We start from the raw sequence: 142,674 nt of genomic DNA, 5'->3' as shown, positions 1-142,674 counted from the left end.
TGTGTGTCTGCCTGTAGGTGTGTGTGTTTTGACAGTGTTGTCTGTCCCCCCACCCAGATTATCATCCTATGGAACAGTGAGAAGCCACCCCCTCCCAGGAGTAAGTGGCCCCCCATGCCAGTGCCTCTGACTATAACGGACGGCAGGAGGAAGGTTGGTGTGGAACTCTCCCCTCCCCTCACCAGTATCAGCTACCAAACATAATGATACAGCTTACAACACTAATTATAACAAACTCTGTCTCTCTCACTCTCTCCTCTCCGCATGTCTCTGCATTCCTGTCTCACACTTTCAGACTAGCAGCCGCTTCCTCCCTCATGTTGCTATAGAAACAGATGCAGTGCTCAGCCTGGACGAGGATACAGTTCTGCTGACCAGTGAGGTATGAACTGACACCCCAACCTCTAAAACTACATGATAATCCCTACCAGCTCCATAAGAGCTACTGAAACCTTATATGGGTCTGAAACAGCAGTTTGGTGTAGTGGTAACGTGTGGGAATAACCACAAGGTTGCTGATTGGATTCCCAGGTGGGTGGCTGCTGTTGTAGCCTCAGGCAAGGTACTTAACCTCTCTGTCTCAGACTAAGCAGACCTAGACATATCTGAGTTTTCCCTTTTCTAGTACAGCATGTCTCAGGTGACCTGTCTATGCTCTCACTCAGGTGAACTTTGCCTTCCTGGTGTGGCGCAGTTTTCCTGAGAGAATTGTGGGGTACCCTCCCCGGAGCCACTTCTGGGACCCTGTCAAGCAGGTCTGGGGGTACACCTCCAAGTGGACCAACGAATACTCTATCGTACTGACCGGAGCTGCCTTCTACCACAGGTAATGCTCTCAGGTGTCAAGTGACACTGTCCATTTTTCCAGAAGAAACTGACACGATGTATCACACACACACCCACACACACACACACACAGGCTCACTCTCAGCAGATCCCATTCCCAATCATCTATTTCATCTCTCTCAGGCATACCCCTCACCTATTCCCTTTCTCTCAGCCATGCCCAATCACCTGTACCCTATCTTTCAGGTACTACCATCACCTGTTCTCCCAGTACCTGCCTCCCTCACTCCGAGCGCTGGTGGATCGCACCTCCAACTGTGAGGACATCTTAATGAACTTCTTGGTGTCGTCTGTCACTCACCTGCCACCCATCAAAGTGGCCCAGAGGAAACAATATAAAGAGATCCCAAATCTACAGGTGAGATTATCCCAGCCTGTCTCACATCCAGCATGAGAATGCACCTGTCTATACCACATAGCACAGGCAAGATAAAACCTGTCTGATCTAGACCACAGATGAGATTAAATCTGTCTATATCATATCACACAGGTAAGATCATACCTATTATATCTGATGGTGAGTGAGAGTACATCTGGCTGTATCATACAAGTAAGATTATACTGGTATACATCAGTTAATGAAGCATTTGAAAATAAACCGCTTTCTAACATTTCATAATTATGAACATGTTCTCCTAATTAAAAAAAGATTTTAGAAACAATCTCTTTAGGAAAGTCTAAACAGTGCAAATGAAGTTTCTTTTTAAAATGTCATCAAAAGCCACCCGGGTTGGCCAGCCTTTTTAAGAAACATTGACATTAACATTAATGTCTGACATCCAATCACTGATCTAATGCAGCTGTGATTGGCCTTTCTTGGCCAAAAAGATAAAATGTGAATCAGTTTTAGACACAAAAATACAATCTTAATGAGGGCAGAATGCGGTGAAATGAAGAGCGGAGGGGAGTTGTTTGGGTTAGCCTAATGTGGAAAACAATTTTTAATCAAGCAGAAAGAAGTGCAGACCTCAGTGCAGCAAGCAAGGAACACTGCAAACAGTTGGAGCTTAGACAGTGGCGATCGCAGCACCATCTTCAAGCCAAGTGCTTAAGTGTTAATCCGTTTTATGTAATTTCAATGTAAATTGCTTAAATAAATGTGTTACTTCAAGTGCATTTGATACTTAACCATATATTAATTGCTGTTAATATCATAAAGTGACCTTATGGAATGTGTGTACTTTAGTGAAATATTTCTGCATCTATATGGAGCAGACCATAGGTGAGATCACACCAGTCTTTCAGAGGGCTGAGGTAAACATATTACCAAGACACATTTTGGTGTTTAACATCCACTTAACTGCATCTCCTCTCCCCCCAGGGAGTGAAGAACGCCCCCTGGTCAAACCCGGAGCACTTTACTCAGAGACAGGAGTGTGTGAACGCCTTCGCCAGCTGGTTTGGCTACATGCCGCTGGTCCACTCCCAGTTCCGCTTTGACCCCCTGCTCTTCAAGGATCAGGTGTCTGTGCTGCGCAAGAAATACAAAGACCTGGAGCGTGCCTGAGACAGACAGACAGACAGACAGCCAAAGGCGTGGCATGGACACATATACCCTGTTAGGGAGTCCTGCATTGGCGTTCGAGACGGACAGCCGGTCCAAACTCTCCAACCCCGCTCCCCTACATACCCCAGAGAGTGCCTGAAGTGGAGAGGGATTGGAGCAGGGCATTGGGGGTGGGGCCACACCCCCTCCCTGATTGCTCCTCTCAGACTCGTTCCTGTCGCTGTCATTTGGGAGGACAGCCTCTGTCAGCTGCACCCAGCCAAATCTCCATGGTGCAGTGCACCTACTCTAAAGGATCTTAAAGAGCCTGTAACTGAATGACAAAGTGTCTTTGACTGTACAGGGGTTGCAGCATACACACAGAAACACACACCCACACACGCAATCAGGGGACAGCAATGATGCCGCTGACCTGTCGAAGAGCGTTGACCTGAGGGTTGGGACTCTGAGCAGCTGGCACACAGTGCCCTCGCCGCTGCTCGTCAGCGTTAAACCCGATGACCACGTGTGGCCAGGAGCACAGCGTTCGACCTGCGTCACTCCCAAGCTCAGCCATGTTTCAGCCATCAGGCCGTGGGGAACGGACTGCCTCCGATTCCCTTCTCTATGATTCATTTCACATCACATTGTAACAGCCAGACCAATAAAAATATTTCTTAAAAGCATTTCATGTTATCACAGTTGTTTCAGTTGTTTTAACATTGTTAACGCCAGCTTATGCAAGTCTTCCTGCAAAAGGACACTGGGTTCCACATACATCCTCTAAATGGTATTTAGCAATGTGATTATGTAGTATTATGTTATATATCCTCTAGATTGCATTGTGACATGCAATTTAGAGGATATAAATGTAACCCATTGTCTTTCGATGTATACAGTACCTTACACTAACCTTTGAGTTCTCAACGTATTCAAGGGATATAATTTGGCCTCAATATGATGTCGCCTGAAATAGTTACTGTTTCTACGGTCAATGCACTTTTCCTATACGTTACAAACATTTTATAAGATGAAAACATTGTGAGCTTGTTTCAGATGTGGCAGTACTATCTCCGGTGTCCTCATGCGAGTATCAATAGTAAGGTAAGAAACCTGTTCCTGAGCAGAAACAGAAAAATATATTTTACATGAGTACCAGGAACTTATACAGATAGGTATTTGCAACTACCAATGTAGAGGAAGGACCAATCAAAAGCCGGTTTTACATTTTATTTCAGTAGAAAAAAAACACACAGAAAAAAGCCACACAGCTGCCTTGGCTCCATGACATGTTCTTCAGATCAGCGATTTTATTGTGCAGGATGTGAGAATGAAGCACCAAGACACAAGTCATCAAATTATGGATGCCAGAGTCATGCCTTACAAGTAAACAGGTGCACTGCCCTGGTTGATTAGGCCACACAGCAATACTCCACCTGAGAATATAGCAATATAGCTGCCAAGGTGTCGAGGGCTGGGATTATTCACGGTCCTGCACAAACACAGTGGCCAAGCTGAGGCACATTAGTGTTTCTACACAAAGAATTCAGCAGCCAATATGGCCGACTTCCAGACTGATGTACGCAGTCTCTTGTGTGGATAAATATTCCCCTCTAAGATAAGTCAGTATCATTTTTTATGCACAAAGTCGATGGAGGCTGGTATTAGCATTAGGCAAACTGATCTTGGATCAGTGCCTGAGAATCTTTCCTGTCCATAGCTCTCAACCTCCTTGACGAAGTGGGATGGGATTTCCTCCACCAAATCGTCCACCTGAGGGTAAGTCTGAGCTTTTAAATAAGGGTACAAAAACGCAGAGTACTGTCACATTGACAAATATAGAAAACAATACACAGCAGAAACAAGGTTCAATGCAAAACTGACCAGTCGCCTCTTTGAGCACCTTGAAATACAGGTAGGGATACCTGAGGATACTGCGTTTAACACGCTCAAGATTGCCTGTTCAGGGCATGGAGTGGAGTCCAGGTGTCCTATCATGCACTGGAGAGGTGTGTTTGGGGGGGGGGGGGATGCTGGAGTCACTTCCTCAGGGTCAGCATGGCGTTGATGTCCCACAGCAGGTTCCTCATCTGGTCCATCAACACCTTCATCTCCTGGTTCTTCTGCCTCACTTTCTGTGGAAGTCACATGACACACACGCTCCAATCAGACCAACGCATTACGTACTGCTTCTCTGCATGAAGGAACACTAGGGGATTGGCTAGCTTTATCATTGGAACAAATTTGGGAACCCAACGAGTGGAGGTTTCCAAAATGGAATTACTTGGCCTTCACAAAATGACAGTGATCCTTTTTCTCTAATAATGATCATCTTCTGACGTGTTCCGTTTTTCCGACTGACACTACCATGCTACAGTTACGCACAGGATTGTGGTGCAGATCCTGGCTCTCCACTCACCTCCAGAACCTCCTGTCTCTCCTGGCTGACAGCCAAGCTGCAGGGCTCCACTCGAACCGGGGCTGCAGTCTCTCCGGTGTAGGGCACCAGCTGGGGGAGGGAGGAATCTGTCACTCACTGACTCTACTGGAGTCCCTCACTGCTGGTATCTGGGTGTCTTACTGTGCATTTGTCATGTCCTGTCTGTCTGTGCTGCAAAAAAAGGCCCTCACAGATAAAATAAGTCTCCCAAGACATCCTTAGACATCCACTAAATTAACTATGGCCGTTACAATGGGGGTGTGTTAGCTGTGAATGTATTACAGTGGGCTGGAGTGCATACTCAGGGTGTTCACGTCTATACCTGCTGCAATGCTGAAGCCACCATGACACACAGAATCAGAGACAGGCAGACAGAGGAAGGGACAGATGGACTGGCACGATGGCAGGCAGAAAGACAGAGAGACAGGTCTGGGAGCGGGCACACCTCCGCAGGTCCCTCCTGCAGGTCGGAGGTCATCTCCACGCAGCGCTCGTACAGGAGGCGGAGCTTGCGGAACAGCAGGGCCAGCTGGCGCAGGTGCTCCTGCAGCTTCCCGAAGCGGTCCTGGTACACCGCCTGGCTCTGCGTCACCCCGTTCGGAAGCTGAACACCGGAGAGCGAGATCGTCACAGAAACAAGAGCCAGAGCAACGCCCCGACTGGGTGGGCTTCTTTTTACGTGAAAAGGTTCAGAGAACAGCGACACAATTACTGCAAACTAACGCAAGGTTAAGAGAGGGAAAAGACGGCAAGGCAGAGAGGAGGTCAAGAAGAGCCAGGAAGCAGTGAGTGTGACAGCAAACGGATGAAGATGAAAGATAGGAATACCTCAAGACAGAAGAATGTGCAGGGACAGACCTGGATAGTGAGGAATATAGAGGAGAGCCAGGTTAGAGTGGTGTCAGGAGGAAGAGGAGGGAGGGGAGAGCATGACTGATAGGCAGAATAAAGGGCCACAGAGGTGAGAGAATTATGAGATAAGGGTAATGAGAAGAGGAGCACTTAGGACAGGTGAGAGGAGCAGTTAGAACAGGTGACAGGAACAGGTGGGACAGGTGAGAAAAGCAGTTAGGAGGGAAACAGGTGAGAGGAGCAGTTAGGGTGTACCTGTGTTGCACGTGTGATCTGGAAGATCTCCATGGTGCGTGTGACTATGTCCTGCACAGTCTCCTGGCCAATGCGACACAGAAAGACGGGCGAAATCTCCCGGAGGGCACCCTGTGGGGCCATGGGGGGCTGGGCGGGGCCTGAGCCGGGGGGGCCATGTGCTTGTGGCTGGGAGGGCATGCTGGCAAGACCAGGCCCCTTTGAAGGCAGGGGAGCGGCCATAGTCACCTGTGAGGAGGATGGGTTACCACGTATTAAAAATAGGTTTATGACCATTAAAACAAGCTGTTCAGGTGCAAAACCCAGGTCACACTGGTGTTTTCAACAATATATCGTTTCATCGAGCTAGCTAGCGAGCTATAACAAGTCACACCCACGAAAACAAACCTTACAATTTCCTAGTTAGCTATGTAACCAACACGCAGAAATTAAACTCCTTCATTTGTAGTTGATAAAATGCTCTGTACAAAAATGACATGACAGAGGTATTCACGCAAGCAAATGTGCATTTATTGTGTCACCACGTAAAGAGCCAATGAAAAGCCAATCGCCATTCAAGAAAGCTAGCTCCTTAGCAGTAATAATAGCTAACTTTTCAAGCTACATAATGAAGTGAGCTGTCACAGGCGTCATGAGATAAGACAGCACGCAACCAACACCGCTCTGCCAAAGATATAACCTACCTAAATAAACTCTTTTGAAATAATCAATTAATCAAAACTTCTACGTAGTCCAGCGTGCACCGGGCCACGAATGAATGAATTTCACTTCACTTGTAGCTGGCCATTCAGCTAACCCGCAACAAAGCGAAAGCAAAGAAAAGGTAGCGAGTTAGCGAGGCGGCTTTCTTACTCCATAGGAACGTCTCAAAATAGAACACCATAGCTTACAACTTACTGCTTGTTACACCAGCGGCACGTTCCTTGTATTTAACTTAGATTATTTAAATTAAAGTAAGTAAATCGGTCAAAGTCGGTACTGTTTAATATTAGCCAAGCGGGTAATTAAAACACATTTGAAACACTGCTGCGCGGAACACCGGCGGTTCTTGACGCAACTTCCTGCCGCCAGCCGCGAAAAGCCTCTTTGAAAAGGGCTGCACGTTTGCGTTTGTCCGCTAGAGGAAACTGTAACTGTAAATTAGATGATTGCACAAGACGCATAACGGCAGAAACTAGATTCTGCAGCTAAACATTAAAGAAGACTAAACTGTATCAGTAACAGGGGTTAGATGACACACCTACGCAATGTGAACGTGTCCTATCTAAAGTCCTTAATGAAGACTTTTAAGTGCAATAAACGAAAAAATGGTCGAACAACGATGTAAGAACACAAAGAGGTGTTTGCACGAAACGTGTAAATTAGCCCTTTGTCATGTATTGCAATATTATGGCATTATGAAAACTATTCAAATATACACGCACATCTAACGTGGACAGAGGTGGTGGACTGTATAAAAAAAGCGTTATCAAAAACAATGCTGGGGTTAACAAGGTGGGGTTAACTTGGTACAAGCCAAGACTGCTGCTCCTTTGTCAAACCTCAAAACATCTCCATTTCTGTGTAAATAACAAACCTGTTTAGTCAGCTGTCTATGTTTCTAATAAAATGAAATGATAATACTGACCTGGAGTGTATGAACAGCTGAGCAATAAAAAAAATAATCAATTTTGGCTAATTGTATTTTTTTTTAAACATAGTTAAACAGTGGCTCAGAGAAAGGAAGACTCATACAGGCCTTTTGAAACAACAACAAAAAAAGCACTTTCCTTGCATTGACATGCATTGCTATACCTTTAAAAGGCAGAGACCAGTTTTTCAATTGGAAATATAGAACATATGTTGTTTTTTATCATAATTCACAAACAAAGATTTGAAATGATTATCCTCAAAATTTTACCAGTGATTCATTAAAGTGCTATACGTCAGCTAAGTTAGGGAGGGAAGAATTTATTTAGGCAATTACACTGGTCCATGACTAGTTTCTGTGGGCAGTGTGGGCTAGGACTTGCCCACAAAACACCTACCAGTGTAAACCAGTGTGGGCCTGACACAAGGCCCCTAAAAAGGCCCATTCGGGCTAGGGATAACACAGGCTTTAAAATGTAATTCAGGATTGAATTGAATCAATTGGCTTAGAAGCCTATTAACCAAATAACATATATTAACTCACACCAGAGTGTTTTCAGTGATAGTTCCTGACCAAGTACAAGTTTGGTGACCACAGTGTGGCCATTTAGAAAGCCTTATACCCAAAAATTATGGCTGTCAAGGTACGAGTGGCTATCAGGTCACTGTGAGGTTACAAGTATGGTTGATACGGAAATGCACTTTCTCCTACACTGTGAAAAAATGCATAGGTAATGATGAACTAATTTGTTAAATTTCAGTTAGTCCTCTCCCTGTACAAACTAATGACTGACAAAAGAAAATTCCCTGTTTTACTGAAGGAGGAAGACACATGACTATTAACTGTTATATGGTATATGGCAGCCTGCCAGAGCCTGAGATGCCATGTTTTTCAAGAAAATGTAAAAATAGTCAAAGCCTCTATGCTGTTGAGGCAAGGTATTTGGCACTACAACTCAAAGCTCTGACACCTAGAGTGCAAATTATGCTTTTTTCCTTGTCTTAGAAGCCCTAAAATTGTAGATCTTAAGATGCAGAAGATGCAGGAGCTTACCTGATAGCAAGGCAGTATGGATTAAAACAGACATCTGTGTGTGAGGACACATGCTGCTGAATTCTGGACATCTTGCAAATGAGAAATCAATCTAGCTACTCCCTCAGGCAGTGCAATGCAATAATCAAAGAAGGATGCGATGAAAGTGTGCACCAGCTTTTTGGAATCAAGGAGGGATAAAATCGGTTGAAGCCTAGCAATGTCATCCTGATAGAAAAGGATATCTTTCTGACATTTTTGATATGAGACTTCAAAGTCTCCATTACTCCAGTAATGTGTTTACTGTGACATTCTCAGGTTCCAGGTTAAAATTGTTTACTTTTTGTACAGGACTTACAGCCAGCAGAAATTAGCTCACTTTTGTCACAGCAAAGTCAATATTTGTATATCCTTGTATATAATCAAGACTGCATAGAAATGACATCTGAGCTAATGCTATTGAATGAACTGGCCTAGCAGAGGCACATATGTAAAAAGAACAGCAAATTTGGAATCAGCAATACTCTGTTATTTAAGCAGGGGCTGAACCTACCTGAACCTCAATCAACAGCTGTCCAAGAAACGCAGGATTTTATAACTTTGCAGGTGTTACACACTAGTTGTGGTTTAGTTGAATCATCCAACCCCCATCCTAAGCATGTATAGTGCTATTACTATTATCCAACATGTCCAATGCTGAGCTAAAATTTGGTTAAACATGTATGTCAAAGAACCCAGCCTCAGCAGCCTTGAAGTGGTTAGCAGCCTTGAAGAGGTCATGATGATTTTAGGAAGATTTCAGTGCTGTGCCAAGCATTATAACCAGTCTGAGATGGTTTGTAAAGGTTGTTTAGCGGCATGTAGCTTTGGAGTTAAACAGTCACCACTGTCACTAGAATGCTGGCCAGGAAGGGCAGGTGAGAAATTAGCCTGAAGTTAGTTAAATTGTCTGGATACAGACCTGCTGTTTTTAGTACAGGTTTTATAGATGCTGTTTTAAGTCCAGCTGGATTAATTTCTATGATGAGAGACATATTAATTGTTGACTGTTTTTGGGTGCACTGAGAAAAGAGCTTAGGAATGGGATCTGATCTGGTTGTGGATCTCATTTTAGACATGATCTCACTAATGGAGGCAGCATCAACATTCAGGGAAGCCATGGGTGACACAGAATGCTTGTGATTGGCAGTAATGGCTGTGAATAGACGATTACTCCAATTTCTAAAATCCTACACCAGGTTGCAGTAGTGATCAATTCTATCTGCAAGTTGAATGTGGGCTGTATGTTGTTTCAAAGATGCTTCATGTGGTGTTTAATACTAAAATGTAAAGTGAGCTTAATTATTGCACAGACGAACAGAATATAGGGCATCCTTTGTCTAGCGTTGTGTGGAAATCTGGGTTGTCCTTGCTTGGAAGTCTGGGCCTGAAAAGAGGTTGAAAACCCCCGAATCAGACAATCTTAAAAAGGAACAAAATTAAGGATAAATTCAACAGAAAATGTCTATTTCCACACACATTCACACTCACACACACACACACAACAGGAAAGGTTGCATGGAAACTAAACAATAAACCTCATCCCCTCAGCCAATTAGGGCTGAGCGGCAGCCGTCACAACTGCAGACATATGCAGAGGTTATGTCTTATCTGGCAAAGCTGCCCCGTACAGGGAAGTCTGTGGGTGTGATAAAAGAGGAGATAAAGCTCCCCCTCCACAGGGTCAGCTTTGTCTCCCTGAGCTCTCACGCTTTGCTCAGGTACAGCCTGTTACAAGAAAGAGATCACACTTCCTCCTCTGTGTCCCTTTGTCCTTGAAGTGGTTCCAGCTCTCCCAAACAAAGAGCAAAAGTCAGCCCGGCGGCTGTTAATCCAGAGCAGCTCCAGAGTGATTAATCTTAAATGTCATCCATGAAGTGCCCTCCTCTCTTCCTGTTCCCAGAACTTCCGTCTCCTCTTTACTCCACTCACCTCCATTCTCCATTCCTTCCCTCCTCATTACTCCCCTCATCTTCCCCCCTGTTCTCCTCCCTCTCCCCTCCCCTCCCCTCTCCTTTCCTCCTCACTCCCCTCAACTCTGGGCAGCTATTTCTGGACTTGCAGTAATTACATACACATTTAAAGATGACGTAAGGGCAAATTTCATGTATAATGTAGACAGAGTGAAATCATTATTATTATTATTATTATTATTATTATTATTATTATTATTATTAGTAGTAGTAGTAGTTAGTAGTAGTAGTACAAATAGTAGTATTGTAATGCAATTTAATAGATGTCTGTACCTATGGTGACTTACACTGCAAGAGATAATGACGTTAGGATGTAACAGGAGACAGTGAGACGTGTTACAGCTCCATCAATCATAGATAACAATGGGAAATAGAATCTCTGAGCATGACATTCAAACTATAAGTGCATGATTAGTGATGTGGCACAGTATCTAACCTGGAAGTCTATAACTAAATGATTGGTGTTACACAATAATGATGGTGCTTGGTGTATAAGTGGTATAGGTGTATAGGTGTATAGGTGGCAGCCTGCTAGGTTTAAGACAATGAATGGCAAGTAAATTTTTATCACAGAATTGATTAAACTTACTATTGGGCATCCTGGAGATCACCAAATAACCATATAATACTGGCACCTAAGAGTGTATACTCAGGGGTTGTGGAGGTGTTGTCTGTGAAAGTTACTCAGCTGGTTCAGATTCTTAAGAAATCATTCTTAACATAATGACACAATTACAATATACCTCGATCTAACAATACCAACACCCCCAGTGTTTAGTTTAATAAATCCAGATCTGTTTGAAAAAAATCACTTTGATATTATCTTAGAATTCTCCGTTCTATACCTAATTATTTATATTCAACTGAGTTGCCAAATGGAATTATAAATTATGGTGAGTGAGTGAAAGACAGTGTCAGTCCAATTTTGAAATGCTTCTGAGTGTATCAAAGCTCTTTGAACATCAAAAAATATATATTTTAAAGAAAGCATGTGGAAACAGGAGCAAAATCAGTGGCAATTTGACCTGAGGGGCTGACTAAACAACATTAATGGCAAAGCCACGTAGTTACATGTTAACTACTCTCAGATGGTATTACAATGCTTTTAAATAATGCTTAAAGCATTTTTAATGTATCTTTCCAGCCATAATGTTTCTTAGTGTACCAATAGCAGCTAGTCCAGTCAGTTTTATCCCATATCCTGGTGTGAAAATGATGATTTGCATATACATACACCAGTTGCCAATGGTTGTTCTGACAGACTCAACTCAGCTGCCCTGGGAACATCCATGTAGTACTGTGTTTCTCTTTTTCCTTTTGATCAGGCTGTCCTTGATCTGACCCAGGAACAGTTGTGTGAGGATGTGCTGCTTTCCTTTTATTTATAGCTTCCATGACTGTGAGTTGACTTGGGAACAGCCGTTTGACACTCAACTCCCTTCATTTTTTAAATCAAACTTTCTGTGAACTTACCTAGGAACAGCTTGGTGACACTTCCTTTATCCATTCTGTTTCATCTGCGAGTATCATTCAGATAGACAGGGAATAGGCAATGGGGCTGGGAAAGTGTCTGTAGCATCACCTCTATTTCAGATCTCTGTAGTTGCCTCAAATCATTGAAACTAAATTCTGAGAGGAGTCTTGTAAGAGGTTTAGTGAAAGAGTCAGGGGTCGGGGGTCACAAAGTCCATCCTCTAGTCAACAGGATTATGTATGATAATGATGATGTCACACTGTACCCTAATAAAACTTTTGACAAAAGAAACTGCCAACTGTGTTTTTTATTTATTCCACTATTTCACTATTTAATGACCTATGTAAAAATGCAAAGGGAAAGTGTTCATTTTAAAAAGACACATCTCGGAACAACTAATCATTTTCCATAGAAATGCAGTTTGCATTAAATGTACTGTATACAGTATGTCTAATCTCTATAACTGTCAATATCTAGTTCCTTTACATGCACTGATATTGGTGTTTCATACAGCACTCAGAGTGCTGTTTGACAGAAATTGTTTTAAAATGTTCATTTCATTCTAGCATTTCATATAGGCAAAATACTGCACTTACAATATGCATTGATTATTTGCAGTGGAGCACTTGCATCCCCACATGTCGGGACAAAGCCAATGTCTACAACAATACCAGCTGTACCACAGGTGACCATGATGATCATGAGGATGACAATAGGATTGAGTGGTTCACTGATTTTATGTTTGCTTGCTTACGTCAGTACACCCTTTGAATGTCCTTGCTGGATTTCTCTCTGCAATACTAGTAAGTACACTAGTTCCTGGTTCCTGGAAGTGACATGAGGTCAGAGAAACACTACAGCGAATTTGAAGGAAAAAAGATATTTTGACATGTTCTAAGGGTGCCTTTTAGAGGCACATTTGCCTTGAAATTCAATGGGGAGGGATGGGAGATACTTCCTGAACCCCAAAATGGCTGGAGCTGTCAATGATTGATTTGACCCTATCATGGGAATAAAGTAATTCATTTAGGTGCATAAGCGTCAATGATGACTTTTTTGTGATCAGTTGTTTTTTATTAATCAACATAAAGCAAGCAACCCATTGTATTGGCTTGTACAGGGAGAACAGTTCTTAAAGACAGGAGAGAGAAAGGAGAAGAAAAAGTCATTAGTCACTAAGTACCCACTATACATGCATATATAAAACACAACCTTCAAGAAGGTAAAATACAGTTCATCAACAATAATGGCTCTATTACTATCATCTTGTGGACAACATGGGCACAAAGGAGTAGCTACCAATTCCATAAGAAAGCATTTCCTAGAGTCAGATATAGTCTATGAATGAAATTGTAATGAACCATCTGATGATCTCAGTTTCTTTACGAAAGGATAACGTTGTTCCAAATTGTGCTCCAGTTAATATCCACTTCTGATTGATTTAAATCCCTGGACCAAATTAAACCAGAGGAGAAAAGTAAATGTGATGCCTTTATCAAAACTGAATATATTTTAGTCACCATTCCTTTAGTTTTACCCCCTGTGTCCAGAATACCATGAAGAGGGTGTAAAGGTGGTGTGGGTCCCCAGGGGACCCCAGAGAGTCAATGATTGACAATACACAACAAAATAATCTGAAGGATAGCCAGAGTAAATAATCTACTTCCACAGGTGCCTTTCACTAAATTGCATCCCAAACGGTCCATAGGGAAGGATGTCAAGCATTACACACAGCAAGATGTCATTATGGGAGAATCTGTCATTCACAGGGAAGGCGACACAGTAACCTTTATCACTCAGGACCGTGATACCAAATACTGATTACATTACATTAAGTTACATTACATTACTGGCATTTAGCAGATACTCTTATCCAGAGTGACTTACATCAATTACAGGTTTTTACAATGTTATCCATTTATACAGCTGGATATTTACTGAGGCAATTGTGGGTTAAGTATCTTGTCTAAGTGTACATCAGCAGTGCTCCTGTGGGGAATTGAACTGGCAACCTTTCAGTTATGAGTGCCACTCCTTAACCACTATGCTACATTGCTGCCCCTGATTACAGCCAACAGACTCTGGGGCACAGTTAGGACAAGCACCCAGTTCTGGGCAGTGTGCACTTACATGTGCCTGCTCTTTACTGAAGGCCCTGATATCTCGCCAGCATGACATTTCCAGCAGTAAGTGCATTTGCCTGCTTTTTTACATATCACGTGCATCACAATACCGGTTCTTTCGGTCTAGCATTTCTGCGTGGTGGGTGGAGAAACAGCCACCTGTGCAACTCTGCGCTCAGAACCTGGCAGCAATGCCATACTTTGACTGTGTTTGTTTTGTGTGTGTTTGTATATGTGTGAACACGTGACTCCATATATGTATGTGTGTGTCTGAGTGCGTGTGTATGTGAGTGAGTGTGTGTATTCATGTTTGAATGTGTGTGCGTGTGTGTCTGAGTGCATGTGTGTGTGTGTGTGTGTGTGTGTGTGTGTGTGTGTGCGTGTGTTTGTGTAAGTATAGGTGCAACTTTGTGTATATATGTGTTAATGTGCCACTGTATATGCCACTGGCCACTGTATATGTGAGCGAGTATATGTGTCTTAGTGTGTGTATGTGTATTTGTTAGTGCATATGTGAATTCATGTGTTTGAATATGTGTGTGTTGGGCAGGGAGGTTCTGCATATAAAGCAGGGCGGTGCCACAACTCACCTGTGTCTTTGTGGATGTCTGCGAAAAAGAGAAAGAAAGAGAGACAGAGAGAGAGAGAGAGAGTGTGTGTGTGTGTGTGTGTGTGTGTGTGTGTGTGTGTGTGTAGGCATATAAAAAGCAGGTTGGGAGGTCACACTCCTGCACACAGCACAGAAACCGGGACCTACTGAGTGGGAACAATGAGGGCCTTTGCCTTTTCCACCTGTCTGCTCCTGCTGCTTGGCTTCATCAGTGGGGTAGGTACCATATTACACCCTAAACTGACCCCATTAACATGGGTCAAAACCAGGGCTTTTCTAAGATGATCTTTCATCAAACCCAGCACTGATAGCAAAACTATAACCATAACGGCTTAAGTCCAGCAGACAAAATACTGAACATCTGTAGGAATGCATAATGTGTTAAGCCTTGTATTGTCATACCTGAATAAAATGTAAATGATTATACAATAGAATAGTGAGCTTCTGTCATCAAATGGTAATTAATGGTAAAAAATGGACCTAATCAAACAGTACTCATCCCATCTGGCATTCCTTTTACCATATGGTAAGAAGTGCTCCTAATTTGGCTGATTGCTTTCATTTGGATCCACATAAGTTAGATTGCAGGTATTGTTATGTAGAGTTGAACACTACAGTAGTAAGTTGTTTTTTGTGATCCTCTCAAAGATGGCTTGTAGCATGTCTGTAAGGGTTAATATAATTTCATAAGTGTTTAACCAAAGGCACTTTAAAAATTCAAATATTTGCACTTGGGAAAAGATAACAAGTGTACAGGTGTTCAACACTGTGATGTATTTCAATGCAACATGGGAAATACGTATTTGAAAACATACAGGCTTGCTTACATATGGAGTCTAATCAATATAAAAGAAATGGATACTGCTGTTTTACTCATATCATTTTACAATTGATTTTTGAACTCTGCTCGTTTAAATCTATAGCTTGATGGTGATAATGTTTCCAAGTGTCAACATATGTGTCAAATCCAATACTCAGATTCCTTCTTTACGCTGTGTCCCAGTACTCCACCCCAGTCTTTGACAGTTGTATCCTTCTGTTTCTCTAGTAGTTTTGATGATTTTGTTGATTGTCTATCTGTTTATGAGAGGCAGTTTTCAGTACCAGCCAACCAAGCAGAAAGTCAAGTCAAGAAATGCTGTTTTTTATCATTTATAAAAAAGATCATGCGTTACGGTACATTTATGTTTATTTGTTTCTGCCATTATTGAGCTGTTGGGTATATACATATTGAGGAATACTAGCTTAAATTGGTGCATAGTGGCACAGAGTTGGGAATACTGGGCAGACTGTCAAACTTCAGTGCAAGTTCTGTACGAAGGCATGTGTGCATCTTCATTTTGGGCTGCCATTATTGCCTCTAAGGAAAGGCACTATATATAAGCTTCAGAGTGCTTCACTGTGTCATTCCAGATATTTGAATATAACCTGCTTCTAAACCTTTCTGGATATACATCTTTTAAATGTTAATAAAAATTTATTAATTTCGCGACAGGGTGGAGCAGGCCAGTTCAGTGGGTGAGCAGTTTGAGGGCATGAGAGTGTCTTCTGGTTCTGTTCACACAGGGACAACCTATCTAACTACAGACACAATCACACAAGTATACAAGCACATCCTAATGTTCTAATGATAGACTCACATACCTGGGACGAATCAGTGATATAAGCGCTGATGCTCGGAAGAGGTCGAAGATCCCAATGTTGTGCTCTGTGACCTGTGCTTCTGCTGCCGTATTATAGAGACTCTTCACAGAAATGGGAACATCTTTTATTTTCCCATGCTGTCTGTTTCTAAACAAAGCAAAGTTTTATAGATCACCCCAGATTGCTCCGGAAGTCATTATATGTCCAATACCGAGTTCTCCAAGCTTATAGCGCAATCTATCCAATCTGAAAGCTGTATTATTGCTTCTGTTCTGGCACACCCTCAGTATCACTCCTTCGGAAAAATTGCTTTCAGGTCATAAGTGCTACTGCTTCCACTTCCGTAAGAGTACAGTAGCCATAAACCTTTCAATGAAAAATAAAGGCTTTATTGTTCTTTTTATTACTCTTTTCTCTCTCCGAGATGGCGATAACGAATGAGAACGTGACAATCTGCAAATGTTAATCCGACTGTGCTTTACTTTTATGGTCACACAAGAGGAAAAACTATTTTAATGTACTCCATGCGCATGCAATCAATTGGCTAAGAATACTAAGCACATGCAACATAAATTCTGTATATGTGTAAAGTGTTATTTGTTATTTGTCTCTGCTCTCATTCTTCTTTCTGTTAATTTAAATTACTCTAGGGTGAACTATATTCTATAATTTGGTTTAGTTTGTTATTTGTCTTTTATTTGTCTGTTTAGACATATTTTTCAAAATACACAATGTCACCTCACAATATTGTCTCTCTGAAGGTAATTTACTTCGGCAGTGGCACTACGCTAAAATACATACGGACTGATTTTCAAATAAAATAGAGAGTCTGAGTCTCATCAAGTGTCCAGGTGAGCCCACAAAAGCTACAATATGAGGAAGAGGTGCTGCATCTGGGCATAAGAGAACAATGGAACAGATAAGAGCGGGATCTGGCAGAGAACACTTACATAACACTTGATGAAGCGTGACACAGACATGCAAACTCCTTAGTATGCAAATCATGACAGCACTGAGAACCTACATTAATGCAAACTTTCAAGAGCCTAAGCTTTCACGGCACATGGAACACTCAGTTCTAACGGCCTATGGAAGTGGTTTTTCCCAATTAATTACTACAAATCTGGTTTTAATGTCTTCTAACTGAATGCATCCTTTAACAACGGGCTCCATTTGTTAACTACTCTACCTTTCCAACAGAACATCGCAGAATCAAATCTGACCTCTAACAGCACTATGAACGCCACCACCTCCAGTCCCACAAAAGTGCCACTAGAGAACAGCACGGACACCCATTCTACTGCCCCCATGCCTGTGAGCATCACCCCAACCACCTCCAGTGACAGCACCAGCAGCAGCAACAGCACCAGCACCAGCACCAGCACCAGCAGCAGCAGCAGCAGCAACAGCACCACCATCAGCAACAGCAGCACCACCATCAGCAACAGCAACAGCATCACCATCAGCAACAACAGCACCACCATCAGCAACAGCAGCACCACCATCAGCAACAGCAACAGCAGCACCACCAGCAGCAACAGCATCACCACCAGCAGCAACAGCAACGATTCCACAGACAACAATTCCACCACTACCCTAACCACCATCATCACCACCACCACGATGAAGACCACCACCAAGGCAGGTGGCGCCACCCTGCTGGGCTCCTTCACCCTCCTGCTGGGGACTCTGCTCTTCACGCTGCTCCTCGCCTGACAGGCCTGAGACCACCCCTACTCTGTCCTCCATTCAGCGGTTCTATCTACAGGCTGCTGCACTCCTCAGTGAACTCCACTGCTATAATGAGAATACACCACTCCTGCTCCCTTGCCTTTTTTAAAGCAAACTCCCCTTTTACCCATAGAAACCCCAGTTTTACTGTGGGAGATCCTTCAATGCCTTTTTCTACTCCTCTATTCCTCCAATGTGTATTTGCCTCTGTCCAAATCAGATTCTCCTGCAGGGGGTGCTGTTTGTATTTATGCATGGGAAGGTAGCATTGAGAGGTACCCCTGCCGTTCCATACCTCTGGTCATAAGTGAGCCTTGTTCTGAACATGGTGTCTATTTCTTCTGGATGAATATTTTAACTTATATCAATCATTTTCTTTGCTGACCCCACAGTGATCTAGGTTAATTTACATAAGTTACATTTTAATTATTGTACAACTGGATATTTACTGAAGCAACGCAGATTGATCAAGTACCTTCCTCTAGTGTACAATGACAGTGCCTCAGCTGGGAGTCAAACCTGCAACCTTCAGGGTACAAGCGCAGTTCCTTAAACATAGCATCACGCTGTTAGCCCAGTGGCAGCTGTCTCTCATGGTTTGAGTGAGCGAGACCAAATCACCTATACAGCATAGACAGTCACTGGGGCTATGAGGTACACCAGGCTTTAGACACACACACAGCCTGATGCACATCAGACAGGCTGAATGATGGTGAACCTCACAGGCAGAACTGAGACACGCTCCACAAACTGACCTCACCCTGAAGGTGAAGCACTGAGCTCTCCTGCTGACCACTCTGCAGACATCTATCCTCCATCACTCTCTGTTGTGAATGACCATTTGTAAGCTGTCTCTGAATTTGTGCAATGTGTCTGTAAACATAATCAGCTCTGTTGATTACATGATATATATATAGCGCCATGTAAAGCATTAGTTTCGTTTGTTAAACATTATTGATGTTTGTTCAATAAAACCTTAAGTAATTGTTCTAAGACTACATGTTGTTGAACACCAGTTGATTGTGCCAATAACTTACCTGACAAGACATGAGTGTTGCATATCATTAAAGCAGTTGAGCACTGTTAAACACTTTTGGACATCAAGATGGGGAGTAAGTGAGCCCTGACGGGTTTGGGTTTGACTCAGGCTGTTGGCAGCACCCCTTTTGGATTGGTTGAGCAGCAGAGCTGAGCCACTCAGCAGAACCAGAGGACAGTCATCATCTCCCAAGCTAACTTCACCCCTATACCCAAAGTCATGTCACTTCCCTGAGTGTGGTGTTCAGGAGAAGAATCAGTCTAGTGGCCTTGTGGTTCATGTTCCTGCTCTGAGCTGACTGTGGGTTCAATCTCCACCCAGATTATACCAACTACAAGAGAAAATACCCACTTAGAGCTAAGCATTAAAAGAGAGGAAGTGAGGATACTGGTCCTGGGATAGAATGGTGTCTTGTGCATCGGGTTTATTTGCATGTCTCATCACACCACAGAAATTAGAATAAGCTTAGACATGGATTATTTAGTTTGGTAGGAGGATATTGAGCAGGATGTTACATCAGATTCTACTTAATACCACTCCTTAGGCAAGCATATTGCAGTGTTGGCTGAGTAACCATAGATGAAAAGTGCGGGCAACTATCACCTGCCATGTACACCTGGTGTCACCTTAAGGCAATGTCACCCTGTGAGAGAGTTCGTGGTTGTTTAAGCTTACACAGCTCTGTCACACATGGGCGAACTCTGCCTCAAGGTGACATTGTTTGTTTTTAAAAACAACTTCAAACTTCCATTTACACTCATGCACACACACACACACACATACACATACTCACACACACTCACACAACTTCAAACACATTCACAATTAGAACTTAACATTTACAAATTTCAACTTGAAATTATTGACAGTTCTTTGGAACTTATGACATACTTATGAAAGCATGTATTATGTTTGTGTATGTGCATTATAGAGACCACTAATTTAAATTAGAAGGCACCAAGCTACAAGCGATTACAAATAATTGCATTCTACAATGCATCACTTACTCAGTATTGGGAATGTGGGAACTGATTGTTTTGTTGAAATGAGGGCCTATAATTTCTTATCAGAATACATATAGGTCCACAAAATTTTCATGTAAAATGTATTAACCCTGCTTAACTGCTGAACTATATATAATGGCAGTTATGAAAAGCCAAAATTTTCTCATTTGCTTTCACATGCAGTTTCTTTCTCTGAATAAATAATAGCAATTTTCAGTCAACACTTTATATTTTGTGTAAAAAACTTTATTACATGCATTTAATTGTACCTAGTTCAAGGTATTGCACATAATGTACAATTCAAAACTGAGGAATGTGTTTCAGATAGAGATGGAATGCTCCTTTATTGACTTCAAAGGGCAATTTGCACTTTTAGCTATTACTAATAAAAACTGCTGATGTGCAGAATTGTTCTCAGATAAAATCTTAGACCGAAGGTCCACAGTCATTGCTGATGAAACAGTCTCTAAAATCTGAATTCCTGCACTAAAACAGAAAGTTGCAACTGGTCACCACAAGATACAAATTTCTCTTTCAAACTTCTGAAACTAAAGTAAAAATATGACACGTTTTTCGAAAAAAAAAAAAAAAATAACTGCTTACATGGGAATAGGAATAGGACTACTGGTATAGTTGAAACCATCATGGGGTATACAATAAAAAGTGCACAATACTCAAAGTGACGGTAAAGACTGACATAATTTTCTTTACTCTGACAAGAAAGGGTTCAATGTTGTAACACACTCACCTAGCCAAGGACAACATTGTCACATCATAAATGTTATAATCGCATCAGATTGGGATAGAGTCACGTGTTTCTGAATATTAAGGATGTCCCAGAACCCCTCTTTGCTTCTGCTTGCAGGTCCCAGCACGTGGTTAAATGCACATGACATGCCAGCCTCTCCCAGGTCGACACCGTCACAGTAACGACCTCTCTCGTTATATTTTAAGCTCTCATATTTTAACGTTTTTTTATTTGAACCATTCGTGGCTGTGTTGGTGCATACTCAGGTGTCAGGTGTCCCACATTCTGGTGTCCCTCTACCTATCTAGATAGTAGACATATTTTTAACATAATTCACTGAACCTTTAATATCTAAACTCAACATATTGTACCTCCCATATTGAAAAATTAAATTCAACTTTTTGTTAGTGCATGGACCTCTAAGAGTATGATGACAGCAGAGGTTTACTGTAAATGATCTATTAAGACACACTAATTCAGAGAAAAGATTGTTTGGAGTTTGTCATTTTTTGCTTTGTTATATGGGTTGTATATAGCTACTGCTGGAATCACAAAAATCTTATGTGCTGACAGCTTTCTCATATGGACTTACAGCAGCAGCTCAGAGATGCCTTAATTCCATTCATGTCATTGACGTTCAGGAGAGACACTTTACCCAGGTAGCTGCACCGAGGAGGCATTTTTCCTAGGCAACAAGGTTATATTTCACACTTATGATACTGTGTACACATATCATATACATGGCATATATTATATATATGGCATATTCTGACAAAAACACCCCTTAAGGGCTATTCAGTTACCACCAGCATCCTCACATGACCCGTCTTTACTAATCTCAAACACTACAAAAAAAACCCTGTGATGAGGTTTATAAGTGTACTGATTTTAGGAGGGAAATATAAAGCTCACTTTAGTAAAAAAGTTTTTGTTTCAAATCTGTGGATGCTGCACTTGGTATATCATCGCTGTAGTAATGGATATGCTTTGCACATGAATTTTAAATCTGTATTAAAGAAGGACAGGTGGACGTAAATATAGCAAAAGGGCATGGTTGTGTTTGGTTTTAAAAATCATGACAAGGGCCATGTTCATGAGAGGTGTGGTAGTGACAAAATTATACAGTAATTTGACAGTCTGAAATTAATTTGAAAGGCTGAAATTAATGACCATTACTAAATGGATATCAACAGTGCAAACAACTTGAGGAGACTTATTTGGTGAGGAATACACTTTATCCTAAGTGCTTAAGGCCAGTCTAAAACATCTGCTGGCTGTTCCTGCATACTTTTGTCTTTCTCTCACTCTGTGCTATGAATAGATAGGAGGAACTAGGACATTGTAATAAGGAAATGTTTTATTGCTGCAGTATTGATTTTACTACTTTATTACTATCAATAATGTTATTGCTCAGGTATGTAGTCCTTTTATTGACAGGTGTCTGTGACATTCACCTGGAAATCTGATTCAAATATGGCTTGTTTCCTTCTTTGCTGAGGACCAATATACTACTGCTAAACCACTGCTGTTTTCCTTTGAGAAAGATTGCATTACATTACATTTTACATTTTGCCAGCTGGACAAAGTCGATTTTGCAGCTGGTCAAAGTCAATGTGTGCAACTCCCTTGCCACATGTGTTTTATCAAATGTGAATCTCATTAGGTGGCCAAGGCTAGCTGTATCTTGTGAGGAATTTGCCACATCGGAGACTTACAAAAATAAGTTATGACTTGTGCAAGGCGTAATCATTTGTTTGATAGGGATCGTTTCGGGTATGATGTGGAGTCAGCATTTGCTTCGATGCAAAGTGATGCAGGCTGGATTCAGCTATGTGTTCTTTGCCAAGCTGTCATGACACTACTATCTTCCTGTGCTCCCCAGTTTCACTCAAACACACAAAGCCCCTTATTACAGCCGCGATAATTATTAACTGCAGTAGTGGGTGGTCACAGGGGTTACACTATCAGCTGAGATAATATGTGGTGTAGTGTGAAGGATTAAAGACTCTCCTTGGCTGTTACAGGCTGTCTAATACACCAGCCTGTCACGCAAGGATAAGTGCATCTTCCACCTGCTGCACATCCACATGCTACACTTGTCCAATGCACCAGTTTAACTGCACACCATGAATGTCTACTGCCTCCATCACCTGTATAATACATCTGTATTCTATCCCCACGTACTACCCCCGCAAAATGAATTTAGAGAGGGATGCTTGAAAGGGCAGACACTCAGCCATCTTCATAATCCTGAGTCTCTCCAACCTCCTGCGACAGAAGAGGAAAAAATTAGGTTATTCCTGTAACAACGATGACAACAGCAACAACAGAAACAACAACAAATGTTAAATTCCAGTAAACTCGGACCGCTGACTCACCGCACCCACGAGACATGGTGCCAGCCCCGTTTTCCGCACCCTGCCACCTAATACCAAACGCACACCAGTTTCCTGGGAAAGCGAGTATCAGTGAACATATTTAGCACTTTCAGATAAGTGGCAAGTAGCATAAACACACATTTATGAGCCTAATTATGTTGTTCCTGATGTACAAACTCCATGGGAGCACGTGGGGGATGTGGCTTTTGAAACGCCGACGCCTGACTCGGGAGGGCCGTGAGCGAACAGGTATATAAGAGCAGCCAGACTCCTGGAGCGCCATTGACACAGAGAAACTCCAGCACCTTCCAGAGGGACCTACAGCTTCACCAAAGCATTCTCCACTTTCCAGCATGAAGCCTCATGTTCAGCGGCTATGTACCCTGGTCCTGATGACCTCAACCTTTATACAGGTACGCACCTCCAGTGGGTGTTCGTTACACACTGTGGTGATGAAGTGTCATGAATCTGAGTCTGTGTGTTTAAATAAAGAATGTCAAATTAAATCTGTCAATTATAGAACAACACTACGGTAAATGATTCTGATGTATGAAACCCAACAGATGATGTAATTTACAGTGTTAAAGCAAAGAGTTTTATCATTTGTGGGGCCTGAACATTGGCTGGGTTTCAGTTAGAATAAAATGACATTTGTGTTCACTGAGATCTTACATTCTGTCCCATGCATGTGAAGTATACGCAGAGGATGTATTTCTCTGTTTCTTATGATTGTGAAACACCAACTTATTTGGTACCTGTCTGTTCCCTTTTTCTGTTCAGAACCTTAATGGAAATACTGTGGCACCAGAAAACAAAGTGACAACCGCGATGATGCCGGCAACCACAATACCGCTACCGACAGATAAAATAACTAGCACCGTGTCACCAACACAAAAACCCACAATGAAGCCAGAAACAACCACAACAACCACTGTGCCACCAACAATGAAACCTACATTGAAGCCAGAAACAACCACAACAACCACTGTGCCACCAACAATGAAACCTACAATGAAGCCGGAAGCATCCACAACTACAGAGAAGCCAGAGGCACCTATGACAACCACCAGGCTGCCAACAATGAAACCTACACTGGAGCCAGAAACAAACACAACAATGATGAAGCCCACTACTGTAACACAAGTACCAACCACCACGCACAGTCATGGTGGTTCTGGTGTGAGCGCATCGCTAGGTCTGCTGATGAGCTCTGCACTGCCTCTGTTCCTCTTCACACTGTGGCCATAGTGATCCCCCAGTGGAGCCTGGAGCTGAACTGCCTCTTAGCCTGGGCCCTAGTACACTGGCATTGCACCACCATGTGCCTTTTCTAGCATCATGTTATGTTTCTAAACTGGGACTTTCCTCCAGGTAACCCCCAGATTGCGTGTGTTTGTGTTATATAATTTTTATATAATGACTGCATATGTGTGATGTTAGATAATCATGTAAAATATTTTTAATTATTGATGTTGCATTTTGAAATATCTGGAACAAGAGTAGACAAACTGAATGTTTGAAGTCATCCACAGAACATGAAAATCTGATGTGAGTTATTGACTGATGATAACAATGAAGAGACAATGGTGCATTGCTGCTCTGTAAACTATATATTTCACAATGTATAAGATGTGTATGTAGACATTGTAAATAAATCAACCGTATGTATTTATTCTTGAGAAGAATAAATCATTCATTGAAAATCAACGTAAGCGGCATTAAAAAGCTACAAATGTAGGCATTTTTCAAGTGAGTATGAGGATGAGATCAGCATAAACATGCACATTTACAGCAAGTGCTCTTCTGTTTCCCAAGCCCTCCACCTTCCCCCAGGCCGTCCTAGCTATGAGTTTCTCGCAAATTAAGAAGCATACTTTTAGAAATACAAGTATATCCCCCTTTGTGTAGGCTATGAGAAGAAACCAAAAGATAAAGCAGTAGAATCTGAGACTGTGATGTAAATGAGTGACCACTCCTTTAAAATGTATATCCTTTATTTCTAGTAAATGTATTTATGAAGACCAAACATGCAACATGTAAAAAAGCATCAGTACAAAAAGACAGTGATAAAAGGAAGATTCCAGTGACAAGACTAGTTCAGATTACAGAGTAGAAAGACTGCTAGCATAATAAAACAGTCCAATCAGAAACTAAAGGCTAATTATAAAAAAAAAAGATGGCCAGACTCCTCTCCTAAAGGTCTTCAGAACGGCACAGAGCCAGAAGTGCCTCCTGGAGATGTCCTTTATTTGCCTTCTGTGGAGAGACATATGAAAAATGGTAGATGATGTCCATACTTAGGAGAGAAAGTGTTAGAGAGTGAGGGGGGCAGACAGGGGAAAAGAGAAGGAGTCAGAGAGGGAAAGTGAAAAAAAGATCAATTGACTCTGACCTGCAGGGTTGAATAGAGAGAGGTTCCAGTCAGTCTGCGGTACTCCACTCTCAAACTCAACAGATCCTCCTCACTGTGGGACACCAGTATACCCTGAGCCACTGCACCCTGCAGGAAGCAGACACACACACACACACACACACACACACGCACACACACACACACGCACACACACACACACACACACACACCACACACTCAATACAATAGAACAACAGAAAGTCTTAAAGCATGACAAGCAAGCCAAAGCATAGACTGGCAGACCACACAGTGAGCCAATTAGACTCATTTAGACTAATTAGACTTTCATGGCCAGGCCTAAACTGAAAGACAGAATTAACGATGGGTTAGGTTACCGTCATGCTGTGGATCCGCTGGGCCAGGTAGAGAGAGGGGTTCTGGATACAGCTCACTGCAGATACACAGGCAACTGAATGTTGAACACTGTCCCCATGTACACTGTATATCGCACGCACACAGACACAGACACAGACACACACACACACACACACACACACACACACGCACACACACACACACACACACACACATACAATGGTGGAGCCATATAATCATTAGTTTGGATAGGTGGATATAAGCATTTATGGTTATAGTTGCTATAAAATTGGTTATGATTATCTCTACCATGTGTTACATTGATTTGCAACTTTGATTTGTAATCTGCACTGGAATAAGCTCCCCCTAACTAAGTATGGGACTGCACTAATTGGGTAGAAAAAAGCAGAAGAAGGGGAGCCAGGAGAGACCTAGGGAGATGGGGGAATGACATGGTTTTCCAATCAAAAATATAAACTAAACAAATGTAAGCTGTGTGTCTAACTAAATATTGAATTAATTTACATTTCAGATTCCAGGATTTTAATGTCTTTCAGGATGTGCAGTGGAAATCTGCTCACGATAGGGCAGTGGTTTATGCAAAGAGTGGTAACCACTACACATGCACACAGACACAGACACAGACACACTCATACACAGCCACTCACCCAATGTGCGGAGCCCTAATTGCAGGTCCCCTGAAGTGTCTCCAAAATGCTGCTGTACTGCTTGTGCCATCGTCTTCCCCGTCTCAATCTCCCATCTGTACAACACTGAGAGGAAGGGTACACACAGCACATCATTACACACAATGCACTGCTATACACACTAAAAAAGCAATGCTTCTAAACACTTCAACACAACACTGTTACATACATTGAAGAGTTACATAGCCTGAGATAACAGTACAAAACACCATGTTACACAAACTGCAAAAACAACACTCTTCTATCAACACACTGTTACACACACTGAGAGCAGCGCTGCTGTTACAGACGTAGAGTAACATCACAGATTTAAAACTTTGGGCAATACTAAAATCTGTGTGACAGCACATCTGTACACACGCAACACACACACACACGCACACACACAAATACACACACACACACACACACACACGCACACACACAAATACACACACCCATGCTTAAACACATACACACACAGTGAGGCATACCTTTATTGAGATGGTCAGGATCCCTTGTGGTGAGAATCCTGATCCAAACAGCAACATCTGCCTTCTTTCCATTGACAGCATCAATGAGATCCTATACCCACACAGACACACAGACACAGACACACACACACACACACACACACACATACACAATAAGGAATGGACAGCTGTATTCATACACTGGACAGCTGTCAGATCTACTGATTGACAACAGGCTACAGCTGAATATAATGCAGAACCAGTCTGACTGATCTGTTATTCATTCCTTCATTAAACTTGTAATAACATAATAACATCACTGATGAGAATGAGGAGAAGGCAGAATTATCTGTTAGAGAAACAAAAGGCAATCATGCTTCACATGAGAGGCAGGGTGAGGTCCCAGCATACATACTGAGAGTAATCACTTACTTTTGTGTCCTTGTCTACCACTCCAGTACTGTTTTCCTTCTGATGAGAGGAGAGAGGTAGACACACAAAGAGAAGGAGGAAAGAGAAGTAGAAGGGAACAAGGGAGAGCGAAGAACCAAAAGATTGAGAGAGAGAGAAAAAAAAAAGAGAGGAGAATGAGGAGGGTGAGAGGAGAGAAAGGTGACATACAGGAAGTAAGAAAATGACTTTTTTTTACCACATACTTATACAATTACTACATACTTTTTCATACCTTTCCAACATACCAATAACATACATGTAATATACTTTCTACACTGGGGCCCTTATACAGAACTACTGCCAGTTCTGTTGATCACCACAAAGCTTTATGCAGAATGTGAATGAAAATGAGACACAGGGTCACACCTTCAGCAGGGCCTGAAGCAGCTTGGTGAAGTCTCCACTCGTCTCACTGATCAGGTCTTTCTCCAGGTCCTTCCCATACTCTGGAGAGAGAGGTAACAGGGTTTACAGTGCTGATCCTGACCCCTGTATGTGCTGTACAGCTTGTCTGTGTATGTTAAAAAGTGCTTCATGGGTGCAGTGCTGGCACATTTGTGGTAATAGCAATAGTGATATCAATAGTGATATTGCTATTACCAGTGATAAGTGATAATCACCAGAGATAATGTAAAAAGAAAATAGATACAGAGGTGGAACAGAAACAGCAGAACAGCAGTGCATAGTGATAGCAAATAGTATAATAGTGTTTTTAATAATATCCATTAAAGTGAAAGTAATAAACAAGACAAGCTCAGCACTGGACAATTTCCACAACATGAAAAAGTATAAGCAACTTAGTATCAGCATAATTCTGCCATTCTAAAGGTGCAACAGAAAACATATATGCTAACATCTGAATAATAAGGCATATTAGCTGTATCAACTATATTTGATGTCATTGGGGCCTTACCCTGTTTGTAGGTGGCTGTTATGTCTTTGAGCTGATGTGGGGACCTTGTGCACAAAACCTCCAGCAGAGTCTCTTCATCTGTACCCAATCCCTGAAGATGTGCACACACACAAACACACGCACGCACACAAAGACAAAGGCACAAAGTAGTAGCTATCACACATCCTCTCTGATCCTGAACCTATATTTTTATGACTCACGCAAATTTTCCCACAAGGCCTCTCTGCACTTGTGTCCTATCTGACTCTCTGCTTCACTCCAGATCTCTCTTTATATGGCCTGCCCATCTTTTTCTCTCTGCCGATCTGTCTGTTGTTGGGTTCGCCCTTCTGTCACCTGCATGGCCTGTCGGAGGCGGTGGGCGTCAAACTGCCCCGGTAACATCAGGAGGCCCAGCAGCAGGGACTCCAGATCCCCAGAGAGAGCTTTCTTTAGGGCGGGAGCCAGGTCCTGGGGCAGGACGGAGGCAGTGCAGGGATACAGAGGGATAGAGGGGGAGAGGAGGCAGACACAGGGGAGAATCACGTGTTAGTATGAATGAGAGGAAGAAGCCTTTTATGCTTATGCCTGTGGATTGTTTTATTCTTTTACTTGGCACAGCTGACATATTGGTGTTCATAGTGGGCTTTGTGTATTGCTTGACAGTATCATGTTTCTCTAGTGACGACAGTGTGCTTGGGGTGTATTGCCATTACAAGGGGGTAGTGTATGGGTGTGGGTGGAGGGCAACTCTGAGTGTGAGTGGGTGGTGCCTTATTTCTGAGGGCGCGGTCTGTGTGACAGGGCAGTACCTTTTTTGTGAGTGTGTGATAGGCCTTGACGAGGCTCTGACGCTGTGCATTGGTGCGGTTGGTCAGGATTCTCACCAGTGTGCCCACATCTGTAACAACACCAACATCCACTGGGTAATTACATACCAAAACACACAGACACACACACACACAAACATGTGCACGTACACATACACATGCATGCACACGCACACATACAGTTACACAATCACACACATGCACACACACACTAAAATCACCATACTACACAGCCACAAGCAAAACTACAAAAGGTCCAACACAAAACGCCATGATATGCTGCCAATGTACCTTTCTCCTTCAGGGCATCCTGAATTTGAAGGGCATCTTTTTCTTCATTAAAGTCTGGAAAGGGACGGACAGTACCGAGTGTACCCCACCACATGTCCTGAAAGAAGAGAGAGAGAGAGATAAGAGGGAGTGAGGAAAGGGAAAAGAGAGACAGAGGGAAGTGAGAGAGGGAAAGAGAGGGAGTTATACATCATGTTATACATGAGGTCTGAAATAACTGAGTGAGGGATTATGTGGAGGCCTAAGAGAGTCAGCCAGAGTTGCACAAGACAGATGACATCAGAGAGTTAAACTTACATCATCGGAGGCTGTTACCATCTCTTCTGTCTTCACTGCAGTCTTAGATTCATTCACCATACTAGTCTAAAAGGCAGAGAGAGGAGTAGTATTATACACATGTGACAATGTCTTTAGAGTATGTATAAAAAGTATGGACATCATTCATCTTTCAAGATAAAGCTTTTCTTTTAGGTATGGCAATTCATTTCTCTGAGCCAAAGGAAACCTGCTGTGGCCAAGCTGGGTGAACTTTCCAGTTCTGTGTAACTCCTGTCACAATATTTGCAGAAGGCGTGTGTATTGTAATTAGTTTTCACTCTGAATTTGAGCAAGAGAGAAATTTCTTATGTCCCAAACTCTGTTGCCCTTTAAAAAATTTAATGGTTTAATGCATTTGTGTCTCTACCAGTTAGCTTGTACCTTGTCTGACCAACTAATGAAATTTGGTCGTACAGGGCTTCTAATATTGTGTGCATGGCTTTTCACTTGTGTTCTACTCTGCCTCACTTGTAAGTTGCTTTGGATAAAAGCGTCTATATATACATACACACACACACACACACACATCTCATTAGACACAAGATTTCTGATTCAGTTTGATCCCAAGTGCTGAAATTTTGATTATTCCAGTTCCTCCTGTAGAACTTTCAGGCTTGGGGGATTACGAACCCTGTTTCACTGAACAATGATGTACTTTGATCTCCAGTTTCAGCAGAGCATTAAGTAAATATTAATATTTTTCAAAGACTTCTTTGAATATCTGAAACTTACCCTTACATTTAGTCATTTGGCAGATACTCTCATCTAGAGCAGATTGCAAACCAAATATGCATACATGCACATTATAACAGCCACATGAACAACAGCTCAGAAAACATCAGACAACTTTGATAAGGGTATTTCATTGTCTGAATTTCACAAACACCTTATAAAAGGGTAATCAAAACATTTTTGCAAGTTGTTACAGAAGACATTGCATCAGCACATGTAGAGTTTAGTTACATCCTTACAAAATGCCCTGCTGATAACATCACAATCAATTACTCATGCTTACAGGATTCATAAGGGCATTAAAGACTCAATTAGCACTAAGTGAGGAGGGGAAAGAGGAAAAAGCTCATACCTGTTGAAATGTGTGCCACTGTCTGCGGAGAGCTGAATCTGTAGGTGACAGTCTCTATCATCCTCGGTATCACAGCCCCACCTTCCTTCAACCCTCCGCCTACGCAAAACCAAAATACCAGGACCTTGATCTGAAGGTTTGATTATGTGCTTTGTTACAGGGGTATCCCTTTCAGTTCTACAACAAGTGGACTATACTTTCCTGTTGGTTGAGGAGGCACGGCCACAGAGTGGTCAAGCCTGTTTTATTGGCTGAGAGGTTCACTGTTAAAGCATCTGGGAAACAAACGTCTCTCCCTACAACCAACAAGTCTTGATGAGGCATACGTTTTCCTGCTCCAGTAAGCCTGCATGACATCAGCTCTGGGATGTCACTGGTAGTGACTGTTAGTGATGTTAGTGTCAATGGCACCCAACAAGAACCCCGTATCTGAACATCACTATGATTTTTTGCTTACTCTAAAAGGAATCTCAGGCATGTGTGTAATGTATATGTCCATGTATAACGTCAAGATGAGAGAGCTGATTCCAAAGGGTCAGCACACCTGTCCTTACTCACACCTCTCAAATCATATTTTTTCTACAACCATGTGTATTTATCTAATGCAAAATTATGCATGTAACAACTTTAATAATAACTGATTTCAGTTATATTTCAGACAGAAATTGTGTTTCATGTAACTCAGGCTTTTAATACGCTTACTATTTCAGAGTGTTACACAGGAAAAGGCAATCATTCTTCCATCTAAATAACTTTTGATCCTTTACCTTAAAAATACTTAGCTTCCTTTGAAAGCACCGATTTTGCTCAGCGTTTGCTTCATTACTCAGTTTATGCAATCGCAGTTCATGAATGACACCCACCTTATCAGCCAACCTGCCATTCTAGCAATGCCCCCTATCAGCTCAGATCATCTCAGATTACTGGCCCGATGCGGGTGGAAGCAGGTGAGGTCAGGAAAAACTTGCAGTACCATGTTTTTTGTACCTTCATTACATCAGGAACAGTCCCTGAGTCTGGACATGATAAGATTCTGCACCATAAACACCAAGAAGAAAGTAAAAGAAATTCATTACATCACAGACTTTACTATCACTAACCTTTGAAGAACACAGAAGCCTTTCTATTCATGTTCCTTTTTCCTGATCAAATCTTTTCACATTTCAGGTTTTACTGTTGCAGGATTTCTTCTACTGAGTTATCACTGGACAAAAAATATATTCCAAGATTTGCCATATGACTTACCTGAGTCAGAGGGACTCTGTGGATCCTAGACTGGTTGTGGGAAATGGTGAAACCAGTTTTCCATTCCCTGAGAGATACTGTACCACACATTGAAATTAAAGAGATATGAGCCTGAATTTAACTGTGGTCACTATCAATAAAAACTCATCCATTTATGAGCTTCAGTTTAAGAAATCACATTTCCTTGTGGCCTGCTGTGAGCAATCAAAGGTACTGTGAAAGAGGATAGTGACCATTGGTATGGAAAGTAAGTGTATGATTTTCAACCCCTTCCAGTGACACACAGATTGTAAAAATAAGTCTGGCCTAGGACTGTTATGTTCAAAAGGACTCATCACGACGCTTTCACAATGCACTTTGCAGTGTGTGCACTAGTGAAAACCATAGCAATAGTTCACCTAATATACATTGTTTTACTAGAGGGTTTTACTGTTTGTGCGTTTAAAAAATTATAATGCACCCGTGTTGAATATATGAGAACTAATTTTCTGTCAAGTATAAAAGGTTCTTAATTTGTGAAATGTAAGCTTGCCCATGTCAAACACTCTATACAGCTCCAATACCTTCTCTGTCACTCACCTAACATGAAGGTGTCAGTTTGATGCTCTGTCAGATAATATACCAGACATGCGTCATGCATCAGATAAAACGACCACTACACACAGATTCTTGCTCAAACTGGCAGAGCACAAAAGCTCATCAACGCTTTGTAATGCCTTTCAATCACTACTAACAAACACATTATAGAAAGAACAAGAAAAGCAACAAGATTAAGTTTCAGGCAGTGAAATCCTTTGTGTCTGCTTTCATGCTTAGATAACAGCCAAGATTCTAACAACAATGGCCTCTGTCCTTGGCTTCAAGTAACAAATTAAAATGTCATGTTTTAATTTCTTAATATCACCCTTTCATGAATAAATTTGGCACTAAGTTAAATTCACTCTAGAATACAGGATAATAAGGTACGTAAATGGACTCCCAGGCTTTAAGGCCTCTTTCTCCCCAGTCTTTATTTTTTATTTTAATGTTTTGTAGAGATCTCCTGAATTAGAGGAATGGTAATCATTTCGAAATCAGAGACATCTTCCTGGTAATTTGGGGAGGCGCATTTATGCATTGGGAGAGGGATAATTTGTAAATATATGTGTGATCAACTGAGCTGTGTGCGTGTACTGTGTGTATTTGTGCTTACCAGCTAAGTTTATGCATTGTGTGTTTTTGTGCTTGCGGTCAATTGAAAAGTATATTCAGATAATACCCGTAGCGATTGGTAACTAAAACACTATTATTTAGTGCAGATTGTTACAACTGATATTAACAGAAAGAAAGTGATTATGTCACACAAACGTTTTGGCAGATGGCATGTTCTTATCCGACACTGGATCTGCATATTTCCATACATGCTGCCTGACATTTTTTGCATGTGGCTCTCAAGGGAACACAGATATACCTTTCCACTTTGCATTGAACATTCTTTCAGAATATCCTGACAACCACATGTGATTCCCCTCTTTGGACACTCAAAATTACATTCATTCACATTCATTGATTACTTCATTTGGGAGATGAAAGATGACTGGTCAGCAGCACCTCTGAATACCACATGCTCTACCACTGTGACCTCAGAAATAGCCCAGGCAGAAAACATGCCTTGACAATATGTCACAAAGTGAGATAAATGACACATTAACAGAGAAATACTATGACATTTTTATTTTACTTTTATTTAATATTTTTTAAACCACTCCCTCTTACATTTCACATTGTAGTTTGGCTTTGAAAAATACAGCATCAGGAATCTACATTTTAAGTATTTTAAACATATGAGCCCTGGATATTTTATTTTTCCATACAAGCATGCACTCTGGCACGCTTAAGAAAGTAATAATAGTACCAAACCATTACAAAGACCATATAAATAAAACACCACCATGACAATAGCATCAACACTGTATTAAATTTAACCATGTGTGGTTTCTCAGAGGCACTTTTTGGATATTATCATGATAATGTGTACAAAAATAGCTTTCACCCCATGACGTAAAGGAAACAGAGTAAGAGGAACAAATAAAATTACTATCATAACTATGTAAAATGAGACATACTTTGTGCACTGAGTAGAGTATCTGCACACACAAGCCACACGTAAGACTTGATGCCTGCGAGACCTCATGTGGTGCTATACAACAGGAGAATGCACCCATCCCTTTCAGAGCACAGTTACTGTGTTCACACAACAAGTCAGGAGAGCATTCAGGACATCCTCGCTTCCTGTTTTCCTTCCAGAGGATTTCGGGTAGTTTGCATGAAAGAGGGGAGAAAAGTTGTTCCTCTGTAGTGGAGCAGTTGTGACGTTGTGGCTCTACTTGCTGCCACCACATGATGGTGTCCTGAATAAGGACACAGCTGAGCAGGTATAGGGGTCTGTAAACCGGACAAACAGGCTCGGGGAGAAACTGCTCTTTTGTCCAGTAAGCTGCTCTCCCAGGGACACCTCCCATTCCAGAGACACACTGAATTGACCTTTCTTCCCTATATTAAGCGTTCAACTGTGCCTCTCATTCCTCTAAATACTGAGGCCCTTGAATGACTGCATAACCTTAAACAGGTATCATAAGTGACTCAGTGCAACCATTCAAAATTGTTCAGTCCAAAGTGAACCCATACAAGCCAAGACAGGTGTGCTCAGGTGTGCCCCTTGCAGGAAATGTCCATGCCCTGTGATCAGCAGCCTTGTGATGGTTGTGATGTAAACAGCTCTTACTGGATCTGAACGGTGATCCAAGTGCCAGGGGAAAGGGCAAGGCCAAGGGAGGAGGCGGAGCCAGTGGAGGGGGCAGGGCTACAGCAGCTCAAGCTCCCACTGCTGGCAGGGTCTTTCCTCGCTCTCCCCCCAGATCACCACATGGTTACGGTCGTAAGTCTTCCCTCCTGTTGGATGAGGGGGAAGAGGCATGTAAACACTGATATGGTGCGGGCAGCCAATACAAATCTTGTCTGTCTGTTAACTGTATGTGCTATATGTCATAGCTAGTCAAACATATTTTTAAATGTTTTTTTATATTTTACTGAATGGCTGAATTTAGAGGATGTTATATCCATACTAAAACTTCTCAGTCTTATTTATCCTGAAAAAAATGAATATGGTGCTAATGGTCACAGGAGTCAAAGGCACGCATGCATACACACAAAAGCTCTCAATACACTCACAGGCAAATGCATCAACATCTCTCACATTCTCTCTGACTGCACACACAGGTGAGGGCTACACATTGGTGGCTGAAGCGAACCACACCCCACCCTAGCATAAGTCCTTTGATATCCTAGGGATGATATTTTGTGTACACACACACAGAAGCAAGCATACACGCTGGTGGGGCATTGTGGGAACTCACCCTTGATGTCCAATACCACGCCTGGGAACGTCAGGCTGATTATTGTTCCGCTCATGTGGGCAGTCCATGTCTGGATGGGTTTGCGTGTCTCGGCCCACAGCACCACCTTGGCCCCCGGCTCCACCTCACCCATCACCTGCAGGCTCATGGTGGGGGCCAGCTGTGTGTGTGTGAAGGAGGGGGAGCAGGTGATTAGAGAGGCTTTCCTAACAAAGAAGCCTGCACTGTACTGCATTTTCTGTAGCCCTGCTTCTCCTGCATCCTATTTATATGCTTCTGCATTATGTGAACCCTCATGACCCCTTTAGTCTTTCTCTCCGGAAACAAAGCCCTTTTGGAGCTGCTGTTCTTTTAAGCATAAATCCCTGACATGCAGGCTGACCGGCAGTCATTATGCTGTCATCACCGAGCCTTGGGTTTGTACTGTACCGAAAAAGCCAGACAAAAACTCAAAGGACAAACTGTACAATTGTTAAGTTCAATTATTAACTGTTATGTTACGTCAACCTGCTGGTGCTGATAACATGTTGAGAGTTCGAGTAATGCTGTTCATTAACTCCATGAAAGGGGCTGAGTGGCAGCATGGCTGTGGAGCAATGCACTGTTCAGTTTCTGGTCTGACTGCATTGATTTATAAGTTGTGAAGCCAAGGGCCAAGGCACTTTCCAGTTCTGGTGAGTCAGCTGTCAGCACAAATAACACCTTTGCAGCAGCTAGCAGCTGTGCATGAACTTCAGGAGCAGTACATGTGTGTTGTGGCTGGTACCTTGTTCTTAATGAGACCGTCCTGGTAGAACCAGACGTCACTCATGCCCTCCACCTCCTCCGTCACAACCACTCGACCCGATTTCATTTCTTCCACACCCCCCTGGATGGACAGATAGTGACCTTGCTCTCGGTTCTTGATGCGGAAGAAGAGACGTTTCTGTGGGGAGAATACACACCCGCACATACAATAGAGAGCAGTGTCATTACTAATGCAATGCATTCATATACATAACTGTCTATGTTATTATGGGCTTAAAAAAGGTGATCTCACCTGTCTCTCACTACAGGGTCTGCCTTCTATAAAACAGGTGATAGAGAAGTGTAACTGAAGGGGAAGGAACAAACCTGTCTGATAGGGTACATGGAGCCAATGGTGGGAAGCTCGCTGAACTTGACCCAGTTGGTGATCTCTATTGGCTCTAGCAGGACCTGACGCCCCCTGTAGTTCGTGTGCTCACATACCACCCAGCTGCAACAGAGACAGACGGGTGTGGATTAGGTCACACACCAAGTCAATGAGTAGCGTGCACACGCACATGCATGCAAGGGTGCACACACACACACACACACACAGATATTTAGCTAATGAGGTATATTTCTGATCCACAGAAGAAAGTTAAACACCGCCACCACACTCGGTAATTAGGATGAAGTGCTACTACAGAGGGAGGCCAGATGGATGTGTGACTCAGGTGCAATGTTTCCTAAACTGAGGAACAGGATCTTTCCTGTTTCCTGTAAGGTTATCCCTCATGTATCTGGTATCATGACTCAATCATGACACCAACTCACATGGTTTTATGACACATGTGTCTCAATCATATACAAGTTTGTTTTTGCTTTGGCATGCTTCGCTGATGTCACATTGCTGCTAGCTGGCCAGTCACCCCCTAGAAAGGTTAAATGGGGTCATATTTTGTCCCCGGGGTAAAAACATGTGGCAAAGCAGATGTGCATCATTAGCTGTTGATGACCCTCAGATTCCTTTTCTGTAAATAGGATGTACAATCAAGTTGCTGCTCACGTTTTTTTTTTTTTTTTCCATTTTTCTTTGGAACACTGCTGTTGTTCTTTAGTATGAGGAAATTCCTTCTTTTATGGAATGATAAAAACTGGTAAAATAAAAAAAAACATCCTGAAAGCAGTGCCATGGCAGCAGCCAGCAATCAGAGAAGCCAGGAGACGACAGACCCTGGGCTCAGGGCACGCCTTCCATGGTGAACTTTTATGGTAAGCCACCCCACCCAGAAGTGCCATTTTCTTTTGATTTTCCTTCTCCAGGGAATTAGTCCACGTATTCAGTTACACCTCACCTCACTCTACCAGCCATGTAGAATGTCAGTAGGGTTGTGGCGTGGGTGGGACGTGACACTAGCATACTGAACTGTGATACCTTTGATACTTAGAGTTCCAGTTTTGTTGTGATGTTTCCTAATTGTACACTAAAGCTAGTGTGCTTTCTCAATTGTATGATTTGGAATATTTTCCATTATATATACATTGTTTATATTATGTTTTTATTTTTTATGTCTTGAGCTGTGTAACCTCCTACTGGGCCTACCTTATGTCTGTCACACCTGCTAAACCGAGTGAGGAGTGTGGGTGTGGAAGTTACCCAGAGTGCTTTAGTATTGCCTGAGGAAAGCAAATTTGAAATGCTTTCGAGACGCTGAAGAGTGTTGAAATTTAATTCAACTGGGGAATTCCCCTCTTTACTGAATAGTTAACCAAAAGGTGTAATGGGGTATTAATCACAGAGTGCATCATGTTCTGATCATGACCTCTAATGACATTAGGAGAGTGATTTACTACTGATAATGATTTATTGGAAAGAAGCAAGGTTCCCTCACTCACCAGCCACTGTTGACTCTGACTGACAGTACGTGGTTGTTGAGCCCCTCATTCAACAGGTTTGGTATCTCTGAGTCCACAGTGATCTCACGCCCTTCGAAACACTCCAGACCAAAGAGAGAGATGGAGGGCACTGCGAACATCTAGGGGAGCGAGAGACAAAGAGAGAGAAAGAAGAGTGACGGAGAGAGGGAGTAAACGAGGAAAAAGGTGAGAGACATAGAGAGAGATGCATGTAAGTAGTTTGTAAGGTAACAGTCTAAAGAGTGAAACAATGTAATGGCAAAAAACCCTGCAGGGGGTGTCAGGATGTGTCTCTCACCAGCGGGATGATCTTGAGTGAGCGTAGAGAGCAGTCAGGGCGGCAGCCCATGCTGCTGAAATTTGGATAATCCCCCTCTGTCAGAATGTATGGGTTCCCCGAAAACTTTTCCCCCTCGTACACCGCCCAACTGCAAAAGACACACACACACACACACACACACACACACACACACACACACACAAAAAGAAAATGGGTCAAAATGTGTTTCTTAAACATAAATACTGTGAAAATTCAGGGTCTTCTCTTCAGCTGCTTCCTCCTCCTCCTGCCATAACTGCTCCACCCTCCTCTGTCCACCCCTCTTTGCCTGCAGATCCCAATAATTCCTTTGTTCCTGTACCTCTCGTTTCTCTAGTCTCTTCTCTAGTCCCCCCCCCCCCCCCCCCCCGCTTCCCTGCACCTCTCACCTTCCCCCCAGCACTCTGCAGGACTTGATGTGGAATTTTTCCGGGAGAGACTCCTGGTTCTGGTCACAGAGCTGACAGTTCCCCTGGAAGTCCGGCTCAGAGTACAGCAGGATCTGACAGCGTGGGAGAGACAGACAGACATTGCTCCTTCTGATCGCTCTGTACATGCTTTTGTGACATGAGTGTATGTTTGTCAAACTGACAAAGCTAACTAAAACTGAATTTGAAATTAGGAGTAGGAAGGAGATAAAAATGAGTTTGAGGAATGGGGGTTGGGGAGAGAGAGCAGGGTGAGTTCAAAGGTGACCGAAAGGGGCCATGGGGGGCAGAACGCCTCCGTGAAAAACTGGCTAGAACATCAGACACCCGTCAACCATGATCTCATGTGCATGAATGAACCAGCAGCAGGAGCTCTGATCTCACCTTGTTCCGGACGACAGGGTCTTCACCCACAGCCTGGAAGAAATGAGAAACACAGAGCAGCCTTCATTCACCAGAGCAGTGTGGAACAGGACACGCTCCTTCAGCCTTGACCCTGACCCCAAGAGCTGCAGCAGCTTCTGCTGCTCATTCTGTTCTAGGACTTCACTAACTAATGACTTACATCCATTAACCCCTTTTTGTACTGTACTCATTTTCCTGATCTCTACAGGATACGCATCACAGAAGATGAAACAAAAGATTACACTGAACAGCAGCAGGGGAAAGTGAAACGTTGGGGGTCATGTCAGCAAACTAAAACAGGACTACGTTTTAACAGATAAGGACAGGTAACTAAAGGCCGTAGGGACATCAGAAAAACTAGTTCTTAGTTCTCCCTAAAAGGACAACTGATTGGATGGAACTGAGAATTCCATTCAATTAGGTGGCAACCAGCAGCTCATGGGCTAACTACTCTCTGAAATCCTTTACAAGTAAGATGTCACTGTGGCTCCCCCTGCTGGAGACTCCTGGGTACATACAATATGCAATCTACATGGATTGGAAAAAGAAGCACTCATCATAGTTATTCACACTGACTTCTTCTCTCTGGTTAGCCACAAATGGTTTTCTCACCAGGAGGATGGGCTGCACAGAGCAGATCTGATTGTCTTCAGCACCCCAGTCTCCATAGCTATTGTAGAAGCCTTTCTCCAGGATGTATTGGTTCCCTGAGAAATCCACATGGGAGTAGGCAATCCACCTAAAAACACAGGTGCATGCTCATACCTGACATACCTGGCCACACACTGTCACAACTGTCACCTGTAAGTCCTGAGCACTATCACAACTGTCACCTGTAACCCCTGAACCTTCTCACACCTGTCACCTGTAAGGACTGTACACTGTCATAGCTGTCCACTCTCACTCCTTGACACTAGTAGGGGCAACAGTGTAGCATAGCGGTAATGAGCAGGCCTCGTAACCGTAAGGTTCCCGGTTCAATTCCCTGTTGGTACACTGCTGTTGTAATGTTAGGCAAGGTACTTAACCCTGAATTGCCTCAGTAACTGCAGTTGTATAATGTGTCTGTGTGCCTGTGGCTGTGTGTGCATGTGATATAGAGTGTACATATATCACATAAGAATAGAAATACATGTGAGTCACTCTGCATAAGAGCATCTGCTAAATGGCTATGATTTAGTGTAATGTAATGTTACAGCTGCACTTAATCAAGTGTCTTGATTCAAGCATGTCACATTTTAAAACTCTCACTGGTCTCTGATACATTCTCCGAAGCTATATTTACAGAGTTCCACTAATGTATTCTGTAATGTGGCTCTAAAGCTTTCGCCACTCAGGCAAGTAGTCAAAACAGCCAAAGGTTCTCAGGGTCACAACTTACGCCCCACTCAGCACGTGGATGGAGCGGGTCATGGTCCTGAAGCCGTAAGGCTCCACATCTGGGATGGCCTCCGTCACCTCGAAGGTCTGCTCCTCCTCAGCCTCCTCGTTCTCCTCCTCAGGCATGGCGTACATCACCATCATGGGCTCCGTGAAGTCCTGGAGGTGGGAGAGCACAAGGGGAACAGAGGTCAAAGGTCAGACATAATTTCCCTCATCAATATGACCTTCGCTGTGACAAAAGACCCATGCCTGTGGCCCTTGATGGTAACGCAGCGACTGCACCCAGTTGGGGGTTCCTCATGTCACTCACCGCTCGGATGAGGCGCACAGAGCGCAGCTCAGCGTCGCACCCTCCCCACACCCTCCAGTCGTGGTATTCCCCCTCCTCCAGCAGGTACTGGTTCCCCCGGAAGTTCTCTTTCGAGTATCCCACCCAGCTACGCGGGCAGAGAGGGAGAGAGAGGGTTGAGTACTGTATGGACAGGCACAAGCACACAGAGGATCATATTCAGAGAAAGACAGAGGACCATACACAACACACGCACGCATGCACGCACGCACACGCGCACACACATGCGCACACACATGCGCACACACACACACAGAGTCTGCCACCCCATGCCCCCACACTCACCAGCCCCCCAGCACTTTGATGGAGCCCGCGTTGTACATGAATGCATTCTGCTTCCTGTCCACACGAGTCATAAAGTCACGCGTGTGGTTGTAGATCTCACGACACTTCCCTGTGAAGTACGGCTTCTCGTAGATCACCATCTGAGGCCCAACGATGACACGGACACACACACACACACACACGCACTCATTAAATCTGGTGTACAAAGATGCTATGGTCTCATTGATACTACCAGCATGAAATGTTTAATTAGAGCTAAAACCCAGAGAATCACAGGTGCATACCCTCGGCTCATTGGGCTTCTCCACACGCGGCTCTCCCTGTAATCAGACACACAGCTGTGACTCAAACCAGCCAGTGATGTAATGCATTACACCACAAATAAACTCTGGACAAAATCCTACACTACAACTAACATTTTCATCAACTGTTTCCATGAGGAGCTCTTATTCACTTTCAAATTAAAAGTTGGCACAAAAAGAGTCTTTAGTTGATTAAAAAAAAGTTTAAATAAAAGAGGAGGTTGATTACTCATGTGCCCCACAAGCGTATTTCACCACTTTCATTTCACAATATCCTGTCCTCAAGAACTGAATGCACTGAGCCAATAACACACAGCAGTAATTCGCATATTGCAGGCCACTCTCATTCAGTTAGCTTTAAAATGAGTGGAATGGGACTCGTGCACAAGAAAACAGCAACATCAGCCTGACATGAATTATTGACATAGGCTTATTACACATGAGAAATCATATGGGAATCCAGTATTGATCCAGTGTGTGAATTTCACAGTGGAATTCAGGGTTTGCCTCTGTCCCTGACCCCTTGGCAGGTGTGTGTGTTAGACTCCACCCCTGGGGAGAGGCATTTAAGGAGGGATACTGTGAGACTCACAATTTTGAGTGGGTGCAATGAGCCCACGTAAGGTTGGGTGACACCCCAGGCAGCAGGGTTTGGGTAACCCCCCACTTCCAGCACGCGTGGGATCCCCTCGAAGAACGGGTGGGCATACACCAACCACCTGGAGGACAAGTGCAACAGCACACAGGTGAGCAGCGCTCCATAAGGGAACTATATGACAAGGGCTTATTTGTGTAATACGGTAACAGCTTGGCAGGTCTTAAGCCAGTCAGTTTGTGAATACCAAGTGTATATGCAAAGAAATATTTTTTAGGGAATATTGATGTTCTCTTCAGCAATGGTAAGCATATACAGGCTATTTGCTAAAATGAGGCCTGTATGCAGCGATGAAACGTATCATTCAGAGCGCTTAGATACACTGCATATTACATAGTTGATATTTTGTCTGTGCCATAAACATGCTCAGCCCTGGTAATAAGAAGCTCTGAGCTGAGCATTTTGGAACTGAAAGTCAAATGTTTCAAACGGCACACGTTGCTTTAATTCTGTGTGATCTGTAAAAAAAAAATCCCTGAATGATTATGTGTTACTCAATGGGAATAAGATGGGAGTGTTTTTAGCAGTTACTCGTTAAACCTGAAAAATACGAGCCATAATTGACTTGACTCAGGTGAGGAATGAGTAACACGTAAATACTTTTTTATGAGTAAGAGACTGAAGATTAGCCTTAACTTCAAAGAGACCTTTTTTCATGATCTTTAAAATATTCATGTGGATTGTTCAAAGCATAAAAAGGAAACACTACCATGTTAAATGCAAGTAAGAACAAAGGATAGTTTCAGGAAGGTGATCCTTATTTAAACCAGCACACCTCTGAATTATGTAAAACACTGAAAGCAGGTTCAGAGCCGTGGCAGTTTGAAGGCAGCATTTTAACCTGTGCTGCAGCACGTCAAGCTCACAGGCATTTGCTGACTGCACACAATCCCTCTGCAGACCGCCCGTCACTTACAGCCCGGCGTTGATGATGATGGAGCTGGCTTTGATGGGGAAGCCGTATATTCGGGCGTCCTCCGACGTGTCCCGGAAGATCACCTTCTTCCCCTCTGCATTCTCCTCAGGGAACAGACTGATTTCTGGGACACTGTAATCCTGCCAGGGAGGGATGACAGAATCAGCCAACAGTCCATGCTTTTCACACCTTCACTGCATGTTGCTGTACCACAAAGAGAATCACATGCTGTAAGCACAACCCACCTTATATTAAAATCAATGTCAACATTATAACTCAACACCGAATAAAAACTACAATAACATATAGACTGAGTTTGCAGCTGTCGTCTGTTCGGTGCAAGCACTCAAAGCTTAATAAAATGAATAGGTGGGCATTCCCCTGCATTAACAATTAATGTTACATTCAATTTATTAATTTAATTTTTCATGAATTCAATTTAATTTACATTAATGTAACATTTATTTCACACATGATCAATAGACTCAGAACAGTATAACATATTTTTCCCCCCATCATTATCCACTGACCTAATGCTGGGTAACTGGATATTATATATGCACTTCCACATCTTGAACACTAGAGGGTGGTATAGCATTATTGTAAACCTTTTCCTTGTGCTCTGTGGCTGTGCTTTTTACCATCATAGAAACTCTTGACTTTAGTAGCTTTATCTTTATGTAACAGTTTACTAGGTATGCATACTAAAAAGCAAGGAACCAGCTTTGCAGCTGAAAAATCACCATTTTCCTGCATGAGAATGCTCTGAAAGTGTGAAGTGTGAAACAGATTGCTTTTTCTTGCACCAAGTCATTTTACCCCATTTCCCTATTAAAATTCTGACATTTCTTTACATTTTATCTAAAACGGTCTTTTCAATTAATTACATCTCACTTATTCCTCTCTGCCTCCAGCCCCCACTATGAAGCTGGTAGCGTGCCTTCTACTTGTTAGCACATGGCTTGCTATCTGCGAAATGGGAGTAAAATGAATTCCACATACTAAAATAACAGCCAGCTTACTACACAAAGAGCACACAATATCCACTGCCTAGCAAAGCACTTGGAGTTTTACATATGTGCTTAAGTGACCAAGAACAGTCTTTACAGGTATAAGAACAGCACAATTTACACAGATGCATTTTGCACAGAAAGTGAATACTTAAATGACAGGTTCTGGGTTTTGTCAGAGGATTTAGACAGCACCAAGTTTAAGGTAGCAAGAAGGTTTTAAAAAAAAAAATCACAAAGGATTTCACATTGATCTTGTGTTGTTCTATAAACAAATATGTTATGGTAATACTCATTACGACAAAGATAAGGAACAATATATAAAATACAAAATACAAGATTTTCTGTGCAGTCCTTAACATTACTTCTTTGGTGATACTACAGTAATAAGCTATAAACACAGTGTCAGAATCACTGCAATTGTTCACATCTCTCTCTCACCCTAACTGCTCTGCGCAAGGAGCCGATGACAAACTGCCTCTCGGTGCACGGTTTCACTTCCTGTCCACCCTCCTGCTGCTGCCCTTCCTCAGGGGGTCCGAAAGGATAGGTGAGCTCGATGTCCCCTTCATCCAGGGCAATCTTCTCCCCCTTGTAGTTGGGCTTTTCATAAAGAACCCAGCTGAAGAGAGAGGGGGTAGGGTGTGGGGGTAAGAGATAACAGAACACAAATTAATCCATAATTCCATCTCCTCCTACTTAGAGAGAGTAGTGGTATACAGGCAGCTGTTTATATTGCTCCCACAGCCACAATAATCTTTTAAAATTGTTTGTGGCTACCTTGTGGCTACCTTTACATTCCTATTGCTGATTTGCTCTGATATGTACATACTCTGTTTGCTGTCCAAATAAACCCAACTGTAATTGTAACTGAAATCAAGCAGGTAAGAGAGTTGCTCGTATGTGTTGTAGAGAGACCAAGACGCAAGACCATACAACTATCAGTCACAGTTGAGGCAAGACCACTCATCCTGATCAGGTCATGATGCTCTCGGTATCTTATGCAGTAATACTAACTAAGCAGACAGAGTGACATTTGAGTATGACTTTTTTTTTTTTTTTTTTTTTTTAAACGAACCCACACACAAGTTGTCGGCATACAGTAGCAGACACTCTCTGAAATGCATAGCAGGAAAATCATCAATTAAGGCAGACCCCTCACAGTCCCCAGGCACTTGTTATCCAAAGGGAGACAGCAAGCTATGCAACTGTATTGCTTCGGTTAGCATGAATGCTAAAAAAAAAAGAGAAAATAAACGCAGAGAGGACAGAGAGGGACAGGCTGTTGCCGCTAATCACAGCAAACAGCTGGACACAGATTAGTAATATGGACTCTGCATTTTTACGTCAGGAAAACGTCAGACTTAGAATGCAGGAGAGGTCCAGACGGACGTCTTGATGCAGGTAGACACGATCATTAACCATGTTGACATATGCTATAGCTCTGGGTGTAGGAAATGCATTGGAAATGAAACCATGCCATACTGGGCCAGCCAGCTTTGGCTCCAGCCTGTGCCAGCCTGGTTTCAACTTTACAGTAGAAAAGGGTTCATGAGCAGGACTGGTCACAGCATGGAGGAGTTTGGTGCTGACATCAGTGCTCACATTCATTCTCCAGATGGGTACTGGAATATAATGATTTGTGCTGAGCAGCATTAACATTGGCAGTGATGTAATGCCTCTGTTTCTCTCTTCCTCACTCTTTCCCCCTTTCAAAGGCTTCAAAGGACTCAAGGCTTCAAAGGATTTAAAGTGGCTTTATAAGTTCAACAGTAGCTACCCAGGGCAGCCAAAGAATTTTAGGACATTCACTTCTATGAGCAACCCTCAATTCCCTCCCTCTCTCAAAACAAAAAAAAAAAACAAGGACAATATAATACTCCATTTCCCCAAAATAACCGCAAACAACAAACGCCAGATTAGTTTTCAATCTGTCTCTCACTTTCTCTTGCTCTCTCTCATTCTTATTCTCCTGGGGCAATCTGAGAGCATGTGTTCAGACAGATTCAGAGCTCTGCTTCTGCCCAGCCCGAGCTCCACACAGCAGGCACACCCAGGGGAGAGATAAGAGACAGGACGCAAACACACAACAGTATCCCTGACGTCCCTCCCTAACGGCTGAGTCCCCCTGACCTTCCTCTCTAATGGCCGATTGCTCCTAATGTTCCTCTCTAATGGACTGCAGGCACTGGCCTATACCAGCAGTAAACGTTGAGCTTGTGAGAAATCTAGGGTTATCTGCTTATTAGCAAGACAACGGATCAATGGCACAATATAGCTCTGAATGGGATCAGTAATTACTACACAGACTCCCTTATCCAGGATGACTTTCACAGTTTATGATGGTACATATTTTTTATTAATACAGCTGGCCATTTACTGGAGCAGTTCAGGTTAACTGCTTTTCTCACTGTGGCAGCAGTGGTGTTTGCTTTTCTCACTGTGGCAGCAGAGGATTGCAATGGATGCAGTGCAGTGCATGCTTTCTGGATACACAGCTTACTGCACCTTAAATGGCAGGTGATCGAAGTTGGTCACAAGTATGGACAGGTATGTCTGGGTCAGTCAGAGCATATACATTAAGAGTATGTTGTGTGTCTGCAATGGTGAGTAAAGGTGTATAGTAAACTGGGACAATGTGGGTCAACCAACAGGTTCTTCAGAAAGCTTGCAAGACACAACAGCAAATGGCTATTTCTCTGCATTAATAGGGACATGGGGGTTTGGCCCACGGGAGAGAATGCTCAGTCTATAGCTCCATCGTGAGGAGGTGAGTTAAATTTCCCTGTTAGTGCAGACACTCATGGGGTGTGATTACTTGCGTCTGCATATATCTGTGAGTGTTCCTGTTTGCCAAGATATTTAATGGGGTGGTCACTCACCCGCCCCTGACCACCCGGATGGAGATGGTCTCTGGAAACTGCCAGGCTGTGGCATCAATGACGTCACTGCGAACCTCGATCCTCTCGCCACACATCCCTGGCTGGTCGTAGATGAACATCTGTGGAAGGCATGAGACCATATGAAACATCTAGAATTCTCCACGCACTACCCCCATGTGATGGGGAACAGGACAGGACCCCCAGGTGTTTGGGCACCTCTGTTTCTCTCAGACAGAATCAGTTTGGTGGAGTCATTTATTTCCTTTCCAGGGTGACGTACACAGTTTTCATTTCCCATGTTTTTATGTGGAGCTGGACATTTACTGAGACAATTCCTGTTAAGCAGGACAGCATAAGGTCAAGGGCACAGTGGCAATGTACCCGTCAGGGAATCAAACTCGCAACCCTTCATTTTAAAGCCCAGCTCCACAACACAACAGCATTGTGTCTGATGGATTGGTGTTTGTCCCTGAACCCGAGTAAGAGGAGAGAAGCACAAAGCTCAGACAAAGTGTTCTCTCTCAGTGGCATTAACCACTTGGAAGGAGACCAAGAGCGTGATCTGCGCTATTGTTCCCACAGCGACAGGAGTGCTAAATACCAGGTTGTCATTAATACAGTCAGGATGGAAGGAACACTTGACTGAAGGAGAAAGGGCCTGGGGGGGGCGAGCTCGAACAGGCCCATCTCCCTCACTCTAAAAGCCTTCACTAAGAAGCAGATTTTTGTTGGTTTTTGTTGGCAAAGGAAACTGGAATGTAGGTGCAACACTCTGTCTTGGTATTAAAGTGAAACCTTTAGGAGCTGGCAGCGTACTAGTTCTGGCAACAAACCAAAGTGGTTGCTCCTGTCTACGACAACAGAGGATTTACAACAGACAAACAAAACAGTGCAGAGAAATTTCAGATAAAAATCTCCTCAGTCTTCCAAGAAATTTAGACACTTTCTGCAGAAATGGTGCACTGACGAGTGGTGTGCTGGTGAGGAAGGAAGGGGTGTTGACAAACATCTCTCCAGATTTGTGTGCAGAAGTAGTTGTTCATTAGATTCGAATCAAATCACAGTGGAGGATGAACAATTTCATTAGCATGGGAAGGAGCTCATATGCTCCAAAAAGTTGAAAAAGGTAATTGGGTTGCCCCTGGCAACTGTCACATCTATGCACTTTGAAGTGAGATGAAATGAACATATCGCACATAATCATTTATTGTGCTGAGGTAGAATGGAACATTACATAACATAACATTGCCAAAGGCTGGAATGTGATGCAAGTCTCTCAGCGAAAATCTTTGTGTCTAAAAGTACCAGCAAGAGATGTGCAGGAGAGGTCGGTGTTTAAGAACTGAACATGCTATAGCCCAGAGCAGTATGTGTCTCATTTTACTGCACACAGCAGTAAGTATGAGGTACACGTGCACACATACATACACAACACACGCATGTGGACACACACACACACACACACACACACACACACACCCACACACACACGGACAACATTACATTATCCAGAGCGACTTACAATTTTATCCATTTATACAGCTGGATATATACTGAGACAACTGTGGGTTAAGCACCTTGCCCAAGGGTACAACAGCAGTGTTCCAGCGGGGAACTGAACCAGCAACCTTTTGTTTACAAGCCCTGTTCCTTACCACTGAGCCACACTGCTGCCCCATATACATGCACACATACACACACAGGCATACCCTGCTGTGATCCACTCACCTTTCCGGGTCGGGGATTCAGCTTGCCGTGCTCCTTCTCCTTGGTGAGCTGCAGGCACAGAGAGAGGGAGAGAGAGGGAGAGAGAGAGAGAGAGAGAGAGATGGCAGCTTGTCATAGTCTTCACATCACACTCTTCAAAGGAACATCACATGTGTCATTTACCTGTCGAGTGATTTACTCCCTACAAACTCCTTTCTCTCCTCTATCCGTCACATTCAAGGACAGCTGGATAGACACTGGAGATCCGATTACAGATAAATGCAAGCAATGTACTATGAATTATTTTATATTATTCAATGCTTCATAAAAAGGTACATCATCATATGTAATTACATACTGCTGAATTGCAGTTCCTAATATTAAGCTTGGTTGCAGGGTGTAACATGACAGAGATATGCCCTGCTTGCCCAGACCTGCATAGAATATGATCTCAGTTGCATTTTCTCTGATTTGTGGGGTTTCGACAGTCCCATTTATCTATAAAATAATAAATCATCCATCAGTGAACTGATTGCTAAAATAAGAAAGTAAACCTATTATACATACATAGAGTGACGTTAGTCTGACCTTTGTTTCTTTGAAACTGCAGTTAAATATGGGAACGATATTACTAATCCCTAGGGCAACAAATTGATACCAACGTGACACATAAAGAATTGCTCACATCTTGTTTCAAAGCAAAGTTATTCAGGCTACAAACCAAAAGGCCAGTATGTAAAAGGAACCACGCACACAGGTTACTGACTTACAGAGTAACACATAGACAGGCAATCTGATCTGTGTACAGACCCACAGAGAGAGAGGTGACAGGTGTACAGGCAGACAGGTGGAGGTGTTTAGTCTACATCTTGCTCCAAACAATAGGGGCGAGATACCCAGTGAGATTCCCAGAACTCTGCAATCTCACACAAACCAGAACTAAATAAAGAAGAAGCGGAGTGATTCACTCGCCCTGGGTGTTACAGATTAACACACAAGGCACTTTATCTCTGAGAGAATGTCAACATTGCATGAATACCAACTGTCCCTGGAGGGGGGCGTGGAGACATGCATTCTCCACTGTCCCAAAAACACCTGTGAATAAATGACTACAACCTCCTGGCTGAGAGAAGGAATGAATGCATCACTATCACAGGCCCCTGCCTGAGAGAGATGCTGGGTGCCACACTCAGCCCTCCATCCCAGAGAACAGGTTCTGCTGAGGGGGGTGTGATGATAGAGGGACACAGAGGGCAGTTTCACACTGTCACTGACACCTGTCAGATACAGGGTCTCCCACGCACTTCAGGGCAGGTATGCAGTTGGAATGTGTACACAGGTGAGTGGAATGTTGGGGCTATGGGGGGCATTTGAGGAAGGAAGGGGGTGGCGACCATGGGGGGTAGTTCTCACACGGTTATGTGCTCTGTCGGCCCTCAGGGGCTGGATAGCTGTGGTGTTTCTGCACAGGTCTTCAGCCTCTCAGGTATCTATTGTGACCCATTGTGCTGGCGCTCTTTAGAGGATCTTCCAGGGATCGGTTTACCTTCCGTAACCAAAGTGAGGTCACCCTAGCCCCCCCTGTGCTCTCACAGCTGGTTCAGTTTGCAGCTCCACTGCTGAACCCTCTCAAGCACTGAGTGCATGAGTTGGGGATCCAGGGGTTAGATAAGAGTGCGACAGCCAGAAATGACCCCCTGAAACAGGTGACATCATCAACGTGATTCCAACCCGTGCCCTCAGAAGGTTCTGAAGGGGCTGCCAATCAAACACTTGATGACTGTTTTCTGTCATCATGATTGTGACAGTACAGGTACTGCTATGGCTGCAGATGTGACATTAATGTGACAGTTTTGGCTCATGCCTCATACAACTATTAAGTCTACTTTACAGGGAGTCTAACAGAACAACATTATGTAATGATTATAACACGCTGGTGATAAATGTGCAGCCTGCGTGCATTTGGAAAGTATCATGTAAGTGCAAGGAACCTGCTCTGCAGACTACATTACAGCAGAGCGAATCCTATACGTCAGTATGTCCCTAACATTACAGCACCTCCACCTTGCCCCCCTCCACATGCCTGCTTTGCATGGTACGGCCTGTTCCGGGACTTGCCACGTGCCCCCGGGACGGGATGGGGGCGTGAGCAGGCAGGCTGTGCTCAGACTTGCAGGAGCTGCATGGGACATAATTGTTTTCTCTCTCCTTCATTTCCCTCACCAACTCCCTTCCATCAACATGCTGTCATAGAGCAACACAGGACCAATACAAAGGGCAGGGAGTGGCTGTGCAGGATCTGACAGATAGTCTGTCAGGGAAGGAAGATCTTAACACCAACAAATCTCAACTCTCTTGAAAGCTTGCTGTCCTAGCTGTGTCTTCCTCCTGGACTACTCTTGCCTGATCCTCAGAGAAGGTTTTAATGAACTTGGGTTTAAGCGCTGTTGAACAAGATTCTCCCAGAAGTCCTTGCAGCCAGGCTTAGAATGGTTTAGAATTGGTTTTATCTCCCTGACCATGAGAATTCCTCTGAAACTCTAGCTGTGCCGCTCTCAGGGCTCCCATTGTGCAGTATTGTGTTCCCTCCACATGCAGAGAGCAGAGCAGGATGAGGCTGTGAAAGGCCGGAGGGGGGCGAGACACAAACCCTCCTCTTCCAGCACCACCCAGCCGATAAGGAGCCTTTACTGCCCTGACAACCTCAAACCAGGCTAGAGCACCAGCAACAGATGTTGCACAGAGAGAAGCCTCACCACAGCATATTCCAGAACAGCAAGGAACTGGGGGAGCTTCTAATATACAGGGAAACCTGATCTGCGAAACCATAATAATTACTCAACTATGGGAAAAAAAAACCTTTTTCTCACTTACCTGTTTGTCAGAGACCATTATCCAGAGTAAATGACACAATTGACATAGTTTTCATATTACAGTATCTATGTTAACCAGAACAATTACTGAGACGAATCAGGTTAAGCACCTTGGTCAATGCCCTACTGAGTATTTGAACCCACAGTCATCTGGTTAGCAGCCCAGTTCTCCAAATACTATGTCATACTACAGCTTCAGGAAATCATGTAGGTTGCTTTATGTATGTGCATGCCTCGGTAAACTCAAACACACCCACACACAGATGAACACACACACGGGCGCGCGTGCACACCCACACACACACACACAAAACTGAACAACTGTGTTAATCGAAGGAGAGGACTGCAGGTGGAGAAGTCTGTGAGTGAGAGTGCGTGTGTGTGCATGTGTGCATGTGTGTATTTGTGTGAACATTACTGCAGCGGCCTTTGTCACCGCGAGTGTTCCCCTTGGTATCTGGTGTTGACACTGACTGTCTAGTTCTCTGTAACGCGCAGATACCAGAGGAGCTGGCCAAATCTCCTCATTTGCATGGCTTTCAGGAGTTACCAGTTTCAGACCACATCATTTTGGCTCAACAGACCAACAGCCACATTGAGTTTTGCATGCATAGCAACAGACTTGCTCCCAGTGTATATACCAGCTACCATTTCTCACCTGCAGGTTACTTCCGTGGATTAGTCTTGATATGATGCAAAGAAAACCCTTCTAATCAAACCTGAGAAACAAGGCAGAATCTGTTTGGCGCAAAATCATTAAATGTCTGCCGCAGGTGTGCTGAGGAGAAGGTGCACAGCAATGCATTGGAGGGGTGTGCAGGAGTTTGCGGCGACGGGGAGGGGTGAGAACACTGCTGCCCTGAAGCATTTGGCTGCAGATGCTCAGTGTTATGGGCTCGAGCTTGAAAAGTTTGTTCGTATTGCTCGCGTAACTTGAAGTGCATGTGCAAATGGCCCAGCGCTGAAGACATGCAAGGCATTTCGTTTCACATGCAGTGGAACAACAACCTGTACTATAGGATACTATGTAACCTTGTCAAACATGCGCTGTTTAACTGCTACTCTCCAACCTTAAGGAGTGCAATATCAAGCCTTTACATACGGGTGGATTTCCTTCCTTACTATGGCACCCATTATCAGCAACAACCATAAATATACAAATGAGTCACACATAGTGGTGTGCTCAAGAAAGAAATGTGTTAAAGGAATATCTGTGTTCTATGTGGGTAGAAATGTACATCCCGAATAGTCTCGTTATTCATGATGTCATCATTTCTTTTGTTGATTTAGTACAACATGACAACTAGATAGGCCGCTGCAGTCCAACCCCTTCATCCAAAATGATTTACCACACCATACAGCTTACAAAATGTATCTTTTGCATTCCCTATTACCATCTCTTCTTTGCTTTTAGGTTTACCACACTTGCAGACTTATCTTTAAGACATTACTTACAGTATAACCAGGATTGGCAGAATTTGATTTATACTGATAAACATCATTAAATTCCTGCCAGATAAAATTCACATTTGGAAAAGAATGCCCATGTCACCAAGAAACAAAGCATTCTAAGAATTTTCAGGTTTGCTGTTTAACCAGATACATTTGACTGGTGAGGGCAGTTGGTTTTATTTCTTAAGTTGAAGATATTAAGGAGTGAGGAGGAAGCTGGGAAACAAAGCTTATTTTGTCTCATATTTTAACCTTTCTGTGAGCAAGGACAATTAACAGTAGTAGTATTCATTCATGAGAAGAACACTGGTGTCCAGAGCTTTGCTCTGGATTTTCCAAATGAATCAACAATACCTGGCTATGTGATATCATGTAAATAGCACATGATGTATGTCAGAATATAGAAAGAAAGATAAACCATATAAAGTGGATTCTACTCACATAGGCATCTGGGAAGGCCCTGTATTTGGTCACCTGGACCCTCTCCGGCTCTGGGTTGGGGGTAAAATGGGGGCCCCGTTGGGTGTCTTTGAGCACAGGAGATCCAAGAGGGGGGTCTCCACTGAGGCTGCGCTGCAGACCAAGGGTACTGGGGGGCAGGCTGATTCTGGAAGGGGAGTCTAAGGGAGGTGACCGGTGCAGGTCCAGGGGTTGGGTGGTGATGCTGGAAAAGCTTATTTCCCCAAGGGAATTCTGAGTAAAGGATGGTGGCCTGCTGAGACGAGTAGACTCCACCCCTTCCGTGACAGAGCCAGTGGGCGAAAAGAGGAAGGAGAGGCGTTCAGAACGAGTGGGGGTTTTGTTCTGGGCATCTGTGCCCCCCTGAGGGGCGGAGCTGATCCGCTCGTGGGTGGGTCCGGTCTCCGGCAGGGAGGTTGCGCGGAGCAGGGGGTGGTGGGACGGGGCCTTGCCATTCTCCGCCGGCCGCTCCGGCGTCCGGTAACTGGAGAAGATCAGGCTGTTGTCCAGCCGTGAGGGGCTCTGATGGCCGCCCCCGTTCAGGTGGGGAGAGGGGGAGCCCTCAGGGGAGGCCTTGCGGAAGACGATGCTGCTGTCAGCGGAAGCACGCTGTGGGAGAGAGATGCTGCGCGGGCCCAGGCCGTCCTGCTCCTGCTGCCTCTTCATCATCTCCAGTGGGGAGCGCAGGTCCTTCTGGGAGCTCCAGGTCAGGCCCAGGTCGGGCGGAAGGGTGGGCTTCCCGTTCGGGACCGCCTGTGGGCTGCTGACCGTCTTCTCCTCAGCCTTGGAGGCGGGTGCAGGGGCATCCTCCACGATAGGGGGCAGGGAATTAAAGGCGGTTAAAGGGGCGGGCCTTATACCCCTCTGCCTTTGGGGACGGTCCATGCTCTTGAGTGTGTCCACCAGGCTGTCCATGTCGTAGGGGGAGCCGGGGTCAGGCGAGGTGGGGGAGGGAAGCAGTTCCACTCTGGTGGCCTTGAACACACCAGAGAAAGGGACCTCTGTCTGCGTGGGGGAGAGCCTGCTGTCTGACAGCCGCTGCACCTCTGAGCCTGTATTTATCTCTTGCTCGCTCTCTCTCTCTCCTGCAGGTGCAGCTGGCTCCACCCAGCTCCGCCCCCCTGGCTCGCGCTCCCAGCTCAGCTGAACTTCGCTCCTCTCGCTGAGCCAGTGAGCGTTGCCATGGGAACGAGGCGCCTCTGGGGAGAGCGCAGAGGGACTTGCTTTCTGGTGCGTCCCAAGGGAGGAGAGGTGTTGTGTGTCCAGGGGGAGGGGGGAACTGTGGGAGTATGAGGAAACGCTGGGCTCTGGGTTGGACCATGGAGATTTCCAGGACACAAACTCCTCAGGGACTGATCTCCCATCCTGAAACTGAACACTCTGCTGGTTCTCCTTCACATCCAGGTGAGTTTTACTATCGTTTTGCACCTCTGCCGGGCCCGGCCCACAGTCCTTGTAGCTGTCGTCACAGGTACTGACGAGCGACACTTTGTGGAAGCGCGGCCGCCCATCTTCTTTCACCTCTTGGGCCAGGAGAGGTCTCACGTTGAGGGTGGTGCTCAGGACCCCGAAGCCAGAGTTCATCGTGTCCAGATCCAGCTGACCTGTAGGAACAGGCTCCTCTACAGCTGCTGAAGGCACTGACAGATCATACACAAGCCTAAGAGGCCAGCACAGAGACACAGATAGACAGACAGATGGGAGAGAAGTGAAGGAAGTTAATCATCTATTCAATGCTTGGAGTATTGTCTTTTTTAGCTTTTCACAGGTTTTGTGTGAATATATAGGGCGATGCAACTGCTGTAAAATATTGAACTACTAAATTAAAACAGTGGGTATGTTTCTTTATGTCCTGTATCAAAACTAACATGAGATTATCCAATATTCCAAAAGTGTATGAAACTGTAAAATTGTTAGAAGTGTTGTGCAGTCTTGCAGAGTCTTAAGTTTTAAGTTTGTTAAGTTTAAGTTTTCATTTAATCTTCACAAAACTTACAATGATGCAGATTTAAAAAAAAAAAACATGATAGTAATCAGACTGCAAACTAACTGGTTGGTGCTATTTAGCAGATCCTGTGTTAATACTGGGGTCAAAGGCAGAACAGAGTGATAAAATGCCATACTGCACTACAGCATTGCATTTTACCCTGGTTTTTAACTGCTGAATAGTAGATAATATAGAATATGTGTGAAAACACTGCATAGTCCTGTAATTGAAACTGACAGTTTGCTCTTTTGCCTGTCAAAGCAAACTGAGTCAGCTAAAGGTCCTTGGATTATACATATCATTTTAATGGAAATGATCCAAATTGTGAATTTATTCCCAAACACGATCCAGAAAAAACAATGAAGTGGAGTTTTCCATTGACTTGACCAACCACCTGAGTCAGACAGACAGTGAATCCATTCAGGGTCCCCTTCATCGGTTTAGGCGAAACTTCAGATCTTTCGTGGGAAAAAGGGTGCAGCCCTGGCATGCGTGACATTAGCCTCATTCAGAGAGACAGCTTCCACATGGGTCACAAGACCGGTGACACATTCAAAATCAATCAATCAACTGTTCAATATTTCCACTTCTTTTTTTGATACAGCACTCTTAAGTAAAGAATTGCCACCAAGCACTTCACAGACCACTTTCCATATAAACAAAACTTGAGTTATCCTAAAAAAACAAGAACATCCTACATATTGGAGGATTATATGTAAATTATATTGCTTTATGAGCACAACCATATGTTTGGGTGGCAAACAAAAAAAGATGACTTGAGGAGGAACCAGTTTGCAACAGATGCACACAAGTTGCATTGTCAGGAATTACTGGATTGTCGTTTCAGAAGAGCACCGCCTGCCCTTGCTGTGGCATATGAGGGTTTCAGGTAAGAGCAAGGTACCCTTTACCCCCAGGACACTGCGGGGGTGTAATCCTGAGGAAACCTAAAAGGTCACAAACATGTTTTTATGTGCTTCCTGGCATGATGAGCAAAAGAGCAAAACTTGGTAGTGATTCACTCCTCAAAGCCTAGTATTAATCCCCCAGAAATGTTTCGGAGGGAAGAAAACTCACACCTTGATCTGTGAGACACAAAGAAATGAATACCTGCACTGCATACTTTACAGGTCAATTCAATTCAATTCAATTACACCACCACAGAGGCATGATTAACGAGCTCGTTCCCATCCCGTTTGGCCTGCAGCCTGCAGCAGGGGAACTCGACTACCTTCACACCATTTATGTGCCACTTTTACACCATTTATCTGCCTTCTCCTCAGTCGTACTGTAACGTGCGGTTCATTCATTCTATGACTTGCAATGCAACCAGAAACCCAGAATCCACATTTGACTGGCCGTGCATCAAAATAGCTAGACAAACATTCTAGCTATGTGGTTAACCATATAGTCCATATCATTAACATGTATCCAAATGTATTAAGCAGGACACAATTACTTTGGTCATTGGTCATTGCTCATTGGTCATACAATTACTTTGGCCAAAAGTACACACCTGTTACCATACCACCAGTTAACTGCAAATGGTGTCCTGGCAATGAAGACGTTCTGTTTGGTTAACTGATTCAACACCATTCTGTATCTCATGCTTTTCACTGCACTGCATACAGCATCAGTGTAGTGCTGTAGGGCACAAACAGGTGATAATGCTTTATCTACTTGGCAGAGGATCACAAAAGTAAACTCGCACAGAGTGTTTAGGCTGCAGTATGTTCACTGTGCATTACTCCATTACTACAACAACTTTACTCTGGGGTCATTCACTTTAGGCTTGCCCTACAGCTCTGCACCACTAAAGCACTATCACACATACACCTATGGAGATCACACTACAGTATTACTTCTCTTTAGTTTCCAGCCTTTAGCTCAGAAGCTACTACACTGACGCTATAACGATCAGAGCAATATCACAGTAAATATCTGCCTATCTTGTCTCTCCAGCAGGTACTTCAGTACCACTCCTCTACCCTGGGGCTTGTAACACACATTCCACATCTTTCTCTGCTGGAGCATGCACACACAAGCACACACACGCACACGCACATGCACACACACACACACATGCACACGCGCACACGCACACACACACAGACGCATACACACACACACAGACCTCTGCTAGAACACGCACAGATCCAAATGTCAGGACAATTAGCACTGAAGTTTTCATGGAGGGAGGAGGGGAGGAGGGGAGGGCATATGCCTCACCCCCAACACACTCCCAAGACTAATACAAACAAGCTTTCATAACCCAACCGTATCCAAGCACATATATGTGTTGACATGGTGCCAAACCCTTACACCTGAGACAGACAACAAATTGCTGTCTGGTGGCTGACTGATCTCTGAACAAAACAGAATAGATGCTGAGGTTCACTTCACAGGTTTTGCTGAAAAGGTTTTTAAAAAACTGTAGATCAATGCAGAAACCAGGTAATCATTTAATTTCACTCAATAATCATAGTCATCAGCGTTGGCGGTATGAAAGCAAACCGTGTAAGTGAACACTGAATAAGACTGAAGAGAGTGAACTGGGTGTGAAAGCCACTTGAGCAATCAAACACTTTCCATCAGCTGCTCAGAAATAAAGTGAGAGAGTTGGACTGCCGTATCCTGAATGGCATGGAATCAGCAATGCCATTACAGTCCATTTCATTGCATTTTGCTTTTCCTACCGTTTTATAAGACAGTAAGGAAGCATACTCATTTATATTATTAATGTGCTTTCCGCAGTGCGCACCTTTTCATAAACGATCGATTTATAGAGCTGACTATTCACTGAGGCAGGTTCAGTACCTACAAGGCTACAAGCTGGGGATCTGAGGAGCGCTTTGGGTGACCATGCTCTTTGTAACAGATACACGCATGGTCTCGAGCAGGAAAATAGCAGAGCTGGAGAAGGATGTAGAAACAGGATATTGTTCAAAAATCACATCTGGAAATGTTTGAAAAGTAATAATCAAATTATTATTGTTACCATCATAAACTGTCAACTGTCATGGAATGGGAAGACAAAGTAATTATTTGTTTCAGGAATTTGCAGCTATTTGCAGAATGCCAATTGCATTCATTCCAAACAGTTTTAGCATTCTGAAGAGACATAAATACGTCCCAAACGCTATGTACAATATGTGTTCAGACTGATGCAATGAGCATACTCTCACTATGCTCTTGGAAGGTTTCAACAATGTGATAATATTGCCACAGCATTATAAATTGTTGTGAGAAAGTTATGCAAAATTGGGAATTATCTAGAATTCCGCTGTGTATCTGCATGTTTGAGCAGTTAAATCTCCCTGTCACACTCTCCCCAGCCCACACCAGTGCTGTAATTTCCCACTCAGTCCAAGTGTGGCTAATTACCCTGTCACCTCCGGTTTCCGTCTTGAGTTTAACAGATTGGCCCATTGCAGCTGCACCGAGCAGGAAGACACCACACAATGCCGCAAAGCATTTTCAAAATCATTTGTCAGTCGTTCATCAAAATGATACGACAATAATTTGCTTCATTTTATGTGTTACTACAACTTTTTTTTTCATTTTAACTGTTGAAACGTTCCATGAATGCAGCAAGAACATTTCCACAACCTCAATCTGACACACAAACACACACACACACACGTGCATACACACAGACACGCACACACATACTTTTATTCAATACACTACTGCCGCCATGTGGAGCCAAGAGGATGAACACTCTCACTCAAACGGTTCAACTTTTTTAGGAGTTAGATAGCAACAATTGCATAATTGACTTATGTAATGCAAGAAATTGAATTGAAGAACCACTTTTATCCTGATCCATCAGACCAGACCAGGCTGAGATCAGATCCAGCAAACCCCTCCAGATGGAGACGAGTTTGTCACATGCATCACGTGACCCCATTTTTTTTTTTTGTAATATTTGCATATTGAGACAGGAGAAACATGTTAGGAACCCTGTGAATCAGACAAGGCATGACAGTCTTGTAATCACAGACACATTGATAACCACCCCAGAAAAAACAAACAAATTCCCTGTAGAAGACAGCAAGGACCTGACTGTCAAAACAACCACACTGCATTCTGCACAGCACAGTCAATATAAACCATTTCTGTAGAGAAAGCTATAGGCAAGCAGAGAGGTATGAGATGTATGCAGAGAAGTATGTGTATGTGGCCGGGGCCAGAGGGCAGCTGCAACTGTGGTATCGTCTTGCTTCTGTCACCAAAAAGCCAAGGACAATGGTCAATCTGCGGCTGAGATTTATTGCTCATTCCACATTCTTGCTCAGGTGATGCACAAAACCTGTGAGCCCAGGTAAAATGCTTGGTATGTGAGTCTAAGTGAGGCAGACAGACATGTTCTGGGAGTTCACTGACAGCTACAGTTTTGGCCTGCTGACTTGACAAAATTGTATTCCATGATTAATAAAACTGTACCTATTATCTAAATAATAATAAAATGAGAGGAAAGTCAGCAAGTTTGTCAAGATTCATTGAACCCTAACCTTTAAGGTGGCATGGCACTGTCCTGAACCTGCAACCTACTGGGCATAAGGCTGTTTCCTTCACTCCAAGTCAGCCCAGTCGTGTGCCCAATTCAAAGGAAAGAGAAAGGAATATGCAGAAAATGCACACATACCATAGGATGGGTGTTTCACTGTAATTACAGCTACAGCCCAACCTCCTGTGGTATTCACCTGCTATATTTTACATACCAAACTGAACCAAAAAAAATGGCTCATTACCAGGGCACATACAAAGCACTCCAAACACTCCAAGGACTCACAGCCTGGGGTGAAAACCAGACTGTTTCAAATACCACAAAACAGCTGAACACAGGTTCAGATACACTGGGGGTATCTTCAGTTACTATATGTAACTGAAATGTTTTCTTTTAGGACATCTCTAATTCTTTGAGATTCTGTCTGCTATTACTTTTATTGTATTTGTGATACATGGTCTATGAAGTGGTCTGTGACAATTCTTTTCACGAGTGCAATAACAATTTGATTGACTAGTTGATTGATTAATCGCTCATACTGTGCTCGGCACATGGAAGACTGCTTGTGTCAAAGCTGGAGAGAGAGAAAGAAGGAAAGTGAGAAAATGAGCAAAAGAAAAAAGGACAAGTGAAGGGTCAGAGGAAGCAGATGAAATGACTGTCCTGTGATACAGTATTGTGTCCCCTGAACAATGTGAGCCCAACCTGGGTATTGTGGACATGTGGTCTCAAGAGAGACGTGTAACTTTTTTTTCTCCTCCTTTCAAGCACAACCTTGCCATGTGACCTGGTTGCAATTCTGTGTTTTCACATCTGAGATAAGCAAGCTGACCTGAGAACAGCTATGACAATACACCATGATGATAATAATCTATCATCTGCTAGCCGGTGGAGGGTTTTACTGTTTACCTGGGTGCCCAAGATTCTCCACTCATTGGGTCAAGGTTCCAGATCAAAGGTTAGTGCTACAGGCTAGTCTCCTGCTGATACATACTGTATGGTGTCAGAGAGTAACAGGACTATAAGTCTAAAAAGTAGTCTGTTAGCTAACTTGGACAGCACAGTTTCAGGTTCCACTCACGGAGAGAATAATCTCTATCCATCCCCATATCACTCACAAACCGAGGAGTATAAATCTCTGACCCTGTCCATCTGTGAATCACAGGACAGGCACTGCAGAGCCTGCATACCACACACACACAGTTAGTAAACCTGAGACAAGATAATCAGCACCCAGCAGCTATGTCAGACGGGAAAGAAATGACAAATAAATCAGGAGCGCTTACGAGTCAGCCGGAGTGAGGGGGAGCGGGGAAGACTGGGATTCCTCCACTTCTGTCAGCACGTCAGACAGCGTGGGAGCATGCGTGGGATCTGCTGTCTCTGTCACTGTGTCAATAAATGTGTCCGCTTTCTCTGTGCTGTCAATGAGCGTGTCGGTGCTGTCCGAGCCGTCAGTGTGAGCCTCTGCTCTCTCCGCGCTGTCGGTCACCGCGTCTGCTTCCTCTGTCAATCTGTCAGTGAGTATCGCAGTGTTATTGGTGTCATCGGCCTCGTGCTCGACCTCCTGTGTTGTCTCCTCGCCTGAAGGCGGCACAGAGTGGAGTGTCTGTGTTGCCATGCTCCAGGTCTGTTGTGGCCCCTCCCCTTCGGGCTCAGGTGAGGGAGGGGCCGGCTCACATTCCTGAGGTCCACGTTCCTGACAAACAGGTGAGTCCGGTTCCGCAGCAGGTATCTGGGGACGCTGCTGGACCTCCTCCCTTTCTTCTTCCACCTCCTCTTTCTGCCTCAGTACCTCCAGGTCCTCCACCTGCATCTCTTGCAGGTCCTTTCCACCGTCCTGCCCCTCCTCCATCTCTTCTTCCATCTCCTCTTTCTGCCTCAGTACCTCCAGGTCCTCCACCTGCATCTCTTGCAGGTCCTTCCCTCCGTCCTGCCCCTCCTCCATCTCTTCTTCCACCTCCTCTTTCTGCCTCAGTACCTCCAGGTCCTCCACCTGCATCTCTTGCATGTCCTTCTCTCCATCCTGCCCCTCCTCCAGTTGGAGCTTTTCCTCCTCATCCTCTCTCTGTTGATGTTCCCCCCATTTTGCCTCTCTTTCTTCCTCTCTGCCATTCGTCTCCTTCCACTGCTCTAGCTCTTCTCCTCTTTCTTCTTCTATTTCCTCTTCATTTTCACACTCCTGCTGAAGGGAAGGAGAATCGTCCATGACGTCATGGCCCCTCGGGGAAGAGGCGGCTTCATCTTCGTCAGGGCTTTCCTGGAGAATCTCTTCATCGCACTGCGGCTCCTCTCCACCTGCATCCTGTCTATCTGACTCTGTGACCATTCCCTCTCCATCTGCCTCTTCCTCCTCTGTCAGTGACTCCTGTCTTTGACTCATGGTGCCAGAAACGGCCACAGCTGGAATGATGGAGTCGGGGCCGTCAAGCTCATCAGCGGTGGGGTGTAATAGATTGTAGCCGTCACTGATAGAGATATCAGGGCTTGAGCAGCCTGTTTTCGGGTCACCTTCAGGAAGAGCTTCGTGGGCCTCAGTATTGGAGATGTCAGTGTTGGGGGCATCGTCATCAATAACATCAGTGTTGGAGGAAGGAGAGACATTGTCTGTGGTAATGACGGTGTCAGAGATGTCCGTGTTGATGGGGTCACTGCTGGGGGAGACTGGGTCAGAGAGCACGGTCTTGGAGGGAGGTGAGACATCATCCATGCCAATGGCAGCATCAGAGAGCTCAGTGTTGGGGAAGGAGGTGTCAGTGTAGATTGTGACAGGGTCAGGGAGCTCAGATTTGGGGAGGGAGGTGTCACTGCTAGGGAGAGGGAGGTCAGTGTCAGTAATGACAGGGTCTGAGGAATCAATGTTTGGGGCAACAACGTCAGACATGATGGCTGTAGGGAGGGAGGAGTCATCATCGGGCATGATAGAGGTAGAGATGTCAGTGTCAGGAAGGTAAGTGTCAGTGTTGGTATCATCAGCATCTGAGGGGTCAGAATTTTGTGCAACAACATCAGAGATGTCAGTTTTGGAGAGAGAGAGTTCAGTGTCAGGAACAGCAGTATCAGATAGCTCTGTATCAGGGAGGGACTGGTCAGTGTTGGGAATGACAGAGTTTGACATGTCATTGTTGATGGGGGTAGTGTCAGCACTGGGGGAAACAGTGTCAGATCGTTCACTTTCTGTGGGAAGGGAGACATCATCCATAGTGTCAATGGCAGTGTCAGACAGCTCATTGCTGGGGACAGAAGCATCTGTGTTTATAATGGCAGGGTCTGATGAGTCAATGCTTGGAGTAACCATGTCAGTGATGTCAGTTTTGAGGAGAGAGGAGTCAGTACTGGGAATGACAGTGTCGGAAATGTCAGTGTTTGGGAGGGATTCGTCAGTGTTGGGAGTGACGGAGTCAGACATATCATTGTTGATGAGGGTGGTGTCAGTACTAGGGGCACCAGCATCTGAGAGTTCACCTTCGGAGGAAGGTAAAACATCGTCAGCAGTACTGGGAACGTCAGACTGCTCAGTTTTGGGGAGGGAGGAGTCAGTGTCGATGAGGGTGGTTTCAGTACTGGGAATGACAGTGTCACATGGTTCAATTTCTAAGGGAGAGGAGACATCATCGGTAGTAATGGCAGTGTCAGACAGCTCATTGCTGGGGAGGGTGGTGTCTGTGTCGGTAATGACAGGGTCTGATGAGCTTCCATTATTGGGAATGAGAGTATCAGACAGCTCAGCATCAGGCATGGACTGGTCGGTGTTGGAAACAACAAAGTCAGACGTGTCATTATCGATTAAGGCACTGTCAGTACTGGTGTCAACAGTGTCAGCGATTTCACTTTCTAAGGGAGGTAAAACACCATCACCGGTAGCTGCAGCATCTGACAGCTCAATTTTGGACAGGCAGGTGTCAGTGTCAATGAGTGTGGTCTCAGTTTTGGGGGTGACAGTGTCAGAGAGGTCACTTTCTGTGGGAGGGGAGACATTATCAGCAGCAATGACTGTATCAGACAGCTCAGCATCAGGTAGGGACTGGTCAGTGTTGGGAATAACAGAGTCGGACATATCATTGTTGATCAGAGTTTCAGCACTGGGGGCACCAGTGTCTGAGATTTCACCTTCGAAGGTAGGTAAAATATCAGTGGTACTGGCAGCATCAGAGAGCTCAGTTTTAGGGAAGGAGGAGTCAGTGTTGATGAGGGTGCTGTCAGTGCTGGGGGTGACAGTGTCAGAGAGTTCACATTCTGAGGGAGGGGAGACATCATCAGTAGCAATGACAGTGTCAGACAGCTCACTGCTGGGGAGGGAGGGGCCTGTGTTGGTAATGACAGGGTCTGATGAGTCAATATTTGGAGAGACAATATCTGTGGTGTCAGTTATAAGGGAAGTGGAATCAGTGTTGGGAATGGCAGCGTCAGAAATGTCAGCGTTTGAGAGGGGGAGGTCAGTGTTAGGAATGACTGTATCAGATAGCTCTGTATCAAGAAGGGACTGGTCAGTGTTGGGTATGTCAGACTGCTCAGGTTTGGGGAGGGAGGAGTCAGTGTTGATGAGGGTGCTGTCAGTGCTGGGGGTGACAGTGTTGGGGGAGATGTCAGAGATGTCAGTTTTGATGGGGTAGGTATCAGTGCTGGGGCTGACTGTGTCAGAGAGCTCAGTTATGGAAGTAGGGGAGACATTATCAGTGGTGATGACAGTGTCAGAAAGCTCGGTTTCTGGGAAGGGGGTTTCAGTGCTGGGAGGGGAGAGGTCAGTGTTAGTCATGACAGGACCTGAGGAATCAATGTTAGAGGCAACATGGTCAGACATGTTGGTTTTGGGGAAGGAGGAGTCAGTATCAGGTGTGATAGAGTTAGTGATATCCGTGTTGGGGAGGCAAGTGTCAGCACTGGTAACACTGGGGTCTGAGGGGCCAGAACTTTGGACAACATTGTCAGAGATGTCAGTTTTGGGGAGGGAGAGGTCAGTGTCATGCACATTACTGTTGATGAGGGCGGTGTGAGTGTTAGGGGTAACAGAGTTGGAGAGCTCAGTCTTCTCAGGGTCTGAGAGGCCAGCTACTTTGGGGATGGTGACAAAGTGCTCATCTTCCTGCTTTTTGGGGAGTCCAAACTTGGACATGGACAGAGCCCGGGAGAGGGCAGCGCAGACAGCAGAGGGCTGCACGTCGCCATTTGACAGGCTGTGCTCATCTGCATGGGGGGAACTCCACACCTGGAACTGCATATCTTCCTGGCTCTCCTCTCTATTTACTTGCAACAGTAGTACCTCAGTACTCTGTGCTGGGGAGCCTGGAGCAATGGGGACAACATCTGGGGCCTTGCCTCCCTCCTGCCGAACAAGGCTGTCTGTCTGCATTTCCTGGGGCTGGAATTGGTCAGAAGGGCCGGGGGGAGGGGAGACGGTGTCCAGTGACCCCAGAGGTGCAGATTTGGACAACTCGAATCTGACCCGCTTGCTGGATAAATCTTCTGCGCTGGAGATGACACATGTGGTCATGGGCTCTTCCTCCTCCTCTTCATCCTCTAGATCCTCCTTGGGCATTTCCAGCTCCACAACGCTCTGGGAGAGGTCCGCCGCGTGCTGCTGCTTCTTCTTCTTCTTCTTCCAGCCGAAGGAAAAGGTGCCAAACCTGCGGGGCTTGCGGAGGTCATTCTCTGAGTAGCTCAGGGGCTCTTTCTGTGACACAGACAGAGAAAATGGCGAAAGAGGGAGAGAGAGGGCCACAAAGGTAGAGAAAGAGAGGAGAACAGAACAACACAGACAGAATAAGGATCTTGAGTTTTCAGGTACCTTTATTCTAAAAAGAAAATGTAGACATCCTGAAGAAAAAAAAACACTCAAATCATGTATGACAAATTAATTTCACTGCTTATAAATTCAGATTTTTTATTTTACTATTAGAGTTCTCTTCTCATCAACCCCCGTACACAGTATAATATCCTGGCAAAAGTCATGTGACACTCCACCTGACTGCAGGGAAATGGGTGTGATTACAGGTGTGACTTCACCTGGTTTTAAAGAATAACATTGGAACGTTGGAGTGGCCACCACAGAACCCTGACCTTAATCCAACAGCATATCTTTAAGATGAATTGGCTCACAGAATTGGGGCAAGGTCAAGAGGGCCCTTTTCAGTAATGCTGTGTGGAGTGGAGCATAATACCACCTACTTCCTACTAGAAATTAATATGCAGTCTTCCACAAAGCACTGAAGCAGTCATTAAGGTAAAAGGCGTAAAGACACATTTTATTCAAAACTACTCACTTCCTCTGACTTTTGGTAGGCTAATGTATCATAAGGTCCTTGCTATCCTCACATACGAAAATAAAATATTATGAACCTTTTTCTTGTATTAACTCAGTGTCATTCATTTTATGCTTCTTGCTAATCCTGGCCAACCATGCCCAAAAGTTCCAACCATTCTTTAACCAAAATAAAAACTCAAAACAATCGCCCACACTGTAGAGAAAAAAAAAAAAGCCGGTTGCTTCTTGAGACACAACTGCGCAAACCACCCCTGTTGGTGGATGGATGGATCAAGGTGTGTCAGATAGTTCAGCTGTTACTGTTCCATGAATCACCTGCTACAGGAGATCCCTGGTCTTTTTGGCTTTGGTTTTGTTTACTTCCTTTAACAAGGAAATTCTTCCTTGCCCACAGAGCTCGCCCAAATCCCCAGTCATGTGTGGCTTCCTTTGATATGTGGAATGTACAGTAGCATGCAAATCAAAGCAGGAATGCAGCATGCCGGGCAGAGGTCCAAACCCCTTGCTGACCGCTGGAGGGGAAGAGGAAGCTGACTGGTGGAGGGTAACAGCAGGTGGCAGAGGAGGCATGGCAGTGAAAAGCAAGCTGTTATCTGTTCTGCTTTCATTCCAGTGTTTGGACAGGTTTCCAAGCCACAGTCTTTTACACAGCAGTGTATCTGTGGCCCCTGTCCAGCATCCCCGCCCAGAAGGACCCAGTCAGAGGGATGAAAGGGAAATCTGAATTCCTGAGAATCCCGCCCTGCTCTGATAATGTAGATGGTCTGATAGGATTCAGCTGAATTCTTCTCTGATGGTCTGATAGGATTCAGCTGATGTCAAACCTGCTGGTGCTTAATCGCAGTGCAGAATGGAACATTAAGAACAAAAGAAAGCTGTCAGTTACGCTAGCAGTCAGATTCTCATCCTGGGTGGAGCTCTCTCATACACAAACTTACCCAGAGATAGAAGCTGAATGACAAACTAAAGAAATAACACTAGGTGACTAATCTTCAGGCAGAAAGACCTGAATGAATGTATATCACCAATGACCACATTGCCTCTCCCCCTCTCTCTCTCACACCCACCTGCTCTCTCTCTCTGTCTCTCTCTCTGTCTTTCTCTCTGTCTTTCTCTCTCATGCCCACTGTCTCTCAAATCCAATTCAGTTGAAGTAAACTTCATTGGTATGATCGAATTTTGTACTGCCAAAGCAAACTGAAAACCCTTACTCTGTATACGTAAAAATATATCCATTCATATATGGTGAAGCGTAAGAAAAGACTGAAAAATGAAGAGCACAGTTTTGAATGATCCTCCCATCTCATGCTGTCTCTTATTCCTTTCACTCACTATCTCTCACACTGTGGCAAGTGGCAATGTGTGTTGGCAATGCTACACATTCCCTCTTCTCTCTTAAGACTGACAGCCTCTTTGTCTCTGCAAGTTTCTTGAAATCAGGGCAAACTTCCTATATTTTGGGGAAGTAATATTCCCTCATGTCCCTGAACCTTTCACATTTGGTCACACAGCTCTGTCTCCACCTCCTGGTAATAACAGAGTGGCACAACCCATCTTGTCTGGGTTGTCGTACATGACATCGTCTTCCGGTCTTGATGGGCAGTTTCTGTCCACTCTGTGCTTAGTCAATGGCTTCCAATGTTTATGGACTTTCACCATGGTCGAATGCTCTGCCATGGTGTATTCTCTTTTTATGTGGACTAATACTTTGTACTTTGACACCTACTGATTTAGTTACTCGCTGAAAAGCCTAACTGAACATGTTGAACAAATGTGACAGAGTAGTACTCTAGCTCCACCTACTGGACAAAGGTAAACTGTGCCGTGACGCCAAGCCAAAGTAAATAGCAAAATTACCATTTTTTCAGCATTAATGTGGTGTAGAACTGTAGAAGTACAGCGCCTGTCTCTACATGGACCCCAACAGATGTGTTGAAACTCACCGGCTCGTATGTGTGTGTGTGTGTGTACAAACGAGTAGGTGGGGAAATTGCGCAAGGGTGTACGTGACGGGAATTTGGGGGCAAAAGTATGCATTTCATTAAGGATGAAAAACAGTGGCTATGCCATTCACATCAGATTTAATCAAGCAATTTGCCCTCAGTCAAATAGATAAGAATCGGGTCTCTACGAAAGTCGAGCCCTGACAGGTTTTGGGGAGTTAAACGGAGTCCTCTCTGAGAGAAATTCAGGTAAAGCAACAACAAAACAAGCGCTGCTTTTCCAAATGGTTGTTAGCTGGAGAGCGTTAGCACACGTGTCAGCGTTGCCTGAGGAGGTCAAAGAGCGTTGTTTTGCTCTGAGTCAGGCATTCAAGCCTTTGCCATTCCATATTTTTTGTGTGCCACGGCTCCCTATACACAGAATCTAGTCAGACTGCACTAAACTTGCGGTAGGACTTGAATTGTGTTATGCTCACACTCACTGGTCTGTAAGCGTTGTTAGCCTGGTCTGACGCTGTTGCTCAATTACCTTAAAGGGATACATCTAAGTTCTATTCTGCTGGACGTCACTCTGAATAAGAGCGTCTGCTAAATGAATGTAATGTAATGTAATGTAATCTAACCACATTAAACTCGATAAGTAATGTACTCCAAAGTCTACAGTTTCTCTCCATGACTAACGCTTGCCTAAATGGTGTGAGCCACTCACACAGCAGGCTCAACAGGCCTGGCTTTGGGTTGCCAAGTTTGCAGTTACATCTGCATTCCACGCAAGCGTTCCACCCCACTCCATTCCAGTGACCGGGGAGAAAAGCATCACAGGATATGCAAATCTGCCACTTAATTTTCCTACACATTTTTCCTTAAGTGAAAGGGGGCGATAATCACTGCTGTGTAACAGAAGGAACTTTATTTTTATGCAAGCACTCTTCCTTGACTCAATGACCTAAACCTCAAGGTTCATTCCATCAGAATTAGTTACTGGCACACTCCTATAGACATCAACCTGTAATTGAGGTTTAGATGAAGACAGGTGACAGAAGAGGAAGAGTCTGAAATTCACAAACACCCCGACAATCCCATGTAAGGACATTCTGACTTCTGAGTAGCAGGTATAACCAAAACAGTAAATATGTCTCCAAGGTCTAAATAAATCACTTCAGAGCAAAATGCATCTACTTATATTGTCTTCTCTAATGAAATTTGTTCCCAACACACAGAAAGTATGTCATGGTATACATTAAATATTTAAGCCAGGGGTGAAAAGGTAGGCCATTACATGACACTCATACCCTGACTCAAAAACTAATTCTATGGCTGTCTGAATAATATCCATGTTCTCTGGAGCAACAAGTGGATCGGGGGCATAGGGTGTATATGTACATGGTAGTATGCAATCTCCTGTGGTGTCTGTGGTTTGGCCAGTAGTGTCACCAGCCAGAGGTTGTAACCTCTAACACCTACAATACAGACAGATTCACAATTACAATTTGACAAGTTCATTATTCATTACATTATTGGCATTTAGCAGACACTGTTATCCAGAGCAACTTACATAGGCTGCAGTTTTTTTTTTTTTTTTTTTTTTTACGTGTTATCTATTTATACAGCTGGATATTTACTGAGGCAATTCTGGGCTGAGGTCCTGGCCCAAAGGTACAGCAGCAGTGCCCCAGTGGGGAATCAAACCAGCAACCTTCACATATAAATAGGTGCACAATTTTATCGGAATCGCAAAAAACATGTCTTCCGCAAACACGTGAATTCATGCATGTGGTATGTGTAATCTGGAGCAGTCATATAATTTGTATGCAAATTCAAGAAACTGATGAATTCCAAAATGTCTGTCAGATTGACCATACTGCTATAATATGCAAAAAAATTGATGGTACGCATGCACACCGAATCTGGCCCATAGTCTCAACCACTAAATTTCTTGTTGGTGCATGTTTGCATTCACACCTAGCAGCAGCACTGGGGGTGTAGAGGAGGGCAGGATTGTGGCTGGTCAGAAAGGGAAGGGCTAATAGCCCTGCTTGTTCTGACAGGAGATATCCCATCAGTGGAATATTTAGGTGATGGGGGCTTGTATACAGGTCCAAGGGCAAGGGCCCACAGACAGGTCACAGCCTCTGCTAACACTAATCAGACAGATGAGGGTCAGTTAGGGTCATTTTCACATTTTCTGGGGCCCGAGGCAAAATTCCTGAGAGGAGTCCCAATCACAGTGCATGCTATGCTTTGTCCCACAAGCAGGGCTTTGTCAAATAAGCCCCTTTTCCAAAGTAATTTTCATTGCTTTCAGACCTCTTTATCCTAAAAGGCCACTTGTGCCTGCATGACTTGAAAATTAACTAAAACAGGGACTGCTAATGTTTGTGCAGTTCAGTTATGCCACATGTTTAATTAAATATGATTGGGTGCTGAGGGGCTGTGGGTCCAGGCAAACTCTGTTCTTAGACACCCCAAATACTGCTCCTGGGTCCAGTTCCAGTCTTTATGAATGTAAATGCCTTTTATATGAGCAATCAAGAAAAATATGTTCAAGCAAAACAGATAGAATATACCTCCCCAGCTGAATAACATCTGATCACTGAGAATCTGAGACGCACACGTTCAAGGTCTGTCTTTGCCACAATGAGACTCGAACAAACAAGGTAGCAATGTTCAATGACGAGTTTAAGCCAAACATTGACTGGCACTGAAAACGCACAGCCGTAACACCAAGACAAACAGAACACAAAATCTATCAGCAGGTCCCATGACATTACAGCTATTATCTGCTCTAACTGTATGTCAGAAGACAGCATTACGCCTTAAAGTAAACAACCACTAAATAAATAAATAAAAGTCACCATATCAAACTTTAAGTCATATGACAGATACATTCCTAAAAAGTCTTAGTATATTCTAAAATGGTTTATTACAGATAAGTTTTAAATTACTATGGTAATTTCTACACTATACCATTACTATGGTGTAGTATATTGGATGGGAAATGAAGGCATATGTACACTATATGGACAAAAGCATTTGGCCACACCTGTTTTTCAGGGTTTTGGCTAGGCCCCTTATATCCAGTGAAGGGCAATCTTAATGCTTCAGCATACCAAGACATTTTGGACAATGCTATGCTTCCAACTTTGTGGCAACAGTTTGGGGAAGGCCCTTTTCTATTCCAACATGACTGTGCCCCATTGCACAAAGCAAGGACTATAAAGACGGTTTGATGAGTTCGGTGTGGAAGAACTTGACTGGCCCACACAGAGCCCTGACCTCAACCCCATCGAGCACCTTTGGGATGAACTGGAATGGAGATTGCGAGCCAGGCCTTCTCGTCCAACATCAGTGCCTGATCTTTTATAGCTTATATATCATTTAAATTAATATCCAGTTATATAAATAATCAGTTCCGGTTAAGTACCTTGCTGAAGTTTACAACAACAGTTCCCCACATCGCTTAAGGTGATCTGAACCATTGGCAATCTTAATGATTCAAACATATTTTGAATACTGTTACAGAGTGGAATTCACTCTGCACGTAGTCATATTTTAATATACTGCGTATTCTTTTTCAGGAAACAAGGCATCACATAGCAAACACACAGGTCTCCTGCTCACCAGATGGTATTATGGCTACTCACTCCTGGTTGTTAACTTTATTTACACCTGAGGGAGGGTACGGCAGGTGTTAAACTCAGATGAGGTCAGATGATCCATGGTCAGGGCTGTTTGGACAGGGGGAGACACACCTGTTCAGCTAGCCCTGGGAGTGCTGGGCAGACAGTCTGGGAATACTCCCCATGAGCCTCTCCTACACTGGCCAACCTCTAATAGCTGTCAGTAAAATGTATTGCTCCACCTCACCCACCCCTCCACTGTGATGCTCTCCTTAAGTATTAACCTTGAATAGGTTTGGAAGATTTTGAGAGCTAGTACTGAGATTCTTACTTGCTGTTCATTCATTATTTGTCACAGGAGGTTCTTGATGTTTATATATTAGATTTTTAATATAAAAATACACTATGTGCCTTTTTTCATAAATGAATGTGTGGAAGTTCTGTGTAAACATTAAGATGGGCTTTCAGTTGATTTCTTTCTGTGAGTAAGCATTCTTTCTGAATCATTTGAGCAAGTGCATTTCACCCTCTTTGACATCAGATGCAACTATGCTCACCTAAACAGATCAGTCCCTATTTTGTTGGCATATTCAAAGGTAACATGGCCACATGTCTAAAATGAACATCAATGTCCTCCAAGCCTGACTGTGATGATGAACAGGGCTGCGACGCAGACTGACCTTTGACCTGGGGGCAGTGCAATATATGGTCACCTTCTTGTCATCTCCAACATCCGGCCAATCCGTGCCATCTTTCTTCTGAGCCGTTTCAGACCCATCCAGTTCATTCTGCCTGGAGAAAAGAACACCCCTACATTACAGAAGGAAGGAAAGGGCCAAATCAAGCCAAGAGTGCCAGATTTAGCTTTTCCATTTTGACAGCCAACCAGCATTTTATATATTCCTATTTCTACAGCATTGTATTCTTTGCTGGCCAAGTGAGATTGTTTATCTGAATTGACCACAAATATACCTTTTCTTCATTCATTAATTGGACTGAAGTTTGCAGATTGACATTTTGTAAAGAAATCTGAAGACTAGGAAATGCAGATATGAAGGTTTTAGGTTGTATTTTAAACACAGTTTGAGACTTTATACATGGCTGTGGCTCTATATGCTGATCATATGACCTCTTGGTGTTGATGCTGAACTGTAGAGACTGCAGAAAGCGCGCACACACGTACACACACACACACACACACACACACACACACACACACACACACTGGTTCACCACTGTCAGCAGCGGTGAACAGGATGAACAGGCAGAGAGGGAGCCACAAAGTCTCCCCTTCTGCTTCACAGTCTTTTATTGCCTTTCAAAATTCCTTCATACGCAGCACATTTCCTCTATGAAATTATGGCCTAGTGATGAACTGTCACTAGTTAAAGGGTGCACAAAGTCATTTCATTCTGTGCAGGTATGTGGGGGGAGGGGTGTTTGAACTTTGTTTCACATATTTAACATTCTGTCAAGTGTGGTGCATATATGTACATATCCAGGCATCCTAAAGGTGCAAAAAACGGACAGTGGCAATTTACCAGAATTTTTCAAAAGTGCATTCCTCTGATTTGTACTATCTCAAAAATGACTTGCTCACTCATAGGAGCTGCAGCCTACTGCTGGATCTGACAGGTGCAGAACATCATCTCTGTCTCTCTCTCTCTCACATACACACACACACACACACACACACACACACACACATACACACACACACTTTCCAGAGCAGCACCTTTTCCCTCACACCACATACCATAAGCTTATATTACTTCTATACCTATCCTTCCTGCTCTTTTCCAGGGTGCCTTACAATGCTCATAGCTTTACATTTTACATATTTGTGTATATTCATCAAAAAGTGGATTTTTCTGCTGGAGTGAACTAGCTGAAGTACTTCCCTCAAGTGCAGAACAATGGTATCTCAACAGGGATTCAAAACAACAACCCCAATACAAACAAGGTGATCTGATCCTTTGTGAAACCAACTACTGTACATTTTGAGGAGCACGGTTGGGGACTAGTTTGAAAACAGACAGGTTCAACAACTTCTTCCTTCATCAACCCCCCACCCCACCCCCCCCCCCTCAAGCACACCCACGTACTCATCCATCAATCACTGTGTCCATGTGTCATCACCTTACGTAAACAAACTAAGGTTTTGTGCAATGGTTGTGCGTTTGTGGCAGTGGAGGCACAATGCCTCACTTATGTGGGCTGGAGAAGGTCCTGCACAGGAGTGCAGCTTCCTGTCAGAAGCTTTTGCTTGAGGGCTTGATCGGCGTTCAACTCCACATTCCAGAGAGGAGCAGGTGCCACTCGCAGTTTCACTGAGACCTGAGGGGTGCTACCATGCCACCAAGCTTTCGCTTGAGGACTTGATCGGCGTTCAACTCCACATTCCAGAGAGGAGCAGGTGCCACCCGCAATTTCACTGAGACCTGAGGGGCGCTACAATGCAACCAGAAAGGCTGCATTCTGAGCAGGGGGCTCTTCTTGAATGAACAGGACCTGATCTGGCAGCTGCCACTGGTGCAGCCTCTCTGGTTTGTCCAGATTGAAACCCCTGACCAGCGCACTGCATTGCCTGTTTAACCCTGTGAGACACTTCCTGAAACCAGACCTCGTACCTTCACAGGATGCCATGTGACAAGTGTGTGAGGAATGCAAGCCATGCAGCTCTTGCATCTTTCTGCAAAAAGGGATGTCAAACCGCCGCATGACATGAACTTTCACTGCTAGTTTTCTATTAGAGTGCAGAACACGAGTGCGTCATTGGGAACTTGCAACAGTATTTCTGTGCACATGCATCTGAGTGCAAGCATGCATGTATAATACATGTCTGTAAACAACTGAGCCTGTGTGCATTGTGGAAGTGCACGGGAGACAGCCCTAGAGGGAGGGGTTGGGGGCCATGGAGCCAGGCAACTTGGCCTTCTTTGTCGGTCAGTGGAAAGCACCGAGCCCCGCCCCTGGACGTGCCCTTAAGGCAGCGAACCCTGAGGCGCACAGATAAGAGAGTCAAGTGCGAGCTGTCATCGCCTCAGGGGTGTCACGGCCGAAAAAAGGAAATGGAATAAATAACACTAGCAATCAACACCGCACCCTAACAACTGATAAACAAGCCGATAAACTATGTATAGGCTGTGGATTGTGCTGGTCCACTTGTCATGTATGAGCATTTCTCTCAGAGTGCGACTGAGTGGTAAGCTGCAAGTGCTGCACTTTGATTGGTTCCAGGAGTGGGCGGAACCTTCCTATGTTTGCCCCCTCATGACGATGAGCAGGCCGCCCAAGATGGACAAATTAGCTGCAAAGTTGCTTAGAACTATATTCTACGTGTTATGATGATTTTCTCCAATTTTCATACCTACTTGGATTGAGCATAGTAACGACAGTGAAACTGCATTCATCTGATGATAAAATACCACTGTGATTGTAACGTTGTCAAGAAATACGTTACAAGTTTCAGACAGGGATGACATCATTTTCTTTGGGAGGATTATCTAGTATGCAAGTATACTGATGCCATCTCCTGCCCCGCTGATCACAGCTGTTCAACGGCTCAGTTTCCAGGGTGCAACACATGTCCAGATTAAGAGAAGGGCAGAGCTAGACACTCCCTGTTAGATTGGAGTGGGACACTTCTCCTTGGTGCCACCAAGACTCTCAGACTTAAAGATGGAAACGCAAGCAAACATGTTCACTAGGAAGATTATGGCTGGGCATTTTGCACACCTAATTCACTCCAGGTGTGATAAGCCAGTGGATGGTGCTGACCTCTGGTCACCTTGTAATGGTGACTGGAAACATTGATTGCAGTTAGCTGTGGACTACCATTACTAATACAGGAATTTCCAGGATTATATAAGAAATAACTGATTCTGCTTTGGCTTGCACTATGCCTTCTTAAACCTCCTTAAACTGTAATAAAGACAGTACATCAAATAAAAGTAGCCCTACCATAAATCAGCTTGTGGTAGGGCTTGAGTAGTGTTGAGCAGCATTATGTAGTAGTGTTATGCTAACACTAACTGCTCTGGGAGTGTTGTTAGCCTGGTCGGACACTCTTGCTCAATTAATTTGAATGGATACACTTCTGTTCCATTTTGCTGGAAGTTGCTCTGAATAAGAGCGTCTGATAAATGATGCAATGTAATGTAAAGGTTGTCTCATTTATTGATCAATTGGTATTACATTTTCTGTACACTGCTCAATACTACAGGCGCTGACTGCAGAGCCCTCCTGAACACTGCATACACCACACCGCCCTGCAGAACACTGAATACACAAACTTCACTGAGCTGCGTACTGTGATCAGGTCTCCATCTTACAGCTGTGGGCTCACTGTTGTTAGCTGAGGGATTAAAATCAGGTCAGAGGGAGGGACAGACGCACACAGGCATCATTGTATTTAGGATCATCTTCATCCTGGCTAACGCTGCCAACAGAGCCACTGTTGTTTCATTGTGGACATATTTCATTTCGCAGGTACAGAACTGCACCCTCAGGTTTCACACAGGAGGGGAGCAGAGAGGCTGGACTTTATTTTTTATTTTTTTCTGTTTTGCTGGGCCAAGACCTGGAACTCAGAACACCTGTGTTTCAGTACTGTTGGATTAAATATTAAAGTAGCTCCCAAACAGTCTGTCTCCCAATAGCAATTGATCTAATGCAAGAATGCAGTCACAAAAGCCTTTAGCCCTGACATAGTCCAGCACAGACATTACAGTCTCACTAACCACACAGACTCCGGCAGCTGTGACACAGAGCAGACTTCATTAAGCCTTCATTAAACACTGTTGATAAACAGCATTCACATCGACATGGAGGGGTTGACACCGAAAGGCTGAAAAGTGCCATACTGTCATTACCTTCCTATACAGGAGGTAGGAGCGTCCATTAAAATGATTTTTCATTGAGTGATACAGTAATAAGAGCTCCGGAATTAGGCTGCAGTTACTGGTGTGATCAGTTACGACTTCATCCTTAGACCCATGTAGAATAAGCCAGCATCCATCTACACCAGTTTATTACTAACGTGCTCAGAGTGAGGAGTTTGTTTTTGTGTTAAGAGTCAATGAACAAAGTTTTTTTTTTTATACATACACTGCCTGTTTACAGAGGCATACAGAGAACATACTGTAGCTGGGAATGTTTACTCAAGGTACATTGTGGATAGGGAGCCAACAAAAACAGATGACAAACACTGGCATCCAAAGTGACAGGCCATAGAATGGAATGAATGAAAACCTCACCTGAACTACATGTGTTCATGGTAAAAAAAAAAGGATCTTTCAATAGGATGGTATTCAACACAGAGAATGCTGACCTGCTCAGAGTAGGCAGCACTTAATTACAAAAAGCAAGGAGAGTCATCATACAGGACACCACAGTGTCCATTTAACATGGTTTCTCAAGCAGAAAGCAAAATGCGTTACTACTATGCCCAAAGCTACGTGCAAAAGTACTTAACAAATCTGTCACGCCTCACAAAGGCTCTGTGCACTGGCAGGAGGCAAAATGCCAGTTTCTAAAGACACTGCATACAATCCCCTGTGTGGCGTATGTGATCAACTGATGTACAATGGGCGTTTTTGCAAATGCAGATCCCTTTTGAATGCGGCGGCAGTGTGGTGCAGAGGTTTTGGAGACATGACAGCTCAATGCCCAGATGAGGCAGTGCCATTGTACCCTTGAGCAAGGTGCTTAACCTGAATTGCTAAGCCTTCACTTAGGCCTTAAGCCCTGTAAGCTGCCGTAAGACTGTCCGCCAAACAAGCAGCATGCACTGGAACTGCCAGGGCATGCAGAGTTTCTAAACCACTGCGCCACTCAAAGCTGCCTCGACCACAGGACAACCAGCAAAGCAACATTGATACAAATGGTAACAGGTTTTACATGGTCTTGGTTCAAAGGTCACGAGACCAGGTCCTTGTTTTGGCCACAGTCACAAGGCCATTTATTTCTCAGACTTGCCCTTGATCTTCTTGTGCTCCTTGTGCCTGGTCTTTTGTTTTATTCATAGCAAATGTTATATATGAGACTACGGATATTCAGAAGACGTACAGAAAGTGTCTTGATCTCAGTATTGTTCCTGAAATCAGGTAAACCACCTCTTGATCATTAGCTCAAACAGCAGCAAGGTCATGGCCTGTACTATGCACTATGTCCCTGACACTTGGCCAGGGTCAGGGACACAGCTATTAAAAGGCTTGTGTTCTTTTCAGGGTACCTTAAGTGCATTCCATTCTGTAAATTTGTGACTTTGTACTTTTTGTCACATTTTTTTCTTGTTGTTTGTTATTGGATGATTAGTCCAAAATTCTATAACCTGCATGAAGTTGTTCCTTTGTACTTTTTTAAAGAATTACATTATATATGTCCTAGATGTATTTTACCTCCATGTCTAGATTGAATTATTGCTTTTTCTTTTCTTTTCTTGCCTACAGATCAGTCATGGAAGGAAAATTATATCAACTATTGTTTTGATGAATATTGGGTGACCTGTGGTGAAAAATGAGATGAGGGGAGGCAACTTGGCCTTGGCAACTTGGAGACAGGGAGGAGAAAAGAGAATGTAGGTTATCGCGTTTTTCCAGGACATCATTCATTGTGACATTCCTCGAAATAAACATCACCAAACAAGCTACAGTAACCCTGGACATTCACCATCCTCCGTCCCGGAAAAATAGATGTTACTGGCAAATATAAAACATAAACAAGATGTAGTAAACTAGTGACGCAATAGTATGATTACTGTAGCAAATGCTCAATATTTCTCACAAGATAATGAAGCTCCGCGTGGTTTTCCGATGGAATTTTATACATATGGTTTGCTGCACGTGTCACACGAGACTTGCAAATACACTTTGCAATAAAAATAACAGGAATAAAGAAATTTTGGCCAGCGAATATGATGATATTTTTTATGCCACCAGGACGCGTTTCAAGGCCACAGGTTGGTAAGCACGAAATAAACAACATCAGTGCCAACACAAAGCAAGGTTACCGCTGATACATTTTTTTAAATCTTGTGCATTTACCTGACAGTGTTCTCTTCGTCTGGGTTACCGGCGCCAGGCTCCGTCTCCGTCTCCACCTTCTTCTTTTTCTTCCACTTGAAGAGTTTAAAACTTTTCGCCTTGCCGCTTTCACCGTCAACGGACTCCTTGAGGTTCGCCTCGCTTTTGGAAAACAGGTTCTTCAGACTCTTTTTGGTGGACCCGCTCTTCTTCGCCATGGCAACAACCAAAAAAACCCACCTTACTCTTTCCGAAAAAACAATGACACGCACGAACACAGATAGATGTCCGATTAACGAAGATTACGAAGACTAACGATGTAGATGTTTCGGAAGCGATTAATTGCTTTCTCTCTCTCCCCGTGAGTCTCGGGGAAGATGGACGAAAAGCTCCTCTCCGGTATAGCTGCCAGAGCGCTGACAGCTGTTGCACCTGAATCACTCTCTCCTGCAGCCGCGCACAGGTGAGGCGAACACGCCCATCTCCCCGTGCGCCTGTCACAGCGGTGGGATTTAAACAGTGAATGACAGCCACTTTTCTTTCAGATACAAAGTGTGCACACGTATATACACCAACATGATACGGTGACGGGGCTTGGAACAATGGTTACAGACTGGGATTCTTGGCGATACCTTTGAGATAAGCATTAATATTGCAATTTATGTATGATCATTAAAGTAAATATCCGGGGCAAATAAAATGAAGCAATCTATGACTAAACAAATCATAATAAATGGTAAATGATAGATTTAGTCTTTTAGTTGTTTCAGTCTTGAAATCATTTGCGTGGGATGGATCTATTGATTATCCATGAACACTGTTTGGAAACTGAAAGTACTTTACCAGAATGGATGGCAAAGTTGCTGCACACAAAATTACTCATCCCCTAATAGGCGCCGTAATGTGATCCATGAAATAGCAATTGATTTATTTTAAGAAAAATGTATTGAAGTAGGGTTAATTTATTGCATCACATTTGACTGGTGTTGTGCTAAATATATCTTATATTTCCTCTTTATTTTTTTTCTAATACACCCCTCATTTGTCAGTCCTGGATGATATACTGTGTAGTGAAGCATTGATTGAAGCTGTATTTAAAAATGAATTTGCAATGAATTAATCATTTATTAACGCAATAACAAACTTCTTTATTAATTTTATTTTTCTAGTTTGTACTTGCGAATTTGTTGCTTGTGAACTGTCATTTGGAAATCTGCTGTGCACTGTTTTTGCGAGACTCAGATATTGATCTGTCATTCCAAGAAAGCTTCTTCAATTGAATTGAATCTGTATCTTAAGAGCATACAAGTTTGGGCTGCAAGATATTAAACTGTTGAAAGTAAAGGCTAATACTGAGCCACGTTGGGCCTTCAAAAACATAATGTCCCTTCCTTGCCTCAGGAAAAGTGATGATAACACTCAATATCCCATTATCTTTCAACACTGTGTTTATATTTCCTGAAATTCAGTCTATGTCTTTTCCTTCCACTGTACCCTCAACTGAAGGTATACCGCAGATGTTGCGTAAATGGAGGTCACAATATTTGATAGCTCTAGGATAGGTACTTACATATTTCTGAACATACATGCCTAAAATAATTATGTAAAGGACAACAAACTGGCTTAAGTCCTTCTGCCACATCTTCTGCAGCTCTTATATTCTGATGACACTACGTGAATAAAACATAAATACAAAATCAGTAAAAAAAAAAAAAACATCCTTTGCTGAGGAGAGGAGCAGCGCATCATTCGGAACTGCATAGAGTAAGACAGACTACACAATGACAGCATTCAGATTAAAGGCTTCTCAGCGCTGCTGTTTTAACCTTCCTATCGCTGGTTCATCAGTGTTTTATGACGTTTCCCTCCACCCTGTCACCTGTGCACAGCTGTGGCGTTGTCACATGGAATGTCCACTTGCTCACCGGCGGCGGGCAACTCCAGGCATACCAGCCTGTGAGTGGAACTCTGCTTTCACAATCCACTGCATGAGGAAAAATGTCGCTCCTCCAGATGTTTTTAGATCCAACAAAAACAGGTCTACACTGTTTCTATGCTCATGCATATATTAATGATAAATCCAGTAAAAATTTTGTGGTTTACAAAGACCACCGTGTTTTTAGCGTCATTTAAAAGTTGAAATCAATCTGTACTCTGTTTGTGATGAAACTTAAATATCTTCGCTATATTCTATACTCTCTATAGCGTATATATAACTGTATGATGGCCAATTTTAATTGTCTTATTAAAACATTCATAGCTGTGTACCCTCCTTTGTCATGTGGGACACATAGAATAAACACCATTTTAGTAAAATGTCATCTCACACATATGAAAAGGCCAGACTCAAATTACTCAAAGATCAGTCTAGCATACTCACAAAATACACTTTTTTGAGCATTTGCTTCAATTCAATAGTTCTTCCGATGTAATGTTTTTGAGGAACAGGAGATAGAGTAACTTCTAGTGGGAAACTGAAAAAACAACACTAAGGGTCTGTCCTTCACCATGTCAATCAATTAAAATAATTTTATTTGGTTAAAGCTCATTATATTTTTATATTATTTTATACAAAGACTCATCGTGAAATACAATTATACTAATATCTTATTATATTTAGAAATGTTCATTTTACTTCCAAAGTGCTTTGGTGTGCTTACACAAAGTACTGTTTCTGAGTTTTCAGCATTTCAGAGGATGCAAATGAACTGGAATTATTGCCCTGTTATAAAGCATTCTCAAGATTTCCACTCCCAGAGATAATCTTCTTAGATTCCTCATCTTTTCTTAAAGTGCATCTTGGGTATTTCTCTAAAAATGATTAGCAATCCATCAATATATGTATATATTATTACATAACATTCTCTTTATTAGTGGAAGCTCAAAATTACTTTTATGTTCACTGTATGAGTTTGCTGAGCATCAGAAAAGCAAACCCAACTACATACCAAGCTTACATCAAAAGATACAGCCCTCACAAAAACCTCTTTGTAAAACAAAGCTGACTTTCAGTCACTCATGTGTCCCAGTGAAGACCTCCCTTGAGGTTAATTCTTTCAGAGAAGAACTGTATGTGCTTTTTAAGCCACCCAAACTCCCAGTCCAGGGAAGGCAGCACACGAGAGTCCAATGGCATGAGAGTAACAGGCTGTCCAAGTCCTTAACAAGACATCTTAGAGGAGCTGACCACACTCAAGAGGCTGATCCCAGAACACGGCTAATGGGCGTAAATCTGCAGCCTGCCGCTCAGTGGCAGGCCTGTGTGTCTGGTCTTGCTTAAAGAATTGACCTTTGGCTGTGCATTTATTCAGCGTATGATTGAGCAGATTGACCCAAGTGAACTCAGGGATTTGTGGAACTGTGGAGAGTTTAAAAGATTGTGCTCTCTCCCTCCAGACAGCCGTTTATTCAGATTGTTGCTCTCTTCTCCACTCCATCATTCAGTCAAGTTGTAATTGTGGTGACAGATTTGTGCTCGTGTTCATATTTGCTTTTCAATGTTGAGATGTACTGGTGGACACACATGAGCACACTGTCATAAGGCTGAGTGTAAATCCCTGAAAATTTTAATTGTCATTTTAATAACACGCTATAAAAACTATATTATTTGTCTTGTGGAAATGTAAGGGTTTCCAGCTCTTTATATGTGTTCTAGTTTTACTGGGAACTGTACTTTGTTGAACTGCTGTTTCTTTCTTTGAGTGTAAAAATAAAGGTGAGAAAACACACCAGTGCACGAGAAAGCAAATTCCAAAAGTTAGAAGAGAAAAGAGGAGATGCCAAACAGGCACACTTTGACCATTTATTGTGTGGCTGTACAGAACTCTAAAGGTGTCTGAATTGCGTGTGTTCAAATGAGATCAGAAGAAAATGTCTGTAAGGACTACTGTGTTTTTTTTTTCTGTTCAAGAATAGATAGAATACCTTACCATTCCATACCTATCATACCTAAGATACCTGTCATCCCAATTTTGAGTAGAAAAATAATAATCACTTAAATAACAGGATTCAAACTTAAAGAATAGAAATGCAGTCTGTGTTGCAATTAGTTGGTCAATCAGTAAATGCCTGGATATGTAGCTTGTTATGGCATTGTGTTATATAAATTAATAACTGATCAATAAAATGACATACTGGACCAAAAAATAGGGGTAATGAATGATGAAGTTTAATTCATTCTATCTACAGCATGTTCCAGGAACTAAGACATAGGCAAGTTGAACACTAGATGGCACTAGGTGATTTCAAAAACCCCTTCAAGTTACTTTGACTGCTTGAACCACAATAACAGCAGTACACCCAATGCGAATAATGTAAACCTGTTTGTTCACATTGGATCCTCTGTAGTGCCTGCAGTACCTGGCTCCATGTAGCAACTGCTGCCAATTTGTAATCAATCAGCCACTGATATTTCTATTTTTTTTTTCATAGGGTGAAATATAGCCATCGCAGTTTCACCACCACTACAACAATATTTTAAAATGACCAAGCGCAGTTAGATATCTTTTGAAAAACAGTATGCATGACAGTCTATCAGTGGATAGCAGTTCCCTGAGGTAGAGTCATATGTATCATTTATTAAGACAGCAGGAGACTTACAATAGACTTCAAGCTGTTTAATTAGCATGCCATAAGTCTGCATATATGCATTTTACACAATATAAAAAATATTTTTGAAATTGGACCCGCAACAAAACACACAAAATACAATCATAACAACAGCCAGCAATTTGCAAGGGTAATAGAGGAAAAAAAGAAACATGGCAATTGAATTGAAAGAAAATGCTAGGCTAGAGATCAAGGTTTCTCCCTGTCCCATTCCCTGAGTCACATACACATACAGTGGAACACATCAAAAAAGGCAGTAAGGCTATCTGGCTATACAGCTCTCCCACAGATAGGGAAACCCCTCTGCCTATGCAGGTCTTAGAAAAGAGGGCTTGATTGCAGGAATGGGGGTTGGAAGGGTGGGGGGGCACATAGATGAGATAAGTGGTATCATTTTGGGTGGTGTGGAGAAGGATGGTTTCTTTCCCTTGAATTCCATTTGTCGTTGTCACAAAAGGACTCCTAGAATTCCACAGAATGTTTACCAGCATGTTCATCTGTGCGTGTGCGTGTGTGTGTGTGTGTGTGTGTGTGTGTGTGTGTACATACTGTATGTGTGTCCCCATGTGAGAGTGTGTTGTGGGTCCTGGGGGAAACCTGTGTGTATATGTGGATGTGTGTCGTGCATGTGTGTGTGTTTGTGTGTATGGTTTTATGAGAAGGTTTTCGTGGATGTGAGTGTGTGTGTATAGGACAGTGTGAGAGAGTATGTGTGTAAGATGTATGGCTCTGTGTGTGTCAGTGTGACATTGTGTGTGTTGTGTGGGTCTATAGGGGGTGTGGAGGGATGTGTTTGAGGGGGAGAGATGTCCATGAGATAGAAAAAGAGTGAGAGAGCGAGACAGAGAGAGAGAGAGAGAGAGAGCGAGAGAGTGTGTGTGTCTGTGTGTGTGTCTGTGTATATGCACGTGTGTCTTATCAGGGATCTGCAACAGAATTCTTGTGGTTTGAACTGAAGAGAAAGTGAAAAGCTGGCAAGAGATGAAGCAGGAAGTTCATCTGCACAACATGTTTATTGTAGCAAATAATGAAAGTGCACTGATACCTGGATTAGATAAGCCTGTTCCTTTGAAGTGATTTCCTTCTTCTAGAGAAGAAGACGCACCTTTTAACCCTGGTGTTGATCCCTGGGAGGCCAGAGCAAAGCTGGATCACATCGACATGAGTCTTGACAACAGAACTCTGAAAACTGCAGGCCCAGTTACATCATGCCATTACAAACTCAATATTTTAGTTGATACTGATATCAAAATGCAAGGGATTTTGAGCAAAACTTTTCAACTGTTGGATATTTTTAATCATGCCATTTTACAGACTAGGAGGGACACCAGAAACAACTTACGCAACAAAGTGGGAACACATACAGAAATCCTGTTTAACTGGTTCAGGAAATTTTGTGTGTCGCACACAATGTATCAATTTAAAACTTTCAGTATTACCATTGTTGTTATTAATAATAACAGAACACCCAAGTCTACAATTGCAAGTAAAGTAATTAGTTATGCTGTGGTTATGGTTATGTTCTGAATCACTCAGGATAAGCAGTGTCTGCCAAGTACTGTCAGAGAGCATCAGTTTTGATTCAGGGCTTGCTTCAAAGTGAGGCCTGAGCAGGTGTGTTTTTAGCAGAGATAACCACAAGACATTAAATGCAAATCCAACCCGAGTCTCAAGTCTTTTAGTGACAAGTCTGAGTCATGCCTCAAGTCTATGGTCACAAGTAAATCTCAAGTCTCTAGGCAACAGGTTGAGTGTGCTGCGCATTGGTTCAACCCCGCTGAGGTCATTACAAGGGAATCCACAGTCAGTTGATATCCCTTACTGAGTTATTACATAGCATGTCAGGTTCTTATTAAATAAAAATATTATTTAATCGAAACTAAGGTATAAACAGAAATACGCAATGCATGAGATCGGTTCAAGACTGCACTGCGGCATGAATAACCACCATGAAAGTCACACCTTAAAGGTTAAGGACGGCATTGTGTCTTGTAACATAAACATGAGCATAATCTTTCTCTCTCCCTCTCTTTCACACACACACACACACACACACACACACACACACACGCACACACACACATACACACACACACTCACACACTTTTCCTTGAAATCAAGCCAAAAACAGCGTTATTCTCTTACAGATATTGAATTGTTCAATTTATCATTCTTGATTCTCTAGCCTACAGTCAAGTCTGCAGTCAGCTGAGGACAAGTTTATAAACAAATCAGTTTATATGCAATTTAAGTGTGACTTGAGCACAAGCTACCAATTTGAGCGGCTATTTTTGGTTTTTATTTTGTGTCAGAAGATAGCAGTTCAAGAGTTCAAGATTCTATTCAGCTTGGGTAGTTGCAAGTAGGTAATTTCATCACAGTGCGGTCAGTGAAGAAAACGTGTGGCCTCAGCTGGAAGGGGCTGACAGATGACCAGAGGTGGCTGAGTGGAGAGCTTACTCTTTGGGGCAAGGTCTGATGACTGAAGGAGAGCTCATCAAGAGTAACACCAAGGTTCTCTTTGATCAGTGAGAGGAACAGTGTGGAACCATCTAGAATTGTTGAGAGGTCTTGCAGAGGTGAGGGTTTGGCAAGTGAGCAGGGCATATACTAACATGTTTTCTTTTGGGTTTTGTGTTTCAGTCATGTCTTTCTGTGAGGGTTTGCGTTTGTCACTGCACCAGCCTGCCTGTGCCTATGTGTGCCATGCTTCTGCCATCTGTGTGTCTGTGTAAACACTCCTACTCCACTAACGCAGAGAGCTGAAAGGAAGAAAAGCCAGAAAGGAGAGGTGTGATGAGAGACATTGTGGAGCAACTGAATATGATGCAAGACTGGAATGTTGTGTGTGAAAAGTGGCCCTCCAGACATTCTTACAATGCCTTCAATTCTGTGGCAAAACAGGCGCTACATTCACAAAATGCATTGTGTAAGATGTACAGATACCACATACAGCCATATGCAGTAGCTGTAGGCCGCAGCACTAATCATCAAAACTGGAATCAAAGCCTAAACATTGCCATCATTTAATGCTTATTAACTGGCACAAAAATATGGAACTCAATACTCATTGGGTAGCTCATGCCAGCAGCTTTTATTTGCCATCTTGTGATGCTTGTCAGCCATTGTTCATAATTCCAGTACCGTTGGCATGATTTCCAGGAGGTACTTGTGCCAAAAAAGTATCAGGTACTCAGTAAAATGGGTAATGGTAGAAAGTGATGGTGTGAGAGATGCCAGAGACTGCTTTGATTGTGCAAGTATTAATGAGAAAACACAGAATAAACATGATTGCATCTTTTACATAGATTTAGTAGCCAGTGGTCTCACTGCTGCACATTGAGCAAGACATTGTCATTAAGTAGTCAACTCACAATCATTGCATATTGTGTGACTGAATATAAGTTTTATCGCAAAGTATGCAGCTGGCCCCTTTGCAATCCATGGAGGTTTATTCTTTCCTGCTGCAACATCTGGATACTGTGGACAAGTGCACAATGACACACGGTTTTCAAACGTGCAGTTTGCAGGGGTTGACTTGAACAGGAGGCGCAGCCCGCACAGTAAGGACAACGGGAGGTGCAGCGATCAGCTCTGCGAAGCTCCACAGTGAGCCTCACGCCGTGAGGAATGCCCTTGGAAGAGCAGGGAGCCCTGCATATGTCATGCTATGCGACTGCCTGTGACTCACACAGCTCCCTGCCGCCCGTTATCTGTTCATCTCTGTCTCAGAGCTGATATCCACTGTTTCCTCCTCCAACCCCCTAAAACCTCCTCTGTATTTTGCATGCCTGGGCTGCCTGGGTTCTGCTTGAGCACATGTGCTTTGCTTTTCCATTCCAGGGAAGTTCTTATGACTCATCTTGTATATGATGGACATTCCAATTGACTAAGGGGGGGCGTGGTTTATGGAATGGAGCCAGACTGGAGGCCTTCAAATGGTCTAAGTTAATGGGGGCCCATTCGTATGGTACTGGAATAGCCTGATTGTCTTCGAATGAAATCAAACTAAACAGGCAGGTTTTGAAAAACATCAAAGCACCAAATCTGAATAATCAAAGTCAGACTGCTTACACTTTCTTTTGCACCCATATAACTGAAATTCTGTGAAACTGTTTAACATGTATTCTCCTCTGCTTAATCATCTGCAGGGGGCAGACAAAATAATGGAAACAAATGATAGGACTCATATTTTGAACTAAATCACAATTAAAAAGGAATCTACAGGTGTTTAATATCAATGCCAATGCAAATTACCACTATATTTATGCTATGAAAGGTGATGAAAAATCAACATTTTAATATGTGATTTCTTGAAGAAACATGACATGTCTAACAGACTTTGAAAGAGGTCAAATAGGTGGTGCCTGAATGCAGGATGTCAGTCAGAGAAATCACAATAGTATGTTATGTGTTGAGGGGAACAGGGCCTAGAAACATGACAGCATATGCCAAATAAGGATAAACTGCACCAGTACCAGTGGTTGCAAGTGGAAGCTCACTGACAGAGAGAGATGGACACTTAGCAGGATAGTTGCTAAAAACCACTGAACAGTGGGTTCAAATGCAACCACGGAGCTGAATCTAGTGGCCCAGTCTCAACAAAAATTGTACATTGTGAGTTTCACAAAGCTAATATTTATGATAGTACTACCATTTTGAAATTGCTTGTAACCTAGGCCAAGAGCAGTAGAGGAAAGTAATATAGCCTGAAGAATCTTACTCTTTTACCTACATCTGAATGGGTTTATATTTGCAGAAAGCTAAAGAAAGCCTTCAACTCCCAATGTCTACTCTCAACTGTTAAACTTGGTAGTGGATCTGTTATGGTATGCGTAGTCATCTCAAGGGAGTCACAGGGTCCGATTATTACTCTGCATAGTAAAATTGCAGCCAAACAATACAAGTTCATTTTAGGTGACCAGGTGCATCCTATGGTGTAAATGTTTCCTCAAGATGTTTCCATATTCCAAGATTATAGTGCTCCCATACACACCGCTCAACGGATTCTAGGGTTGTTTCATGAATACCAGGATGAAGTCAAGCATTTTCTATGGCCTCCCCAATCACCAGACGTGTACATTTTTGAACCTCTATAGGACGTTCTGGAAGGCAGAGTGCAGAGTAGATTTCCACTTCTTTCATCTCTAAAAGAAGTGGAGGCTTTCCTTTTTGAGGAATGATCAGATACCCTACTCAAAACAGTTCAAAACTTGTATAACAGCATTCCTAGAAGGACTGAAGGTGTTCCTTACAGTATTTGTGTATGTTTGTGTGTGCGCATGCATGTGTTGTTATATTTGTGTGTGTGTGTGTGTGGGGGGGGGGGGGGGGTCTTCCCTGCTTAGGTGTGTAGAAGAGGGTATAGCAAGGGGGTGAATAATCATTAACAATAAGGTTACAAAATTGCCAGCCATCCATCCTCGGCAGATGGTAGTGGTTGATCCGTAGGAATGAGAGTTTTTGAAATTCATATCTGTTACAGCAGTGCTGTGTAGACAGATTAACCCCCCACACTACTCTCCCTCCAAACCACAGCTACTGACAGGAAGGAGACCACATGGTTTCAGAGAAGGGCAAATGTTTCAGCCTTCTTAAGAGCAAAGCTGTGAGAGGGGAAACAGGAAACAAGGCCCAGTGAACCGACCCCCCCAACACATGCACATGTGTGCGCGCGCACACACACACCCGCACACACATACACACACACACACACACAGGCATACTCTGTCACACACTTGCACAGCTATTGCCTCTCTCATTTGAAGCTCAGAGCATTTACAGCTTTTTTAAAGTTCACACTTTTCAGTCATAAAAAAATAGTGCCACTCTGACATGAGACAAACACGGACAGAGCTGCCGTCCAGATTTATGGACCAACACCGTTACTTACTGACCCTTGAACTGACAGACAGACATTCACTGCCAGGCAGACACACCGACAGAGACACGAGGGCAGAATGAAGGACACACCTGTTGACGACCTCACCGCATGCCGCCCCAGAGACTGCAGTGCTTTGATCTGGTCACGAGTAGTGCGGCGGGGATTCCCTCTGTTACCTCAGGCCAAGTGTAGAGGAGCAGGCGCAGACGAACGGGGCTGGAAACAGACGCGTTTGCGCATAAAGGAAAGGGAAACGGTGTGTAAAAGTCGCGCTTACTGTAACTGCCGTCAGCTCCGCTTATTGTAACTTCGCCGTGGTTTCGTTATTCGAAGGACTCTGACTTGACGTCACACCGACTGTTTGTCAAACGGGAGTCCAGCGTATACCCACAAATCAGATACAACACGCAATGCTTCTCCTTTCGTTTTACTCTGATTATTCAGCATTAAATAATTTAATTTATTAGTAATAAATTCAATAAATCGTGCGAGCATAACCATTTGAACACAATATATAATGCACTGGTTTTCACCATTCAAGTTTAAGCGAGTAAAACGTGCAGTGACAGTGACAGAAAGATTTTTAAGTGGAAAAAAATGTAAGATTGTCTAGTGTCAGACTGGAACGTAAGAGAAGGTCGAGGGGTTTTTGCTGCTGCCTTCCTTTGTTACAGTTTATCACAATCGTTAAATCAGTGATAGGGACACTGTTATCAGCCACCAAAACCAGAAAATGCACAACTGAAACCGAATCTCCATTGCACAATGACACAGGTTTCAGACCTCTTTCAGCGTTAATTGCAAAACTGAGACAAGAAACATCCTAAAGCAGTCCACCCAGGGTGTGAAACTGGACTTGTAGACTTAAAATACCGTCTTGGTTTGGTGTCATTAAATATAAAAGGATGTGGGGTTTTTCGGCGTACATTGTCTTTGTACTTTGCATTTTCGTCCAGTTTTATCCAGTTCTGACAGTACTTGATATGTTTTGATTCGCTAGAATGTTTTAATTAATTGAAGTCAATTGAATTGACTTTTTCAGTTGCCATTGTGCACTCCTGAAAAAATTCATAGGCTTGAATTTAAGAAGTATTGACGCATTTATACCTGTAGATGACATTTGTTATGGCAGTCTGTATTTGTAACGTTACTCTTACATTTACCTTTCTGTTATGTTACAGTTAATGAAAATGATCCGAAGACTATTTTCATAGCTTTGCGATGAAGACTTTATGTTTAAATATGGAAGTAGAATGACAACATTTCGCATGTTACCATAGAAGCAGACAGTGAATGACACAGTGTTTGCTATAGTAGCGGTGCAGTTCCTCTGGTTTCTAGGAATATTAAGAGGAAGACATGGTGATGTTTTAACAGGGACATACGCGTGTGTGATCATTTTAGATGTGCCGTATATGCAGGGTATTTCTCTGTTCCTGACAACAAAAACAAGAAATTTGTAACAGTAGCTGTGCGTAAACTGTGCTTTGCATCCTGTCGCCGGTTTAGCCTGTATAAGCAGCACACTCTGAACGGCCGGAGAGCAGCGCGCTTCCTGTTAACCTGCTATATCTTTCAACTGATTATGTTCCTGGACCAGTTTTTCACGATCGGCAGGCTTGCCAATTTTAGCGGATCAGCCATCAGTAGCAGATGCCATTTTACTTCATTGTATATAATTACCCTTGCACATTTCACAATAATCACTCATCGAAGAGATCAAGTAACATTACTCAGCTGTGAACTTGTTGATTTTTCCCTCATGGAAAGTATCATGGCCCATCCTTTAATGATAATTATTTCCACTGCTAAATATGAGTAAGATTAATTCCTAGGAAAATCCAAGAAATGACATGCAACAGAGTGGGTCGGGATCCTGGCTCGAGAAGAGCAGGGCATTGTAGTTGGATGTTTGGGATGTTGCAGCAGTTGAATACGCGCGTGACTGTGTGTGTGTGCGTGTGTGTGTGGTGCTGTATAATGGATTGTGCAAGGAACGAGCACAAACAGGATAACGCCTGTTTGTTTCCGCGACTGTAAGCGATGCTATGTTGGGCACAGGGAGAGCAGAACACAGAAACAGTCTGAATTTGGAATTATGCTTAATATGTTTGCTACATGTGTTTATTTAATTTTTTTTTTATCAAAATAGTCTCTCAAGTATAAAGTATCAACACCTTGAATCAACTGAAACAAACTAAACAGACAAATATTCTTTACACATTCTGTAGAAAAAAAAAACTACCAATGCAGTCAGGTGATATTAATAACACACCCAGGACCGATAATTTGGACAGTTTGACAAAATAACTTTGCCTTTGCTTGGTAACAGAACATTTGGTGCACATGGATCTAGTTCCTGCTTTTTTCCAGTGCAAATACCAATAATTTAAAGAAATTAAAAAAAAAAAATCCAAATAAATCCACCAACCAATTCCCAGAAGTGCAGTTCCAGTCAACAAATGAGCTACTGGCACATTCACCTTATGTGGTTTTTGTAAGAAAAGCCTTGAGTAATTGCCCTGAGATTTACTAACAGAAAGACAGGAAGATGAGGTTTTAGAAATAGTGCCTTAACCTTCACAGTTTTGCCGCGATACAAAAATGACCTTTAAAGTCATGAAATATTAAAGCTTTGTTTTCAAGGAGGGATGGGCAGTGGGTAAGTTGAGGAAACTCAGCTTGCCTTCCCCCTCATGCGCGCGCGCACACACACACACACACACACACACACACACACACTTCTGAGGCAGACTGGCTGCTGCTAAGACCTCAGCACCCTGTACACACAGCGAACACTTCAGAGACCAAGAACTACGTGCAAATGTTTAAGTCTACCATGCTCTTTGAAGAAAAGGAAATAAAGGAAACACTAAAATTAATTAACAGAAGAAATGAAGTCCTTTGGTTTCTGCCTGAGCTCTGCAGAGAGGCCATGGTCCACCCCTGACAGCTGTGTGGCTCATTAGCATTCTATTGAAAGGGTCCATATAAGTGTGACAGGCATTAGCCAGTTACTCGTGCTCAGGCAGGTTTCTGGAAGGTTATTGAGGTTACTAGGTGTGCCATCACACTAAAGGTATGACAAGTTACTTCCTGGAATCTGCTAAGTTCTAGTAACAAAACTTTTTGTGCTTGTTTGTTGTCTCGTTTCTCTTTTTGGCAAGTGCTTTTCCAGTACAGACTCGTGGTTACAAAACCGCTGATCTTTTGGTCTTCATCTAATGTTTTTTACACAAAAAACATTAAAAAACAATGAATGACAAAACAACTGTCTGTTTGTGGAACAGGAACACCATATAGACAGAGATGTAAACTTTCCCCAAAATGCCCTCTCTCTACTCCAAAATAAACACTGCCCGAGGCCTTCCTCTTTCAAGAAATACAAATGCAGTTACATACCCTGCACAATCTGACAGTCACAGACACACATAGACATATACACATACATATGCACACACACAAAAACCCAGGATAAAGTCTGCACTGTCTCTGGGAGAGGCAGGTTTGAGGAAGTACAGCAACACACCTGAGAGAGAAAAAAACAGTCTCCTGTCAGCAGACGCCTAGAAGAGGAATCAAAACCCGCTTCCTTGTCCTGAGAGGCTCCCTCTTGCCTCGGAGGGAGAGACAAGCACACACACACACACACACACACACACACACACACAAATAGATTCTCAAGGACAGGCACTCAGCCCCACACATAAAGTAAAAATAAAGCACACCTCTCAAAATACCAGAAAGAGTTTGTCAATAAATTAATACAGACTGAACTACTTGGGGATATGCAGTTCTATATCAAAACAATGTTCTGCTGAGAAATCAGATAATAGTTTGGAGCTGCAGCCTACAGGACCTACTCAAACAGTTCAGCAGAGAGGCAAGTCTTCGGCAGGGTCTTTTTCTGTTCTCAATACCCTTGGCTTTGTTTCACTTTTCCCCTTGGATGACAATGAAAAATGACATGCTTTTGGTGATTGCTTGCTTGCTGAGCGACCTCTCTTTGTGACCCAGACAGACGGTGGCTGCTCTCCAGCCATGTACAGTCTCCTGGTGTTCTTGCCATCCCAGCCCCACCCTCCCTCCTCACTGCGCCTCGGTCTTCACCAGGGGCTGGCCGTGCAGGTGCACCACGCTGGCCCGCTGCTGGCAGGCGGAGGGCGGGCTCGGGACGGGCTTCTCTGTTTTTAGAGCCACGCCCTCCTCCTGGTCCTCCTTGTCCTCCAGGCTCCCAGAGATCCAGCACTTCATGGCGGCGTCCACCTGCGCGGGGCCGGCACTCTCTGGCAGGGCATCAGCCTCGGCGCTGGCATCGAAGCGCTCGACGAGCTCGGCAGTACGCCGCAGGTTGGCGGGGGAGGCGTGGCCCGGCTGGGGGGAGGCGGGGCAGCAGCTGCGCTGGTGGAGGCGCAGCGAGAAGCGGTGGGCAAAGGCGCGGGCGCACAGCTGGCACTTGTAGGGCCGCTCCCGGGCGGCGTGCAGGCGCCGGTGCAGCTTCAGGTGGATGTACTGGGTGAACTTGGTGCTGCAGAGCTTGCACTGGTAGGGCTTCTCTCCTGAGTGCAGCCTCAGGTGAGTCTTCAGGTTGCTGGTGCTGCTGAACCGCTTGTGACACACCTGAGAGACAGATTTCAGTTAGCATTACACCAGTATAGCTCAACGCTTCTGAAGGTCAAAGTCAGCCAATCACATCTCACTGCAAAAATGACTGACAGCCCCTCCCTCTTGGGCAACCTGGAGCACCAGTCACCAGTCCTCCCTGACATCTTCCTACATTACATAACGTGACTGTATCATACGTTGACTGTGAAAATAAACACAATGATGACTGAGCTATCACACCCTCAGAGTTATAAACCACAACAAAGCCTTGACAATGCTGCCAACACACAGAGTAAGAGAGAAAGAGAGTGCGTGTGTGGGGGGAGAGTCAAGCATGGGTGTGGATTATGAAAGGATGGAAGGTGTGTATGTGTGTAGAGGTGAGACAGACAGGGAAAGACATACACACAGGTACTACCTGGCATTCGTGTGGTTTCTCCCCTGTGTGGACCAAGTGATGTTTCTGTAGGTGGGCTAGCTGGGTGAAGCTCTTCTTACAGAGGTGACACTGAAAGGGTCTCTCACCACTGTGAACCCGCAAGTGTACCTGAGACAACCACAAGAATTGAGAGTTAGACGACACACGTACACACACACACACACACACACACACACACACACACTTGTAAACTAAGGAGGCAGACTGTACAGGTGAGAACAGGGACAGGTGGTTGGCCTCACCTTGAGGTTGGAGAGCTGTCCGAAGGTCTTCAGGCAGACATTGCACTCATACTTGATCTTGCCATTTTGTTTTTTCAGCGGGTAGGGCAGAGACTTGTACCCTGGGACCGACGGGGCCGTGGGGCTCTTCTTTGGCGTGGTCATGCTGAGGTTGATGGCTTCGTCTCGCCCAGGGGTGGGCTGCATCGGGGACTGCTGGGGTGAGTGCGGTGCTTTGGGCAAGGGTGAGAGTTCAGGGGTGGCGGGAGCTCCCTGGGGTGGGGAGGTGTTGGGGGGTCTTTCCTTCAGCCCGCCCTGGCATGGGGCAGGGTAGGGCATGGAGGCTGGGAGCAAGCCTGGCTGGGTCGGTATAGGGAAGGGCAAGCCATCGCTGCCCAGGTAGCTGCTGTACCCTGCATTGCCTCTGGACGGCAGCACACCTCGCAAGGGTGGGGAGTACTGGGGCAAGAAGAGGCAGTGGTAGTGGGGGCTGTAGGGGGGGAGGAACTGGTAGGGGGGCTGCAGGTGTCCAGAGGGAGGGTAAAGCGGGTAGGACACCAAGCCCTCCCCATGGCCGTACAGACCGTGCAGGTGGAGTGGGACGTCCCGGTGGGGTGAAGGGGTATCCGGGAGGCCCCCAGGGCAGGTGTAGGGGTTGGCGGGCGGGGTGGGCTCTCTGGGGTTGGAGCAGAGCGATGGGGTTGAGGGCGGGTCTTTGCGCACCCTCTTGCTGCAGTCCATGATTTGGTCATCGGGAGTGTCGGGCGGAGTGTCTCTCTCCACCACCTCCACGTCTATTCTCTCCTCCTCTTCCTCCTCCACCCCCTTCTCCTCCCTCCTCCCCTCCTCCTCGCTCCTTTGGTCTTGTTCAGGGCGCATGGCCCAGTGAGGTAGGTGATGTCTGTGGATATTCTGCTCTCTAAGGTCTGTACTCACATGTTCTGGAGAGAGAAGGAAAAAAAATTCTTTTTACAACCGGTCCTCATACCAATTCCAGAAAGGGTCTCATGCAACAGCAGCACTATGTTCAGTGTGAACGTGTGCTTGTGTGTCCTTTGTGTGAGTGTTTGTGTGAGTGTGCGTATGATTCTGTCCAAAATGTCCTTGTCTCACAAGTAAGTAACTCTTTCTCTTTCTGTCTCACCGGTAACGTGGGTACTTTTAATGGTTGTGATTTGATCTGATGTGACAAAGTTGACAGTAAGACAGTAAGACAGTAGTTTATCAAAGGGTGTGAGTGACAGATTACTCGTGACATACACAGTTATCTGCGCACAGGCATGTCATACACAACGGACTATACCCTGGCCTGTCCCTTTATGATAAATGGCAAAAGTTTCAGTTTTAAGATGAGCCACGCCCAGTTTCTGTTATGCATAATAAAACTATTATCCTTACAGTACATGCCGATGTTATCTGTGAATGTCTGTGTTTAAGGTGCAGTCGCACCACGTTCAATAAAACTTTGGGGATTCTCCGCGCGGTGACGCATAATGACATACTGTTGGTGACGTACTGCTGGGTCACAATTACTCCTGGGAGGTTGACTAACAGCTGAGTGAAAAAAGGGAAAGGAAAAGCGCCATTCCGCATTGTCTTACGCATACATAAAATAAAAGGGTGATTTTCCATGTTCCCGCCGCGTACCAATTTCACATGATCTGTACCGCATTACACCCAGTGATCACGATATCCCCGCGGCGTGACTCGGGTGGCAGGTGCCAGCGCAAGCCATCGGCACACCGAAAGTACAGATGGCAAAGCGTTGTAACGTGCGATCAAATAAAATGAAAACCGGCTTTACCTGTCTAATAGCGGAACCCATCCCCAACTCATTTTAGGAATACGCTGATTTACGGGCGTAACTGAAATAAAACGCAAATTACACCAAAACACCGACAGCATTTAATCAAAATACTGAATACAGTAGAATAAATATGTTTGATTTCTTATGTAACAAATATTATTTGAAATCTATAAACGTTAATTGTTGTATTTTTGTATTGAATACACTAACTACACAAAATAAGTATAAACTATGTGGACTACGTAGTATTGCCGTTATGACCGTTTTACAATGGAAACTAGTGAAGTCTCGAGCCATAAAAATGTTAGGTCTCGCTTTAGACTTATTTTACGCTCCTTAAAAAGGCGTGTCATATAGCATAATTTATATGTTAACGTATTAATGTGAGTTAAGCCATTCACTACTAAACTTCATTAAAGATTCAACGAAAGCTTCTGCGAATATAGTCCTGTGTGCTACTTCCACGAATTGAAAACCACAAAGAGAGAATGTCATAAGCAAAAATGTAATTTTCTGTTTAAAATTTTGATTAAAAGGTATTTTCAGATTAATTTAAAACCTATAGTTATGTCCTAGTAGTATGTTGGTTACATTGTTGTGGAACATTAAATATCACAGTTGTGTTTAAATTGAATTGATACTTAATATAGTTTAAATTTGTTTACATTTCAAAGACAATAACACCCAAAAAGTTAAAGAAAGACTGAGAGGAAAAAAATGACAGAAAAACATGGCCTAAACGCCTACTCTCATCCTCTCATGATCTCACCATGGCCCAACATGTTTTTCTCAGCTGAATTCAGTGACAAAGCAGAAAGAGTCTGGCTTGTGTGAATTTCTAAATGACACATACAGGAAACTTAGAGCAAGCTACGAGACACGGAACAGAGGGGAAGGAGAGACAGCCTGGCAAACAGATGACAGATGGACAGAGAGAGAAACTCTGAACACACTTGCATTCCCCACAGCCCATCGGTTTTTGAGGGTCCCTCACAACCGTGGCCATTCACCAAGGGTTTTTGTTTTTACCTCTTTTACCTTTATCTCCCCCCTACCCTACCCTACCCCATATGCAAAATCTCTGCAGTGTGAGGTGGTCAGACTACCCCCCCTCCCCCCCTCCGCCCCCCACCCCCAACCTCCCGCTGATTTAGAAATATGTGTCAGCCTGTCAGATATAATCCTAATCTAAAAAAGACTGCGTTTTATGAGTGGTGTGCGTGTGTCTGTGTGTGTGCGTGTGTGTACGTGTGCATGCGCCTGTCTGTTTGCATGCATGTGGTTTTCACACCAAACCTCTTGCACACTCTGTGCAGTGGCTCTTTTGCCTCTGCTAAGCATGCTGAGCCACCTGCTAATAATAGTATACTCAGAATACATTAGGACAGAGGCGTACAGTCTGTACGGAGATTAGCGACTCTGTTGTGTCGAGAACTTGACAAATTCTGTGGAATATTCTGTGGAACTCCTCAGGAACTCTCATATCCTGCTCTGAAGCCATAAGGAGCTTGATTCATTAATGATACTTAATGATTCATTAAGTATTTATGTGCTATGAAAAATTGACCATTAAGCATATAAGGTCTGTGTTGACATGATACAAGTGATTATTTTATAGATGTTACCAGCTAAGACCATTGAAATCGCCACTGTCACGCTCTATCCTTGTTTTCTCCCTGAAAACCAGTTGTCAGGCGGAAAAACAGAGAAGAATAACATCTCTTTTTCTACACGAAAACATCATGTCAGCTAGTGACTGCTTACGCTCAGAGTTTTTTGTATTGTCCTGCGTGACAGAGCGGACTGGGACCGCACACCCCCACTCTCTGTCAGGTCTTTGTAGAAATAAATCTGTCCATCAGTATGGTTCCAAATTCTTCTACAGCTACAGGGAGGCCTGGTAACGCAACATGGGAAGGCACCTGCTCACCTGTGCCCGGAATGGGCTTGCATCAGCTGGGAGGAGACGCGAGAACGGAGGGTGAGAGAATGAAAGAAGAGGCACGGAGAGCCAAAAGAGGAAGAGGAGAAAGTGCTGACAGAAACGACAAGAATGACTGTGTGTCAAAATGCCTACGAGCGAAGAAAGAGAAAGAGAGAAAGAAGAGGACGCCATTGGGGGAAGAAGAGAGGACGAAAAAACTAGGAGAGAAAAGGCAGAACAGAAGGACAAGTGGAGAGGAAAGAGGAGAGCTAGAGAAGAGAGACGAGCATAAAGTGCAGGAAGAGTAGAGGGAGGAGAGGAGTGGAGAGGTGAGGTGTAACGGCGAAAGAAGAAGGCGTCGATTAGAGACTAGTGGGGTGGACAGTGGGAGAGGAGTCTGGCACACGTCTGAGAGAAAGTGATGATTTGACTCACTCTGTGGGTGCTGCTGGCCATCCCCCGGCGGAGAACTCCGCAGACGCTCGGAGAACTCTGGGCTGTACCACACCAGCAGCTCCTGCTGCGGCTCCACGGGCCGGATGGTGTAGAAGAAGACGTCCCGGCCGTTCTGGCACGCCACAAGGTTCTGGTCCGACAGCGAGCGTGCCGGGTTGACGTAACGCATCCAGTTGCTTCGGTGCACGTCATAGCCGTCAACAAAGTGGTGCAGCTGTCCACCACAGTAGATCTGGAGAGGGGAGAGAATTGATCACCATTAATATACAACAATGACAACAAAATCACCAGCTACAGTGCAACTCCTGTCTGTAACACAGCAGAGCACAGAGCTGCCACTGCCAACCTGTCTCATAGTGTCTTTCCCCCTCCAAGAGGGAGAGAAGACAGAGGCAGTTGCTGGTGATCAGGGACAACCTGTGTCTGTGACCAGCTCATCATCTCAAAGTCAAAGTCAAAGTCAACTTTATTGTCAAATCTCCAATATGCACAGGACATACGAAGGATTGAAATTGCGTTTCTCTCAGGCCCACGGTGACAATACAACAGTTCGACATAACACAATGAAGACACTGAGAGACAAGAACAAGAACAAGAATCTCAGTGTGATCCCAGCGCAAAACAACTCATGGACATAACCCAGAAGAACAAACACTCATTAGCTCCGAGCAATCAGAGAGAGAGAGAGAGAGAGAACAAACACTGCTGTTCTTGTTGAAGTTCTAGGGTTGTTCTCCCCTCTTCCCCCATGGTCACTCACAAGCTGACCATCAGTGACAGAGGCGTGGCCAGGTGCCCCCAGTGAGGATGGAAAGAGATATTCACCTCTGCCATGAACGTGCTCTCCTTTCCTGCGTCCACCTGGGTGATGCTGTGCTGTGCTGAGTCCCTGTGCTGTCCTGTGAGGTGCTGTGTGTGAGCTTCTCCTCTCTGTGCTGTGCGCGTGTGTGTGTCTGTATTTGCCCGGTCTGCTCCTGTGTGGCTCTGTGCTTCTGTGCGCGCTGCCTGGGTTGTTGCATACGCTCTTGTCTGTCTGTCACTAGAGTGAAATTGGCACACACTCTCTTTTATCAACAAGGAGTGGGTGGGACTTCACAGTCTCTCTCTCTCTCTCTCTCTCTCTCTCTCTCTCTCTCTCTCTGATTGCTCGGAGCTAATGATCAGGTCAAGCCCCGGCATGCGCGCTCTGTATAGTCATCACTCTCACTCACCACGCACTGTGTGACAGGTCTGTGTGGGCGTGCCTCTGTGTGTGTGTGTGTGTGTGTGTGTGTGTGTGTTTGCGCCCGGGCGCACGCGCGTGCGAGTGTGAGCGTTTCACTTGAGCCAGCACAGAAAGCAGCTATATTTGTAAAGAGCAGGTGACAGGATGTTCAGGTATTGCGATATACGCACACACACACACACACACACACACACACACACCTGCCCAAAAGGATCGTGTTACACACTCTAATGACATATCAGTGGTGTGAATCAGTGTTTTAGCTGCGTGCGGCGTGGAGCAGGAACTCAGACATCATGTGAGGTTACAGGAAAACACAGGAAGGAAAAATTGCGGGACGAATTGCGGGACGACTGAACAGAAAGCACAGAAAAAAATCCTCAATGACACAAGCCCCGGGAGTGTTCGTGGGCAGCGTGGGAGAAGGAGAGAGAGAGAAAGCGAGAAAGAGACGCGTGGGGGAGGGACAGACAGACAAAGCAGAGGAACAGAAGCATGAATCGCATCATGTTGCAAAACAGAAGGGAGGTACCTGAAGGAAATTTGAATTTTTTTGGATTTCTCCCACAAGCACCCCTAACACACCTCCTTTGCAACCCATCACCCCCACAATCAAATATCATCATGGCACACTGGATCCCTCACCCCCACCATGTTAGCCACTGATATGATATGATGCAACACTTCCATTATGACCATTTCTATGAGAAATGTGGTAGTAGTTATACATTTGCATATCAAAACACGATGGGTGTGGCTAAACCCAATGAGTAATAAAGAGGTGATTATGAGAACATGGTTAATGTGATATGATGTGTGTGAGATTGCCAGTTTCCAAAAAACGATCATCCGGGAGTGAAGAAAAAGTCCCCGCTAGCTTTCGCGAAGTGAAGTATTGAGAAACGTGCTTTTGTTTCTGCGCAGAAGTGCAGTGGGTGACTCTCCTGATATAAAAACTCTGCTTTGGGTTCTGTTTTCCTCACGGGACATCAATGAACCCACCACCTCGATCAAAGTCCTGATCAGACCATACCCATGTTGCTTCTGTGTGTGTGTGTGTGTGTGTGTGTGTGTGTGTGTGTGTTTGTGTGTGTGTTTGTGTGTGTGTGCGTGTGTGTGTGAGACATGACATCAGCAGACTTTACTGCAGTTCCTTGTATGGTTTAACTAGATGAACAGAATCAGAAAAGGGGGAAGTGGGAAAACATTCCCTGGTTAAGTAAGAGCTGCCGCTGAGTGAGCCAGAAAAAGAGAAAGCAGGAAAAAGAAAGCGTGAGAGAGGGGGGGAGAGAGAGAGGACTTAACTGGACCAGTGTACAGTCTCTATGTGTGTGTGTGTGTGTGTGTGTGTCTGTATGTGTGTGTGCGCGCAGAGCATGTGTTTGTCTCCATGACAATGACCAATAGGATACAAGAATCACCCCCCCCCCCCCCCCCCACCATCCAGTGCAGTTCCAGTGAAATTCTCTGAATCTCAGCTGCATACATATTTCCATGGAAATCTTGGAGGACTAACGATCACATCATGTGCATGTGTGTGTGTGTGCGCGCATGTATGTGTGTGTGTCTCTGTGCGCGTGTGTGTGTGTGTGTGTGTTTGTCCACAGTAAAGTTAGGAAGCAGAAACCTGTGCAGCTTTTGTGCTGCTTGTCTGAGTACACAGTGCTGGTATACAGTGTGCATGGGTGGAAAGGGAAAGAGAGCAGGACTCAGGGGGACTCTTTGACCTCACATAAACCCAACAAGACTGAACCAACACACACACACACACACAGACATGGATTCTGACACTCACCCTCCAGAAGTACTTCCTGTTAGCGTGCTTGGGGACGTTTTCTTTGGTGTAGATATCACCTTGGAGTGGGCCAAAACGGGTACCCTGGGGAATGTATTCTTTACTGAAAACACCTGTCACCTGTGAAGGAAAGGAAATCAATCAATCAAATTGTAAATCAGTTAGCCAAAAAGACATGCCACAGACTCATAGACAGGAAGATGGCCATACAGGCTGAGACTTCGGTGTTCCGGTGAGTCCCAAGGCGACCCAGTTTTTCAGTTAATGAGTTAAACGAATGAAGGGAATTACACTTTCCCTGGCCTGCTCCACTAACCTGCTGTCCTGATAACACACCAACACCTCAAATCCCCTGAGCCAGACACAACAGTGCCCCTGCTGGCAAGGTGATGCTGCTTCAGGGGCACCAAGGCAGTAAGCAAAGCCCTCACTGAGCCCCTCAGTGAGGGTCACTGTTCAATCCTCACTGAGCTGTCCCACAAGCCCACAGGACTACAGGAATTCCTGTGATAGGCTGGCCCATCTGGTTTGAAAGGCTGAAGCCGCTGTGTGTACCCCTGAAATTAAAGCCACAGCTTTGCAGTGCCTGTCACAGCGTAAGCTGGCGAACATGCAGACACAGCGCTGGCAAGAGAGAAGCTTTGAGCTTAATGCCTAGACAGCCCAATCACCCCAACTGGTACTGGGCCATGGGGGACGAGGGGCCCTTGCTTAATGTTTGAGGACAGCTGCGGAACAAGATGTGGTGCAGCTCCAAACCTCACCCAGACCACCCTGGCAACATGCAGGAAGATGCTTTGAAATGAGGATTTGGCCAAGAGTTCTGTCCCCCTCCTCCAGGGAGTGCTTATGGTTTAAATATATCAGCTTGGAATGTTGCCGGGAGCGCTTGAAGGGAATTTGGAGCGGAGAGTTGGACTCGGATGGAGGGCAGGAGGAGAGCAGGTGAGGGAAGCAGAAGACGGCGGAGAGGAGACAGGGGGAGTGACGAGGAGGAGGACCGCCATGTGGGCTCGTCAGGGGGAGAGGCGGAGAGCAAGAGTGACAGGAGAATTGTCCCTCGTTAGTGTTGCGTGACTAATTGCTCCATAGGACCAGTGATTAACTGCTCAGAAGGGTTTATGAAACAGAGGGAGGAGGAGGTGTGGGACCGGGTGCAGTAGTATCGGCTCTTGACAGAACCCACGCCCCCACGCCACACACCCCCCCAGACTGTCCCGGGACATCTCAGCAGGCAGCCAGAAAACGCTGGCCCTTCATGCCTCAAAGGAAAGTTAATCGTTAGGGTTTAACCTACATCCCCTGGCATACCCCCCACCCCACCGTTCCCTTGCTCTTCTACAGACCCAACCCATCTGCCACGTGCCCCAACTGTCCTGCACACTCCAGAGGATAGAGTGATCCTGTGTGTGTGTGTGTGTGTGTGTGTGTGTGCATTCATGTGTATGCATGTGTTGGTAATTTAGCAATATCACCTGTCTTCAGAGCACTTTTCAATGTGGACATGAATGTCGATCAGTCACAGGACTGAAATAACATAGAAGGGCAGTTCTACTTGTTTGAGTAAAAAGTAGCTCCTTTGAAATGTTTTGCAATAAATGTGCCATAGGAATGATGCTGTTCAGTGATAAATTATCAATGAATATCAAGGCAGCCAGTGACAAAGGTCTAAAAAATACTTTTGCAACACTGTTTGGATGCATATGTATTGAAGTGTAGAATGTGCGGATCTGTTGCTATTTTCTAATACAATCTTTTTTTACCGCTAGTGGGACTTCAACGCAAGAACAAGGGGAAGTCATTGTAAGGTTCTAAAAAGAAAGTATACACACAGTCATTTCTGTTGCACACACAATCAGACACACGCACACACACACACACACACACACAAGCACACACACCTACGCTTGCGCACACACATGCCCACACAAATGTGTTCACACACACACACATCTCAGTACCACACACCTGTGGGTGCTTGTATTCCGTTTGGAAAGCTATATTGTGTGAAACACGCATGACTCGACTCTGTCTGACGGGAATATCTATCTTGCAAATATTTTTTTCTTTTTCTGGTGTGTGGGTTTTCTCTTTGCGAAAACCACCTTGTTACCCTTACTCCATCCTTCCAGGCAGCACATGCAGGAAAACCGCTAATAAGAGGGACGTGGGGAAACTGACAAACAAAGTATTCTTGGACATTCCTCTGACCTCTCGGTCAATCAGCTGAGCTGTATCTTTGTCATCACTGAGAGGATGGGAAGCCAGGGATGGACCAAGCTGCGTGCGTTACAGAAAAAACTCTTCTGAAACTGTGACGTCAAGCAGAAGAAGACTTACGCTCAGAGAGGAAGTGAGCATGAGCGAGCGTGAGAGCAGTGCTTACTGCCTGCTCGCATATGTGTCTGCACGGTTGTCGGTCTGTCCGGTACGTGAGGGTGTGAGCTGTGCGTGCACGCGTGTGCACGCCTAGTACAGCGTGTGCCCTGGTGTGTGCTTATGTGCAGATGGGAAAGAGAGAGAGGAGCTGAACAGCAGGGACTGCAAGCTCACCGGTATCCAGTGAGTCACAGGGTCAGAGAAAGAGGAACACAGGGTTTTCACAAGCGTTTGCTCCGAAAGTGTGAAAAGAAATTGATTTTTTCTCATTTTAGTTTCCATTCTGGGCTTTGACACTTTTCTCATCAGCCACATCCTGAAGGGTGGGATGATGTCGCATGTGTGTGGGTGTGTTTGCATATGTGTGTGTGTGTGTGTGTTTGTGTGTGTGTGTGTGTGTGTGTGTGTGTGCGTGTGTGTGTGTGTGTGTGTGTGTGACAAAGAGGGGGAAAGTTTGAGTGCTACATTGAGATGCAGGAAGGACCACACAGCGAGATTGGGTGCACACATCACTGTGAAGCACCCCTGTGTCACATTCCTGTAGATCCTCCCTCTACAGAGTGACTGAATCAAGGGGACAGAGGGAGGTGACACACAGCAGACCGTATATTACCTCTCCCCCACCCCCTTCCACCCCCACCTGCCCACCCACGACCACCATGTTCATAGCCATCATTTCACACCTCTGACACCTCTCAGCAAAAACAGAACAGAGAGAGAGTGTGTGAGAGGAAAGCGACACTGTGGGGAAAGTGTCTGAGCTTTCGCTGATGATCAGAGGCAGAGCGGCGGAAGAACGACAAAGAACTCTTTTTTTCATCTGCAGGAAAGTGAGAAAATCAAGTGTGTGAAAAGTGTGAGAAAGGGAAGCCAACCCACCAAGTGACAAAAGTGTGAATTTTTCATCTCCTGCATTCCCTCACAGCATCACCTAACCGCTTTTATATTTTCATTCATTTCAAAAACTGATATAGTTCTGATAAAGTCTGTGGTTCCTGCGTTTAAACAGCCAAGGGGACAACACAGGCAGGACAGTATGAGTAAATGGACACACTTCTGTTCTTTTGTGCTGAAAGTTGCTCTGGATAAAAGCTTCTGCTAAATCAATGTAATTTACTGTACTGTATTGTACTGTAATGTAATGTAATGTAAAACATAACGACTTGATCCAATCAGAGCCCTCTGTAGTGTCTTCCATGGGTGATCACCAATGAAAGAACTGTTCTGCGTACAGAGCACAGAGGGAATTGGGGGAGGGCTTTGGTTCAGTTATGTGAATCAGAGGCCCCGTCACCTGGATAATCCCAGGTGCTGTCCTGCCCTCCTGAGTTTTGACACGATATGTGTGTCAGCGTGCTTAAGGATCATTGACCCAGAACCCAGGGAGAAAAGAAGCTTAGGGTGCGAGCGTGGGTGTGACAACACGCAGGACACCACAACGCCGTTCCGCTGATTTGCTGCAGGCAGAAGGACCTGTGCCTTAGAGTGTGTGCCCATGCATTACAATGGCTCCCTAAATTCTCACTGCATTCACATCCACCAGATTATCAATGGAGTTCTTCACATGCAGTAATATCTTACTTGCTCAATCCTCTACCACCTCACCAGGTAGAAGGGGAATTTTTCACAAGCCCACAGCTGAATGGTGTAAATTGAATGGTATAAGTTGAATGTAAATGTTTGTAATAATGCAATGGTGTGACACCCCTGTGAATGCGTGTGCTGTCTGAGAAAGTGTTTTCGTGCGTGGGAAACGGCCTGCGGGTCATACCTCGTTGTCGGGGCCATACTCGAAGGTCAGATTGCGAGGGATGGAGGTCATGGCACGGGGGACCCCAAAGCTGGGGTCTGACACCTGGTCGTGGACGATGTAGGTGCAGTTGCGGGCGAAGTCATCCTCCCCCCACTGACTCATGTCCCCCAGCACAGCCTTCAGCTTCATCCTGGTGGCCCTGCTCACACGCTCGTGATCCACGCTTTGGTTTGGCCTGTTTTTTTGGTTTTCTCTTTTATTTGTCCTCCTTTCACGTCCGTCAGTTAAAGCTCAGAACCTCTAGAGGAGACAGGAAAGAGAGGAAAGTGAGAAATTGTAACCAGTGCTATTAGTTCCTTATGTCTCATTTGTCATTCTAAAAAAGCCAGTGACAGTTGACTTTATGGGGTTTATGGCTGTGTGATGTCTGCATGAGGCCGGTTTCACCAACTGAACACAAAAGCCTACTGGACAAAAACCAGCACTCAACCCAGACACCCCAGCACTCAATCCAACACACTCTCACAGAGCCAGCGCTCAGCCTAAACATACTTTCCCAGAACCAACTCTCAGCTGATTCATCTCACTATTTCTGGTGGACCTCTGTAGCTCTGGCATTCAGAGGAAGCAGGCAGTGACACCCTGACCTCATTAGATGTTTTGAGGGTACCAAGACAGGGTTGATGATTTAAATAATTGAATTACTTAAAATAGATGTAAAACTTTAAAAAACTTAAAAATATAATTTAAATGAATAAGTTTTGCTTTTTAAAACAATATAAGTATTTCTATTTTTTTCATCAATGTTGACCATGGCTGAGTTAGCCAGAAATCTGATTGTGGAATAAATATTATACTTGCATTTAATTGTGAGTTCAAGTAAAAGAGTTGAATCCAGTCCTAAATCTTTGAAAATAATTTAAAGTGATTAGTGAAATGTACTGATGAAAACAAAGCTATCATGAGGTTAAAATGTAGTTCGCAAACCTGGAAACAACCAGATTTCAACAATCCATCCCTGCACACATTATGACTTCATCCACACCCCATATTATGACTACAGCCACGCATTAGACACATATTGCAACCTTACCCACGCACTGGACCCATATTGTGACTTCATCCACACAACAGTGTCTGTGTGTGTGGACTTTGGAACATAAAGATTCTCATCTGAGTCACACCTGACTCACTTCTGTTTACAGCAACGTCTCTTCAGTCAAACCCATTTACCTTCTTCTTAGATGCAATGCCATTCACAGAAAGCTCTGTCTCAATGCCATTACCAACCAATAGCCTCTGTTGTTGAAACCCATCAGATCAGAACCCTGTTTGAATCTCTCCATCATTAGAAGCAGAACCTGTACCACCAAAGCCAGCACAAAGCAAAAAGGCTCGCTTTATCTATCTTGCTCTTTCTCTCATTTACACACATACATGCGTGTGCACACACACAAATACACACATGCACACACACACACACACACCAATAAACATGTTGGTAAACAATCTGTGGTATTCCAGGAGTCCTTTTGTGACAATGACAAATGGAATTCAAAGGGAAGAAACCATCCTTCTCCACACCACCCAAAACGATTTCACTTATCTCATCTCACACAAACAAACAGGTGCACATGGTGACCATTCTAACTTACTTGAAGACATTCTTTCAGCTGTTGGATCTTCATCTCTTTGGTTATGTCATCCTTTGTTCCCTCTCTTCTTCCCCTTCTCCAACACATCCAGTACCCCTTTTGTCCTCTGTCCCCTGGTTAATTACACTGTCCTTGCCGTTTAAGAATTCCACTCTAAGGAGCTGTCCAAAATATGTCCTGTGTGCTACGCCTCAGCAACCAAAACTTGCCTGTCAGGGCTGCTCCAGGCTTTTGAGCACATGCTCAAGTCTGATTGGCTCCTCCCCGTGTCATGTGACAAAAGGAATTATGACAAAAGTGATCCAATTGGCACCCAACTAGTAGGTTCAAACACCATTACCCGTACGCGCACACACACACACACACACACACACACACACACACAATTGCATAAATAAAGATCCAGATGGCTGGATTTGTATGCTGATTGGGGATGAAAAACACACTGGCATATTTTTTTGTTCTTTCCCTTAACGAGCAATCTGTCATTGTTTTTGGCCCCGCCCCCTGAACTCGGCTCAACCCGAGAATCTTGGGACGCTCAGAACACCTTACTGACCTACATCTTCCCTCCATCCATCCACAACCCCCACCGCCCGTCCCACCCAGGGTTTGTGCCTGTCCCAGGACTACAGGAACTGGAGTAGGTCACACAGATACACCAGGAAATGGAGGAACGTGTCAAAGTTGAGCTGAGACACCTGTCTGAAACGTTTCCTTAGCAGCTTACTTTCGCCCTCACTAACGAGAGGTTTATAGCAGCATAAGGAAGTCACAGGTCAGCCACGGCACCCCAGCAGCACCAGTGAACAGAAGAGTAGATTCATTTATTTCCTGTCAGCAAATGAACATACACTCATGACCTCACAGTCCAACAAAATGTTTTAACCTAGACCTACAATACTGAAGAAGCTATAAGGTGTGTTGGTGTGAATAAAGTAATGTGTTTAGCTTTGGTATCAAAGACTTTAGTTTAAGGCACACCATGCTTGCTTTAACTGTATCACATTGGAAAATTTCCATAATCATATAAATGTTTTTGTGATGATCATCTATGATCATCTTTCCACTGTCAGGACGCATGTGGTTATATAAACAAAGATGTTTTGATATGAGCTTCTGACAGCCAAGGGACATTGTTAACGGGGGTATCTGACAACTTTTATTTAACTTTTATTTAACTTTTATATTAAGTCATGAGTGTACTGGTCATCAGAAGTGTTTGTGTTTATGTGTGTGTCCGTCTTTCTGTGTGCGTCTGCTCTCCTCTTTGCTGTTGGCCAGTGAAACAGTAAATTAGCTGCCATATGGCAGACTGCTATTCTGGGTGCCATCCGCTGCACGGTGGTGTGTTTGAGCCCTGAGTCTGCTGCTCTTTCACTGCGCTGGGCTAATTTCGTTAATTCACAGACGGTCTGACCCGGGGCTCAGAGCGACGGGCTCAGCTCTCACATCCCGGCCGGCGCACCAGTTGCCTCTTTTCGGCTAAGTGCTTCCTCCTGGGGAGCCGGGGGCCGAGGTCAGAGCACCAGACAATGCGGTAAGTAGAGCAGGTCAGAGGTCAGCTGCAGGATCTGCGCAGACACATGGCACATTTGCAGCCAGCAGCCTGCATGTACAAAATGCAGCAAGCCTTTATAAAGTGATGCAGTACCATCAGACAAAAACTTGCGATCAGTGTTGTGCAAGTTCACACTTCACGAGAGCTAGCTCAAAGTTCGGTTCACACAGATTAAAATGAACAAGTTCACGTTCATAGTTCACAATTTTGAAGTTTGAACAAGTTCACAGTCCCAGTTCATTTCTTCCGTTTTTTAAATGAGCTGCTCCAGGGACTTTTTTATGTGCACGTCTACATGCGCAGTGATTGTTACGCTGGATACGGGCAGTTGGTTGCGAAATGTCGAGCTATCTGATGAGTTGCACTAATAAAAACATCTCAAGTATGGAATAATGCCATCCGTGTTTATTCATTAGGCAGTAACTTTAACACAACCGAGGATTCTGAATCTCGTGCAAACCTGAACGAGCTCAAGTTCTTTAGTTGCAAATGGATGCGTTCAAGTTTACCATTCACCGAAAAAAAAATCTTCAATGAACGCGTTCATGCACAACACTGCTTGCGATACTGTTAAGCAGCGGATAATGCTTTCAGCACTACAGGTATCCATAGCGATAATACATCTAGGCACCATCCTAAGCTAATGTTTATGGAGGCTAAATACTGTGGAGAATGCAAAAAATTTGGGGGAATCGGCAGGAGAAAAATTATCCACCAACAGGGAAAGTGATGAAATGCCAAGACTTCCTGCTCTTTGTCTGACCCAGTGACTTGTGACCCTGGTGTTACTGTTTTGGGGAGTTAGACTTGGTAGGACAGGATCAAGAGTATCTCATAAATGTTTGCTTGTGGGAGGAGGAACAGAGACTGTTTTTTTGTATTGTAGGACCGACATGTTTTGTTTCACCCTACCTGGGTTGATAACTGCAGTGCCGTAGTAACCCTGTTTGGTTCCTTAGTAGGTAGCGAATGACTCTGACATGGGGAGTTACAGGAGTGAGGGAGGGTGTGTGTGAAAGTGGGGGTATAGGAGAGGCAGAGAGTCTGTCCCCAGCTTGTGGAGTGGTGTGACAGTGCCATTATTTTGTGGACCAGTGTGGGTAATGCCACTGTGGATATGAGCTTCCAACGCCTATATTCAGGCAGTTGTTGACCCTGCATTTTGCCAGACTGCTTGAGAGATCTGTGTGGCCTGGGGATCACCTGTGTACAACCCAATGTAGTTCTGAGCTAAATGTGAGATGAGGGAAAGGGGGCTTAGAGAATAAAGAGAGTGCAAATAAAGTCAGTGGTCCCCTGCTGCTCTGGTTCTGCCTTTCTAGCCATTTTTACCATAACAGAAATACAATTGATCAGTATGCCATAATTTTTCCTGTCTGTCTTGTGCTTCACCCAAAAAATGAAAGAGGGGAGAAATGAAGTGCATGTCAAAGAGAGAGAGAGACACAGAGAGAGAGAGAGAGAGAGAGAGAGAGAGAGAGGCTGTAGGCGCTAGTGCACTGTCTCTTCCCTCCTTGAGCATGTGGAAGTTGTTCACTTTTTCACCAAGTCTCTCCACCTGTCTGCCTGGCAGCTGATCATCTCCAAGCAGTACACATAATAAGGCTTAGAAATGGCCAGAATAGCTACTGCATACAGCTGTGCTGCTGCAGAATGAGGGAGGTTGGGGCTGGTACACCATGGTCTGAATTCGAGGAATTGTTGTCCACGTTGGCACCTCAGCTCTCAGCCATGACTTCTTAGTAAGCAGTGTCACCCATTTGTCACTGATTCTGTCTTAAAAGGCTACAAATCACTTAGTGTAACTCCAGGACACAACGGCACTGTTGCCTTTAAGTTACTTGTCTGTTTCCAGTTATCACACTTCTGTTTTTTATGCAGTGGTAATAATTTGTGGAAAGATTAAATACACCCTTAAAGGATTTTTTTTGTCTTTTTTATACAGGAGGAACTAGCAAAACAAATCAATCAAACTATTGTAAGATTCTTTAATTGAAAATATAGTTCCTGACTTGATATGCCCATCCATTGATTTGACTAACTTGAAGGGAGTCTAAAATAAAATATCCACTGACTTCTGTTTAATTCATTGGAAGGGGAAACGTAGCACACACTGAGTGAATTTGAGAAATGAGAGAGAAAGTTCCCTACCACTGAGATGGTCTAGTCCACTTCATGTGGGCTGTAAGACAAAAATAATAATAATACAGTTGTTTGTTGTTTAGTGTAGCTTTAATAAAGTCCTCATGTTCTGAATGTATTTATGGCTTGATAATTTTCTTGCTGCTTTTGCTGTTGTTCAAGGGGACACATTAATGGCTTGCAGGAAACAGCTGTTTTTTGTGGCCCATGAAATTGTTGTTATTGATATTATGGATATGGGTATCTTTCATCGGCTGTTGGCAGTCTGTTGTGTAACCTTGCTGTGATCAATTGAGCTTGATATTCACTCATAGATTGTGAGGCAAATAGATATTCAGCTATCTTCACTCTCAGGAACTATCAAACTTCACGATCTTAGGTGTTAAGATGAGATATGATTTCAACATGATTTTTTCCACTCATAGTTAAGCAAGCTAAATTGTGGTTAAAATCACAGCATATGTATCAGAACGCAGCTGCACGGCTTATCTATAACTTGTCTACAACTACCCTCCTCACCTCACTTCACTGGCTTCCTGTTATCGCTCATATCAAGTTCGAAACCTTGGCTCTGGCATACAGGACAGTGAATGGGGCAGCCCCCTCATGTCTGCGACTGCTCTTCAAACCCTATGTTCCCTCAAGATTGCTTCACTCTGCATCTACAGGGCAACTGGCTGTCCTGATCCAACGGCATTGCCCTTTTCAGACACAATCTGTTTCTGTACTGGTCCCTCAGTGGTGGAATGAACTCCTCATGGAGGCCAGGACAGGGGAATCACTGGCCATCTTCTGACGCAGACTGAAGACCCACCTCTTCAGACTGCATCTCAGTCTCACTTCATCCCCACCCCCTAACACCTGCTACCTCTAGTATTTGATGTTTATTTTATGTGTAGTATTGTGATGTATTTTGATTCTGTGTTGTATGGACTGTTGTATCATTGTATACTTGCTTTCTGTCAGATTGCACAAGTTAACTTGTGGTAGGGCTTGAATAGTCTTATGCTCACACTCACTGGTCTGGGAGTGTTGTTAGCCTGGTCTGACTCTGTTGCTCATGTTAAATTGAATGGATGCACTTATTTTCTGTTGTGCTGGTAGTCACTCTAGATAAGAGTGTCTGCTAAATGCATGTAATGTATTATCCTTAAAAATCATTTTGAAATGGATACCCAGAAAACATACCTTTCCAGAGGTTAGTACCAATAGCACAACCAAGGCATGCAGATACATATGTTGACATAAACCATGTTTATAGTTATATTTATGTATCACATAGTGGTTATTTTATTTAACAAACCATTTAAAGCATACAGTACATTATGGTTTTGGTTAATGGGGCTACGGGGAAAATCTGCTCCTGACCTTTGACCCTTGATGAAAATTGAACACTTGAAGTTGGAATTTGTCACTACTAATTAGGTGGAGTTAATGCAATTGACAATATTTAGCAAATTCCATTTCATGCACGCACACAAATGTGTAATCTTTTCATCTTAAGACTTGCTTATTTATTGTAGTGCTATTCTCATTCCCTCAGTCTGTGGTACATTCTTCAGGGCTGTCATAGGATACCATCTTAGATACAGCAGCATGCAGAAAAGCCAATTGTGCGCCAACGTCTATTGTGGGAAACATCATAAGATGGAAAAGGACATTATGAGAACTCCACAGGCCTATCATTCAGGATATGGTTACAGGTAGGATTAAGTCAGAACCTTAACCTGCCGTGCAGTAGGTTTGACAAGCTAGGGCAGGATTCCCTTTAAACATCTCTTGATCGTTATTTAGCCACTGGCTTTATGACACTGAACAGCCCCCACCCGTCCATTCTAACATAACACCTTGATCTCTATTCCCAATAAGTGCACAACAGAGCACCACAACCCTGCTTCTCTCTTAATACCTCTATCTCAGTTTCTCCAATCAGACTCCTTCACCTCTATGTCCATAACCTCTCTTTCTCTTCCTTTGTCTCTGACCGTACCAGCTTTCACTCTCTCTTTCCCTTCATTGTTTTCTCCCTCTGTTTTTCACATGTAAACAATAAACAGCTGGCTGGCCGCTGCCTTTTGTGAGAGAGGATTACTCTCTCTGTCTCTCTGTTTACGTATTGCTCTTCAGCACAGTGAGGAAAACACCGGAGCTGCTGAGTCCCTGCCACTCAAGGCTTTCCCTGGCAACAGCCACGCCCACAAACACGCCCGTCACCACCTTGGCGTCAGTCAGCGGTCCCGCGGAGTTCCAGGAACGCAGACTGAAGGAACGCATAACGTGACGTTACGCTGTGTTTGGAGGTTGTTTACTGCCCGCCCCTCGGGCTTACGAAACGCGAGCAGATCCCTTTAACCTCTCAGATTATCTGTCCGTTCAAACCTTAAATATGCATGATTGCATTATTCTTTTTCATCACTTAAGCACAGCGGGGTTGTTTTTCCCCCGGCTCCGGTGTTTGTGCGATCTCTTGTTTGTCTGTTTTCCTTCATTGTTTGACGTCTTGTTTTGTTTTCTTTGGCTCTGTCTTCTATAGATTGGTGGATTAGAAAGATTCTCCACTAATGCTACATATAAGGGTGTATCTCTGAATAGCTACTGATGGCCGGTGAGTTTCACATGGAGGACAAAAACAGTTCACTTTTGTTTGATCGCCATCTGGTTTTGATTAGTTTGCAAACCAAGTACTTCACCTTCATCAACATCACTTACATAACCAATTATCATCTGTTTTCATTTTACCTAATTGAAATGCCTTACCTTTAGTCTTACCTTCATGTCATACTTTCCATTATGAAGTAAAACACCTGAATTCATCATGATAAAATTAATGCAACCCAATCTCTTGGTTATAATTAACATGATTTCATGTAAAGAGGAGAGAGGTCCAATACTAGAGGGTAGCGTGATGCCACAACTGAGACACAGTAAAGTAAAAAATAAGGATAACCAGTGGGAGAATTATCCATAACAGGTTCTGGAGTGTTTTCAGTTTACAGGTAAATTTTCTGCCTTAACTAATTCCTGTTCAGTGGCTACTGATAACTACAGTCCACAGAGTCCCTTTTAAGAAATAGCAGAGACATCTAGCAGGATATGCAGGAGTTAACCTTTAACGTTTCACAACCACACAGTATTACAGCAATTTGTTCAATGTAAGTGATCAATTCCTACTGAAAACACACTATAGCCTCTGTAGCAATAGCAATGAGCAGCAGCATGGTACAGTGGTGAACAGACTGGACTTAAATGTGGATTTAGTTCTGAAAGTTTCAGTTCCCAGTTGAACAGCACTGCAGCGTTGCACCTCAGCATTCCATAGTGAGAGTGTTTCGGGTGCCTATCAGCTGAGACTGGGTGTGATGAGTCTGCATGAGGAGCCAATGCACAGGAGAAGGGCTGATCTATGGAAACTTGGGGTCGTGGAAAGTCAGGTTTCTTACAAGCTTACATCCCATCGCATCCTTAGCCAGGTGCAGGGTTTGGGAGCAAGGCAGAATCTTGAATTTCGTCGCATGTAATATGTGAAGAAACAACAACAGTGCCCATCAAGTATCCGTAACCATAGCAGAAAAAACAACAGGATTCCTGAGTTCAGTTTCGCCCATCTGTCACAAGATTGGCAATCACTTGCTTGGAATTGTTTTCTTGTTAACCCCCACCCCCCTGCCCCAAGGCAGGGATTTCTCTTTCTCTTCATTTTCTCAAGGCTCAGTGACTGCTCACTGGTGTAGTCTGCTCAGCCAATGAGAGCGACCAGATGTAGTGCAGGGCTCCTGTGATTGGTCAATAACCTAGCTGTGGGGTGGGGGAGGAATCACAGCTGGGTGATGAGTGGGGGATTTTTAACCCATGTCATCCCTTCATCCCCATGGACATACTCACCTCGCCCCACAAAGTGGATTAAACTTCTCTCTGAAACAATGCACACTTTCTGCCTGCACTACCCTTCCTCCACCCCCCCACCTCAGCTCAGCTACATGGCAGAAACAAAGGCTGTGATTGCACAAGGCGGGTCTTTTGTCTTCTGTGCTGGATACATTGTTTCCCCAGGTCATATCCACTGGTCATGGACACAGCAGCTTTGGAGTCAGGTTAATGCAGGGCCTCTGTAAAACAACCTGAACACTTAAGCGGCCAAAAATGACTACCTGAACATTACTGGAGAAATTAACGATGAGAGCGGGCAAGATGGTAAAGAAAATTGAATGACAATGAGCTCATAAGTAGAAAATCAGGTTTATTTATAAAGGAAGAGCTGTTCCAACACTACTGAATATTTACGATTTAATTACATTCCTGAGAATCATCACTCGTACACACTCTGACATTGCCAACAGTAAAATGATAGCAAAAGAAATGAAGATGTCATGCGTGGAAAGTACACTTAACAGATCATATATCAGTGGTACAGCTCCTAGCTCATGACAGACTTATGATGGAGACTTTCTGAGGCCCTGCCTACTCCCGGCCCCGCCCACTCCCGGGTCCCATGCCAGTGCTGCAGCATGTCATCCAGCGCAAATACTGTGTCTGTGTTTTTCCACTGTGGGCAAGCTGATCATCTGACCTCACCTCAGCTCTCGGACACCGCCGACACAGGATGTGCTGACCTCACCGTTACAACTCCACGATGAGTCCTCCTCACACGCCTCACAGGTCCTGTGATTTTTGGTTAGTTCTACAAACAGTGTGGTCACATTCCAGCATAGTCATCAGTAGTTATTTCCACACCGTGATGGCGGGCATGTGGCCTTCTCCCCACAGTGTGATTGCTCTGCTTGGTTTGGTTTCTGACATGTCACTTCACAATTTACATTACATTACATTATTGGCATTTAGCAGACACTCTTATCCAGACTTTATCAGGTTACAATTTTACACATTACCCATTTATACGGCTGAATATTTACTGAGGCAATTGTGGGGTAAGTACCTTGCTCAAGGGCATAGCAGCAGTGCCCCAGTGGGGAATCAAACCGGCAAACTTTTGGTTACGAGCCCTGCTCCTTACCACTATGGTACACTGCTGCCCATACCACAGTGGAAATGCCATACCACAGAAGAAATCAATTAGTAGCCCCGAGGAGCAGCTGCCCACTGAAAAATTCAGATACAAAAATAAAGTGCCAGCAATATCAGCCATCACATAAGGATTGTCTCAAGTCAATCTTGGTGAGAGAGACATATTGTATCAGGGCTCCAGGCCACAGCCAGCGGGTAAAATCACAGCACTTCATCCTCTGACCTTCTGCCTTGTCACCCCCCTCCTGACCACACATCACCTTGCAGCCTTTCGGAAGAGTGTTACATCTATAAGTGGCTTGCCTGAGGCCGAACCCTGTAGACAATGAAACACAACAAGTGCGGGCAAGAACTAAAATTCAATTATATACCATTCAGCTCTCTTTCCCTCTCTCTCTATCTCTCTCTATTTTTACAGAGTATATGGGTCAGTCTTTAAAACCTTTCACCACAAAAACACTTGGGTGAACACAACTGCATACACATTCACACACCCACACACATGCACACGCACAGACAGAAGCAGAACTGAAAAAGGAGATCAAACTTCTAAAACAAACACCCCACTTCTCTGAATGGCCTCTGTAAGAAGCACTGACGGAGCAGACATGATGCAGACATGATGCATCCTGCACACACAGCTCCACTGTCTGCCATCTACAAAGCTGGAGCAAGTCCTCTCAGGCACTTCTGCGGACACCCCCGTGGCCCTGTCCCAGAGGACCCAGTGGACTAGCACCCTATGTGGAGGATCTGAGGCGGCGTGCAGTTCTCTGTTGCATCAGCAGGTGACAGATGAAAACAGAAAGCACACCTAGTGAAGTGGAGATAGGGAGAGGAGGTGTAAGCCTGTGCTGGAGAGAATGCCTACATGAAGACCGCAGTGGCACCGGCTAAAATAGCAAAGACCACAGCAGCACTTAAATAACTTCACACCTTCATCTCCCCAGACCAAAGGGAGGAGGAGGAGAGAGGCGCTGCAGTGATATTAATACATCCATATCTGCTCTGACATCTACATGCACAATGCAGGCTTCCATTACAGAATTCACCAGCAGTCTGACTACAGCCTTCAAAAGGAAGTCCATTTTACCAACAGTAATATTTGCAGCTCCAGTACAGTGCTTTATTTGAGAGTTACAGCAGGGCACCGCTATTTACTCAAGAGTTCAAACATAAATACCTCCTGGATTGAGGAGTCTACATGGAAGGTATCTGGCCTGCAGCAAGGGACTCGGAGACAAAGGACACACTAAGCTGTAAAGGACATATTCTGCAACTTCCAGGTGGGTAAGGGCAGCATGTCACGAAATGAGAGCTCTCCCTAATAAACACACAGACACTCGCACGCATGCATGCACACACAGACACACTCAAACACATGCACACACACACGTACAAGCACAGAGAAACACACACTAAACCACCCTGCAGAGCTGTGAGTTCAGTGCAGAAGATGACTGCAGCTGTGTCTAGCAAGCTTGCAGCTGGGAGTTTAACGCCTTGAGGTGTGATTTTTCTAAGAAACAGGAAGTGTGGGACTGTTCACCATGTTCACTGTTCACGTGGGCAAGGTACTCAATCTGCTGACCCCAATGCAAAAGTACTGTTCAGTGTGGGCTAATGATACTGAATCTGCATAAGAATCCAAAAGTACTGTTCAAGGTTTACCATTCACTACTATTACTACTATTCCCCTGACTACTTTCAGAGAACAGGAACAATGTCTCAGGGGTCCAGAGCATTGTATCTGTATAGCACTGGCCAAAAGCTGTCCTCCCAATTGGACAGCTGGTGCTGCATGATTTTGACGATCATGCTGTGGCATTACTCATGTGCAGAAAATACTACTGAATGCACAATGAACTTCAATAATTATACACAACACATACGTGTGCTTGGGTGTGTGGAGGCAAGTGTTGTTTCAAAAACTGAGAAGGGCCAGCCTTTGGTAGACAAAATAGCTGGACTCAGATGCCCTATTGATTTTCATGTTTGGCAGACTGGGCAATGTACACAGGCTTGTAGTGTACAGATTGCAAATGGCAGTCTGCCTGAGAGAAAAAGCCAAATGCCTTACAAGTGCCCATAGGGCCGTAGGGTCCCACAAACTTTCTTTACTCTCACTAGTAAGGCTGGCTGACTCTAGTGGGATGGGCTGGTTTGAGTGCACTGTCCACAGTCACTGCTTCTGCCCTGGCAGTTACGTTGCTATAGCTCATAAGAGGTGGAGATTCCTGTCCATGCCGCTGCCTCTCTGCTTTCCATGCTCCTTTGCTTTAGCAGTCTTAAACACTGTGGTGGCTGTGTCCTGCGACACTGCCCCCCTGGAAAAGGCTGTCTGCTCTGAGACATCTGCCTGCCCTGAGGCCTGAGGCCTGAACTGAAACTGTTACACTGCCAAGACCTCCACCTGCTGGCGTGTCATTAGCCCATCACAACACTGAGATGAAAAGCCACCCGCAACCACGACGACCACTACAGAGCTGAAGCGTTCCACATCCGCAAGCCATGGGGCTATGCTGAAAACCACCCCGCCAATGAAGGTGAGTTTCCCCTGTAGCCCTCTGCCTAACAGACTGCTAATTCACGTCTGATGACTTACTCACATCTCACTCTGTATGTGTGTAGTACTTTTTTCTTTTTGTACTGAAATATGTTCCAGGAGTTTTACTCAATCAGGTCTTTGTTAGGGGTCAGTGAGTAATTTTCACTTTTATCCAGACTGGCCAGATTTTTTTTTTTTTTAATTTCCTATGGAAAACTTCTGGAAGACCAAGGTCCAGCAATTCCGGCACTTTGTCACAACCTAGGCTGTAAAATATACTATATTAAATAAATATTGTTGTTATCAATACATTTTATGAGGTATTATCAGAAGTCTGATAATGTGGAGAAGACCAGGTTACGTGTACCTTATATTTATGTTATGTGTATCCCATATAATATGTATTTGCTTATAATCATATGGAAACACTGAATGTTAGCTTGTAGATATCTCATAGCTGAATTTTCTTTTGTAAATTTAATGTTTCATTGTGGATTCAGATAAAGTTTTCAAGTGTGTGTGCATGTGGAGGACATTAGAGAGGTGTGATGAGGTCTGTGGGGAGGGGGTTGTTTTGGTGGTGGAGTGGGGTAGGGTGGGGGGCTAGAGGACCACAGGAGGAAAGCTTGTACCAAAGATCTGTCTGTCTGACAAGGGGATTTTCTCCTCAAATCTACTGGATCGATAAACGTGTCTGCTAATGAAGCTAGATTAGGAAGAGAGGAGGACAGGGGAGAGACAGGAAGGAAAAAAAAGATCTGGAGGAGGGAAAGAAAGAATGACCTGTGCTGAATCAGCCGTCTAGACGGAGGCGTGAAATGAGACAACCGGAGAACAAAGGTGAAGGGCTCACCTGAAATTAACCTTACCGAAAGTCTCCCTCTGTCTCATTCTCTGTCTTCTTCCTCCCTTATCCTGCTCCCCCACCTCCACCCACTGACCACCATCACCACCATTCTTTTTTGGCTCTCTCTTATGTTATGATGGTGTTTCTCTGACCTCAATCCCCCCCCCCTCCTCCTCCTTGTTACTTTGACCTAATTCTCTTAATTTAATCTGCTTCTTCTTTTCTTTGAGACAACAGTCAACCCCCTAATTGTACAAATCCTCCTTGTGTCTAAATTCTACTCCCCCCCCCCCCCAGCTCATCCACTCACACTGAATATTGTATGCTATCCCTGTTAATATACAACCAAACCACCTCCCCCCACACCCCATAAACACATAAATTAGCCACTTTTCCACTATTACAACCAGGCCAAGCAGAACCTGAACCACGAACCAGTAAGCTGACAGGGTTTCTGCTCCCGATTCTATTGTATTTCCTTCCACCAGGTCACTCCCAGCCCACTGGCAGGCCTAGTGGCAGCAGTGTAGCACAGTGGTAAGGAGCAGGGCCAAAAGGTTGCCCATTCGATTCCCCTGGGACACTGCTGTTGTAGACTTGGGCAAGGTACCCTAAATTGCCTCATTAAATATAAAGCTGTAAAAATGCTTAACATGAAATAAAAAAAAATTGTAACCAATGTAAGTCTCTCTGGATAGGATCACCTGCTAAATGCCAATAACGTAATGTAATGTAGTCATAGAGAGAGACTAACAGGAGAGACTATAAGACATCAAAGTCTACTAACTTCGCGCAGAAAAAGAATTAGATAATGATGCATAAATTGTTAGAGGTTGCCTGTAACTATATAATAGACTTTTCCTGTAATTAACATAAAGCTACAAGATTCAAACTGTGCACTGTTTTCATTAGAAAAATGTTATCACTAGAAGGTTGTCTGCCATTTTGACAGAAATATGTTACTCCTCACTCTGTCCCGAGTGGCTAGGCCTGACATTGGGCTGTTACAGTTCTGCCTACAGCCCTTGTTCCTGCCAGCTAACACTAGATTCCTAGTTGTGCTTAAGTAGCAAAGAACCACATTCAGTTCACAACAAAAAAGTACCTGAGCCCAAAACTCCACAGAGCTGCCTGGTTCACACTCAGTGAACAATGCAGTGGAAATTCCCTGTTGAAACCTGGTCCTGAGGGTTGGGAGTTCCTCTGATCATCCACAACCTTTAGTGCCAAGCGGTAAGTGTGTGTGGGAAGGGGTGTGTCAGACTCTGATGTGCGCAGTGACAATGGGAGGTAGGCACAGTCATTTGGGAATACTGCAGCACCCAAAGCCAAAGAAAATGTACAGAGCAGGAACAAACAAGATTTGAGGGCTGCACTTTCAGAAAAAAGGTTCAAACCATTTTGGCTTGAAAAAGGTTGGTGTTATTCATTATTATGCAATAAAATGTCAAAATTGATGACACTTTTTTCACTCAATTAAAAAAAAGAACACAAAAAACTCATGAATTGGCATTTACCTGTACAACGGATCCATTCATGGTGCAGCTTAGCACCTTCCTCAGAGTGCAACTGATCCCCTCACTCAAATACAAGATGCATCCTGCAAGGTCAATTAGCCTAATTAAATAGAGCTACACAAAAACCTGGTGTTTTTTAGGCAGAATGCTCCAAAGGGATGACAGGGTGCACAAAATGGTAGGTGTAAACTAAGATAAAAAGCAAAATATACTGCAGTTAACTGCTGCCATTGCTGTTTATCAATACCCTACTGCGGTGCACTAGAGTTCTTGTACAGTGTGCTGTATCTGATTAGTGAATTGTCATTACCGACTGTTCCTCAAGACTATTTACCTGTGTGTTTGTTTGTTTGTTCATTTGTCTATCTGCATTTCAGGGTTTCAGGGTGCAAAGAAATAAAAAAAAAATAATAAAGGCTGCCCCACAGACAAAGCAATTCAATTGAAATTAAAAAGAAAAACAAATTAGAATTCCGGTAGAATGACTGGCTGGTGAAGTGGGTGCACCAGCATTTTTGATTGATTTATATATATGGACAACTAACAAACGACAAACTAACCCGGGATTTTTACATCGAGATAACCTCACTTATGTTTCGCTTTTCTATCATCACCAGCAAAATCAACAATATAGAGCAATCCAAGCGTAGGTGCTGCCCACACTCAAATACAGGGGAAGGTGCACAGGAGGGTTGTTAACCGCCATGCCACTGCTCTGAAGAGGGAGGCTTGAAAGAAAGGGAGAGCAAATAGTGTGTAGTAGAGACCAGAGAGAAATCTGCACATCCCTTTTATGAACTGAATATTACCTGGGTGAATTGAGTGGGAAACACTTTTTGTTTTGAGATTTGTTCATCTTTTTCTTTCATTTTCAGACCTTCTTTTCCTTATTTACAAACGCACTTTCAGAAAGCTGTTAACAAGCTTTTAAAAGTCAAAGTCTCTGTCTCTCTCGAGTTTGTTTCACAGCAGGACAGTCTTACAGTGTCTGTAATCTGATTGGTTAATCCCAGTTACCTGTGTCTTCAGATCATTAGTCCATCTGTGCAGTGCCTTGTCTGTAGACCATGCCGTCTGGCCCGTTTCGTAACCAAACACCTGCTGCCCTGGTCCACTTTCCAACACGGAGACTGCTAATTTAATCACCCGTTTCCCTGCCACGTGCCAACCAATCAATCAATCAATCAACCAACCAACCAACCCACCAATCAAAGTCTCATATGTTGAGGCATTCATCAAACTCAGAGATAACAGAAGGGGTCTTGTGGATCTGCAGCCAGCAACGTTTTGTCCCCCCCCCATATGTCTTACCTCATATCTCCGTACATCCCTCCCTCTCCCTCCAGTCTCTCTTGGACTATGTTCACAGCTTTCTGGATTAGACAGATTAAATGTCTGACACTGAGGCACCATTTTTTTTCTCATTCTCTCTCTCCCTCCCTTCTTCTACCTTTCTGTGTCTGATGCTGACACAGTGGGATCATATTAAATCATAACAAATATCAAACCACACAAAACACTTTCTGTCCTCATATTTCATCTCGCCACGCTCCTCTGTGATATGACACACACTGACAAGGAAAGACTCCCCCTTTCACTTTCAGGTTTGTTGTCTACACCTGGGTTTCTCAGTCATGTGTGGGGGGTGGGGGGTCTTACCGGAATTGCAGAAGGAGCTCAGAATGACTGGCTGTTCAGGATGAAATGTTTTGACTAAATAATATTGTTATAATTTCAGGGGCTGCTACTAAGAGTGACAGTATAAATCCTGCATTTCCCGCATCACAAGCAACACCTTTGCATCGTGATTGAATAGTCTAGACGTCTGGGTACACAAAGAACAGGCACAATCATGCACCGCTCCGCAGCACTGGAAATACATTTCAAACATCCAAACTGCGTGGGCTCCAAGATGGAAAACACAGACACCTGAATGATATCAATTACACTGAAATGCTTTAAAGGTCATATGAAAGACCTGAGGAGACAGCAATATTGATGACTGCTATGACCTATTCCAGGTCAGAGTAATCTTAAATTTTACCTGCAATCCAAAAAGTTTAATATTTATTTGTAAGGTAGTCAGAGCAGGCATTTATTACAAAAACACATGTACATAGTGCAAATTGTGGAACAGAGGAGTTTGATAATCAGGTCTGATTATTGAACAGCCTCTAGAGCTTCAGAATCAGCAATTGTTTTGTGTTTTCCTTGTCTCACACTCTTTGACACACACTTACACATCTTATCTTTGAGATTAAAGACACGTACAGTACTGTGCCCGAAATGTCTGTCAGATGTTCTCTTAATCATGCCGCTTGTTGACTTACATTAATTAAAGGGGCAAATTGTTCATTGTCAGCCCTTTGAACTTTATTAAGTCCATTTACCTTAAAAGAGGACTGGGCTCTATGTGTGTGTGTATGTGTGTGTGTGTCTGTGGCCAGCATGTGTTCCACAGAACCAGATACAGATACATAAATACCCATCTTCCCTCCTAAGAGAGAAGAAATGGAGCATGAGAAGGTGAGAGAGGAAGACAGAGAGAGAGAGAGAGGGAGAGAGAGTAGAGGTGAGGGTGAATGTTTGGGATGAAAGGGTCACGGCCAAGACATTACTGTAACAGCCAACAGGGAAATATTTTTCACGAAATCCCATTTCGAGTAGAAGATGATTCATTAGATTCACACACGTGAATCCCTTACCCTCTCTTTCATGCACACGCGCAAGCACGCACACACACACACACACATACATTGGGAGACTTCCACTCTACTTTTATGAGGGAGGGGATATCAGACACCACCACCTTTCCGTGTCACTACAGAGGATTCTGTGCTCTTGCCCACGTTCAGTTAGCCCACAGTTTATGCGTTACATGTGTGACAGAATGTGAAATCCTCTGCTGCTGAAACTTTTATAGGCAAGCTTAAATCTTTTTACCTGTCACTCAGATGTTGCTGACAGACCCCTGATCTACCCCGTCCCACAGGCCATGGTGTGGCCTAAATCCTCCCATATGGCAGCTGAACAGGTGGACACAGGGATGCATACGTCAATTGCACAAGCATACACAATAGTTGCGCTTTGTTTGATCATTGCCTCAGTTCAGAAATTGCAAGCTGACGCCCCATCCTTACAATAACCAACCTCACCTAAAGCAGAGGTCACAATCAGTTGCGGCTGCTTCCTGGCCCCAGCTGACGTGGTCTTCCTCGTTGCAGTACAGACTTGTACAGACTCTTTTTCAGAAATTAAATGCCTATGTACCTGTATGAGCAGACCATCACCTGTATAGTTAAATATACAGTTACAGTATGTTTGGAGTGTTCAGTATGGAGGAACTCTGTGTTTGATATTAGCATGACATTAGCACTGTAGAGCATATAACGGCATAGCATTGTCTGGCATAGAGCCACCTGGCATGTCACTGCCAGCGCATGGCAATATCCTGTTAACTGGTGAACTTGTGAACTAGCTCTTCATTGTCTCTGTCCATCAAACCATCACATACAAACCTGCACACGTCACCGTCTGTAATATGGGAGCATTTTGACATCCTTGCAACAAACCAAGGAGGTAGTTTCAGATCAGTGAATGAACCATGTCCACCAGCAATCACTACCAAGTGAGTTCTGCAAATCAGCTAAACGCAACACTTACAGCACAGCTGGGAAAATCTGCCTGTTGTTTGGCTTTCTTGTTTTTTTGTGTTCTGTACAGTCACTCTTTACGACCAGACACTATGAAGGACTAGTTCCCCCTTCCTGTTCACTTTAGTGTCCACGGGAAGGTAGACATGCTTTCCCAGACAGATATTACTGACACAGTATGGGGGCAACACCGCAGACTTACCTTTCAATGACTCAACGTTTTAAGTCATTTTCCAGAGTAGAAGTCTCCGGGATTGTTTCTGTAAATGCTGATGAGGGAAGAAGGATGGGGGGGGGTAGGTTATTCCTGTTAGGGTGACTGAAAGCAGCCTATTTATGATTCATATCTTTTTCAGTCATGTCCCCCCTATTGGCTGAGAAATGAAATCATGCATTGTTATTTGTGTGTGGGTGGCAGGCCTGGGCCTTGCTGTGGGGGTGTTCTTTAGAGAAGCTAGAGAAGGGTGAAATGGCCTGGGGAAAGAATGGGCTGGCCCCGGCAGTGAGTGATGTGACTTTGCAGAAACACTTCGGCTTGCCTCCTCTGCATAGCTCCGGGTTTCGAGCATGTTACCGAGTGTGTGTGTGTGAGCATACATCCTGTGTGTTCATGTGCTCTCTGCTCTGTTTTTTCTGTGATCGCATGTACCTTTGTGCATTCTCGCCGGTGTTGTCCATGTGTGTGTGTGCGCGTCCGCTCTCCTGTCATTATTACCTCCTGAAGTGTTGGGGGTGTTGATTGGTGTCTGTCACTGCGCTCTCTGAGGTATTGGGAGGTGCAGTGTTTTCTGTGGTTTCTGGGGAGGAAGGGGACCGGACGGAGCAGATGGGACAGTGTTTTTGTGTCAGACGTGCGGACAGACACCCCCCACCCCCCACCCCCCCCAGCTTCCACCCTGGGGGACCAGTCTGCTGCTGTGGGTGGCTGGATCTTCTGGGACGCAGCACCATGCGGGGAAGTCAGAGGTGTTACTCAAGAGGATCCGTCAACACTACTCACTTCCTCCACTCGACAAACCTACACCTACACATGACTCCACACTGAACTTGCCTTATTCATCCAGCTGTCTCACATACATCTGAGATAAGAAAGCACAGTTCGCTTGTCACTCACTTGTCCCTGATGTGACTTTGCCCTCTGTGTGCTGATTGGGCCTTTGATTGCTCTGCATTTCTGCATGCATTATCTCGGTTTAGAGCATGGTTATCACCAGACGTGACACATAGCTGGATTGCAAGTCTCTTTGTCCTCTGTCTCTGTATGTGTATGTGTGTGTATGTATGTGTGTGTGTGTGTGTGTGTTGGAGCCTACCAGGCACCTGTTCCCCTGTGTGTGTTTGGGGCGTGGCGGTGCCTCTGGTGAAGAACATACTCCTCAGATCAAGGAGACCACATCAGTCTGCTTCCGCATTAGCAGGGTGGTGCGGGGGCCGTTATGTGACGATGTGACGAGTGACACCCGCCAAGCCAAACACACACACAAGGTGAGTCACAGACGTCCCCCGTCAGTCACCCTCTAATCCTGCCAGACCCTGTCATTAAATACATCCCTCCGTGCACCCCACTCTGCCTCCCTTTCTCTGTCTCTCTGCTTCTTTACAGCATGAAGAATGACGAATAATGAAAACAGTGAGTGAAAATTAAACTATGTCACACAAGCCACCCTGGGTGAGGGTGTCTATCACATAAATGAGTGATAATAATGACAGACAGACAGACAGACAGAGAGACAGTCACCATCACCACCTCTCCAAAATAGAACAAACCCAGACAGGAAATAAGGATGCAAAAAAACAAGGGAAATATCGGAATGTCCCAACACAGGGGAGAGGGTGAGGTATGTCAGCTGCCATTCAGTTTTGGCCTCAGGGAAGAAAGCAGCTGATCAAACAGAACACCAATCCACAGTGTCAGAACTGTCCCACCCCAATCACATGCATCCTAAATTTACCAGTGTTATTTCCCAAAACACTGCACAAACTCTGTGAGTTTATGCAGTGTGGCCTCATGAAAAATACATACTTGCATGTTAAAATAAGGTTAAACATATTTCCAAATACATCTTAGTTCCAGTATTTCCTGGATTAATTACAGTAAGTTGAAAAACAGGGCACCTGTTACCAGATCTATGCCCATACATGACTTGAGTGATGTCATTTCCTGTTTGGGCGGGAGTGACTGTCTGTTGTAAATCTGGAAGTTAATTTCACTTTCACTTTGAGACGTGCACAGCAGCTGAATCATCGGGGCCAGAGACAGTCGCAAATTTCATAAAGGGACGTGGTGCAAGGATGGCCTTCAACTACCCTGTAGCTAGGAGAGATGAGAGTAAGGTGGGTGTCGTGTTTTTTTGGAAGGAAGCTCCCTCCTGTTCAGAGGATAAAGCCTTAAAGAGACAGGCACACAGATTGGCAGAGCGAGAGGCCCAGGAAGGGAGAGAGAGGGAGAAGCAAGGCCTTAATCCTGTAATGACGCTGTGGCTTACTCTAGCACGGCGACCGTGGACAGCCAAATGGCTGTTCCCAGATCAGGTGTGAGCTGTTGTCAGTGAACCCGGGAAAGCCCGGCGGACACACTCTGTATTTGGGTCTGGATTTCTCTGCAGGTTCAGGCGGATGTGGCTCCTCCCCTCACTTCTCTGTAATTAACCTTTGTTAACAATGCTCTTTGGTGACATTGGCTGAGATCGCTTAACCGTATCCGGGTATATCCTTTTTCTCATGAAATTCTACAGAGCTCTGCAGGTAGCCCATTGGCATAAAGCTCTCGGCACAAAGCACAGATATATAATGTGCATTTGGGAAGCATATCAGGTTTAGCAGTTTCACTTAATATTATGCCACAACTGTCTCTCTCCAATCTTTGTGTGTAAGAATCACTCACTCTCTCCCACAGCGAGTATATGCTCTTTATGTGTGTGTGGAGTGGGGTACAGGGAAGCATGTGTGTATTTGAGTGTGTGTGTGGTGGGGGGGCATGTGGATGTGTGTGTGGATGTGTGTGTGTGTGTGTGTGTGTGTTTGAGCTGTCTCTCTTGCATTTAATTAAGGACTCCTTTTCCAAAGGTGGATGAATACCATGGGGTGAAAATACCTGATCCATACTGCTGGCTGGAGGACCCAGACAGTGAAGAGACCAAGGTAGGAGCAGTGAGGGGTCAGACATCAGGAGGTCATGTTTGCGGGTGGCAGCTCTTGTGTGTGTGTGTGTGTTTGATCTGAACGCGTGTGATAGACTGCTTAGACAGTTGCAGCTGCACAGTCCCTCTTCCTCTTAGTATACAGTATGTATGCCTACATCGGTGCATATTGTGAAATGTGTGATTGTGTGAGTGTGTATGTGTGTGTATGAAAAAGAGAGACACACAGAAATATTCACAATGTGTTTTTTGTGTGTACCAGGCCTTTGTAGAAGAACAGAACAAGCTGACCATGCCCTTCTTGGATCAATGTGCTGTCAGGCCCCTGTTCCACCAGCGTCTGACTGAACTCTATGACTACCCCAAGTACAGCTGTCCTTACAAGAGAGGGGGGAGGTAGGCATGCCAAGCACAACCCAAAAACAGCTGCTCCTGCAAGAGTGGGGGAAAGTTATAGAACTTAACCTTACAGTAAAATTGTATTTCCATGTCAGACATTTTAATGTTCCCATTCGGAACTGGGTAGTGTCACACTTTAATGTGTCCCTCATGTGTTTGGTATGTGGTGTTACGCTGTAATCTGTCCTTCCCTGCAGGTATTTCTACTTCCACAACCAGGGCTTGCAGAACCAGGATGTCCTTTATGTGCAGGACTCGCTGGAGAGCCCGGCCTCGGTCTTCTTCGACCCGAACACGCTGTCGGAGGACGGCACTGTGGCCTTGAAGAGTGAGTCTCGGGTTTGAGAGCACACCCAAATCATCCCCCAGACGAGTGCGAGAATCAGTCTGAGTCATTATCCCTTCTGCCCCCCTCCTAGTGGCCCGGCTGTCAGAGGAGTGTGAGTACTTTGCGTACGGGTTGAGCTCTGCCGGGTCGGACTGGGTGACGGTGCGCTTCCTGAAGGCGGACGACCTGACCCAGCTGCCCGACGTCCTGGAGAGGGTCAAGTTCAGCTGCCTGGGCTGGACACATGACGCCCGCGGGGTGTTCTACAACTGCTACCCCCTGCAAGAGGGCAAGGCTGATGGTGAGGATTTAAACTGTTGGGGTGAGGGATCGAGTAATAGTAAGGGGTGGGTAAAGGTTAGCCACAAGGCTTTCAGCGCCATTACAGTTCTACCTGACATGTTGCAAAACACAACACACAACTCAAAAGAAAAAGTAGGCCTAATCATAACAGTTCCCATGGTCCAACCAGATGCAATGGCTCGGATATCCAGAGTGCGGCCACCATTCACCCCTGGTTACAGTAACCTATTGTGCTGCTGATCTCACACAGGCACTGAGACCACTTCCAACCTCAATCAAAAGCTCTACTACCATGTGATCGGGACCAGCCAATCAGAGGACATTCTGGTGGCAGAATTTCCAGATCACCCCAAGTGGCACAGCGGAGTCACGGTAACCATACAAAAAAGCTCAACACGCCAGGCTGGTCTCACCCAATGCATCTGGCTAGCTTCGGCTTATTTGGAACTGCACTTTTCTGCATACCTTTGTCCTAGGTGTCGGATGACGGCAGGTATGCCGTGCTGTCCATCACAGAGGGCTGTGAGCCAGTCAACCAGCTGTGGTACTGTGACCTGCAGCAGCTGCCCAATGGCATCACAGGTGAGTGTCTCCCCCCCTCCTGCAAAGCAGGAACTGAGGAAGAACCTTTACTCTACCCAGTTAACTTTGACCTCAACACTTTGTAGCATCTTCCACACACTGTCAGTTCTGTCCTCCTCAAATCTCGCTTATTATTTAAGTTAATAACATGAAGCTTGATACCCCTACAAACAAACCTGTTCAGATTTTAGTCTGAACAGTAAAATAAGAGCAGTAATGTGACTGCATTGCATTGCCAATAGCACGTATTATCACACATTATACAGTATACCTGCCTGCAATTTTAAAGAGCTGTTGTGAGCTTTACCTCCCCTGGTCACCCAGGTCTTCTCCCATGGGTGAAGCTGGTGGACAACTTCGAGGCACAGTACTCCTACATCACCAACGAGGGCAGCGTTTTCACCTTCCGCACCAACCTGAATGCACCGCGGTACAAGCTGATCAACATTGACCTGCAGAAGCCCGCCCCAGAGCACTGGAGTACCCTCATCCCACAACATGAGAAGGATGTCCTGGGTAAGGGCGCTGGGGTACTCTATGGGTGGGGGTTAGAGTGCTGAGAAAGCCCTGTAAGATCTTATGGGCAGCACTGTGGTGCAACGGTAAGGAGCAGGGCTCGTAACCCGAAAGGTTGTTGGTTCGATTCCCCACTGGGGCACTGCTGCTGTACCCTGGGGCAAGGTACTTAACCCACAATTGCCTCAGTAAATGTCCAGCTGTATAAATACGTAAAAATTGTTGCTTTGGATAAGAGCATCTGCTAAATGCCAATAATGTAATGTAATGTAATGGAAGAGTACTGGGGGGGTCCCACAGGAGTTCTGGGAGAATACTGTGGGAGCAAGTGGAAGAGTACTGGGGGGTTACTGAGAAACAATGAGTTACAGGAGACAGGATTTGGACAGAGAAGTTTGCTTGAAGATTAAAGGTGGGATATCTGGCGCCTGCGTGTGCATATGTGTATCTACATGTCAGCTGCGGTTTGCATAAACGGTCTGTTGTGTGGGGGTTTACTTTGAGAGGAGACTGTGGGGCTGAGGTTGTGGAATGAGGCTGTTTTGATGTGTAGGGCTGTCAATATCGTGTTGTAATAGTTTGTAATATCGTTAGTGCTACGTTTATTGTCTGTAATTAACAAGATGAGGGCTCTGTGAATGGTCCCCAGAAGGCAGCCGCTGGTTGCATGTCTTACATCTCACTCACACACTCACACACACACTCACACACTCACACACTCACACACACACAGAGAGAGAGAGAGAGAGAGAGAGAGAGAGAGAGAGAGAGAATGGAAAATGTGGGGCCTGGCTTTTTTCCAGTTAAATCAAATGAAACTCCTTCAGTTTTATCCTCTTTCTTGTTACTGGGTCTAAGCCAATATTGAATCATTTCACCAGAGGGATATTTACAAAAAACAGAGATGCCAAAAAACACAAAGCATTCAGAAATTGTGGCTGTTTTGTTCTCCTCCCATGGGCAGCCATGATAACAGCCTCATCAGGTGAGTCATCTGGACAGATGTAAGACAGGGCAGAGCTACTGTAAAGACAGGCAGACAGAGGCACTGGACAGACAGAAAACAGGGCAGAACTTAAATGGTTGACTTACAAGGGCAGTATGACACATTTACACAGCATTGTTAATGTAGTGGTTAAGGAGCAGAAGCTTGTAACCAAAAGGTTGCCAGTTCAGTTCCCTGATGGGGCACTGCTGTTGTACCCTTGGGCAATGTATTTAACCCAGAATTGCATCAGTTAATATCCAGTTGTAGAAATGGGTAACATGTAAAAACTTGTAACCTATGTAAGTCGCTCTGGATAAGAGCTTCTGCTAAATGCCATTAATAACAATGTAGCGATGTAAGCTGAAGACACTAATTTTCTCATATCCTTTCAATTGGCATGAAAAACAAACTTGAATTACAAACATTCAAACATTTCAGACTTACCGACAACAAATCACTTTCTTTCACAAAAAGTAACAGTCAACATCAGTTCACATCTAAATCAAACTAAAACCAACTTTGTGTGTGGTCTGCCGGGAGCAGAACTGAGGAACAACAAAATATGGGCATGACTGCCATCTACTGAAGCGTAAGGATTTGTTCATTAGACTACTCTGTGTCAGTCTGTGTAACTTCAAAATAGCTGAATCAAATAGACTACGAGGACAAAATAATCAATCAATAGGCATTATGTCTGGTATCTCAAATTAGGTGTGACTAATAGGTGTGTTTCCATTTACAACCGAGCAACTTCCTCTCCCTTTTTGAGAATGGTATTTGTGTCACTTGTCTGTGCAGGGTTTGTGGCCTGTGTGAATCAGCACCACCTGCTGGTGAACTACGTGCATGACGTGAAGGACATCCTGCAGTTGTATGAGTTGTCGTCTGGACAGCTGCTGAGGGACTTGCCTCTGGACGTGGGGACCGTGGTGGGGATCAGCTGCAAGAAGAAGCACCCCGACTTCTTCTACAAGTTCACCTCCTTCACCACCCCAGGTATTGCACTGTTCCCCATTCACTTCCCTGATCACTTTGCAAACGTTCTAATCCATCTTCTAATCCACACATAGCCATCTTCTGGCCATCTTTCAATGCAGACCGAAGACCCACCTCTTTAGACTGCATCTCGGTTCCACCTCAATCCCCGCCCCCTAACACCTGCTTCTTGTATCACTTGCTGTTTATTTTGCGTATAGTATTGCAACATGTTTTGGATTCTGGATCAAGTGACTGTTGTATATGTATGGGTATGTAGTATACTTGGCTTCCCTTGTCTACTCAGGTTGCACAAGTTAACTTGCGGTAGGGCTTGAATAGTGTTGTGCTCACACTCACTGATCTGGGAATGTTGTTAGCCTGGTCTGACACTGTTACTCATTCAACTTGAATGGATACACTCCTGCATTTTTTTGCTAGAAGTCGCTCTGGGTAAAAGCTGCCACTAAATGAATGCAATGTAATATAATCCAGCACTACACCCCAGAAAGGAGGAGGGCTGGTGAGGGTGGAGAAGGGAGAGTGGGATGGCAACACTGAAAAGGGAGAGAGCGATGGGTTTAGAGAGATAAAGGACAAACAGCATGTGACATCTCCCGCTCGGCAATGTTTCCCACAGGCATCATCTACCACTATGACCTGAGTGTCCCCAACCCTGAGCCCACCGTATTCCGACAGGTAGAGGTGAAGGGCATCCAGCCAGCTGACTATGAGACTGTACAGGTGAGACTCACCTCCAGAGAGTGGCAGTTAGTCTGGCCCAGGAAATGTAAACACAGTCCTAACAGACCAACACAGTCAACACTTGTTAACACAAGGGACAGGAGTGTGACGAAGTGGTAAGGAGTAGGGCTCATGACCAAAAGGTTGTTGGTTTGATTCCCTGCTAGGGCACTACCGTTGTACCTTTGGACAAGGTACTCTTCTCACAAATGCCTCAGAAATATCCAGTTGTATAGATGGATAAAATTATAACCTACTGTATGTAAGTTACTCTGCATAAGAGTATCTGCTACATGACAATAATGTAATGTAACATCATCAGCTTCATCTAGCACAGTCCAGAGTAACCTAACAGTATCTAGTATAGATGCAACCAGATAGATTCAGCCTGGTGAAGCCTAACACAGTAATATATAGTAAGGTGTGAAGCAGCTTTGCCTCTGTGCCCCAGGTCTTCTACCCCAGCAAGGATGGGACTAAAATCCCAATGTTCCTGGTGCATGCCCGGGGGATCAAGAAGGATGGATCTCACCCCGTCTTCCTGTATGGATACGGAGGCTTCGAGAACTCCATCCAACCCCACTACAAGTCAGTACAACCTGTGTGTGTGTGTGTGTGTGTGTGTTATTCCCCAAAAAGTGAATATCTGTGTCTGCTGAGTGTGTGAAATTGTCTTCAGTATGAATGTAGTCAGTGTACTCTATTTGCTGTGTGTGTGCGACTGTGTCACTGACTGCTGGTCATTACACCCTTGTAGCGTGGCCTACCTGCTCTTTGTCAGACACCTTGGCGGAATCCTGGCTGTGGCCAACATCAGAGGAGGAGGGGAGTACGGCCAGACCTGGCACAAAGGTACACACACACACACAGTCCTTGGGCTGAGCATTTTATCGGTGCTAATATGTGACTGTGACAGGTGGCAGTTTGTAACTGACTGGTCTCTCAGTGCGCTCCTGACAGTGTGTGACTGTGTCTGTGACAGCCGGCTCCCTGGGTAATAAGCAGAACTGCTTTGATGACTTCCAGTGCGCGGCGGAGTTCCTGATCAGGGAGCAGTACACCTCCGCCAGCCACATCGCCATCAACGGGGCCTCCAACGGGGGACTGCTCGTGGGTATGGCATGGCACGGGGCCAGCGGGGGCTAACTGTGGGCACAGCACAGGCCCCGGGCTGGTCGAGGAGGGGAGATTTGGGCTACCTGTGGGTACAGTACAGGATGAGGTTTGGGAAATGAACTGGTAGAAGCCATAACATGAGTTATAAGGGGGAGGATGGGGTAGCTGAAGTAGCTGGGCCATTTCATGCCATTTAATCTAGTCTCTTTTAACAGAGGTAATTTTCCATTTTTTGATGTAGGTTGGAAGGAAAAGAGGACATACTTTGCAGACTACAAGTTAATATTGCACACAATATTGTAAAATGCTACAGGTTTGAATCCTGACACTTTTCAGATATATTTTACATATCACACTGACAGACAGGGAGAAGAACTGCCTCTGAATGTGAGAGAAATCAGAAATGAGGGCTTGTGTGTGTGTAAGAGGTGTGAGGAGAGTACAGTATCTGTTTCTCTCCCCCTCCCATAGCGGCCTGTGTGAACCAGAGGCCGGAGCTCTTCGGCTGTGCTGTGGCTGAGGTGGGAGTGATGGACATGCTGAAATTCCACAAGTTCACCATCGGTCACGCCTGGACCACAGACTACGGCTGCTCGGACGACAGCAAGCAGTTCCAGTGGCTCATTAAGTGAGTCTCTCTCTCTCTCTCTCTCTCTCTCTCTTTCTCACACACACACACACACACACACACCCACACACAAACAGAGTGTCTCAAATCAAATAACTCACCCCCTTAACCTTTCATGTTTCTTCACCCCTCTGCTGGCTCAGTAATTATAATTTGACTACTGCATCATCTCTCTCTCTCTCTCTCAGGTACTCCCCCCTGCACAACCTGCCCCCTGCCCCCAGGGAAGGCCCACCATACCCCGCCATACTCCTGCTGACAGCGGACCACGACGACCGCGTGGTCCCGCTGCACACGCTGAAGTACTGCGCCACGCTGCAGCACGGCGTGGGGCGCAGCCCGGGGCAGCGGCATCCCCTGCTGCTGCGTGTGGACACCCGCAGCGGCCACGGCGCCGGCAAGCCCACCGCCAAGGCCATCCTGGAGGACACGCACATATTCTCCTTCATCGCCCAGACCCTGGGCCTCAGCTGGAGAGAGTGAAGACGGAGGAAGAGAGGGACGGGGGGGGGCAGAGGGGTACGAGGAGCAAGGGAGGGAGAGCAGGAAGAGAAAGGGAGGGACAGAAAGGAAGGGAGAGGGAAGGTAAGAGGTTAGGAGAGAAAGGAGCGGTGGGCGTGAAGGGATGGTTGGAGAGAGAAAGACGGTTAGGGAGAGAAAGGGAGAAACTCAGAGAGGGGTACATGAGAAAGAAAGAGAGCAGGACATACTGTAGGACCCCTCCCACAGAGGGCACAGAGCATAATCTGTTTTCACTGTTTCAAAATCCCAAAAGATGGTATCCTTTATAAACAGTTTTGCAAAAATCTAATCAGCCTTGAACCTAGCCACTAAAAGACCCTCAAATGCAATAAAAGTTACAGTTTTTGGTCATTTTTGTCTGAACTTTGTTACCTTAGATCTGCCTTGGAAATTGTGGCGCACCATATACTGTATGGATACTACGTATGTATGGATTTAAGACTCCTGGATTACATTATTGACTGCCTCTGTACATAAGTATGTAGCTCTCTGCTGTAGTGTACATATTGGACACTAGATGGCGATGTGACATTGCAACTGCAGCATTATGTGTCACACAGATGTAACGCACTAGCTAGAGGTCTTTCCATAGAATGTGGGATAGAATTTAAGGTTAAAAAAAAGGATTTATGAAATGCCCAACTCCACTTGCTGTAGGGCTATACAGTAAGCGAGAATGAACACGGAGTCAGAGGGAGCGACAGAGAGAGACAGATAAAAGACACAACGAGATAAGATTCAGGGGGAGAAGGTAGCTCAAACGGTCAGAGAGAGTTTAATCTCTTTACACAATACAGAGTTCCCAAGAACTCCTCTGAACTTCCTGAGCCCTGCTGAGGTGATTCAAGAGTGCAGGAAGCAGGCAGAGAGGGAGATTCATTCTCTCCCTCAGGGCCTGCGTATGACCCTTCCAACCTTACATTTAGTCATTATCCATTATCATCTTATCCAGAGCGACTTTCAAAAAATACATTCAGTAGCATTAGGCAAGTAGCCATATAGATATAATAAATAAATAGCGTCATGCTTGTAAAAGTGCTATTGTGGGAAACATTACCACCAAAGGAAATAAGCACTGTCATAAAGCACACAACCGTACATTACTACCACCAGTTTCCAGCTGCCAAGCCTGTACTGCCACAAGCTTGTATCAGTACTGCTGCAAAAGCTTACGCTGCCACCAGGCTTTTGCCTCCGATACTTATTGCAAATTGCCACCAGGTTTTACCAAGAAGATTTTACCACAATGTTCTTCTGCTAGAGGTAATGCTGGCTCTCCTGTTTGAGGGCATGAAGTGGGAATGGAGGCATTTATCAGACACAGAGACCCCTGTGTGTGTGTGTGTGTAACACACTGCTGATCGTCAGCACAAGTGTGGTGGGTGGAGAGGGTCACCGAGTAAAAGAACCGATTTGGTTCTTCTGCTCGAAATCTCAGAGGTTGCACACACATCTGCAGCTGCTGGAGGAACAAGCATGTGTGTGTGAGGATTGTTGGAGCACCGTGGTTCCCCTATGTCTCACTTTCCTCCCCCATGCTTCCTCTGTCAGCCCTCCCACCCCCATGTCCCATTTCCCTTTCTTCAACCCCTCCATGCTTCCTTCCCCCTGTTCCTTCTGCCCCCCCACATCCCCCCTGTCCCACTTCCCCCTCTCTCACCCCCGTCCCCCTGCTCTTCCGCATGCACACATGCGCACCCACACGCACACATGCGCACACACGCGCACAAAGGCAGCGGGCTGCGATAGCTTTGATGTCTCCATCCTGCCGCGTGACAAAAGAGGTGAGCCGGCATCCCCGTGGAGTGCAGGCTGCTCCGTCACGGCCTGGCCGCCGGGCCTGCCGTCACTGTCCCCGTCACCGTCACCGCGGCAGGGATTAACGGCCGGAGGAGGAGACAGAGCCAGGGTCAGCCTCTCCTTCACACTCTGCCTCAGAGGTGGAAGTGCTTCCTCCCTCTGCCCCTGCGTAATCTTCACAGGGAGAGGGAGGGACAGACAGGGAGCGAGGGGCACAGAACGTTCCTGCACTTGAACGCTCCACAGGAGTCTTTAGAACTCTCTCTCTCCAGCGCACTTCCACTTTCCCATCAACATTCAAATAGCTCTTTGCTGGAATAACATTACCAAGGATCACCTGCACGCTTACAAAATAGTCTCCGTTGAAATTATGTACTTGTACTTGCATGTGCATATTAAAACACACACACAAACACACAAAACTATAGAAATTATACCCCTTTTATGTACCCCTCCCTAAGTTCTAGCTCTTGAATTCAGAGGTACTGTGCCAATTCCATTTTCCTCCAGATATGCTTTTATGGTATTTGCCTGCTTGTCTGGCTGTTGGAGCCATGCTGTGGACCTTCCTTCCAGCTGTATCCAGCTGTTATTTGGGGCTGAGTTTCCTTTCTCCCAGAAGACACACTGTCTCATCCACACAGAGCTTTTGTTTTCAATTCAGGCATCGATTTCCCCTTTCTTGGGAGGCATTCTTCCTTCAGATAGATTTGTCTCCCCTGTGGGTTAACAGGGGGTCTATTTCTCCCAGATAACTGAAAATAAAACTTATTTTGTATCAGCACAGGGAGTTCAGGCCTGGTAAGGTTTTGGTTTGGACAGCCAGACTATGGCCCTTACAATGTTCTGGCCCAGGAGTTCCCCTGATTTTGGGTTTGGATCCTGACCAGATGCTCTGATAGGGCAAAATCATTTTTAGGGTCCAGAGAGCATTCTAATTTACTATGTGATTTAAGTTATCTGAGCCAACATAGTTTGTAATTGTTTTTCCAGATTCAAATTGATTTTTTTTTTTCTACTGGGAGTTTTGATTTGTTTCTGTTCTGAAACTCAGCATAGAGAATCTACATCAACACTATTTTTGCATGCAGATAGTTTTACTCTACAGGCACATAAACAATGTGTGCAGACACATGTCTGTAATGAACGTTCTGTCCTTGATGCTCCCGTCTTCCTCACAATTCTCCATCTAGCCCTTTCTCCTTCTTTATCTCTCTCACACACAGATACACACTCTTCATGTCTTTCCTTTTCTGAAATTTTACCTAGGTTTGTGTTACAAAAAAGGCAAATTGACTTGATGTGGGCTTGGCATGGCCAACAACTGATGACTTACCCTAGGGTTCATTTCCAAAAACCCACTGACGTTTTCTAAGTATAGAATAAAGCTGAACCATGCTCATCCCTTCTCCCTGTCAGATGAGCACGCCTGTTTATCTGCCCACCCCGCAGTCAAACACCTGGCAGAAAGGGCGGTTCAAAGACAAAAGGAAAAATAAATGAATTCAAACATCAATCATCAACCTAATAAACAGGGCGAGTCTGCTCTGCAACCTCTTCTGTAGGAGTCCCACAGCGAAGACCCGAGGTCAAAGATTTGAGCAAGACTCCCCTCTGAGGGGGAGCGTGACCTCATGTGTAAACCTGTACAACCTGAGGTGACAAGCTGCATGCGGGGAGGCCGGGGGGGTTTCCGGGGAGATGACGAGCGGGATCGAGCGAGCGGCTGGGGCTGGGAGAAGCAGCCAGGTCTACCGCTCCGCTGTGCGGCGACGCTAACACACCGCTAGGAGGCCCGGCTTCCCTCCAGCGACGGCCCCCCGCCCGACAGGCACGGTCACCACACGCGAACGCACGCAGAGTGCAGAGGATATAGGTTTAGCATGCACGCCTGCTCCCTGCTGGGAGCAGAACAAAGCTCATCTGTGGGGTAAGGCTTATGCGCTTATGCAAACAATGTGCGCGTCTGTAATGTACGGTTTACACAGCGCGCACGGGCGGCCCGTCAGAGCGCCCGTAATGAGATGTGTCAGAGGCTGAGCGAAAGCCACTCCAGAGAAACAGGGGATCTGATAAAGCAGACATCGAACAACGCCGTGTAGCTCTTAGCAGGTCAGCTCACAGATGCGCAGCGCCGTCATGTCTTCAGCATCAAACGAGTCTGCTTACTGGCTGCTCTCTGTTATTAGAGTGGCATTAACTGTGGGAAGCATTATTTCTGCTACAATCTATTTCTGAAAAATTAAAATGGTTATTTGGCACATCTGATTTGTGTCATATTTTGGGCTTGGTGTCATGCCTGAATCTCAACCACTTTTTTTGTTTTTTTTTTTTTTCATTTAGACCAATGAGTCATAAACACTTGTTAATCTGAAATAGCTCTGAAGTTGAAATGACATGCATGAGAGAGGGGGGGGGGCTGGCACTGAATGGCTGTCACACCTGGACACACCGTTACTGCTTCGACAACTGAAAATGAGACCAAAGAGGACAGACACCAACAGTACTATTTTGACTTAAATTGTGAGCACAGTCGGGCAATGAAACAGACTGCTGGCCGGTGGCCCCCGCTGGGAGAGCAGAGATTACTGTAAGACTGCTGTCAGTCTCGGGGTCAGGCTGCCAGCATGAACCCAAAGGCAAGGAATAAGACACAGCAGGAGGACGGAAACTTCATTACTCAGAAACCCAAACAAACACATGGACTCATTCAGCACACCTCTCGTCTTGCCATTTTTTAATAACACATGTTGATATTGCAACAGCAATCTGCTTACTAACAAGTAGAAATCATCAAAAAACTACTTAAAAAAAAACAAAAACATTTTTTATATTCCAAACACCCAAGTCTCCTGGCTATATCCTTAATAATACCCTTACACAGTGAGCAATTATATTCAACGCATTATTCGTCAAAGAACTTATAAAAATAGATTGCATTTTCAAGTACATATTTACATTATTAGACATATAATTCATAATGATATATTATACAGAGGGGAAAATATGGAGCCTCATTAGTGGGTGAACAGGCAGAGACACTGCTGTGGACCAAGGAGTGAATGAGTGAGTGTGTGAGTGTGTGTGTGTGCGCGCATGTGTGTGCAGTATGTGTGTATGTGTTGCATGTCTGTCGCCACAGAAAGTCCAGTTTGACACACATTGAGAAAAGCTCACACACAGTTACTGTAGACGGCTGTTGCACACAACCTACAGACACACAGCAAGACTGCTAGCTGCTGCACACACACACACACACAAACACACATGTACTCTTACACGCAACACACACTTACTAACACATACTCACACACACACACACAAAAGCCAGTTGGCCAGGGAAAGAATAATGTTCGGACTAATTTGTAATAGTTGTGGATACCTTGAATAGCTGAGAGGTGATCTGGGGTCGTCACAGTGTTGGGAGAACATGTTTTGCATGCTGGGGGACATGGCTTGGGTCTGGAATAAAACTAAAAAGTGTGATCAATTGAATTTAAATGTACACAATGTATCTGAATTTCACCCAAAGCTGCCCTGAAAGCATTCGGGCTGGGTAAATTACAGTTGCTAAATTAGGAGATGAAACAGTACCTTCATCTATGACCACAGCATGACTCGCCTCTCCAGAACAATCCAGTGTGTGAGGGAGCACGTGTCAGTCAAGAGCTTTCTGTATCATCCACAGAACGTCACAGTACAGTCCAAAGGTCTGACTCAACATGACAAAAAAAACATTCAGAGGAACTGTGCAGCACCGCTCCGCTCCAAAAAGAGCTCTCCAATGCCCTGAACACCCACGCCCCTCCCTCCAGTTTACACCCGTCCAAGTTTGAATATTAACCACAATCACAGTCACCCTGACAATCGGGTCTGAACCTCCTGAACTGGGCTGCGTGCGCAAAGTCCTGGTCCACATTTTACGTTTTACATGAGTCGATGATACACAAGCCAACCTCATCTTTCAATACAGCTGCTGCTTGCTGTGACTGCAGTGAATGGTAAACAGCACTTTTCATGTTGCAAAAAAAAAAAAACTTACAATACATTAAATCAAAAAATTAAACACAGAACTTTTTCTCAAGGGGTATTCGGGAAACTAAAATTACAATGCTTTGCTGCATTCTCTGCATCGTTACAGTACATTTTGCTAAAGACAATTTCTCTATTCAACCCAATTCCCCCCAAAAAAGTGCTACAGTGACAGTCTGTAAGCAAATAAATACATAAATAAATAAAAGAGATATGCCAACTTCAGACTTGAGCTTTGAGTACAACATTGGTTGCATGAAGGATGCCACTGAAACAAGAAGTACAACATAAATAAGCAAGATGCTACACAATGCTACCAATAGCATTTAAAACACTGGAGGAGGGACAAGGCTGAGGGAAGTTATAACCAATACCATCATAAGAGGAGTAACCGATGACCAAACGTGGCAAACAGACAAACAGAGAAATGGAACATAAAACCTTTCTGAGTCTTGGTTTACAAAGTTTCTTTTATTTGTTTCCGGCGGTTTGATACTGAGATGGTTTTCCTGAATGATTCACCTCCGTTTCCTGGGGTTTTGATTGGTTGATCCAGACAGCAGTGGAGTCACGCCTCTGTTCACGTCCACTCTGGTGCAGGGTATCCAGGGTACTGACCATGTGATGATGGCCCGTGTGGCTGGCCAGGGCCCGGGTGGTTTTGGGTTTTGTTCTCTGACAGGGCTTACGGCAGCGCTTAAGATCCTGATCGGAGATTGTGCTTCGATCTTGTTATTCTAGCCTCTGCACAGTAATGGTCACATGGTTTTTTTTGTCCCTGCTGCGGGAGAAAGCTTGGATAATCTGACTGCAGTCCCTGTTTCCTAGACAATGCTGATCACATAGTTTAAGATCCTGTTCCCCAGTGTTCTGATCATGGGGCTTTGAGCTGCTGATCCAGGATCAGATTCAGAGAGCAGGCTTTGTCTGCGGGTTCTGCTCTGGGTACCTGGGCCGGGGTGTGCAGATGTGGCTCTGCCCCAGACCACCGGACACAAGAGTGCGGATATCATGTGACTGGGTGAGACTGTGGCAGCACCGGGAGCGTATTCCAGAGGAGAGGAAGGAGAAGGAGGAAGAGGAGGAGGAGAGTAATACTGTGGAGTGGAGGGGTCAGTCCCACTGATCCCTCAGCCTGCAGGGGGCTGAGCCCGGCCTGTGCAGAGTCTCTCTCTCACTCCTCTCAGCGGTCATCTCTCCGTCTGCCTGTCTGTCTGTCAGTGTCTGTCTGCTACACCTGCACCCCTCTGCCATGCATCTGGATGACCTGCGCCCTCAGAGTCTGAATGGCTGCCAGGATCTGCTTCTGGTGATCCAAAGAAGTGATCCCCAAACTCAGCACATCCCTGAGGAATGCGCACACACAGACACAGACACACAGACACACACACACACACAGACACACACACACAGACACACAGACACACAGACACACAGACACACACA

General features: G+C 44.6%; 8 protein-coding genes across 9 annotated transcripts in view; 2 read left to right on the top strand and 6 right to left on the bottom strand.

Annotated features, from left to right (window-relative positions):
- Nucleotides 1-2,548, top strand: part of ext1c (exostoses (multiple) 1c) — a 34,981-nt gene extending 32,433 nt beyond the window's left edge. Inside the window, exons 8-12 of the mRNA XM_036515890.1 lie at nucleotides 58-153; nucleotides 296-382; nucleotides 666-826; nucleotides 1,033-1,204; nucleotides 2,168-2,548. Coding sequence (XP_036371783.1) covers nucleotides 58-153; nucleotides 296-382; nucleotides 666-826; nucleotides 1,033-1,204; nucleotides 2,168-2,353 — 702 coding nt within the window. The 3' untranslated portion in view covers nucleotides 2,354-2,548. The remainder of the gene's footprint in view (nucleotides 1-57; nucleotides 154-295; nucleotides 383-665; nucleotides 827-1,032; nucleotides 1,205-2,167) is intronic.
- A 1,811-nt stretch (nucleotides 2,549-4,359) lies between these two features.
- zgc:114119 (uncharacterized protein LOC619273 homolog) lies at nucleotides 4,360-6,910 on the bottom strand. Its single transcript, XM_036516275.1, has 5 exons — nucleotides 6,777-6,910; nucleotides 5,880-6,107; nucleotides 5,218-5,376; nucleotides 4,752-4,841; nucleotides 4,360-4,467 (listed from the first exon to the last, which is right to left on the bottom strand). Exons 2-5 carry the CDS (start codon nucleotides 6,099-6,101, stop codon nucleotides 4,372-4,374), a joined length of 567 nt encoding a protein of 188 aa, XP_036372168.1. The 5' UTR covers nucleotides 6,102-6,107; nucleotides 6,777-6,910; the 3' UTR covers nucleotides 4,360-4,371.
- Nucleotides 6,911-25,432: 18,522 nt separating this feature from the next.
- Nucleotides 25,433-31,080, bottom strand: zgc:101785 (uncharacterized protein LOC450032 homolog). The gene is made up of 13 exons (XM_036516317.1): nucleotides 31,060-31,080; nucleotides 29,955-30,020; nucleotides 29,658-29,754; nucleotides 29,349-29,437; nucleotides 28,894-29,007; nucleotides 28,558-28,648; nucleotides 28,011-28,090; nucleotides 27,624-27,662; nucleotides 27,213-27,303; nucleotides 26,701-26,805; nucleotides 26,053-26,108; nucleotides 25,697-25,804; nucleotides 25,433-25,560 (listed from the first exon to the last, which is right to left on the bottom strand). The coding sequence occupies exons 2-13, from the start codon at nucleotides 30,012-30,014 to the stop codon at nucleotides 25,498-25,500; spliced, it is 993 nt and encodes a 330-aa protein (XP_036372210.1). The 5' UTR covers nucleotides 30,015-30,020; nucleotides 31,060-31,080; the 3' UTR covers nucleotides 25,433-25,497.
- A 3,031-nt stretch (nucleotides 31,081-34,111) lies between these two features.
- Nucleotides 34,112-64,118, bottom strand: crybg2 (crystallin beta-gamma domain containing 2). Its single transcript, XM_036515969.1, has 20 exons — nucleotides 61,551-64,118; nucleotides 53,750-55,427; nucleotides 49,005-49,052; nucleotides 47,277-47,395; nucleotides 44,836-45,016; nucleotides 43,385-43,524; nucleotides 42,406-42,532; nucleotides 41,796-41,831; nucleotides 41,512-41,651; nucleotides 41,188-41,314; nucleotides 40,876-41,033; nucleotides 40,107-40,233; nucleotides 39,474-39,506; nucleotides 39,051-39,163; nucleotides 38,641-38,770; nucleotides 38,322-38,461; nucleotides 36,813-36,936; nucleotides 36,466-36,624; nucleotides 35,700-35,859; nucleotides 34,112-35,235 (listed from the first exon to the last, which is right to left on the bottom strand). The coding sequence occupies exons 1-20, from the start codon at nucleotides 64,001-64,003 to the stop codon at nucleotides 35,147-35,149; spliced, it is 6,282 nt and encodes a 2,093-aa protein (XP_036371862.1). The 5' UTR covers nucleotides 64,004-64,118; the 3' UTR covers nucleotides 34,112-35,146.
- Nucleotides 64,092-79,397, bottom strand: LOC118769173 (uncharacterized protein YMR317W-like). Its single transcript, XM_036516202.1, has 4 exons — nucleotides 79,136-79,397; nucleotides 72,770-72,881; nucleotides 64,143-65,935; nucleotides 64,092-64,098 (listed from the first exon to the last, which is right to left on the bottom strand). Exons 1-4 carry the CDS (start codon nucleotides 79,330-79,332, stop codon nucleotides 64,092-64,094), a joined length of 2,109 nt encoding a protein of 702 aa, XP_036372095.1. The 5' UTR covers nucleotides 79,333-79,397.
- A 13,128-nt stretch (nucleotides 79,398-92,525) lies between these two features.
- On the bottom strand, nucleotides 92,526-106,399 carry prdm1b (PR domain containing 1b, with ZNF domain). Of its 2 annotated transcripts, XM_036515705.1 has the most exons (6): nucleotides 106,229-106,399; nucleotides 102,079-102,198; nucleotides 99,038-99,290; nucleotides 94,893-95,812; nucleotides 94,630-94,758; nucleotides 92,526-94,226 (listed from the first exon to the last, which is right to left on the bottom strand). In XM_036515705.1, exons 1-6 carry the CDS (start codon nucleotides 106,397-106,399, stop codon nucleotides 93,696-93,698), a joined length of 2,124 nt encoding a protein of 707 aa, XP_036371598.1. In that variant the 3' UTR covers nucleotides 92,526-93,695. The 2 variants fall into 2 exon arrangements, with proteins under 2 accessions (XP_036371598.1, XP_036371599.1); XM_036515706.1 differs by lacking the exons at nucleotides 102,079-102,198; nucleotides 106,229-106,399 and adding an exon at nucleotides 99,884-100,086.
- Nucleotides 106,400-127,383: 20,984 nt separating this feature from the next.
- Nucleotides 127,384-135,360, top strand: LOC118768892 (prolyl endopeptidase-like). The gene is made up of 15 exons (XM_036515862.1): nucleotides 127,384-127,489; nucleotides 128,222-128,296; nucleotides 128,558-128,691; nucleotides 128,892-129,022; nucleotides 129,114-129,323; nucleotides 129,576-129,697; nucleotides 129,802-129,907; nucleotides 130,232-130,423; nucleotides 132,210-132,407; nucleotides 133,027-133,130; nucleotides 133,582-133,718; nucleotides 133,888-133,982; nucleotides 134,113-134,244; nucleotides 134,718-134,874; nucleotides 135,063-135,360. The coding sequence occupies exons 1-15, from the start codon at nucleotides 127,448-127,450 to the stop codon at nucleotides 135,355-135,357; spliced, it is 2,130 nt and encodes a 709-aa protein (XP_036371755.1). The 5' UTR covers nucleotides 127,384-127,447; the 3' UTR covers nucleotides 135,358-135,360.
- Nucleotides 135,361-141,568: 6,208 nt separating this feature from the next.
- The window catches only part of LOC118796342 (ephrin type-A receptor 7-like), a 78,428-nt gene continuing 77,322 nt past the window's right edge, over nucleotides 141,569-142,674 (bottom strand). Inside the window, exon 18 of the mRNA XM_036555170.1 lies at nucleotides 141,569-142,574. Coding sequence (XP_036411063.1) covers nucleotides 142,460-142,574 — 115 coding nt within the window. The 3' untranslated portion in view covers nucleotides 141,569-142,459. The remainder of the gene's footprint in view (nucleotides 142,575-142,674) is intronic.

Source organism: Megalops cyprinoides, chromosome 21, assembly GCF_013368585.1.
Source record: "Megalops cyprinoides isolate fMegCyp1 chromosome 21, fMegCyp1.pri, whole genome shotgun sequence".
Classification (NCBI taxonomy): Eukaryota; Metazoa; Chordata; class Actinopteri; order Elopiformes; family Megalopidae; genus Megalops; species Megalops cyprinoides.
Note: the sequence above shows the minus strand (reverse complement) of the source record. Positions and strands in the feature narration are given on the sequence as shown.

Coding starts and splice junctions, on each gene's coding strand:
- crybg2 (XM_036515969.1), bottom strand. CDS start 64,003: ATGCCTGATGCTGAGCTGTCTGATACTCTCATTCCCAATAATGGAAGC. Junction 41,315..41,511: donor ATCAAAGTGCTGGGGGGCTG/GTGAGTGTGGGG, acceptor CTGCCCGCGTAG/CTGGGTGGGATACTCGAAAG. Junction 39,507..40,106: donor CTGTGCAGCCCATCCTCCTG/GTGAGAAAACCA, acceptor CATTTCTTCCAG/GCTGTGGGTGAAGACCCTGT.
- zgc:101785 (XM_036516317.1), bottom strand. CDS start 30,014: ATGGTGAATGAATCTAAGACTGCAGTGAAGACAGAAGAGATGGTAACA. Junction 28,649..28,893: donor GCCTCCGACAGGCCATGCAG/GTGACAGAAGGG, acceptor GCACATCTTCAG/GGATTGGGTACAGATGAAGA. Junction 25,805..26,052: donor AGCGGATCCACAGCATGACG/GTAACCTAACCC, acceptor TGCTTCCTGCAG/GGTGCAGTGGCTCAGGGTAT.
- zgc:114119 (XM_036516275.1), bottom strand. CDS start 6,101: ATGGCCGCTCCCCTGCCTTCAAAGGGGCCTGGTCTTGCCAGCATGCCC. Junction 5,377..5,879: donor AGATCACACGTGCAACACAG/GTACACCCTAAC, acceptor TCCGGTGTTCAG/CTTCCGAACGGGGTGACGCA. Junction 4,468..4,751: donor AGAGACAGGAGGTTCTGGAG/GTGAGTGGAGAG, acceptor TGACTTCCACAG/AAAGTGAGGCAGAAGAACCA.
- LOC118768892 (XM_036515862.1), top strand. CDS start 127,448: ATGGCCTTCAACTACCCTGTAGCTAGGAGAGATGAGAGTAAG. Junction 129,324..129,575: donor GCAAGAGGGCAAGGCTGATG/GTGAGGATTTAA, acceptor GATCTCACACAG/GCACTGAGACCACTTCCAAC. Junction 133,719..133,887: donor TCCATCCAACCCCACTACAA/GTCAGTACAACC, acceptor ACACCCTTGTAG/CGTGGCCTACCTGCTCTTTG.
- prdm1b (XM_036515705.1), bottom strand. CDS start 106,399: ATGAAGCTGAAGGCTGTGCTGGGGGACATGAGTCAGTGGGGGGAGGAT. Junction 102,199..106,228: donor AGTATGGCCCCGACAACGAG/GTATGACCCGCA, acceptor TTTCCTTCACAG/GTGACAGGTGTTTTCAGTAA. Junction 95,813..99,037: donor TGGCCAGCAGCACCCACAGA/GTGAGTCAAATC, acceptor TTCTCTCTCCAG/AACATGTGAGTACAGACCTT.
- LOC118769173 (XM_036516202.1), bottom strand. CDS start 79,332: ATGGCGAAGAAGAGCGGGTCCACCAAAAAGAGTCTGAAGAACCTGTTT. Junction 72,882..79,135: donor GACGAAGAGAACACTGTCAG/GTAAATGCACAA, acceptor TCTTTTCTCCAG/GCAGAATGAACTGGATGGGT. Junction 65,936..72,769: donor GCACTGCCCCCAGGTCAAAG/GTCAGTCTGCGT, acceptor TCTGTGTCACAG/AAAGAGCCCCTGAGCTACTC.